The following is a 144,179-nucleotide window of genomic DNA, read 5'->3' as shown; positions in this document are numbered from 1 at the left end:
TGGGTGTTCCAAACTTTAAGAGATTGATCGAGACCGTCTAAACTGATTCTTTTGACGTAATTAAATGTATTTAAGCCTTCTACACCTTTGGAAAAGATCAATTGAGTTAGATTGAACTTGGTTTTGTGAATCATATCATCAACTTTTTTAAAATGATTCAAGAACATGAATTTTCCAAAAACTCATTTTCTCAAGGAAAAAGGGCAGTACTAGGGTTGTCTAGTATTGTTATGATTTATAAAAATGTTTTGGATGAGAATCATGAACTTTGAGTTGGTTTTACTTTCAAAACTTGAATTCTTTGAATAATAAAAATGTTTTTATAATAAATTTTTTGCGAGAATGAAAAACATTCAATTTAATTTTTTAGAGACCAAAATCAAAATTCGTTATATTTATAGGGACAAAAAACTTAATTAACCCATTTTTTACATAATAATGTTTTGGTATTTAATTTAATTTGCCTGTTTAATAATAAAAAATCTTGTGTAGCCTAATTTTTAATGTAATTTAACTTTTTTTTTTGACAAAATGTAATTTAACTAATTGACCACTGGTTTATAAATATAGATACAATAATTTTTTAGTTTACCTAACCGACCACTAGTTTTATTTAATACTAGTCGAGATACCCGTGCTACAACACGGGTAGCGCGGCTTCGCCGCGCTGTATGGCCACGGCTCCGCCGCGTGTCCAGTATCGGATGCGCTTGCAATAGTGATTTTTTTTTGTCCATGGTGAAAATATGTAAAGTATTCAAAGCATAATAATGTATATATTGATCGGTAGTAATGAAAAATTATAAAATAATTAAATTTTAATATGAACAAATATATATTAAATCTTAGTATTGACGATATTAAAAAGATGATAAATAAAAATAATCATAGTTTTTATTTACTAATATGTTTTAGTGTGAAAAATACTAATAAGCATACAGTGAGATATATTTTTGTTAATATAGAGTCCATACACTCATATATATTTTATCAATATATATAGTTATCATTAGATTTCAGAAATAAGAATATACTAATATATTCCCGTAAAACAAACATATACTCATATATTTATTTATTAATATATAATCCATACACCCACATATACTTTATTAATATATTAATAAAACTTAGGCAGTCGCGGTGTTTAAATAGAGATATTAAAAAATACTAATTTTTTTGAAAGATTAAAAAATACTAATTAAAACTGATCATTTGCTATAGTTACTAAAATGGGTCCCGTGTTACAATTGTACACTCCAACGGTTTTTTATTGATACATTTTAAAAAAACAACGGAAAAAATTGAAGTATGATTAATCATAGTAAATATTAATTTTTTTGTTTGTTTTAGTATTGACGATATTAAGAAAAATGAAAATACATTTCACAAATAAACATTTTCCGGTATAAAAACATATAGTGAGATATATTTTTATTAATATATAGTCCATACACTCATATATATTTATCAATATATAGTTTCCATTAGATTTCAGAAAAAAGAATATAGTAATATATTCCCGTAAAACAAACATATACTCACACATATATTTATATTAATATATAGTTCATACACTCACATATATTTTTTGAATATATTAATAAAACTTAGGCAGTCGCGGTGTTTAAATAGAGATATTAAAAAATACTAATTAAAACCGATCACTCGTTGTAGTTATTAAAATGGGTTCCGTGTTACAATTGTACACTCCAATGATTTTTTTAGTGATCCATTTTCAAAAACAAAAAAACAACGGAAAAAATTGAATTATGATTAATCATAGTATATTATAATATTGTTTTTGTTTTAGTATTGACGATATTAAAAAAGCTAACAAATGAAAATACATTTCATAAATAAATATATACTAACATATTCCCGTAAAAAAACATATAGTGAGATATATTTTTGTTAATATATAGTTCATATACTCATTTGTATTTTATCAATATATAGTTCCTATTAAATTTAAGAAAAAGAATATATTAATATATTCTTTTTATATTTTTTTTATGGTAATATATTAATATATTCTTTTTTCCATAAAAAAAAATTAATATATTAATATAAAACAAACATATACTCATACATATTTTTATTAGTATATAGTCCGTACACCCACATATATTTTATTAATATATTAATAAAACTTAGGCAATTGCGGTGTTTAATTAGATATATTAAAAAAATACTAATTAAAACTGATCACTCGTTGTAGTTACTAAAATGGGTCTCGTGTTACAATTATACACTCCAACGGGTTTTTTAGTGATACATTAAAAAAAACATAAAAAATTGAAGTATGATTAATCATAGTATATTAGAATATTGTTCTTGTTTTAGTATTGTCGATATAAAAAAAGCTAATAAATAACAATAATAATAGATTTTATTTAGTAATATGTTTGAGTGTGAAAAATATTAATATGCATTCCGTGGAAAAACATAACTAACATATTATATAATAGTGTTATCGTAAAATACAAAATCATATTCTGCTATAACAACAACACTTGTTAGTTTCCTCTAAAGAAAACTTGTTAGTAAAACCGAATTGAAAATTAGTAGAGAAAATGAAGAGAGAAAATGAAAAATGAAGGAATTTGGTAAGAAAAATATAAGAGAGGAGAGTGAGATTGAGATTGAAAGAGAAAAGTTTATTATTAAAAAATAAAGGTGAGAGAAAAGTTTATTATTTAATAAATAAAGATGAAAGAGAAAAGATTGTTATTATAAATAAAGAAAGATGAGAGAGAAAAGTTTATTATTAAATAAAGGAAATTAGGTATGGGTAGTTAAGTAATATTAGTAGAAATAGAAGTAGATAGAAGTAGATAAGTAAAAACAAAATTTAGACATGTTTTACCCTTAAAAGTGTGACGTATGAAGAGAGAAAATGAAAAATGAAGGAATTTGGTAAGAAAAATATAAGAGTGGAGAGTGAGATTGAGATTGAAAGAGAAAAGTTTATTATTAAAAAATAAAGGTGAGAGAAAAGTTTATTATTTAATAAATAAAGATGAAAGAGAAAAGATTGTTATTATAAATAAAGAAAGATGAGAGAGAAAAGTTTATTATTAAATAAAGGAAATTAGGTATGGGTAGTTAAGTAATATTAGTAGAAATAGAAGTAGATAGAAGTAGATAAGTAAAAACAAAATTTAGACATGTTTTACCTTTAAAAGTGTGACGTGGCAGAAAAGTAGCATGGGGCAAAATGGTATTTTCCATAGGATAAATTTTTCTTATATTATTAAGTTTCTTATATTATTAAGAGGAAGTTTATTATTAAATAAAGGAAATTAGGTATGGGTAGTTAAGTAATATTAGTAGAAATAGAAGTAGATAGAAGTAGATAAGTAAAAACAAAATTTAGACATGTTTTACCTTTAAAAGTGTGACGTGGCAGAAAAGTAGCATGGGGTAAAATGGTATTTTCTATAGGATAAACTTTTCTTATATTATTAAGTTTCTTATATTATTAAGAGGAAGTTTATTATTAAATAAAGGAAATTAGGTATGGGTAGTTAAGTAATATTAGTAGAAATAGAAGTAGATAGAAGTAGATAAGTAAAAACAAAATTTAGACATGTTTTACCCTTAAAAGTGTGACGTATGAAGAGAGAAAATGAAAAATGAAGGAATTTGGTAAGAAAAATATAAGAGAGGAGAGTGAGATTGAGATTGAAAGAGAAAAGTTTATTATTAAAAAATAAAGGTGAGAGAAAAGTTTATTATTTAATAAATAAAGATGAAAGAGAAAAGATTGTTATTATAAATAAAGAAAGATGAGAGAGTGGCAGAAAAGTAGCATGGGGCAAAATGGTATTTTCCATAGGATAAACTTTTCTTATATTATTAAGAGGAAGTTTATTATTAAATAAAGGAAATTAGGTATGGGTAGTTAAGTAATATTAGTAGAAATAGAAGTAGATAGAAGTAGATAAGTAAAAACAAAATTTAGACATATTTTACCCTTAAAAGTGTGACGTATGAAGAGAGAAAATGAAAAATGAAGGAATTTGGTAAGAAAAATATAAGAGAGGAGAGTGAGATTGAGATTGAAAGAGAAAAGTTTATTATTAAAAAATAAAGGTGAGAGAAAAGTTTATTATTTAATAAATAAAGATGAAAGAGAAAAGATTGTTATTATAAATAAAGAAAGATGAGAGAGAAAAGTTTATTATTAAATAAAGGAAATTAGGTATGGGTAGTTAAGTAATATTAGTAGAAATAGAAGTAGATAGAAGTAGATAAGTAAAAACAAAATTTAGACATGTTTTACCCTTAAAAGTGTGACGTATGAAGAGAGAAAATGAAAAATGAAGGAATTTGGTAAGAAAAATATAAGAGTGGAGAGTGAGATTGAGATTGAAAGAGAAAAGTTTATTATTAAAAAATAAAGGTGAGAGAAAAGTTTATTATTTAATAAATAAAGATGAAAGAGAAAAGATTGTTATTATAAATAAAGAAAGATGAGAGAGAAAAGTTTATTATTAAATAAAGGAAATTAGGTATGGGTAGTTAAGTAATATTAGTAGAAATAGAAGTAGATAGAAGTAGATAAGTAAAAACAAAATTTAGACATGTTTTACCTTTAAAAGTGTGACGTGGCAGAAAAGTAGCATGGGGCAAAATGGTATTTTCCATAGGATAAATTTTTCTTATATTATTAAGTTTCTTATATTATTAAGAGGAAGTTTATTATTAAATAAAGGAAATTAGGTATGGGTAGTTAAGTAATATTAGTAGAAATAGAAGTAGATAGAAGTAGATAAGTAAAAACAAAATTTAGACATGTTTTACCTTTAAAAGTGTGACGTGGCAGAAAAGTAGCATGGGGTAAAATGGTATTTTCTATAGGATAAACTTTTCTTATATTATTAAGTTTCTTATATTATTAAGAGGAAGTTTATTATTAAATAAAGGAAATTAGGTATGGGTAGTTAAGTAATATTAGTAGAAATAGAAGTAGATAGAAGTAGATAAGTAAAAACAAAATTTAGACATGTTTTACCCTTAAAAGTGTGACGTATGAAGAGAGAAAATGAAAAATGAAGGAATTTGGTAAGAAAAATATAAGAGAGGAGAGTGAGATTGAGATTGAAAGAGAAAAGTTTATTATTAAAAAATAAAGGTGAGAGAAAAGTTTATTATTTAATAAATAAAGATGAAAGAGAAAAGATTGTTATTATAAATAAAGAAAGATGAGAGAGTGGCAGAAAAGTAGCATGGGGCAAAATGGTATTTTCCATAGGATAAACTTTTCTTATATTATTAAGAGGAAGTTTATTATTAAATAAAGGAAATTAGGTATGGGTAGTTAAGTAATATTAGTAGAAATAGAAGTAGATAGAAGTAGATAAGTAAAAACAAAATTTAGACATATTTTACCCTTAAAAGTGTGACGTATGAAGAGAGAAAATGAAAAATGAAGGAATTTGGTAAGAAAAATATAAGAGAGGAGAGTGAGATTGAGATTGAAAGAGAAAAGTTTATTATTAAAAAATAAAGGTGAGAGAAAAGTTTATTATTTAATAAATAAAGATGAAAGAGAAAAGATTGTTATTATAAATAAAGAAAGATGAGAGAGAAAAGTTTATTATTAAATAAAGGAAATTAGGAATGGGTAGTTAAGTAATATTAGTAGAAATAGAAGTAGATAGAAGTAGATAAGTAAAAACAAAATTTAGACATGTTTTACCTTTAAAAGTGTGACGTGGCAGAAAAGTAGCATGGGGCAAAATGGTATTTTCCATAGGATAAATTTTTCTTATATTATTAAGTTTCTTATATTATTAAGAGGAAGTTTATTATTAAATAAAGGAAATTAGGTATGGGTAGTTAAGTAATATTAGTAGAAATAGAAGTAGATAGAAGTAGATAAGTAAAAACAAAATTTAGACATGTTTTACCCTTAAAAGTGTGACGTATGAAGAGAGAAAATGAAAAATGAAGGAATTTGGTAAGAAAAATATAAGAGAGGAGAGTGAGATTGAGATTGAAAGAGAAAAGTTTATTATTAAAAAATAAAGGTGAGAGAAAAGTTTATTATTTAATAAATAAAGATGAAAGAGAAAAGATTGTTATTATAAATAAAGAAAGATGAGAGAGAAAAGTTTATTATTAAATAAAGGAAATTAGGTATGAGTAGTTAAGTAATATTAGTAGAAATAGAAGTAGATAGAAGTAGATAAGTAAAAACAAAATTTAGACATGTTTTACCTTTAAAAGTGTGACGTGGCAGAAAAGTAGCATGGGGCAAAATGGTATTTTCCATAGGATAAACTTTTCTTATATTATTAAGTTTCTTATATTATTAAGAGGAAGTTTATTATTAAATAAAGGAAATTAGGTATGGGTAGTTAAGTAATATTAGTAGAAATAGAAGTAGATAAGTAAAAACAAAATTTAGACATGTTTTACCTTTAAAAGTGTGACGTGGCAGAAAAGTAGCATGGGGCAAAATGGTATTTTCCATAGGATAAACTTTTCTTATATTATTAAGAGGAAGTTTATTATTAAATAAAGGAAATTAGGTATGGGTAGTTAAGTAATATTAGTAGAAATAGAAGTATATAGAAGTAGATAAGTAAAAACAAAATTTAGACATGTTTTACCCTTAAAAGTGTGACGTATGAAGAGAGAAAATGAAAAATGAAGGAATTTGGTAAGAAAAATATAAGAGAGGAGAGTGAGATTGAGATTGAAAGAGAAAAGTTTATTATTAAAAAATAAAGGTGAGAGAAAAGTTTATTATTTAATAAATAAAGATGAAAGAGAAAAGATTGTTATTATAAATAAAGAAAGATGAGAGAGAAAAGTTTATTATTAAATAAAGGAAATTAGGTATGGGTAGTTAAGTAATATTAGTAGAAATAGAAGTAGATAGAAGTAGATAAGTAAAAACAAAATTTAGACATGTTTTACCCTTAAAAGTGTGACGTATGAAGAGAGAAAATGAAAAATGAAGGAATTTGGTAAGAAAAATATAAGAGTGGAGAGTGAGATTGAGATTGAAAGAGAAAAGTTTATTATTAAAAAATAAAGGTGAGAGAAAAGTTTATTATTTAATAAATAAAGATGAAAGAGAAAAGATTGTTATTATAAATAAAGAAAGATGAGAGAGAAAAGTTTATTATTAAATAAAGGAAATTAGGTATGGGTAGTTAAGTAATATTAGTAGAAATAGAAGTAGATAGAAGTAGATAAGTAAAAACAAAATTTAGACATGTTTTACCTTTAAAAGTGTGACGTGGCAGAAAAGTAGCATGGGGCAAAATGGTATTTTCCATAGGATAAATTTTTCTTATATTATTAAGTTTCTTATATTATTAAGAGGAAGTTTATTATTAAATAAAGGAAATTAGGTATGGGTAGTTAAGTAATATTAGTAGAAATAGAAGTAGATAGAAGTAGATAAGTAAAAACAAAATTTAGACATGTTTTACCTTTAAAAGTGTGACGTGGCAGAAAAGTAGCATGGGGTAAAATGGTATTTTCTATAGGATAAACTTTTCTTATATTATTAAGTTTCTTATATTATTAAGAGGAAGTTTATTATTAAATAAAGGAAATTAGGTATGGGTAGTTAAGTAATATTAGTAGAAATAGAAGTAGATAGAAGTAGATAAGTAAAAACAAAATTTAGACATGTTTTACCCTTAAAAGTGTGACGTATGAAGAGAGAAAATGAAAAATGAAGGAATTTGGTAAGAAAAATATAAGAGAGGAGAGTGAGATTGAGATTGAAAGAGAAAAGTTTATTATTAAAAAATAAAGGTGAGAGAAAAGTTTATTATTTAATAAATAAAGATGAAAGAGAAAAGATTGTTATTATAAATAAAGAAAGATGAGAGAGTGGCAGAAAAGTAGCATGGGGCAAAATGGTATTTTCCATAGGATAAACTTTTCTTATATTATTAAGAGGAAGTTTATTATTAAATAAAGGAAATTAGGTATGGGTAGTTAAGTAATATTAGTAGAAATAGAAGTAGATAGAAGTAGATAAGTAAAAACAAAATTTAGACATATTTTACCCTTAAAAGTGTGACGTATGAAGAGAGAAAATGAAAAATGAAGGAATTTGGTAAGAAAAATATAAGAGAGGAGAGTGAGATTGAGATTGAAAGAGAAAAGTTTATTATTAAAAAATAAAGGTGAGAGAAAAGTTTATTATTTAATAAATAAAGATGAAAGAGAAAAGATTGTTATTATAAATAAAGAAAGATGAGAGAGAAAAGTTTATTATTAAATAAAGGAAATTAGGAATGGGTAGTTAAGTAATATTAGTAGAAATAGAAGTAGATAGAAGTAGATAAGTAAAAACAAAATTTAGACATGTTTTACCTTTAAAAGTGTGACGTGGCAGAAAAGTAGCATGGGGCAAAATGGTATTTTCCATAGGATAAATTTTTCTTATATTATTAAGTTTCTTATATTATTAAGAGGAAGTTTATTATTAAATAAAGGAAATTAGGTATGGGTAGTTAAGTAATATTAGTAGAAATAGAAGTAGATAGAAGTAGATAAGTAAAAACAAAATTTAGACATGTTTTACCCTTAAAAGTGTGACGTATGAAGAGAGAAAATGAAAAATGAAGGAATTTGGTAAGAAAAATATAAGAGAGGAGAGTGAGATTGAGATTGAAAGAGAAAAGTTTATTATTAAAAAATAAAGGTGAGAGAAAAGTTTATTATTTAATAAATAAAGATGAAAGAGAAAAGATTGTTATTATAAATAAAGAAAGATGAGAGAGAAAAGTTTATTATTAAATAAAGGAAATTAGGTATGAGTAGTTAAGTAATATTAGTAGAAATAGAAGTAGATAGAAGTAGATAAGTAAAAACAAAATTTAGACATGTTTTACCTTTAAAAGTGTGACGTGGCAGAAAAGTAGCATGGGGCAAAATGGTATTTTCCATAGGATAAACTTTTCTTATATTATTAAGTTTCTTATATTATTAAGAGGAAGTTTATTATTAAATAAAGGAAATTAGGTATGGGTAGTTAAGTAATATTAGTAGAAATAGAAGTAGATAAGTAAAAACAAAATTTAGACATGTTTTACCTTTAAAAGTGTGACGTGGCAGAAAAGTAGCATGGGGCAAAATGGTATTTTCCATAGGATAAACTTTTCTTATATTATTAAGAGGAAGTTTATTATTAAATAAAGGAAATTAGGTATGGGTAGTTAAGTAATATTAGTAGAAATAGAAGTATATAGAAGTAGATAAGTAAAAACAAAATTTAGACATGTTTTACCCTTAAAAGTGTGACGTATGAAGAGAGAAAATGAAAAATGAAAGAATTTGGTAAGAAAAATATAATAGAGGAGAGTGAGATTGAGATTGAAAGAGAAAAGTTTATTATTAAAAAATAAAGGTGAGAGAAAAGTTTATTATTTAATAAATAAAGATGAAAGAGAAAAGATTGTTATTATAAATAAAGAAAGATGAGAGAGAAAAGTTTATTATTAAATAAAGGAAATTAGGTATGGGTAGTTAAGTAATATTAGTAGAAATAGAAGTAGATAGAAGTAGATAAGTAAAAACAAAATTTAGACATGTTTTACCTTTAAAAGTGTGACGTGGCAGAAAAGTAGCATGGGGCAAAATGGTATTTTCCATAGGATAAATTTTTCTTATATTATTAAGTTTCTTATATTATTAAGAGGAAGTTTATTATTAAATAAAGGAAATTAGGTATGGGTAGTTAAGTAATATTAGTAGAAATAGAAGTAGATAGAAGTAGATAAGTAAAAACAAAATTTAGACATGTTTTACCCTTAAAAGTGTGACGTATGAAGAGAGAAAATGAAAAATGAAGGAATTTGGTAAGAAAAATATAAGAGAGGAGAGTGAGATTGAGATTGAAAGAGAAAAGTTTATTATTAAAAAATAAAGGTGAGAGAAAAGTTTATTATTTAATAAATAAAGATGAAAGAGAAAAGATTGTTATTATAAATAAAGAAAGATGAGAGAGAAAAGTTTATTATTAAATAAAGGAAATTAGGTATGAGTAGTTAAGTAATATTAGTAGAAATAGAAGTGGATAGAAGTAGATAAGTAAAAACAAAATTTAGACATGTTTTACCTTTAAAAGTGTGACGTGGCAGAAAAGTAGCATGGGGTAAAATGGTATTTTCCATAGGATAAACTTTTCTTATATTATTAAGTTTCTTATATTATTAAGAGGAAGTTTATTATTAAATAAAGGAAATTAGGTATGGGTAGTTAAGTAATATTAGTAGAAATAGAAGTAGATAGAAGTAGATAAGTAAAAACAAAATTTAGACATGTTTTACCCTTAAAAGTGTGACGTATGAAGAGAGAAAATGAAAAATGAAGGAATTTGGTAAGAAAAATATAAGAGAGGAGAGTGAGATTGAGATTGAAAGAGAAAAGTTTATTATTAAAAAATAAAGGAGAGAGAAAAGTTTATTATTTAATAAATAAAGATGAAAGAGAAAAGATTGTTATTATAAATAAAGAAAGATGAGAAAGAAAAGTTTATTATTAAATAAAGGAAATTAGGTATGGGTAGTTAAGTAATATTAGTAGAAATAGAAGTAGATAGAAGTAGATAAGTAAAAACAAAATTTAGACATGTTTTACCTATAAAAGTGTGACGTGGCAGAAAAGTAGCATGGGGCAAAATGGTATTTTCCATAGGATAAACTTTTCTTATATTATTAAGAGGAAGTTTATTATTAAATAAAGGAAATTAGGTATGGGTAGTTAAGTAATATTAGTAGAAATAGAAGTAGATAGAAGTAGATAAGTAAAAACAAAATTTAGACATGTTTTACCCTTAAAAGTGTGACGTATGAAGAGAGAAAATGAAAAATGAAGGAATTTGGTAAGAAAAATATAAGAGAGGAGAGTGAGATTGAGATTGAAAGAGAAAAGTTTATTATTAAATAAAGGAAATTAGGTATGGGTAGTTAAGTAATATTAGTAGAAATAGAAGTAGATAGAATAGTAAAAACAAAATTTAGACATGTTTTACCTTTAAAAGTGTGACGTGGCAGAAAAGTAGCATGGGGCAAAATGGTATTTTCCATAGGATAAACTTTTCTTATATTATTAAGTTTCTTATATTATTAAGAGGAAGTTTATTATTAAATAAAGGAAATTAGGTATGGGTAGTTAAGTAATATTAGTAGAAATAGAAGTAGATAAGTAAAAACAAAATTTAGACATGTTTTACCCTTAAAAGTGTGACGTATGAAGAGAGAAAATGAAAAATGAAGGAATTTGGTAAGAAAAATATAAGAGAGGAGAGTGAGATTGAGATTGAAAGAGAAAAGTTTATTATTAAAAAATAAAGGTGAGAGAAAAGTTTATTATTTAATAAATAAAGGTGAAAGAGAAAAGATTGTTATTATAAATAAAGAAAGATGAGAGAGAAAAGTTTATTATTAAATAAAGGAAATTAGGTATGGGTAGTTAAGTAATATTAGTAGAAATAGAAGTAGATAGAAGTAGATAAGTAAAAACAAAATTTAGACATGTTTTACCTTTAAAAGTGTGACGTGGCAGAAAAGTAGCATGGGGCAAAATGGTATTTTCCATAGGATAAACTTTTCTTATATTATTAAGTTTCTTATATTATTAAGAGGAAGTTTATTATTAAATAAAGGAAATTAGGTATGGGTAGTTAAGTAATATTAGTAGAAATAGAAGTAGATAGAAGTAGATAAGTAAAAACAAAATTTAGACATGTTTTACCCTTAAAAGTGTGACGTATGAAGAGAGAAAATGAAAAATGAAGGAATTTGGTAAGAAAAATATAAGAGAGGAGAGTGAGATTGAGATTGAAAGAGAAGAGTTTATTATTAAAAAATAAAGGTGAGAGAAAAGTTTATTATTTAATAAATAAAGATGAAAGAGAAAAGATTGTTATTATAAATAAAGAAATATGAGAAAGAAAAGTTTATTATTAAATAAAGGAAATTAGGTATGGGTAGTTAAGTAATATTAGTAGAAATAGAAGTAGATAGAAGTAGATAAGTAAAAACAAAATTTAGACATGTTTTACCTATAAAAGTGTGACGTGGCAGAAAAGTAGCATGGGGCAAAATGGTATTTTCCATAGGATAAACTTTTCTTATATTATTAAGAGGAAGTTTATTATTAAATAAAGGAAATTAGGTATGGGTAGTTAAGTAATATTAGTAGAAATAGAAGTAGATAGAAGTAGATAAGTAAAAACAAAATTTAGACATGTTTTACCCTTAAAAGTGTGACGTATGAAGAGAGAAAATGAAAAATGAAGGAATTTGGTAAGAAAAATATAAGAGAGGAGAGTGAGATTGAGATTGAAAGAGAAAAGTTTATTATTAAAAAATAAAGGAGAGAGAAAAGTTTATTATTTAATAAATAAAGATGAAAGAGAAAAGATTGTTATTATAAATAAAGAAAGATGAGAAAGAAAAGTTTATTATTAAATAAAGGAAATTAGGTATGGGTAGTTAAGTAATATTAGTAGAAATAGAAGTAGATAGAAGTAGATAAGTAAAAACAAAATTTAGACATGTTTTACCTATAAAAGTGTGACGTGGCAGAAAAGTAGCATGGGGCAAAATGGTATTTTCCATAGGATAAACTTTTCTTATATTATTAAGAGGAAGTTTATTATTAAATAAAGGAAATTAGGTATGGGTAGTTAAGTAATATTAGTAGAAATAGAAGTAGATAGAAGTAGATAAGTAAAAACAAAATTTAGACATGTTTTACCCTTAAAAGTGTGACGTATGAAGAGAGAAAATGAAAAATGAAGGAATTTGGTAAGAAAAATATAAGAGAGGAGAGTGAGATTGAGATTGAAAGAGAAAAGTTTATTATTAAATAAAGGAAATTAGGTATGGGTAGTTAAGTAATATTAGTAGAAATAGAAGTAGATAGAATAGTAAAAACAAAATTTAGACATGTTTTACCTTTAAAAGTGTGACGTGGCAGAAAAGTAGCATGGGGCAAAATGGTATTTTCCATAGGATAAACTTTTCTTATATTATTAAGTTTCTTATATTATTAAGAGGAAGTTTATTATTAAATAAAGGAAATTAGGTATGGGTAGTTAAGTAATATTAGTAGAAATAGAAGTAGATAAGTAAAAACAAAATTTAGACATGTTTTACCCTTAAAAGTGTGACGTATGAAGAGAGAAAATGAAAAATGAAGGAATTTGGTAAGAAAAATATAAGAGAGGAGAGTGAGATTGAGATTGAAAGAGAAAAGTTTATTATTAAAAAATAAAGGTGAGAGAAAAGTTTATTATTTAATAAATAAAGGTGAAAGAGAAAAGATTGTTATTATAAATAAAGAAAGATGAGAGAGAAAAGTTTATTATTAAATAAAGGAAATTAGGTATGGGTAGTTAAGTAATATTAGTAGAAATAGAAGTAGATAGAAGTAGATAAGTAAAAACAAAATTTAGACATGTTTTACCTTTAAAAGTGTGACGTGGCAGAAAAGTAGCATGGGGCAAAATGGTATTTTCCATAGGATAAACTTTTCTTATATTATTAAGTTTCTTATATTATTAAGAGGAAGTTTATTATTAAATAAAGGAAATTAGGTATGGGTAGTTAAGTAATATTAGTAGAAATAGAAGTAGATAGAAGTAGATAAGTAAAAACAAAATTTAGACATGTTTTACCCTTAAAAGTGTGACGTATGAAGAGAGAAAATGAAAAATGAAGGAATTTGGTAAGAAAAATATAAGAGAGGAGAGTGAGATTGAGATTGAAAGAGAAGAGTTTATTATTAAAAAATAAAGGTGAGAGAAAAGTTTATTATTTAATAAATAAAGATGAAAGAGAAAAGATTGTTATTATAAATAAAGAAATATGAGAAAGAAAAGTTTATTATTAAATAAAGGAAATTAGGTATGGGTAGTTAAGTAATATTAGTAGAAATAGAAGTAGATAGAAGTAGATAAGTAAAAACAAAATTTAGACATGTTTTACCTTTAAAAGTGTGACGTGGCAGAAAAGTAGCATGGGGCAAAATGGTATTTTCCATAGGATAAACTTTTCTTATATTATTAAGAGGAAGTTTATTATTAAATAAAGGAAATTAGGTATGGGTAGTTAAGTAATATTAGTAGAAATAGAAGTATATAGAAGTAGATAAGTAAAAACAAAATTTAGACATGTTTTACCCTTAAAAGTGTGACGTATGAAGAGAGAAAATGAAAAATGAAAGAATTTGGTAAGAAAAATATAATAGAGGAGAGTGAGATTGAGATTGAAAGAGAAAAGTTTATTATTAAAAAATAAAGGTGAGAGAAAAGTTTATTATTTAATAAATAAAGATGAAAGAGAAAAGATTGTTATTATAAATAAAGAAAGATGAGAGAGAAAAGTTTATTATTAAATAAAGGAAATTAGGTATGGGTAGTTAAGTAATATTAGTAGAAATAGAAGTAGATAGAAGTAGATAAGTAAAAACAAAATTTAGACATGTTTTACCTTTAAAAGTGTGACGTGGCAGAAAAGTAGCATGGGGCAAAATGGTATTTTCCATAGGATAAATTTTTCTTATATTATTAAGTTTCTTATATTATTAAGAGGAAGTTTATTATTAAATAAAGGAAATTAGGTATGGGTAGTTAAGTAATATTAGTAGAAATAGAAGTAGATAGAAGTAGATAAGTAAAAACAAAATTTAGACATGTTTTACCCTTAAAAGTGTGACGTATGAAGAGAGAAAATGAAAAATGAAGGAATTTGGTAAGAAAAATATAAGAGAGGAGAGTGAGATTGAGATTGAAAGAGAAAAGTTTATTATTAAAAAATAAAGGTGAGAGAAAAGTTTATTATTTAATAAATAAAGATGAAAGAGAAAAGATTGTTATTATAAATAAAGAAAGATGAGAGAGAAAAGTTTATTATTAAATAAAGGAAATTAGGTATGGGTAGTTAAGTAATATTAGTAGAAATAGAAGTAGATAGAAGTAGATAAGTAAAAACAAAATTTAGACATGTTTTACCCTTAAAAGTGTGACATGGCAGAAAAGTAGCATGGGGCAAAATGGTATTTTCCATAGGATAAATTTTTCTTATATTATTAAGTTTCTTATATTATTAAGAGGAAGTTTATTATTAAAGAAAGGAAATTAGGTATGGGTAGTTAAGTAATATTAGTAGAAATAGAAGTAGATAGAAGTAGATAAGTAAAAACAAAATTTAGACATGTTTTACCCTTAAAAGTGTGACGTATGAAGAGAGAAAATGAAAAATGAAGGAATTTGGTAAGAAAAATATAAGAGAGGAGAGTGAGATTGAGATTGAAAGAGAAAAGTTTATTATTAAAAAATAAAGGTGAGAGAAAAGTTTATTATTTAATAAATAAAGATGAAAGAGAAAAGATTGTTATTATAAATAAAGAAAGATGAGAGAGAAAAGTTTATTATTAAATAAAGGAAATTAGGTATGAGTAGTTAAGTAATATTAGTAGAAATAGAAGTGGATAGAAGTAGATAAGTAAAAACAAAATTTAGACATGTTTTACCTTTAAAAGTGTGACGTGGCAGAAAAGTAGCATGGGGTAAAATGGTATTTTCCATAGGATAAACTTTTCTTATATTATTAAGTTTCTTATATTATTAAGAGGAAGTTTATTATTAAATAAAGGAAATTAGGTATGGGTAGTTAAGTAATATTAGTAGAAATAGAAGTAGATAGAAGTAGATAAGTAAAAACAAAATTTAGACATGTTTTACCCTTAAAAGTGTGACGTATGAAGAGAGAAAATGAAAAATGAAGGAATTTGGTAAGAAAAATATAAGAGAGGAGAGTGAGATTGAGATTGAAAGAGAAAAGTTTATTATTAAAAAATAAAGGAGAGAGAAAAGTTTATTATTTAATAAATAAAGATGAAAGAGAAAAGATTGTTATTATAAATAAAGAAAGATGAGAAAGAAAAGTTTATTATTAAATAAAGGAAATTAGGTATGGGTAGTTAAGTAATATTAGTAGAAATAGAAGTAGATAGAAGTAGATAAGTAAAAACAAAATTTAGACATGTTTTACCTTTAAAAGTGTGACGTGGCAGAAAAGTAGCATGGGGCAAAATGGTATTTTCCATAGGATAAACTTTTCTTATATTATTAAGAGGAAGTTTATTATTAAATAAAGGAAATTAGGTATGGGTAGTTAAGTAATATTAGTAGAAATAGAAGTAGATAGAAGTAGATAAGTAAAAACAAAATTTAGACATGTTTTACCCTTAAAAGTGTGACGTATGAAGAGAGAAAATGAAAAATGAAGGAATTTGGTAAGAAAAATATAAGAGAGGAGAGTGAGATTGAGATTGAAAGAGAAAAGTTTATTATTAAATAAAGGAAATTAGGTATGGGTAGTTAAGTAATATTAGTAGAAATAGAAGTAGATAGAATAGTAAAAACAAAATTTAGACATGTTTTACCTTTAAAAGTGTGACGTGGCAGAAAAGTAGCATGGGGCAAAATGGTATTTTCCATAGGATAAACTTTTCTTATATTATTAAGTTTCTTATATTATTAAGAGGAAGTTTATTATTAAATAAAGGAAATTAGGTATGGGTAGTTAAGTAATATTAGTAGAAATAGAAGTAGATAAGTAAAAACAAAATTTAGACATGTTTTACCCTTAAAAGTGTGACGTATGAAGAGAGAAAATGAAAAATGAAGGAATTTGGTAAGAAAAATATAAGAGAGGAGAGTGAGATTGAGATTGAAAGAGAAAAGTTTATTATTAAAAAATAAAGGTGAGAGAAAAGTTTATTATTTAATAAATAAAGGTGAAAGAGAAAAGATTGTTATTATAAATAAAGAAAGATGAGAGAGAAAAGTTTATTATTAAATAAAGGAAATTAGGTATGGGTAGTTAAGTAATATTAGTAGAAATAGAAGTAGATAGAAGTAGATAAGTAAAAACAAAATTTAGACATGTTTTACCTTTAAAAGTGTGACGTGGCAGAAAAGTAGCATGGGGCAAAATGGTATTTTCCATAGGATAAACTTTTCTTATATTATTAAGTTTCTTATATTATTAAGAGGAAGTTTATTATTAAATAAAGGAAATTAGGTATGGGTAGTTAAGTAATATTAGTAGAAATAGAAGTAGATAGAAGTAGATAAGTAAAAACAAAATTTAGACATATTTTACCCTTAAAAGTGTGACGTATGAAGAGAGAAAATGAAAAATGAAGGAATTTGGTAAGAAAAATATAAGAGAGGAGAGTGAGATTGAGATTGAAAGAGAAAAGTTTATTATTAAAAAATAAAGGTGAGAGAAAAGTTTATTATTTAATAAATAAAGATGAAAGAGAAAAGATTGTTATTATAAATAAAGAAAGATGAGAGAGAAAAGTTTATTATTAAATAAAGGAAATTAGGAATGGGTAGTTAAGTAATATTAGTAGAAATAGAAGTAGATAGAAGTAGATAAGTAAAAACAAAATTTAGACATGTTTTACCTTTAAAAGTGTGACGTGGCAGAAAAGTAGCATGGGGCAAAATGGTATTTTCCATAGGATAAATTTTTCTTATATTATTAAGTTTCTTATATTATTAAGAGGAAGTTTATTATTAAAGAAAGGAAATTAGGTATGGGTAGTTAAGTAATATTAGTAGAAATAGAAGTAGATAGAAGTAGATAAGTAAAAACAAAATTTAGACATGTTTTACCCTTAAAAGTGTGACGTATGAAGAGAGAAAATGAAAAATGAAGGAATTTGGTAAGAAAAATATAAGAGAGGAGAGTGAGATTGAGATTGAAAGAGAAGAGTTTATTATTAAAAAATAAAGGTGAGAGAAAAGTTTATTATTTAATAAATAAAGATGAAAGAGAAAAGATTGTTATTATAAATAAAGAAATATGAGAAAGAAAAGTTTATTATTAAATAAAGGAAATTAGGTATGGGTAGTTAAGTAATATTAGTAGAAATAGAAGTAGATAGAAGTAGATAAGTAAAAACAAAATTTAGACATGTTTTACCTTTAAAAGTGTGACGTGGCAGAAAAGTAGCATGGGGCAAAATGGTATTTTCCATAGGATAAACTTTTCTTATATTATTAAGAGGAAGTTTATTATTAAATAAAGGAAATTAGGTATGGGTAGTTAAGTAATATTAGTAGAAATAGAAGTATATAGAAGTAGATAAGTAAAAACAAAATTTAGACATGTTTTACCCTTAAAAGTGTGACGTATGAAGAGAGAAAATGAAAAATGAAAGAATTTGGTAAGAAAAATATAATAGAGGAGAGTGAGATTGAGATTGAAAGAGAAAAGTTTATTATTAAAAAATAAAGGTGAGAGAAAAGTTTATTATTTAATAAATAAAGATGAAAGAGAAAAGATTGTTATTATAAATAAAGAAAGATGAGAGAGAAAAGTTTATTATTAAATAAAGGAAATTAGGTATGGGTAGTTAAGTAATATTAGTAGAAATAGAAGTAGATAGAAGTAGATAAGTAAAAACAAAATTTAGACATGTTTTACCTTTAAAAGTGTGACGTGGCAGAAAAGTAGCATGGGGCAAAATGGTATTTTCCATAGGATAAATTTTTCTTATATTATTAAGTTTCTTATATTATTAAGAGGAAGTTTATTATTAAATAAAGGAAATTAGGTATGGGTAGTTAAGTAATATTAGTAGAAATAGAAGTAGATAGAAGTAGATAAGTAAAAACAAAATTTAGACATGTTTTACCCTTAAAAGTGTGACGTATGAAGAGAGAAAATGAAAAATGAAGGAATTTGGTAAGAAAAATATAAGAGAGGAGAGTGAGATTGAGATTGAAAGAGAAAAGTTTATTATTAAAAAATAAAGGTGAGAGAAAAGTTTATTATTTAATAAATAAAGATGAAAGAGAAAAGATTGTTATTATAAATAAAGAAAGATGAGAGAGAAAAGTTTATTATTAAATAAAGGAAATTAGGTATGAGTAGTTAAGTAATATTAGTAGAAATAGAAGTAGATAGAAGTAGATAAGTAAAAACAAAATTTAGACATGTTTTACCTTTAAAAGTGTGACGTGGCAGAAAAGTAGCATGGGGTAAAATGGTATTTTCCATAGGATAAACTTTTCTTATATTATTAAGTTTCTTATATTATTAAGAGGAAGTTTATTATTAAATAAAGGAAATTAGGTATGGGTAGTTAAGTAATATTAGTAGAAATAGAAGTAGATAGAAGTAGATAAGTAAAAACAAAATTTAGACATGTTTTACCCTTAAAAGTGTGACGTATGAAGAGAGAAAATGAAAAATGAAGGAATTTGGTAAGAAAAATATAAGAGAGGAGAGTGAGATTGAGATTGAAAGAGAAAAGTTTATTATTAAAAAATAAAGGAGAGAGAAAAGTTTATTATTTAATAAATAAAGATGAAAGAGAAAAGATTGTTATTATAAATAAAGAAAGATGAGAAAGAAAAGTTTATTATTAAATAAAGGAAATTAGGTATGGGTAGTTAAGTAATATTAGTAGAAATAGAAGTAGATAGAAGTAGATAAGTAAAAACAAAATTTAGACATGTTTTACCTTTAAAAGTGTGACGTGGCAGAAAAGTAGCATGGGGCAAAATGGTATTTTCCATAGGATAAACTTTTCTTATATTATTAAGAGGAAGTTTATTATTAAATAAAGGAAATTAGGTATGGGTAGTTAAGTAATATTAGTAGAAATAGAAGTAGATAGAAGTAGATAAGTAAAAACAAAATTTAGACATGTTTTACCCTTAAAAGTGTGACGTATGAAGAGAGAAAATGAAAAATGAAGGAATTTGGTAAGAAAAATATAAGAGAGGAGAGTGAGATTGAGATTGAAAGAGAAAAGTTTATTATTAAATAAAGGAAATTAGGTATGGGTAGTTAAGTAATATTAGTAGAAATAGAAGTAGATAGAATAGTAAAAACAAAATTTAGACATGTTTTACCTTTAAAAGTGTGACGTGGCAGAAAAGTAGCATGGGGCAAAATGGTATTTTCCATAGGATAAACTTTTCTTATATTATTAAGTTTCTTATATTATTAAGAGGAAGTTTATTATTAAATAAAGGAAATTAGGTATGGGTAGTTAAGTAATATTAGTAGAAATAGAAGTAGATAAGTAAAAACAAAATTTAGACATGTTTTACCCTTAAAAGTGTGACGTATGAAGAGAGAAAATGAAAAATGAAGGAATTTGGTAAGAAAAATATAAGAGAGGAGAGTGAGATTGAGATTGAAAGAGAAAAGTTTATTATTAAAAAATAAAGGTGAGAGAAAAGTTTATTATTTAATAAATAAAGGTGAAAGAGAAAAGATTGTTATTATAAATAAAGAAAGATGAGAGAGAAAAGTTTATTATTAAATAAAGGAAATTAGGTATGGGTAGTTAAGTAATATTAGTAGAAATAGAAGTAGATAGAAGTAGATAAGTAAAAACAAAATTTAGACATGTTTTACCTTTAAAAGTGTGACGTGGCAGAAAAGTAGCATGGGGCAAAATGGTATTTTCCATAGGATAAACTTTTCTTATATTATTAAGTTTCTTATATTATTAAGAGGAAGTTTATTATTAAATAAAGGAAATTAGGTATGGGTAGTTAAGTAATATTAGTAGAAATAGAAGTAGATAGAAGTAGATAAGTAAAAACAAAATTTAGACATATTTTACCCTTAAAAGTGTGACGTATGAAGAGAGAAAATGAAAAATGAAGGAATTTGGTAAGAAAAATATAAGAGAGGAGAGTGAGATTGAGATTGAAAGAGAAAAGTTTATTATTAAAAAATAAAGGTGAGAGAAAAGTTTATTATTTAATAAATAAAGATGAAAGAGAAAAGATTGTTATTATAAATAAAGAAAGATGAGAGAGAAAAGTTTATTATTAAATAAAGGAAATTAGGAATGGGTAGTTAAGTAATATTAGTAGAAATAGAAGTAGATAGAAGTAGATAAGTAAAAACAAAATTTAGACATGTTTTACCTTTAAAAGTGTGACGTGGCAGAAAAGTAGCATGGGGCAAAATGGTATTTTCCATAGGATAAACTTTTCTTATATTATTAAGAGGAAGTTTATTATTAAATAAAGGAAATTAGGTATGGGTAGTTAAGTAATATTAGTAGAAATAGAAGTAGATAGAAGTAGATAAGTAAAAACAAAATTTAGACATGTTTTACCCTTAAAAGTGTGACGTATGAAGAGAGAAAATGAAAAATGAAGGAATTTGGTAAGAAAAATATAAGAGAGGAGAGTGAGATTGAGATTGAAAGAGAAAAGTTTATTATTAAATAAAGGAAATTAGGTATGGGTAGTTAAGTAATATTAGTAGAAATAGAAGTAGATAGAATAGTAAAAACAAAATTTAGACATGTTTTACCTTTAAAAGTGTGACGTGGCAGAAAAGTAGCATGGGGCAAAATGGTATTTTCCATAGGATAAACTTTTCTTATATTATTAAGTTTCTTATATTATTAAGAGGAAGTTTATTATTAAATAAAGGAAATTAGGTATGGGTAGTTAAGTAATATTAGTAGAAATAGAAGTAGATAGAAGTAGATAAGTAAAAACAAAATTTAGACATATTTTACCCTTAAAAGTGTGACGTATGAAGAGAGAAAATGAAAAATGAAGGAATTTGGTAAGAAAAATATAAGAGAGGAGAGTGAGATTGAGATTGAAAGAGAAAAGTTTATTATTAAAAAATAAAGGTGAGAGAAAAGTTTATTATTTAATAAATAAAGATGAAAGAGAAAAGATTGTTATTATAAATAAAGAAAGATGAGAGAGAAAAGTTTATTATTAAATAAAGGAAATTAGGAATGGGTAGTTAAGTAATATTAGTAGAAATAGAAGTAGATAGAAGTAGATAAGTAAAAACAAAATTTAGACATGTTTTACCTTTAAAAGTGTGACGTGGCAGAAAAGTAGCATGGGGCAAAATGGTATTTTCCATAGGATAAATTTTTCTTATATTATTAAGTTTCTTATATTATTAAGAGGAAGTTTATTATTAAAGAAAGGAAATTAGGTATGGGTAGTTAAGTAATATTAGTAGAAATAGAAGTAGATAGAAGTAGATAAGTAAAAACAAAATTTAGACATGTTTTACCCTTAAAAGTGTGACGTATGAAGAGAGAAAATGAAAAATGAAGGAATTTGGTAAGAAAAATATCAGAGAGGAGAGTGAGATTGAGATTGAAAGAGAAAAGTTTATTATTAAAAAATAAAGGTGAGAGAAAAGTTTATTATTTAATAAATAAAGATGAAAGAGAAAAGATTGTTATTATAAATAAAGAAAGATGAGAGAGAAAAGTTTATTATTAAATAAAGGAAATTAGGTATGAGTAGTTAAGTAATATTAGTAGAAATAGAAGTAGATAGAAGTAGATAAGTAAAAACAAAATTTAGACATGTTTTACCTTTAAAAGTGTGACGTGGCAGAAAAGTAGCATGGGGCAAAATGGTATTTTCCATAGGATAAACTTTTCTTATATTATTAAGTTTATTATATTATTAAGAGGAAGTTTATTATTAAATAAAGGAAATTAGGTATGGGTAGTTAAGTAATATTAGTAGAAATAGAAGTAGATAGAAGTAGATAAGTAAAAACAAAATTTAGACATGTTTTACCCTAAAAAGTGTGACGTATGAAGAGAGAAAATGAAAAATGAAGGAATTTGGTAAGAAAAATATAAGAGAGGAGAGTGAGATTGAGATTGAAAGAGAAGAGTTTATTATTAAAAAATAAAGGTGAGAGAAAAGTTTATTATTTAATAAATAAAGATGAAAGAGAAAAGATTGTTATTATAAATAAAGAAATATGAGAAAGAAAAGTTTATTATTAAATAAAGGAAATTAGGTATGGGTAGTTAAGTAATATTAGTAGAAATAGAAGTAGATAGAAGTAGATAAGTAAAAACAAAATTTAGACATGTTTTACCTTTAAAAGTGTGACGTGGCAGAAAAGTAGCATGGGGCAAAATGATATTTTCCATAGGATAAACTTTTCTTATATTATTAAGAGGAAGTTTATTATTAAATAAAGGAAATTAGGTATGGGTAGTTAAGTAATATTAGTAGAAATAGAAGTATATAGAAGTAGATAAGTAAAAACAAAATTTAGACATATTTTACCCTTAAAAGTGTGACGTATGAAGAGAGAAAATGAAAAATGAAAGAATTTGGTAAGAAAAATATAATAGAGGAGAGTGAGATTGAGATTGAAAGAGAAAAGTTTATTATTAAAAAATAAAGGTGAGAGAAAAGTTTATTATTTAATAAATAAAGATGAAAGAGAAAAGATTGTTATTATAAATAAAGAAAGATGAGAGAGAAAAGTTTATTATTAAATAAAGGAAATTAGGTATGGGTAGTTAAGTAATATTAGTAGAAATAGAAGTAGATAGAAGTAGATAAGTAAAAACAAAATTTAGACATGTTTTACCTTTAAAAGTGTGACGTGGCAGAAAAGTAGCATGGGGCAAAATGGTATTTTCCATAGGATAAATTTTTCTTATATTATTAAGTTTCTTATATTATTAAGAGGAAGTTTATTATTAAATAAAGGAAATTAGGTATGGGTAGTTAAGTAATATTAGTAGAAATAGAAGTAGATAGAAGTAGATAAGTAAAAACAAAATTTAGACATGTTTTACCCTTAAAAGTGTGACGTATGAAGAGAGAAAATGAAAAATGAAGGAATTTGGTAAGAAAAATATAAGAGAGGAGAGTGAGATTGAGATTGAAAGAGAAAAGTTTATTATTAAAAAATAAAGGTGAGAGAAAAGTTTATTATTTAATAAATAAAGATGAAAGAGAAAAGATTGTTATTATAAATAAAGAAAGATGAGAGAGAAAAGTTTATTATTAAATAAAGGAAATTAGGTATGGGTAGTTAAGTAATATTAGTAGAAATAGAAGTAGATAGAAGTAGATAAGTAAAAACAAAATTTAGACATGTTTTACCTTTAAAAGTGTGACGTGGCAGAAAAGTAGCATGGGGTAAAATGGTATTTTCCATAGGATAAACTTTTCTTATATTATTAAGTTTCTTATATTATTAAGAGGAAGTTTATTATTAAATAAAGGAAATTAGGTATGGGTAGTTAAGTAATATTAGTAGAAATAGAAGTAGATAGAAGTAGATAAGTAAAAACAAAATTTAGACATGTTTTACCCTTAAAAGTGTGACGTATGAAGAGAGAAAATGAAAAATGAAGGAATTTGGTAAGAAAAATATAAGAGAGGAGAGTGAGATTGAGATTGAAAGAGAAAAGTTTATTATTAAAAAATAAAGGAGAGAGAAAAGTTTATTATTTAATAAATAAAGATGAAAGAGAAAAGATTGTTATTATAAATAAAGAAAGATGAGAAAGAAAAGTTTATTATTAAATAAAGGAAATTAGGTATGGGTAGTTAAGTAATATTAGTAGAAATAGAAGTAGATAGAAGTAGATAAGTAAAAACAAAATTTAGACATGTTTTACCTTTAAAAGTGTGACGTGGCAGAAAAGTAGCATGGGGCAAAATGGTATTTTCCATAGGATAAATTTTTCTTATATTATTAAGAGGAAGTTTATTATTAAATAAAGGAAATTAGGTATGGGTAGTTAAGTAATATTAGTAGAAATAGAAGTAGATAGAAGTAGATAAGTAAAAACAAAATTTAGACATGTTTTACCCTTAAAAGTGTGACGTATGAAGAGAGAAAATGAAAAATGAAGGAATTTGGTAAGAAAAATATAAGAGAGGAGAGTGAGATTGAGATTGAAAGAGAAAAGTTTATTATTAAAAAATAAAGGTGAGAGAAAAGTTTATTATTTAATAAATAAAGATGAAAGAGAAAAGATTGTTATTATAAATAAAGAAAGATGAGAGAGTGGCAGAAAAGTAGCATGGGGCAAAATGGTATTTTCCATAGGATAAACTTTTCTTATATTATTAAGAGGAAGTTTATTATTAAATAAAGGAAATTAGGTATGGGTAGTTAAGTAATATTAGTAGAAATAGAAGTAGATAGAAGTAGATAAGTAAAAACAAAATTTAGACATATTTTACCCTTAAAAGTGTGACGTATGAAGAGAGAAAATGAAAAATGAAGGAATTTGGTAAGAAAAATATAAGAGAGGAGAGTGAGATTGAGATTGAAAGAGAAAAGTTTATTATTAAAAAATAAAGGTGAGAGAAAAGTTTATTATTTAATAAATAAAGATGAAAGAGAAAAGATTGTTATTATAAATAAAGAAAGATGAGAGAGAAAAGTTTATTATTAAATAAAGGAAATTAGGTATGGGTAGTTAAGTAATATTAGTAGAAATAGAAGTAGATAGAAGTAGATAAGTAAAAACAAAATTTAGACATGTTTTACCTTTAAAAGTGTGACGTGGCAGAAAAGTAGCATGGGGCAAAATGGTATTTTCCATAGGATAAATTTTTCTTATATTATTAAGTTTCTTATATTATTAAGAGGAAGTTTATTATTAAAGAAAGGAAATTAGGTATGGGTAGTTAAGTAATATTAGTAGAAATAGAAGTAGATAAGTAAAAACAAAATTTAGACATGTTTTACCCTTAAAAGTGTGACGTATGAAGAGAGAAAATGAAAAATGAAGGAATTTGGTAAGAAAAATATAAGAGAGGAGAGTGAGATTGAGATTGAAAGAGAAAAGTTTATTATTAAAAAATAAAGGTGAGAGAAAAGTTTATTATTTAATAAATAAAGATGAAAGAGAAAAGATTGTTATTATAAATAAAGAAAGATGAGAGAGAAAAGTTTATTATTAAATAAAGGAAATTAGGTATGAGTAGTTAAGTAATATTAGTAGAAATAGAAGTAGATAGAAGTAGATAAGTAAAAACAAAATTTAGACATGTTTTACCTTTAAAAGTGTGACGTGGCAGAAAAGTAGCATGGGGCAAAATGGTATTTTCCATAGGATAAACTTTTCTTATATTATTAAGTTTCTTATATTATTAAGAGGAAGTTTATTATTAAATAAAGGAAATTAGGTATGGGTAGTTAAGTAATATTAGTAGAAATAGAAGTAGATAGAAGTAGATAAGTAAAAACAAAATTTAGACATGTTTTACCCTTAAAAGTGTGACGTATGAAGAGAGAAAATGAAAAATGAAGGAATTTGGTAAGAAAAATATAAGAGAGGAGAGTGAGATTGAGATTGAAAGAGAAGAGTTTATTATTAAAAAATAAAGGTGAGAGAAAAGTTTATTATTTAATAAATAAAGATGAAAGAGAAAAGATTGTTATTATAAATAAAGAAAGATGAGAAAGAAAAGTTTATTATTAAATAAAGGAAATTAGGTATGGGTAGTTAAGTAATATTAGTAGAAATAGAAGTAGATAGAAGTAGATAAGTAAAAACAAAATTTAGACATGTTTTACCTTTAAAAGTGTGACGTGGCAGAAAAGTAGCATGGGGCAAAATGGTATTTTCCATAGGATAAACTTTTCTTATATTATTAAGAGGAAGTTTATTATTAAATAAAGGAAATTAGGTATGGGTAGTTAAGTAATATTAGTAGAAATAGAAGTATATAGAAGTAGATAAGTAAAAACAAAATTTGGACATGTTTTACCCTTAAAAGTGTGACGTATGAAGAGAGAAAATGAAAAATGAAAGAATTTGGTAAGAAAAATATAATAGAGGAGAGTGAGATTGAGATTGAAAGAGAAAAGTTTATTATTAAAAAATAAAGGTGAGAGAAAAGTTTATTATTTAATAAATAAAGATGAAAGAGAAAAGATTGTTATTATAAATAAAGAAAGATGAGAGAGAAAAGTTTATTATTAAATAAAGGAAATTAGGTATGGGTAGTTAAGTAATATTAGTAGAAATAGAAGTAGATAGAAGTAGATAAGTAAAAACAAAATTTAGACATGTTTTACCTTTAAAAGTGTGACGTGGCAGAAAAGTAGCATGGAGTATGTAACATCCCAGACTGCTTACAGGATTGCCGACTAACCCCACAAACCAACACGAGTCTTTTCAGCATGCTTTGTCCTCACTCACATGCTTACCGGGAAACTTCCCGGTAGGTCACCCATCCTAGTACTACTCCAAGCCAAGCACGCTTAACTGTGGAGTTCCTATGGATTGAGCTCCCGATAAGAAGATGCATCTTGTTGATATGGGTAGTACCTAACAATTCTTATAAGCCTTCCTTCAACCATGTAGTCCCATACCTACACGGCCTCCGGATCCCTCTCATTCCGATGTGTTTCGGTTCCTACTATTGTCGCGGGGGTCCCTTGCGGCTTAAACCGTTCCCCTTAGGTCGGGAACCTTTCGTATCCACCTAGCGGGATATCGAAAGCCACGACGTGGGTGTTACATGCCCACCAGCTTCCGCCTGGTTCGTCCCCGAACCACACCGTACTGGGAGAGGTCTGCTCTGATACCAAGTGTAACATCCCAGACTGCTTACAGGATTGCCGACTAACCCCACAAACCAACACGAGTCTTTTCAGCATGCTTTGTCCTCACTCACATGCTTACCGGGAAACTTCCCGGTAGGTCACCCATCCTAGTACTACTCCAAGCCAAGCACGCTTAACTGTGGAGTTCCTATGGATTGAGCTCCCGAAAAGAAGATGCATCTTGTTGATATGGGTAGTACCTAACAATTCTTATAAGCCTTCCTTCAACCATGTAGTCCCATACCTACACGGCCTCCGGATCCCTCTCATTCCGATGTGTTTCGGTTCCTACTATTGTCGCGGGGGTCCCTTGCGGCTTAAACCGTTCCCCTTAGGTCGGGAACCTTTCGTATCCACCTAGCGGGATATCGAAAGCCACGACGTGGGTGTTACAGGGTAAAATGGTATTTTCTATAGGATAAACTTTTCTTATATTATTAAGTTTCTTATATTATTAAGAGGAAGTTTATTATTAAATAAAGGAAATTAGGTATGGGTAGTTAAGTAATATTAGTAGAAATAGAAGTAGATAGAAGTAGATAAGTAAAAACAAAATTTAGACATGTTTTACCCTTAAAAGTGTGACGTATGAAGAGAGAAAATGAAAAATGAAGGAATTTGGTAAGAAAAATATAAGAGAGGAGAGTGAGATTGAGATTGAAAGAGAAAAGTTTATTATTAAAAAATAAAGGTGAGAGAAAAGTTTATTATTTAATAAATAAAGATGAAAGAGAAAAGATTGTTATTATAAATAAAGAAAGATGAGAGAGTGGCAGAAAAGTAGCATGGGGCAAAATGGTATTTTCCATAGGATAAACTTTTCTTATATTATTAAGAGGAAGTTTATTATTAAATAAAGGAAATTAGGTATGGGTAGTTAAGTAATATTAGTAGAAATAGAAGTAGATAAGTAAAAACAAAATTTAGACATATTTTACCCTTAAAAGTGTGACGTATGAAGAGAGAAAATGAAAAATGAAGGAATTTGGTAAGAAAAATATAAGAGAGGAGAGTGAGATTGAGATTGAAAGAGAAAAGTTTATTATTAAAAAATAAAGGTGAGAGAAAAGTTTATTATTTAATAAATAAAGATGAAAGAGAAAAGATTGTTATTATAAATAAAGAATGATGAGAGAGAAAAGTTTATTATTAAATAAAGGAAATTAGGTATGGGTAGTTAAGTAATATTAGTAGAAATAGAAGTAGATAGAAGTAGATAAGTAAAAACAAAATTTAGACATGTTTTACCCTTAAAAGTGTGACATGGCAGAAAAGTAGCATGGGGCAAAATGGTATTTTCCATAGGATAAATTTTTCTTATATTATTAAGTTTCTTATATTATTAAGAGGAAGTTTATTATTAAAGAAAGGAAATTAGGTATGGGTAGTTAAGTAATATTAGTAGAAATAGAAGTAGATAGAAGTAGATAAGTAAAAACAAAATTTAGACATGTTTTACCCTTAAAAGTGTGACGTATGAAGAGAGAAAATGAAAAATGAAGGAATTTGGTAAGAAAAATATAAGAGAGGAGAGTGAGATTGAGATTGAAAGAGAAAAGTTTATTATTAAAAAATAAAGGTGAGAGAAAAGTTTATTATTTAATAAATAAAGATGAAAGAGAAAAGATTGTTATTATAAATAAAGAAAGATGAGAGAGTGGCAGAAAAGTAGCATGGGGCAAAATGGTATTTTCCATAGGATAAACTTTTCTTATATTATTAAGAGGAAGTTTATTATTAAATAAAGGAAATTAGGTATGGATAGTTAAGTAATATTAGTAGAAATAGAAGTAGATAGAAGTAGATAAGTAAAAACAAAATTTAGACATATTTTACCCTTAAAAGTGTGACGTATGAAGAGAGAAAATGAAAAATGAAGGAATTTGGTAAGAAAAATATAAGAGAGGAGAGTGAGATTGAGATTGAAAGAGAAAAGTTTATTATTAAAAAATAAAGGTGAGAGAAAAGTTTATTATTTAATAAATAAAGATGAAAGAGAAAAGATTGTTATTATAAATAAAGAAAGATGAGAGAGAAAAGTTTATTATTAAATAAAGGAAATTAGGTATGGGTAGTTAAGTAATATTAGTAGAAATAGAAGTAGATAGAAGTAGATAAGTAAAAACAAAATTTAGACATGTTTTACCCTTAAAAGTGTGACATGGCAGAAAAGTAGCATGGGGCAAAATGGTATTTTCCATAGGATAAATTTTTCTTATATTATTAAGTTTCTTATATTATTAAGAGGAAGTTTATTATTAAAGAAAGGAAATTAGGTATGGGTAGTTAAGTAATATTAGTAGAAATAGAAGTAGATAGAAGTAGATAAGTAAAAACAAAATTTAGACATGTTTTACCCTTAAAAGTGTGACGTATGAAGAGAGAAAATGAAAAATGAAGGAATTTGGTAAGAAAAATATAAGAGAGGAGAGTGAGATTGAGATTGAAAGAGAAAAGTTTATTATTAAAAAATAAAGGTGAGAGAAAAGTTTATTATTTAATAAATAAAGATGAAAGAGAAAAGATTGTTATTATAAATAAAGAAAGATGAGAGAGTGGCAGAAAAGTAGCATGGGGCAAAATGGTATTTTCCATAGGATAAACTTTTCTTATATTATTAAGAGGAAGTTTATTATTAAATAAAGGAAATTAGGTATGGGTAGTTAAGTAATATTAGTAGAAATAGAAGTAGATAAGTAAAAACAAAATTTAGACATATTTTACCCTTAAAAGTGTGACGTATGAAGAGAGAAAATGAAAAATGAAGGAATTTGGTAAGAAAAATATAAGAGAGGAGAGTGAGATTGAGATTGAAAGAGAAAAGTTTATTATTAAAAAATAAAGGTGAGAGAAAAGTTTATTATTTAATAAATAAAGATGAAAGAGAAAAGATTGTTATTATAAATAAAGAAAGATGAGAGAGAAAAGTTTATTATTAAATAAAGGAAATTAGGTATGGGTAGTTAAGTAATATTAGTAGAAATAGAAGTAGATAGAAGTAGATAAGTAAAAACAAAATTTAGACATGTTTTACCTTTAAAAGTGTGACGTGGCAGAAAAGTAGCATAGGGCAAAATGGTATTTTCCATAAGATAAATTTTTCTTATATTATTAAGTTTCTTATATTATTAAGAGGAAGTTTATTATTAAAGAAAGGAAATTAGGTATGAGTAGTTAAGTAATATTAGTTGAAATAGAAGTAGATAGAAGTAGATAAGTAAAAACAAAATTTAGACATGTTTTACCCTTAAAAGTGTGACGTATGAAGAGAGAAAATGAAAAATGAAGGAATTTGGTAAGAAAAATATAAGAGAGGAGAGTGAGATTGAGATTGAAAGAGAAAAGTTTATTATTAAAAAATAAAGGTGAGAGAAAAGTTTATTATTTAATAAATAAAGATGAAAGAGAAAAGATTGTTATTATAAATAAAGAAAGATGAGAGAGAAAAGTTTATTATTAAATAAAGGAAATTAGGTATGAGTAGTTAAGTAATATTAGTAGAAATAGAAGTAGATAGAAGTAGATAAGTAAAAACAAAATTTAGACATGTTTTACCTTTAAAAGTGTGACGTGGCAGAAAAGTAGCATGGGGCAAAATGGTATTTTCCATAGGATAAACTTTTCTTATATTATTAAGTTTCTTATATTATTAAGAGGAAGTTTATTATTAAATAAAGGAAATTAGGTATGGGTAGTTAAGTAATATTAGTAGAAATAGAAGTAGATAGAAGTAGATAAGTAAAAACAAAATTTAGACATGTTTTACCCTTAAAAGTGTGACGTATGAAGAGAGAAAATGAAAAATGAAGGAATTTGGTAAGAAAAATATAAGAGAGGAGAGTGAGATTGAGATTGAAAGAGAAGAGTTTATTATTAAAAAATAAAGGTGAGAGAAAAGTTTATTATTTAATAAATAAAGATGAAAGAGAAAAGATTGTTATTATAAATAAAGAAAGATGAGAAAGAAAAGTTTATTATTAAATAAAGGAAATTAGGTATGGGTAGTTAAGTAATATTAGTAGAAATAGAAGTAGATAGAAGTAGATAAGTAAAAACAAAATTTAGACATGTTTTACCTTTAAAAGTGTGACGTGGCAGAAAAGTAGCATGGGGCAAAATGGTATTTTCCATAGGATAAACTTTTCTTATATTATTAAGAGGAAGTTTATTATTAAATAAAGGAAATTAGGTATGGGTAGTTAAGTAATATTAGTAGAAATAGAAGTATATAGAAGTAGATAAGTAAAAACAAAATTTAGACATGTTTTACCCTTAAAAGTGTGACGTATGAAGAGAGAAAATGAAAAATGAAAGAATTTGGTAAGAAAAATATAATAGAGGAGAGTGAGATTGAGATTGAAAGAGAAAAGTTTATTATTAAAAAATAAAGGTGAGAGAAAAGTTTATTATTTAATAAATAAAGATGAAAGAGAAAAGATTGTTATTATAAATAAAGAAAGATGAGAGAGAAAAGTTTATTATTAAATAAAGGAAATTAGGTATGGGTAGTTAAGTAATATTAGTAGAAATAGAAGTAGATAGAAGTAGATAAGTAAAAACAAAATTTAGACATGTTTTACCTTTAAAAGTGTGACGTGGCAGAAAAGTAGCATGGGGCAAAATGGTATTTTCCATAGGATAAATTTTTCTTATATTATTAAGTTTCTTATATTATTAAGAGGAAGTTTATTATTAAATAAAGGAAATTAGGTATGGGTAGTTAAGTAATATTAGTAGAAATAGAAGTAGATAGAAGTAGATAAGTAAAAACAAAATTTAGACATGTTTTACCCTTAAAAGTGTGACGTATGAAGAGAGAAAATGAAAAATGAAGGAATTTGGTAAGAAAAATATAAGAGAGGAGAGTGAGATTGAGATTGAAAGAGAAAAGTTTATTATTAAAAAATAAAGGTGAGAGAAAAGTTTATTATTTAATAAATAAAGATGAAAGAGAAAAGATTGTTATTATAAATAAAGAAAGATGAGAGAGTGGCAGAAAAGTAGCATGGGGCAAAATGGTATTTTCCATAGGATAAACTTTTCTTATATTATTAAGAGGAAGTTTATTATTAAATAAAGGAAATTAGGTATGGGTAGTTAAGTAATATTAGTAGAAATAGAAGTAGATAGAAGTAGATAAGTAAAAACAAAATTTAGACATATTTTACCCTTAAAAGTGTGACGTATGAAGAGAGAAAATGAAAAATGAAGGAATTTGGTAAGAAAAATATAAGAGAGGAGAGTGAGATTGAGATTGAAAGAGAAAAGTTTATTATTAAAAAATAAAGGTGAGAGAAAAGTTTATTATTTAATAAATAAAGATGAAAGAGAAAAGATTGTTATTATAAATAAAGAAAGATGAGAGAGAAAAGTTTATTATTAAATAAAGGAAATTAGGTATGGGTAGTTAAGTAATATTAGTAGAAATAGAAGTAGATAGAAGTAGATAAGTAAAAACAAAATTTAGACATGTTTTACCTTTAAAAGTGTGACATGGCAGAAAAGTAGCATGGGGCAAAATGGTATTTTCCATAGGATAAATTTTTCTTATATTATTAAGTTTCTTATATTATTAAGAGGAAGTTTATTATTAAAGAAAGGAAATTAGGTATGGGTAGTTAAGTAATATTAGTAGAAATAGAAGTAGATAGAAGTAGATAAGTAAAAACAAAATTTAGACATGTTTTACCCTTAAAAGTGTGACGTATGAAGAGAGAAAATGAAAAATGAAGGAATTTGGTAAGAAAAATATAAGAGAGGAGAGTGAGATTGAGATTGAAAGAGAAAAGTTTATTATTAAAAAATAAAGGTGAGAGAAAAGTTTATTATTTAATAAATAAAGATGAAAGAGAAAAGATTGTTATTATAAATAAAGAAAGATGAGAGAGAAAAGTTTATTATTAAATAAAGGAAATTAGGTATGAGTAGTTAAGTAATATTAGTAGAAATAGAAGTAGATAGAAGTAGATAAGTAAAAACAAAATTTAGACATGTTTTACCTTTAAAAGTGTGACGTGGCAGAAAAGTAGCATGGGGCAAAATGGTATTTTCCATAGGATAAACTTTTCTTATATTATTAAGTTTCTTATATTATTAAGAGGAATTTTATTATTAAATAAAGGAAATTAGGTATGGGTAGTTAAGTAATATTTGTAGAAATAGAAGTAGATAGAAGTAGATAAGTAAAAACAAAATTTAGACATGTTTTACCCTTAAAAGTGTGACGTATGAAGAGAGAAAATGAAAAATGAAGGAATTTGGTAAGAAAAATATAAGAGAGGAGAGTGAGATTGAGATTGAAAGAGAAGAGTTTATTATTAAAAAATAAAGGTGAGAGAAAAGTTTATTATTTAATAAATAAAGATGAAAGAGAAAAGATTGTTATTATAAATAAAGAAAGATGAGAGAGAAAAGTTTATTATTAAATAAAGGAAATTAGGTATGGGTAGTTAAGTAATATTAGTAGAAATAGAAGTAGATAGAAGTAGATAAGTAAAAACAAAATTTAGACATGTTTTACCTTTAAAAGTGTGACGTGGCAGAAAAGTAGCATGGGGCAAAATGGTATTTTCCATAGGATAAACTTTTCTTATATTATTAAGAGGAAGTTTATTATTAAATAAAGGAAATTAGGTATGGGTAGTTAAGTAATATTAGTAGAAATAGAAGTATATAGAAGTAGATAAGTAAAAAAAAATTTAGACATGTTTTACCCTTAAAAGTGTGACGTATGAAGAGAGAAAATGAAAAATGAAAGAATTTGGTAAGAAAAATATAATAGAGGAGAGTGAGATTGAGATTGAAAGAGAAAAGTTTATTATTAAAAAATAAAGGTGAGAGAAAAGTTTATTATTTAATAAATAAAGATGAAAGAGAAAAGATTGTTATTATAAATAAAGAAAGATGAGAGAGAAAAGTTTATTATTAAATAAAGGAAATTAGGTATGGGTAGTTAAGTAATATTAGTAGAAATAGAAGTAGATAGAAGTAGATAAGTAAAAACAAAATTTAGACATGTTTTACCTTTAAAAGTGTGACGTGGCAGAAAAGTAGCATGGGGCAAAATGGTATTTTCCATAGGATAAATTTTTCTTATATTATTAAGTTTCTTATATTATTAAGAGGAAGTTTATTATTAAATAAAGGAAATTAGGTATGGGTAGTTAAGTAATATTAGTAGAAATAGAAGTAGATAGAAGTAGATAAGTAAAAACAAAATTTAGACATGTTTTACCCTTAAAAGTGTGACGTATGAAGAGAGAAAATGAAAAATGAAGGAATTTGGTAAGAAAAATATAAGAGAGGAGAGTGAGATTGAGATTGAAAGAGAAAAGTTTATTATTAAAAAATAAAGGTGAGAGAAAAGTTTATTATTTAATAAATAAAGATGAAAGAGAAAAGATTGTTATTATAAATAAAGAAAGATGAGAGAGAAAAGTTTATTATTAAATAAAGGAAATTAGGTATGGGTAGTTAAGTAATATTAGTAGAAATAGAAGTAGATAGAAGTAGATAAGTAAAAACAAAATTTAGACATGTTTTACCTTTAAAAGTGTGACGTGGCAGAAAAGTAGCATGGGGTAAAATGGTTTTTTCTATAGGATAAACTTTTCTTATATTATTAAGTTTCTTATATTATTAAGAGGAAGTTTATTATTAAATAAAGGAAATTAGGTATGGGTAGTTAAGTAATATTAGTAGAAATAGAAGTAGATAGAAGTAGATAAGTAAAAACAAAATTTAGACATGTTTTACCCTTAAAAGTGTGACGTATGAAGAGAGAAAATGAAAAATGAAGGAATTTGGTAAGAAACATATAAGAGAGGAGAGTGAGATTGAGATTGAAAGAGAAAAGTTTATTATTAAAAAATAAAGGAGAGAGAAAAGTTTATTATTTAATAAATAAAGATGAAAGCGAAAAGATTGTTATTATAAATAAAGAAAGATGAGAAAGAAAAGTTTATTATTAAATAAAGGAAATTAGGTATGGGTAGTTAAGTAATATTAGTAGAAATAGAAGTAGATAGAAGTAGATAAGTAAAAACAAAATTTAGACATGTTTTACCTTTAAAAGTGTGACGTGGCAGAAAAGTAGCATGGGGCAAAATGGTATTTTCCATAGGATAAACTTTTCTTATATTATTAAGAGGAAGTTTATTATTAAATAAAGGAAATTAGGTATGGGTAGTTAAGTAATATTAGTAGAAATAGAAGTAGATAGAAGTAGATAAGTAAAAACAAAATTTAGACATGTTTTACCCTTAAAAGTGTGACGTATGAAGAGAGAAAATGAAAAATGAAGGAATTTGGTAAGAAAAATATAAGAGAGGAGAGTGAGATTGAGATTGAATGTAACACCCACACTAGACGTATCTAGAAAGTCTAGCATGTGCGTTAGTTTAGTACTGGATACATTAAAATTTACAACAATAACTACAAATGAATGAATATACAACCAAATGCGTTCGTACATAATCTTAATACAACACAACTTCTCTAAAAAAAAAATAATACAAATGCATCCTTGATTATCCACATCATCCTGCAGCAGGTACGAACGAACACTTGTCGCATCATCCATTTGGCTACTAGCTTGCTAGTCCAACCTGTTTATCTGAAACAAATAAGGATTGGGATGAGACATAATGTCTCAGTGAGTTCCCCTAAATCCTAGGCTATAGGCAACCTCAGGGGAAACCTACGGTCACCACGTGTCTAAAAATACAACCTGACGGTTGATTATACGTGTGTGGGGACTTGCATACTTAGACGGTCGTGCATACTAGGGCCGTCATAGTCTTATCTCACTTGTTATAGGCTTCACTTCCTATACGTGTCATGGCGGTCGAGGGGAATCTAAAACCGCAATGCCAAGAATACGCTCTACGTATCGAGGCCTAAGCATACTATAATCATGATACGATTCTAAACCGGACGATTAGGGGAAACCTAAGATCGTCTTCGGCATATCTTTCTCTATACTTGCTCTATGCATAACTATGTCGTATCTAACAACATATTCTATCTTACTATCATACTAGTTTTGACGTTCTACGTCTATGTTCTACTATTCTTGACGATCTACGTCAAGGCTCTACTAATTCTTGACGATCTACGTCAAGGCTCTATGACATAACATAAATATATCTAATAATATGCATAGTCAGATTCATTCATTAAGTTAGCGTTTAACAAACAGCTATAATCTGAGTTCATTTTACGGAAAGCCCCGAGTGGAGTAACCCCGAGCGCAATCCCTATCTATCCGATGGAAACCTATCTAAGGTATAACCAACGGCACTCCTGCAGTGACGTGCGGGATCCTTACGGCTAACCCCGTTTCACCTAATGGAAACCTCTTGAACCAACCTAGTGTGGACACAAGAGACACGACCACTACATCTTATTAAAGCTTTCTTTGTGAATAGATATCTAATCGCTTCACAGCTTTATTAAAGTCTTAGTCTATAAACGCATAAGTATTAAATCTATACGTGCTATCTCTTTTACCTCGGATTCCTATACGATCCAACTAGAGGTAAACTATATGCTTCCCTAACTTGCTATGTGAATAGATGTCTAATCCATTCACGTCTTGACATACTCATATGGCACTCTAACTTCTATGCGAAGAGAATACTCTATACCACTTCGCATCTACGCAAGCATACCACTCATACCTAACATTTTATTTCCTTATAAGCTATTTTAGTTCTTGACAAGCTATGTCAAGGCTCTAATTTCATTTCCCATTTTAGTTCATCACTACCCCATCATGCTTAAACTCTCTTGTGCCATCCTCGTGATACATGCTAAGATTGCCATGATTAATGGTGCAAGGATCAATTGACGACGTGTGCAAATTTCCAATACTTTCTAAAGACTGAAAATGCCATAAACCCAAGTTTCAAGCCATTTGAAAATTCTATGATTTGATAAAGCCAAGTTTGTTCCAGTAGAAAGATAAGTGAAAACAGCAAAAGAACACTTCGAAACGATCGCTACGGACCCCCGCACGACTGCCCCCAAGCACCCGAACGCAAAACAACCCGGAGGTTGTCCTGTCTTGGGCGCCTGGCGCCAGGGGTGGGGCGCCTAGCGCTGGCTCCCTGTGTGTGGGCGCCTAGCGCCCTTGTACAGGCGCAGCGCTCCGAAGCTTGCGTTTTCGCGTGTTTCGGCTGCGGGTTTTCGCCATTTTCGACCCAAAACTCGTCCAATTCGACCCTGTAATGCACCAAATACATCCAACAACATATATAGACTTATTTTAACATAACTCATGGCAATTTCAACATATACTCACCTAGGATTGGCTTGGGGTACTAAAGTTCCATAAACTCTAAACTAACATAAATCGTGATTTTCTACAAGATTAATCAAACCCAAAGGTAGATAATCTATCTATGGAACTCACCTTGCACAAAAGAAGTGAACTTCAAGCTTCCTTAAGCTCTACACCAAACCCTAGAATCTCTACTCTTGAAGAAAAGGAAAAACAAGATGATGAGACTTGTTCCTACACACCCAAAGCTTGCTTGTTCTCTTGCTTGCATGATCTTGATCTTTGGTTTGCTCCCAAAGAAGAAGGAGGATCGGTTCTTAGAGAGAGGAGAGAGCACAAGAAAATTGTTCTAACCTAGAGTGAGAAAGACAAAGAAATAATGAAGATTTTGGGTCCAATTCCAAATAAATATCCTTTGGCGTGCAATTACCTCTTTGCCCTTGTCTTAAGCGTATCTAGCTTGACACTGCTGCATAAGTCGTATTAAACTGAAATCTCTTAATTAATGTTTCCTTCAAACTTTCTTTCCGCAACATTAATCCTCTGGCACGATCGACTGGTAATATTCTGATACTAACAGGCGGGATATTACACTCTACCCCCCTTAAAGAAATTTCGTCCTCGAAATTTAGAAATCATCTACCAATCATCGTAACTAAAATATACCTCCTTTGATTTTAGTTATACAATATCTGATTAAAACCACTTCAAGGAGTTTGAAATATACTTTTCTTATCAACACGTAACTCTTCCTCTTCTTAATCCGCATAAACGAATATGATCTCTTGTATCTTAATATTTTCCTCAAATCACAGAACTATCTGAGAACATAGTGATTAAAACTAACTTTTGTAATATGAGGATTGCTTGTCTCGGATCTATTCCTTCTTTGCTTAACATGAACTCTGCATCTAAGTAACTTTTCTCTATCTGAATCACTCAGGATTTGCCTTTAAACTGGAGTTCTACTGATATCCAGGTTTGCCCTGCAATGCTTACTTGTATCTAACACATCTTATCATGCATACATCTTATCACGCATACATAATCTTTCTTACCGCACCTTGCGATTTATGCTTCTTACTGATGTTACTTATCTTGATGATTCTACTCATCTCTAATCAGAGTCTTAAGAAACCTTTCTATCTCGTCATAATCTCCCTGTACTGCAATTCATGGATAACCTGTCTAGCTTGGCATGAAGAAGTAAAATCAACCACACTGATTCATCTGACAATCTATTGTCCTGTCTGGCGATTCACATGCTCCTGAAACTTTCTATTAAGTCCATTTGCACTTGCATTGAACACTCTAAGCACAAATCTGTGCATCCCGTATGACATGAACATCACTTGAGCACTGTCATTCGTAAAACTTTATCTCCTAATATTGGCATACTTTCTAGCGCCATTGCTTGTTAGTTATTAACGATACTCATTCTAGCTTTTGTTTCTAAGAGTTTCTAAACTTTGGTACTTAGGTTCTTGGAACAAATAGATAAATGATTAGAAAAAAAATATCATTTTAAAACTGAGTCTATACTAGTACTGCAGAACCACAGGACGAGTCTCTATATCTGAAAAAGGTTCTATGACTCTCCTTCACACTTGTCTCTAACAAGCTGGTCCTGAAGTCTGTACGTCTTAAGTGAGCTTACTCGCTTACGACGTATCTCATCAGTTTTAACAATGTGAAATTTCATGTTTTTAAATAAACATCGTTCCCAAGTTCCTCAATACCAATCTTAACTATAAAAGTTATAAAATCATGGCTTGACACCGTTCTAGAAAGTATCGTTATCATTTAACAAGCATGGTATAAGAGGGTATGTACTTCGTCAGGCATAACCCATAAATCGTACTCCATTAACATAGCACATACTCTTTCTGACTAACCAACAGCTCTTCTACGCATTCGACATCACCAAAAAGGCAACTCGATTAATTCATCTGTATAACTCTAGTCTTTCTCATCTTACCTTAGTGAAGATGCTTTCTTTAAACTTTTACTGTAATCATTACTGGCTGCATAAGCATCTATACTTACTTAACATAACGAGAACTCCTCGCTTTCCACATAATACTTATCACTAAAGCTGCATTTCTATCCTGAACTTCTTCACGAAGTTTCCTACTACAAAATTCCATGTTCCATGGCTACTGTTCGCAACTTAAATAATTAACTTCCGTTGCGCTACTCTGATTCCCACCGGTTGGCTTCAACCAATACTCTGATCCGTTGAGACGAATAAACTTTATTCTTCTTCTATTATTACATTAATATCCGCTTGAACTCTGCTCGTTACTTCTATGTTGCATGCTACTCTGCAGCCTCGCTCTACTCTTGGCTGGTAAGATTGAATCTCAAAGAAACTTACCTCTGGACATATCAATGTCATACTTACTCTTATTTCCGAGCAACTTAACTCAAGGAGCACATCTTTGCTATTACATAACTACTATTCCATGAAACACTCTTACAACGTCCCATAGTAGACTCATCTTGCACTCGGACATACTTCCTTATGCATCTAACATTGTAGCTTCGTATCTCGCATGCTATGTTTTGCTTAATCCTTCCTATGCTTGCTCGTTAGTTTTTCTTTCTAAGAAAATTTCGTAAATTAGCACAAGGGTCATTAACGTTGATGATTTACAACTATATAAAAACATATACTGAACCTAGGTCCCAGTCGTTACTCTAAAATCACAGAATGAGTTGATAACACATACGTGCCATCAAGTCCTAGTTCTAGTGAGTTTAGCCCAACTACTCGAGTCATAACAGACCGGTACCTACAAAAATTTCATTTAAATTTTAAAAATGTCAACTTCAATCACCCATATGCGTATGTCCTTCTAAAATCATGTAAACTTTACGGTTTGACATCCTAACGAGCCTTCGCAAGTCCATCAAGCAAAACATAGATTCGAGGGGTACTCTTATCTCAGCAAAATCCAAGAGCCTTGAGATTTCATAAAACTCTTCACCACTTTAACTCTTTCCTTCAAATCTACACCTGTGACTTCCATTCTAGATACTGGTGCCTCTAAACTCTTGGTCTAAACTCATTCTTATCTTTTGACACATTAACTTCCAAAGTCACGTTAAGCCGGATCGATTTTCGTTGATAGTTGCTCATGCTTTTTTTTTTCCTTTGGAAACCTTAGGATGTGATATGCATTCCTCACTCGATATCAAAAACAATTTTTCTTTGCATAAAAGATGGTGAAGACAACTCTCCAATAGTCACTGTATTCCCTAGAGACGAACTGAAAGTTTTCGGGAAAACCGAAAATTTCGCTCCAGGTTCGCTATTGATGAGTTTTCTTCAGCTAAATTTTCAAAAACATACTTAGCATAAATTTTTATTTCTCAAGTAAATCAATGCACATCAGTCATTCCCAACATCTAAAATATTCTACTACATATGCATGGCAAGCATCAACCTAATTCGATACAATTCCCGACACTTTAGAAACTAATGCTTCATTCCTGATAACATAAAACTTCACTGAATCCCTTTCTACTACGAGTAGCTTACTTCTCTGCGTTGCCGCTTAACATAGCTTCCTGAACACTAGAACCTTGTTCACTTGAACATTCAAGTCCATAACTTCAATAACATAACACTAATCCTGAGAGTCTACTAATCCCGTCAACCTACGTCGACTGCTCTCTATCTTGTAGCCTTGCGCTTACTTTCTGGAATACAATTACGTTCTAACTACGACCCTTTACTGAAGCTGCAGGTCCTACTAAGATATTTCTACATTCTTCACTTACAGGTATATGAAGCATCAGCAACAACTTTCCAACGCTGTCTGAACGTCCATTCTTAACATTGCCTTACATTCTCGGAGGATTCATACTTCTACTTGCTTAGTTCACCGTCCACCTACTGGCACGATCAACTTCTTACTAATACTCATTCCGAGTTCTTACTTCTGAGTTCACACTTTCCAGCGCATCTTCTTCACATACTTCGTCCCTCCAGGGTCCTATTTAGCTCTCAGGCATCCATTCTAATCGTCGAATGCTAAATTGAGTTGATCAGGCTCAACTAACAACAACAACTAGAACATTTACCCGGAACCCAATGGTCCTACTACCTTTGTTGTAACTTAATGACCCAAGGCACGATCTGAATCGACCAGCTCTGATACCAAATGTAACACCCACACTAGACGTATCTAGAAAGTCTAGCATGTGCGTTAGTTTAGTACTGGATACATTAAAATTTACAACAATAACTACAAATGAATGAATATACAACCAAATGCGTTCGTACATAATCTTAATACAACACAACTTCTCTAAAAAAAAAAATAATACAAATGCATCCTTGATTATCCACATCATCCTGCAGCAGGTACGAACGAACACTTGTCGCATCATCCATTTGGCTACTAGCTTGCTAGTCCAACCTGTTTATCTGAAACAAATAAGGATTGGGATGAGACATAATGTCTCAGTGAGTTCCCCTAAATCCTAGGCTATAGGCAACCTCAGGGGAAACCTACGGTCACCACGTGTCTAAAAATACAACCCGACGGTTGATTATACGTGTGTGGGGACTTGCATACTTAGACGGTCGTGCATACTAGGGCCGTCATAGTCTTATCTCACTTGTTATAGGCTTCACTTCCTATACGTGTCATGGCGGTCGAGGGGAATCTAAAACCGCAATGCCAAGAATACGCTCTACGTATCGAGGCCTAAGCATACTATAATCATGATACGATTCTAAACCGGACGATTAGGGGAAACCTAAGATCGTCTTCGGCATATCTTTCTCTATACTTGCTCTATGCATAACTATGTCGTATCTAACAACATATTCTATCTTACTATCATACTAGTTTTGACGTTCTACGTCTATGTTCTACTATTCTTGACGATCTACGTCAAGGCTCTACTAATTCTTGACGATCTACGTCAAGGCTCTATGACATAACATAAATATATCTAATAATATGCATAGTCAGATTCATTCATTAAGTTAGCGTTTAACAAACAGCTATAATCTGAGTTCATTTTACGGAAAGCCCCGAGTGGAGTAACCCCGAGCGCAATCCCTATCTATCCGATGGAAACCTATCTAAGGTATAACCAACGGCACTCCTGCAGTGACGTGCGGGATCCTTACGGCTAACCCCGTTTCACCTAATGGAAACCTCTTGAACCAACCTAGTGTGGACACAAGAGACACGACCACTACATCTTATTAAAGCTTTCTTTGTGAATAGATATCTAATCGCTTCACAGCTTTATTAAAGTCTTAGTCTATAAACGCATAAGTATTAAATCTATACGTGCTATCTCTTTTACCTCGGATTCCTATACGATCCAACTAGAGGTAAACTATATGCTTCCCTAACTTGCTATGTGAATAGATGTCTAATCCATTCACGTCTTGACATACTCATATGGCACTCTAACTTCTATGCGAAGAGAATACTCTATACCACTTCGCATCTACGCAAGCATACCACTCATACCTAACATTTTATTTCCTTATAAGCTATTTTAGTTCTTGACAAGCTATGTCAAGGCTCTAATTTCATTTCCCATTTTAGTTCATCACTACCCCATCATGCTTAAACTCTCTTGTGCCATCCTCGTGATACATGCTAAGATTGCCATGATTAATGGTGCAAGGATCAATTGACGACGTGTGCAAATTTCCAATACTTTCTAAAGACTGAAAATGCCATAAACCCAAGTTTCAAGCCATTTGAAAATTCTATGATTTGATAAAGCCAAGTTTGTTCCAGTAGAAAGATAAGTGAAAACAGCAAAAGAACACTTCGAAATGATCGCTACGGACCCCCGCACGACTGCCCCCAAGCACCCGAACGCAAAACAACCCGGAGGTTGTCCTGTCTTGGGCGCCTGGCGCCAGGGGTGGGGCGCCTAGCGCTGGCTCCCTGTGTGTGGGCGCCTAGCGCCCTTGTACAGGCGCAGCGCTCCGAAGCTTGCGTTTTCGCGTGTTTCGGCTGCGGGTTTTCGCCATTTTCGACCCAAAACTCGTCCAATTCGACCCTGTAATGCACCAAATACATCCAACAACATATATAGACTTATTTTAACATAACTCATGGCAATTTCAACATATACTCACCTAGGATTGGCTTGGGGTACTAAAGTTCCATAAACTCTAAACTAACATAAATCGTGATTTTCTACAAGATTAATCAAACCCAAAGGTAGATAATCTATCTATGGAACTCACCTTGCACAAAAGAAGTGAACTTCAAGCTTCCTTAAGCTCTACACCAAACCCTAGAATCTCTACTCTTGAAGAAAAGGAAAAACAAGATGATGAGACTTGTTCCTACACACCCAAAGCTTGCTTGTTCTCTTGCTTGCATGATCTTGATCTTTGGTTTGCTCCCAAAGAAGAAGGAGGATCGGTTCTTAGAGAGAGGAGAGAGCACAAGAAAATTGTTCTAACCTAGAGTGAGAAAGACAAAGAAATAATGAAGATTTTGGGTCCAATTCCAAATAAATATCCTTTGGCGTGCAATTACCTCTTTGCCCTTGTCTTAAGCGTATCTAGCTTGACACTGCTGCATAAGTCGTATTAAACTGACATCTCTTAATTAATGTTTCCTTCAAACTTTCTTTCCGCAACATTAATCCTCTGGCACGATCGACTGGTAATATTCTGATACTAACAGGCGGGATATTACACTCTACCCCCCTTAAAGAAATTTCGTCCTCGAAATTTAGAAATCATCTACCAATCATCGTAACTAAAATATACCTCCTTTGATTTTAGTTATACAATATCTGATTAAAACCACTTCAAGGAGTTTGAAATATACTTTTCTTATCAACACGTAACTCTTCCTCTTCTTAATCCGCATAAACGAATATGATCTCTTGTATCTTAATATTTTCCTCAAATCACAGAACTATCTGAGAACATAGTGATTAAAACTAACTTTTGTAATATGAGGATTGCTTGTCTCGGATCTATTCCTTCTTTGCTTAACATGAACTCTGCATCTAAGTAACTTTTCTCTATCTGAATCACTCAGGATTTGCCTTTAAACTGGAGTTCTACTGATATCCAGGTTTGCCCTGCAATGCTTACTTGTATCTAACACATCTTATCATGCATACACCTTATCACGCATACATAATCTTTCTTACCGCACCTTGCGATTTATGCTTCTTACTGATGTTACTTATCTTGATGATTCTACTCATCTCTAATCAGAGTCTTAAGAAACCTTTCTATCTCGTCATAATCTCCCTGTACTGCAATTCATGGATAACCTGTCTAGCTTGGCATGAAGAAGTAAAATCAACCACACTGATTCATCTGACAATCTATTGTCCTGTCTGGCGATTCACATGCTCCTGAAACTTTCTATTAAGTCCATTTGCACTTGCATTGAACACTCTAAGCACAAATCTGTGCATCCCGTATGACATGAACATCACTTGAGCACTGTCATTCGTAAAACTTTATCTCCTAATATTGGCATACTTTCTAGCGCCATTGCTTGTTAGTTATTAACGATACTCATTCTAGCTTTTGTTTCTAAGAGTTTCTAAACTTTGGTACTTAGGTTCTTGGAACAAATAGATAAATGATTAGAAAAAAAATATCATTTTAAAACTGAGTCTATACTAGTACTGCAGAACCACAGGACGAGTCTCTATATCTGAAAAAGGTTCTATGACTCTCCTTCACACTTGTCTCTAACAAGCTGGTCCTGAAGTCTGTACGTCTTAAGTGAGCTTACTCGCTTACGACGTATCTCATCAGTTTTAACAATGTGAAATTTCATGTTTTTAAATAAACATCGTTCCCAAGTTCCTCAATACCAATCTTAACTATAAAAGTTATAAAATCATGGCTTGACACCGTTCTAGAAAGTATCGTTATCATTTAACAAGCATGGTATAAGAGGGTATGTACTTCGTCAGGCATAACCCATAAATCGTACTCCATTAACATAGCACATACTCTTTCTGACTAACCAACAGCTCTTCTACGCATTCGACATCACCAAAAAGGCAACTCGATTAATTCATCTGTATAACTCTAGTCTTTCTCATCTTACCTTAGTGAAGATGCTTTCTTTAAACTTTTACTGTAATCATTACTGGCTGCATAAGCATCTATACTTACTTAACATAACGAGAACTCCTCGCTTTCCACATAATACTTATCACTAAAGCTGCATTTCTATCCTGAACTTCTTCACGAAGTTTCCTACTACAAAATTCCATGTTCCATGGCTACTGTTCGCAACTTAAATAATTAACTTCCGTTGCGCTACTCTGATTCCCACCGGTTGGCTTCAACCAATACTCTGATCCGTTGAGACGAATAAACTTTATTCTTCTTCTATTATTACATTAATATCCGCTTGAACTCTGCTCGTTACTTCTATGTTGCATGCTACTCTGCAGCCTCGCTCTACTCTTGGCTGGTAAGATTGAATCTCAAAGAAACTTACCTCTGGACATATCAATGTCATACTTACTCTTATTTCCGAGCAACTTAACTCAAGGAGCACATCTTTGCTATTACATAACTACTATTCCATGAAACACTCTTACAACGTCCCATAGTAGACTCATCTTGCACTCGGACATACTTCCTTATGCATCTAACATTGTAGCTTCGTATCTCGCATGCTATGTTTTGCTTAATCCTTCCTATGCTTGCTCGTTAGTTTTTCTTTCTAAGAAAATTTCGTAAATTAGCACAAGGGTCATTAACGTTGATGATTTACAACTATATAAAAACATATACTGAACCTAGGTCCCAGTCGTTACTCTAAAATCACAGAATGAGTTGATAACACATACGTGCCATCAAGTCCTAGTTCTAGTGAGTTTAGCCCAACTACTCGAGTCATAACAGACCGGTACCTACAAAAATTTCATTTAAATTTTAAAAATGTCAACTTCAATCACCCATATGCGTATGTCCTTCTAAAATCATGTAAACTTTACGGTTTGACATCCTAACGAGCCTTCGCAAGTCCATCAAGCAAAACATAGATTCGAGGGGTACTCTTATCTCAGCAAAATCCAAGAGCCTTGAGATTTCATAAAACTCTTCACCACTTTAACTCTTTCCTTCAAATCTACACCTGTGACTTCCATTCTAGATACTGGTGCCTCTAAACTCTTGGTCTAAACTCATTCTTATCTTTTGACACATTAACTTCCAAAGTCACGTTAAGCCGGATCGATTTTCGTTGATAGTTGCTCATGCTTTTTTTTTCCTTTGGAAACCTTAGGATGTGATATGCATTCCTCACTCGATATCAAAAACAATTTTTCTTTGCATAAAAGATGGTGAAGACAACTCTCCAATAGTCACTGTATTCCCTAGAGACGAACTGAAAGTTTTCAGGAAAACCGAAAATTTCGCTCCAGGTTCGCTATTGATGAGTTTTCTTCAGCTAAATTTTCAAAAACATACTTAGCATAAATTTTTATTTCTCAAGTAAATCAATGCACATCAGTCATTCCCAACATCTAAAATATTCTACTACATATGCATGGCAAGCATCAACCTAATTCGATACAATTCCCGACACTTTAGAAACTAATGCTTCATTCCTGATAACATAAAACTTCACTGAATCCCTTTCTACTACGAGTAGCTTACTTCTCTGCGTTGCCGCTTAACATAGCTTCCTGAACACTAGAACCTTGTTCACTTGAACATTCAAGTCCATAACTTCAATAACATAACACTAATCTTGAGAGTCTACTAATCCCGTCAACCTACGTCGACTGCTCTCTATCTTGTAGCCTTGCGCTTACTTTCTGGAATACAATTACGTTCTAACTACGACCCTTTACTGAAGCTGCAGGTCCTGCTAAGATATTTCTACATTCTTCACTTACAGGTATATGAAGCATCAGCAACAACTTTCCAACGCTGTCTGAACGTCCATTCTTAACATTGCCTTACATTCTCGGAGGATTCATACTTCTACTTGCTTAGTTCACCGTCCACCTACTGGCACGATCAACTTCTTACTAATACTCATTCCGAGTTCTTACTTCTGAGTTCACACTTTCCAGCGCATCTTCTTCACATACTTCGTCCCTCCAGGGTCCTATTTAGCTCTCAGGCATCCATTCTAATCGTCGAATGCTAAATTGAGTTGATCAGGCTCAACTAACAACAACAACTAGAACATTTACCCGGAACCCAATGGTCCTACTACCTTTGTTGTAACTTAATGACCCAAGGCACGATCTGAATCGACCAGCTCTGATACCAAATGTAACACCCACACTAGACGTATCTAGAAAGTCTAGCATGTGCGTTAGTTTAGTACTGGATACATTAAAATTTACAACAATAACTACAAATGAATGAATATACAACCAAATGCGTTCGTACATAATCTTAATACAACACAACTTCTCTAAAAAAAAAAATAATACAAATGCATCCTTGATTATCCACATCATCCTGCAGCAGGTACGAACGAACACTTGTCGCATCATCCATTTGGCTACTAGCTTGCTAGTCCAACCTGTTTATCTGAAACAAATAAGGATTGGGATGAGACATAATGTCTCAGTGAGTTCCCCTAAATCCTAGGCTATAGGCAACCTCAGGGGAAACCTACGGTCACCACGTGTCTAAAAATACAACCTGACGGTTGATTATACGTGTGTGGGGACTTGCATACTTAGACGGTCGTGCATACTAGGGCCGTCATAGTCTTATCTCACTTGTTATAGGCTTCACTTCCTATACGTGTCATGGCGGTCGAGGGGAATCTAAAACCGCAATGCCAAGAATACGTTCTACGTATCGAGGCCTAAGCATACTATAATCATGATACGATTCTAAACCGGACGATTAGGGGAAACCTAAGATCGTCTTCGGCATATCTTTCTCTATACTTGCTCTATGCATAACTATGTCGTATCTAACAACATATTCTATCTTACTATCATACTAGTTTTGACGTTCTACGTCTATGTTCTACTATTCTTGACGATCTACGTCAAGGCTCTACTAATTCTTGACGATCTACGTCAAGGCTCTATGACATAACATAAATATATCTAATAATATGCATAGTCAGATTCATTCATTAAGTTAGCGTTTAACAAACAGCTATAATCTGAGTTCATTTTACGGAAAGCCCCGAGTGGAGTAACCCCGAGCGCAATCCCTATCTATCCGATGGAAACCTATCTAAGGTATAACCAACGGCACTCCTGCAGTGACGTGCGGGATCCTTACGGCTAACCCCGTTTCACCTAATGGAAACCTCTTGAACCAACCTAGTGTGGACACAAGAGACACGACCACTACATCTTATTAAAGCTTTCTTTGTGAATAGATATCTAATCGCTTCACAGCTTTATTAAAGTCTTAGTCTATAAACGCATAAGTATTAAATCTATACGTGCTATCTCTTTTACCTCGGATTCCTATACGATCCAACTAGAGGTAAACTATATGCTTCCCTAACTTGCTATGTGAATAGATGTCTAATCCATTCACGTCTTGACATACTCATATGGCACTCTAACTTCTATGCGAAGAGAATACTCTATACCACTTCGCATCTACGCAAGCATACCACTCATACCTAACATTTTATTTCCTTATAAGCTACTTTAGTTCTTGACAAGCTATGTCAAGGCTCTAATTTCATTTCCCATTTTAGTTCATCACTACCCCATCATGCTTAAACTCTCTTGTGCCATCCTCGTGATACATGCTAAGATTGCCATGATTAATGGTGCAAGGATCAATTGACGACGTGTGCAAATTTCCAATACTTTCTAAAGACTGAAAATGCCATAAACCCAAGTTTCAAGCCATTTGAAAATTCTATGATTTGATAAAGCCAAGTTTGTTCCAGTAGAAAGATAAGTGAAAACAGCAAAAGAACACTTCGAAACGATCGCTACGGACCCCCGCACGACTGCCCCCAAGCACCCGAACGCAAAACAACCCGGAGGTTGTCCTGTCTTGGGCGCCTGGCGCCAGGGGTGGGGCGCCTAGCGCTGGCTCCCTGTGTGTGGGCGCCTAGCGCCCTTGTACAGGCGCAGCGCTCCGAAGCTTGCGTTTTCGCGTGTTTCGGCTGCGGGTTTTCGCCATTTTCGACCCAAAACTCGTCCAATTCGACCCTGTAATGCACCAAATACATCCAACAACATATATAGACTTATTTTAACATAACTCATGGCAATTTCAACATATACTCACCTAGGATTGGCTTGGGGTACTAAAGTTCCATAAACTCTAAACTAACATAAATCGTGATTTTCTACAAGATTAATCAAACCCAAAGGTAGATAATCTATCTATGGAACTCACCTTGCACAAAAGAAGTGAACTTCAAGCTTCCTTAAGCTCTACACCAAACCCTAGAATCTCTACTCTTGAAGAAAAGGAAAAACAAGATGATGAGACTTGTTCCTACACACCCAAAGCTTGCTTGTTCTCTTGCTTGCATGATCTTGATCTTTGGTTTGCTCCCAAAGAAGAAGGAGGATCGGTTCTTAGAGAGAGGAGAGAGCACAAGAAAATTGTTCTAACCTAGAGTGAGAAAGACAAAGAAATAATGAAGATTTTGGGTCCAATTCCAAATAAATATCCTTTGGCGTGCAATTACCTCTTTGCCCTTGTCTTAAGCGTATCTAGCTTGACACTGCTGCATAAGTCGTATTAAACTGACATCTCTTAATTAATGTTTCCTTCAAACTTTCTTTCCGCAACATTAATCCTCTGGCACGATCGACTGGTAATATTCTGATACTAACAGGCGGGATATTACACTGAAAGAGAAAAGTTTATTATTAAATAAAGGAAATTAGGTATGGGTAGTTAAGTAATATTAGTAGAAATAGAAGTAGATAGAAGTAGATAAGTAAAAACAAAATTTAGACATGTTTTACCCTTAAAAGTGTGACGTATGAAGAGAGAAAATGAAAAATGAAGGAATTTGGTAAGAAAAATATAAGAGAGGAGAGTGAGATTGAGATTGAAAGAGAAAAGTTTATTATTAAAAAATAAAGGTGAGAGAAAAGTTTATTATTTAATAAATAAAGATGAAAGAGAAAAGATTGTTATTATAAATAAAGAAAGATGAGAGAGAAAAATTTATTATTAAATAAAGGAAATTAGGTATGGGTAGTTAAGTAATATTGGTAGAAATAGAAGTAGATAGAAGTAGATAAGTAAAAACAAAATTTAGACATGTTTTACCTTTAAAAGTGTGACGTGGCAGAAAAGTAGCATGGGGCAAAATGGTATTTTCCATAGGATAAACTTTTCTTATATTATTAAGAGGAAGTTTATTATTAAATAAAGGAAATTAGGTATGGGTAGTTAAGTAATATTAGTAGAAATAGAAGTAGATAGAAGTAGATAAGTAAAAACAAAATTTAGACATGTTTTACCCTTAAAAGTGTGACGTATGAAGAGAGAAAATGAAAAATGAAGGAATTTGGTAAGAAAAATATAAGAGAGGAGAGTGAGATTGTGATTGAAAGAGAAAAGTTTATTATTAAATAAAGGAAATTAGGTATGGGTAGTTAAGTAATATTAGTAGAAATAGAAGTAGATAGAAGTAGATAAGTAAAAACAAAATTTAGACATGTTTTTCCTTTAAAAGTGTGACGTGGCAGAAAAGTAGCATGGGGCAAAATGGTATTTTCCATAGGATAAACTTTTCTTATATTATTAAGTTTCTTATATTATTAAGAGGAAGTTTATTATTAAATAAAGGAAATTAGGTATGGGTAGTTAAGTAATATTAGTAGAAATAGAAGTAGATAAGTAAAAACAAAATTTAGACATGTTTTACCCTTAAAAGTGTGACGTATGAAGAGAGAAAATGAAAAATGAAGGAATTTGGTAAGAAAAATATAAGAGAGGAGAGTGAGATTGAGATTGAAAGAGAAAAGTTTATTATTAAAAAATAAAGGTGAGAGAAAAGTTTATTATTTAATAAATAAAGATGAAAGAGAAAAGATTGTTATTATAAATAAAGAAAGATGAGAGAGAAAAGTTTATTATTAAATAAAGGAAATTAGGTATGGGTAGTTAAGTAATATTAGTAGAAATAGAAGTAGATAGAAGTAGATAAGTAAAAACAAAATTTAGACATGTTTTACCTTTAAAAGTGTGACGTGGCAGAAAAGTAGCATGGGGCAAAATGGTATTTTCCATAGGATAAACTTTTCGTATATTATTAAGAGGATATGTATATAACCAGCCTTTTTTTTTTTGAGGGATGTATATAACCAGCCTTAAATGTTGGTTTATTCCTCAAACAAACAATTAAACAACCAAAATATGAGATATTTGAATTGGGTAATCACATACTGCAGAAAAGCCAGTGAATTGATGGGGTCATCATTTTTTTTTTTTAATGTTTCCTTTCAAAAAGTCATTACAATTACCAGGTACGATCAGCGGCGCCGTCTGTGGGAAATCTATAAGCTTCCCCGTTTTTATCCCTGAAAACCAAAGCTTTTCACAAAAAACTACAATGGCTGCCAACGGTGCAAATCCCAGTTACGAAGTGAAGTGCGCATCCCTCAACGGGATGGCATGACATCCTCACCTTCACATGTGGATACACCCAGGGAGGAACCTGTAATATCCCACTTTTATGATACGATGAATTACCTGTTAACGATAGTCTAAGCGCGTTTAATACTAAGGGTAAAATGGTAATTTCTCATGGAGGGAGTATTTAAGGATTTTAGGTCCCAATTTTCACACAAACTTCTTCACTTTCTCTCTCTAGGGTTTGTAAAAATAATTGCTCTCCCTTCTCTCTAAGGGAAATCGGTTCCCTCCTTCTCTCACTCTTCTCCATCTTTGATTTTCACCTCTCCTCTTGTAATCAAACACAAACATGGTTAGGGTTTATGGTTTTGGCTAGGGAAAGGATCAAGCAATCTTCTTTTTCTTCTCTACTCATCTTTCTACTCAAGATCTTCCTTTAATCTTCACTCAAATCTTCAAGAAGTTAATTTTGAAGCAAGGCTAGGGTTTGGTACTTGTTGGTGACAAGTTGGATGGAAGCTTCACCAACATCCCTCATTCAACTAGGGTTTTGATTCTAGGGTTAGTTGTCAAGAACTTGGAGTTTTGTGCATAATCTCAGGCTATTTCAAGGTGAGTTCTTAGGTAGTTCCATTCCATGGGTTGAGTGTTAAGCTTACAAGAAAAACTATGAATATCTCTAAGGTTTTCTTATATAAAAGTACCCCTTTTTGTGTCATGCATAAATATACTGGTAAATACTTGTGTTAATACTATTTTTTTACATGTTCTATATGTTTTTGAGCAACCTACCATGCCTTTGGATGCTTGTGTTGAGGTTTTTGGATCGAAAACTCCATTTTTGCAGGTCTGGACTGTAACAACTCGCCACGGAGAGCAAACAGCTTGCCTAGGCGCGCAAAACACCCTCCCTGGAGTGCTACTCGCCACCATACTCGCCACGGCGAGTAAATGAACTCGCAACGGCGAGTGAGGGAGCTCGCCATGGCGAGCTAAGGGTCAAGTTACCTGGTTGCTCGTTTCAGCCCTTTTTAACGTGTTTCGGTCCAGTTTCTTCGAGTATTCTTTTACAGTAATGAACCCCTCAATGCATGATTCCACGACATGGACTTTAAAAATGTTTCTTGAAAGTTAAACAAGTATTTTTAAGGTATATTTAAGCATGGCATGCAAGAAGTTAGTACATGAATCGAGTGGGTAGCAAGCATTAATTAATGAAGGGAATGAACTAGAGACTCAGCCTAGATGTTGAGAATTAGGAAGTGAATCATGAATAATTATGCTAAGGGTAATGAATGTTTTCTATGCTTATGAACTCGTATGTGATACCCTAATGGATCGATTAAGGATCCGAGTTAAAGGAATTTAACTCAAATGGTTATAGTTTAATCATTCATGTATGCTTAAGACTATGATTAATATAAGTTGTAGGTGTTCGTGTCTCTCGTTATCCACGTTAGGGGGATACGAGAGGTTCTCGACCTAAGGGGAACGGTTTAAGCCACAAGGGACCCGCACGACACTGAGGGAGTCCGATGTACGTACATCGGTCATGTATGGGAGTGTACTCGGGGTTACTCCACCCGGGACTCTCCGTAAAACGAACCAAGATTATGTTTGATTGTTCAACCCTAACTTAATGATATAAATGAATGTATTCATGCATGATTATGATAAGATGATAGATATGAGCAAGTTTAAAAGATTACCAAGGACGAACTTAGGATACCCTATTCGTCCAGTATAGGTTGTGCCATGATTTGATTCATGTTCAGGCTTAGATACTTTTAAAGTGTCGTAGCAAAGCGGTTCTAGGAACCCTTAACCGCCATGGCACGAATGTTGTTAGCAAGACTATAACAAATAGGAGAGACCTAAGACGGATATTAGCATGCACAACCGTCAAAGGTACAAGTCCACACACGTATAATCAACCGCCAGGTTGTAAAGTAGTCACGTGGTAACCATAGGTTTCCCCGAGGTTATCACTAGCCTAGGGATAGAAAGAACTCGCTGAGACATTATGTCTCACCCAACTCCTTATTTGTTCAGGTTCACAGGTTGCGCAAGGAAAAGGTAAAGAAAAAGTCTTGGATTGATCGTGACTTCATGGAATCAATTCGATGTGAATTAGAGATGCATATGTTATATTACAAGTTGTGTAATTATGGGTTTTGTATTTACCCTGTGTATGCTAAACCTTTTGGTGTAATAATGTAACATAGAAGATTTGGATGATGTTGTAACTGAATTTCCGACTTGATGTCGTGACGTGTAATTGTATAATTAATGTATCCAATATCAGTTTAACGCTTATTTGAATATTCTAGACACTTTCAAATTTAGGCGTTACAATTTGGTATCAGAGCAGGTCTTTCCAGATCGTGCCTTGGGTCATTAATAATACAATTCAAGTACTCGTTCTTTTTGGTGTTTAAGATATTTGTCCTCATTGTTATATTGGTTAAAATTGATCACTTTGACTTAAATATGACAGTGAGAGCGAAAATGTCTGGAGCCCAAGGGGACGAGGCCGGCCAAGAGGTAATCCGTATGTGGAGGAGAATGTTAACCCTGAATCTCAGATGTGGGCACAGTTGTTGCAACAAAACCAACAGATGATGCATATGATGCAGCAGCAGATGCAGCAGAACGCCCAGGCTCAGCAGCAGTGGGCTGCAAATATGCAGCAAGGTCCGGGTGTTTGTCATCAGCCCCCTCCACCACCTCCAGTTGTGGGAAATCCAATCTTTCGAGAATTTAACCGGAACCATCCCTCGGAGTTTGATGGTAGCGGTGACCCACCTGAAGCTAAGAGGTGGATCAAGCAGATGGAAAAGATTTTTCTAATGGTTCACTGTACCGAGGAAGATAAAGTGGTTTTTGCAACGAATCAATTCCGAGGTGCAGCGCTTGATTGGTGGGAAACTGCTCGGCGTAGAATGGAGAATAATGGGTTGGAGTTGAACTGGGAGAATTTCAAGCAAGTGATGAAAGAGAAGTACCTACCTTTGTCATACAAGGTCAGGAAGGAGCAAGAATTTCTCCATCTGAGGCAAGGTCATAAGTCGGTGACAGATTTTACGAAGAAGTTTGAGGAATTATCTTATTACTCTACTCACAATGAGTATGCGGGTAATGAGATGTGGAAGGTCAATCAATATAAGCATGCTTTGAGGGGAGAACTCTATGCTGTAGTGAGTGGGCAAAGGGTAACGGATTATGATGAGTTGGTGCATAACAGCTTGGAGGCCGAAAGAGGTTTTGATAAGGCAGCTAGAGAAGGTTCTGGGGCAGGTGGAAGAAGCAGAGGTAACTTTGTTGACAAGTATCATGAGAAGTTGAAACCTAAGGGTTCTCCAACTAGAGGAAAGTACACAGGTCCACCTAAAACTTATCCAACTTGCAGGAAGTGTGGCAACGCTCATCAAGGGGAATGTAGATCAGGTTCTAATAATTGTTTTGCATGTGGTCAGTCGGGGCACTATGTGGCTGATTGTCCAAACAGAGGAAATAGGGGCAAGGGTGTGAGTACTACAATGAGTAAAGGAAGAGTGTATTCTCTTGATGGTAAGAAGGCGCAGGCAAATGAAGATTTGATTGGTGGTACGTGTTTTCTTGGACAGAATCCTGTTAATGTTTTATTTGATTGTGGTGCATCATGTTCTTTCATTTCATTTCAATGTGTTGAAACTCTTCAGTTGTCTGTTTCATTATTAAATCCTCCTATGAAAGTAACCACGGCCACTGATGGATGTATTGTAGCGAATTATGTTTGTGAAAATTGTCCCCTCACCGTATCTAGTAAGACGTACTATATAGATTTAGTATGTCTTCCGATGAAGCAACTTGATGTTATATTAGGTATGGACTGGTTGTCGGCCAATCATGTGTATATAGGGTGTGCAGAAAAGAGTATTTATATGCCAACTAGTAACACGGTGGAAGGTGTAGCGTTGTCAGAACTGATTAAGCATACGTATCAGATGGCTCAGTTTATTTGTGCACAAGATAAGGGGTTTTATGTAATTCTCACGGTAACTTCAGAATCTGATTTAAGCCCCAGTGATTTTCCTATAGTTAGTGAGTACTTGGATGTGTTTCCAGCTGACATCACTAACTTGCCACCGGAAAGGGAAATTGAATTTTCTATTGATTTAATCCCCGGAGCTGAGCCAGTGTCGGTAGCGCCTTATAGAATGTCTCCTTTGGAACTCAAGGAGTTGAAGTCTCAATTGGAGGAGCTTATTCAGAAGCATTTCATTAGACCCAGTGTGTCTCCATGGGGTGCACCGGTGTTACTAGTCAAGAAGAAAGATGGCATCATGAGACTGTGTATTGACTATCGTCGGCTTAATAAGGTAACCATCAAGAACAAGTATCCCTTGCCAAGAATTGATGATCTTCTTGATCAACTTAAAGGAGCATCAGTGTTCTCAAAAATTGATCTTAGGTCGGGTTATCATCAGATACGTATCAAATCTTCTGATGTGTCCAAGACGGCTTTCAGAACTCGTTACGGACACTATGAATTCCTGGTTATGCCTTTTGGAGTATCCAACGCACTAGCAGTCTTCATGTACTATATGAACCGGATTTTCCAACCTTACTTAGATCAGTTTGTTATTATTTTCATTGATGACATTCTGATTTATTCTAAGAATCCGCAAGAGCATGCTCAGCATCTAAGAATAGTGTTGGATATCCTTCGGGAGAAGCAATTGTTTGCAAAGTTCAGTAAGTGCGAGTTTTGGTTATCGGAAGTCAAATTTCTAGGTCACGTTATTTCTCAAGGTGGTGTAGCAGTTGATCAATCAAAGGTTGAGGCTGTGCAAAGTTGGGCAAGGCCGAAGAATGTTTCTGAAGTTCGGAGCTTCTTGGGACTAGCAGGATATTATCGACGGTTCATCATGAAGTTTTCTCAAATCGCTTTGCCTTTAAATCGACTCACGAGGAAAGAGGTACCTTTTGTGTGGGATGAGGAATGTGAAAAGAGTTTTAGGACTCTGAAGAAGAAGTTGACTCAAGCTCCTGTTTTGATTATTCCAGATCCAGAAAAGAAGTATGTGGTATTTTGTGATGCATCGTCTAAGGGACTCGGAGGAGTGCTTATGCAAGAAAACAATGTGGTAGCTTATGCATCTAGACAACTCAAGACGCATGAAGTAAATTACCCCGCCCATGATTTAGAGTTGGCTGCTATAATCTTCGTTTTGAAGATATGGAGGCATCACCTTTATGGAACGCATTTTGAGTTGTATAGTGATCACAAGAGTCTGAAATACTTGTTTGATCAAAGGGATTTGAATATGCGGCAGAGACGTTGGATGGAATACCTTAAAGACTTCGACTTTGATTTAAAGTATCATCCAGGAAAGGCCAATGTTGTAGCGGATGCTTTGAGTTGTAAAGCCTTAGTCCAAGCCGAAGTTATGATGCACACTTGTGAAATGTATGAAAAGGTTCGTGATCTTAATCTTGGAGTTTCAGATGTCGGTGATGGTATTTGTTTGTATAATTTGGAAGTTTCGTGTGACTTGCGATCAAAAATCGTGCAAGCACAAAGTGATGATTTGGAACTTCAGAGGCGAAGTGGTTGCTCAGAATTCTCCATGGCTGCGGATGGAGTGATTTTGTTTGAAGGAAGATTATGTGTTCCAAACGATCAAGAGCTTAGAAGATTGATTTTGAAAGAAGCTCATAAAAGCAGTTTTTCAATTCACCCTGGTACAACTAAGATGTATCAAGATTTAAAGAAGGAATATTGGTGGCCCGGCATGAAAAAGGATATTGCTGATTTTGTAGCCCAGTGTATTGTATGTCAACAAGTCAAGATAGAACATCAGAGACCAGCTGGTATGTTGCAACCATTAGAGATTCCTCAATGGAAATGGGAGCACATTACCATGGATTTTGTAGGAGGTTTACCCCGTACTCAAAGAAGTCATGATTCGATTTGGGTAATTGTAGATAGACTAACCAAGTCAGCACATTTCTTACCGGTAAGGTCTACCTACAAGACATCACAATATGCGGACTTGTTTATTTCTGAGATTGTCAAGCTACACGGTGTACCTGTGAGTATCGTATCAGACAGGGATCCAATCTTTACTTCGCATTTTTGGAGGGCTTTTAATAAAGCCTTGGGGACTAAATTGAAACTAAGCACGTCACATCATCCGCAAACTGATGGTCAATCAGAAAGGACTATCCAAACCTTAGAAGATATGTTACGTGCTTGTGTTTTGGAAGATGGAGGAAGTTGGAACCATCATCTACCTTTGATAGAATTTTCCTACAACAATAGCTATCATGCAAGTATCGGAATGGCACCATATGAAGCTTTGTATGGTAGGAAGTGTAGGACCCCATTATGTTGGGCTGAGGTTGGAGACAAGAGCATCCTTGAACCCGAGATCATTCAGGAAACGACTTTGAAGATTAAGTCAATTCAAGAGAAGATGAAGATAGCTCAAAGTCGTCAGAAAAGCTATGCGGATCAGAGGCGGAGACCTTTGGAGTTTTATGAAGGTGATCATGTGTTTCTAAGAGTTACACCTAAGTTGGGTTTGAGAGGTGTTTTTAGAACCAAGAAGTTAAGTCCTAGATATGTGGGACCTTTTCTGATACTCAAGCGTATTGGACCAGTAGCTTATCAGTTGGCTTTACCTCCAGCCATGTCGGGAGTGCATGATGTATTCCATGTGTCGCAGCTGAGAAGTATGTTCCAGATCTCTTCCAGCCAGTTGAATTAGATTCTATAGAGTTAAGATCAGATTTGACGTTTCAGCCGGAACCAGAGGGTATAGTAGACCGTGACGTCAAATCTCTCAGGAACAAAGAGATTCCCATAGTAAAGGTTGTATGGAAAGGATCTCCAGATGGTGAAGCAACATGGGAACTTGAATCAGAGATGTTGAGTCGGTATCCGCAATTGTTTTCAGGTAAATTTCAAATTTCGAGGACGAAATTTTTTTTAAGGGGGTAGGATGTAATATCCCACTTTTATGATACGATGAATTACCTGTTAACGATAGTCTAAGCGCGTTTAATACTAAGGGTAAAATGGTAATTTCTCATGGAGGGAGTATTTAAGGATTTTAGGTCCCAATTTTCACACAAACGTCTTCACTTTCTCTCTCTAGGGTTTGTAAAAATAATTGCTCTCCCTTCTCTCTAAGGGAAATCGGTTCCCTCCTTCTCTCACTCTTCTCAATCTTTGATTTTCACCTCTCCTCTTGTAATCAAACACAAACATGGTTAGGGTTTATGGTTTTGGCTAGGGAAAGGATCAAGCAATCTTCTTTTTCTTCTCTACTCATCTTTCTACTCAAGATCTTCCTTTAATCTTCACTCAAATCTTCAAGAAGTTAATTTTGAAGCAAGGTTAGGGTTTGGTACTTGTTGGTGACAAGTTGGATGGAAGCTTCACCAACATCCCTCTTTCAACTAGGGTTTTGATTTTAGGGTTAGTTGTCAAGAACTTGGATTTTTGTGCATAATCTCAGGCTATTTCAAGGTGAGTTCTTAGGTAGTTCCATTCCATGGGTTGAGTGTTAAGCTTACAAGAAAAACTATGAATATCTCTAAGGTTTTCTTATATAAAAGTACCCCTTTTTGTGTCATGCATAAATATACTGGTAAATACTTGTGTTAATACTATTTTTTTACATGTTCTATATGTTTTTGAGCAACCTACCATGCCTTTGGATGCTTGTGTTGAGGTTTTTGGATCGAAAACTCCATTTTTGCAGGTCTGAACTGTCACAACTTGCCACAGCGAGCAAACAACTTGCCTAGGCGCGCAAAACACCCTCCCTTGAGTGCTACTCGCCACCATACTCGCCACGGTGAGTAAATGAACTCGCAACGGCGAGTGAGGGAGCTCGCCATGGCGAGCTAATGGTCAAGTTACCCGGTTGCTCGTTTCAGCCCTTTTTAACGTGTTTCGGTCCAGTTTCTTCGAGTATTCTTTTACAGTAATGAACCCCTCAATGCATGATTCCACGGCATGGACTTTAAAAATGTTTCTTGAAAGTTAAACAAGTATTTGTAAGGTATATTTAAGCATGGCATGCAAGAAGTTAGTACATGAATCGAGTGGGTAGCAAGCATTAATTAATGAAGGGAATGAACTAGAGACTCAGCCTAGATGTTGAGAATTAGGAAGTGAATCATGAATAATTATGCTAAGGGTAATGAATGTTTTCTATGCTTATGAACTCGTATGTGATACCCTAATGGATCGATTAATGATCCGAGTTAAAGGAATTTAACTCAAATGGTTATAGTTTAATCATTCATGTATGCTTAAGACTATGATTAATATAAGTTGTAGGTGTTCGTGTCTCTCGTTATCCACATTAGGGGGATACGAGAGGTTCTCGACCTAAGGGGAACGGTTTAAGCCGCAAGGGACCCGCACGACACTGAGGGAGTCCGATGTACGTACATCGGTCATGTATGGGAGTGTACTCGGGGTTACTCCACCCGGGACTCTCCGTAAAACGAACCAAGATTATGTTTGATTGTTCAACCCTAACTTAATGATATAAATGAATGTATTCATGCATGATTATGATAAGATGATAGATATGAGCAAGTTTAAAAGATTACCAAGGACGAACTTAGGATACCTTATTCGTCCAGTGTAGGTTGTGCCATGATTTGATTCATGTTCAGGCTTAGATACTTTTAAAGTGTCGTAGCAAAGCAGTTCTAGGAACCCTTAACCGCCATGGCACGAATGTTGTTAGCAAGACTATAACAAATAGGAGAGACCTAAGACGGATATTAGCATGCACAACCGTCAAAGGTACAAGTCCACACACGTATAATCAACCGCCAGGTTGTAAAGTAGTCACGTGGTAACCATAGGTTTCCCCGAGGTTATCACTAGCCTAGGGATAGAAAGAACTCACTGAGACATTATGTCTCACCCAACTCCTTATTTGTTCAGGTTCACAGGTTGCGCAAGGAAAAGGTAAAGAAAAAGTCTTGGATTGATCGTGACTTCATGGAATCAATTCGATGTGAATTAGAGATGCATATGTTATATTACAAGTTGTGTAATTATGGGTTTTGTATTTACCCTGTGTATGCTAAACCTTTTGGTGTAATAATGTAACATAGAAGATTTGGATGATGTTGTAACTGAATTTCCGACTTGATGTCGTGACGTGTAATTGTATAATTAATGTATCCAATATCAGTTTAACGCTTATTTGAATATTCTAGACACTTTCAAATTTAGGCGTTACAGAACCAACTCAGATAGTTCCTCTCCAGCAAAGGCCTCTGCAGGGTCCCAGCCGACCTACAGAGACACCAGAGGATGCAACACCTACCAGCGCCCTTGTTGTTAACCTGATCCGCACGGTTCAACGACAGACGTCGTTAATCAAGGAACAGAACCGACGCTTGACGGAACTGGAACAAGCGCGCCATGTAACACCCATACTAGACGTATCTAGAAAGTCTAGCAAGAGCGTTAATTTAGTACTGGATACATTAAAAGATTACAACAATAAAACTTCGAATGAATATAAAAGACAACAAGGGCGTTCGTACAATGATAATACAACTTAACTTTTCTAAAGCATAATAAAAGCATCCTTTAAAATCCACACCAACCAGCTGCAAGTACGAACGAACACTTGTCGCATCATCCATTCAGCTACTAGCTTGCTAATCCACCTGATATCTGAAACAAATAAGGATTGGGATGAGACATAATGTCTCAGTGAGTTCCACCTAATCCTAGGCTATAGGCAACCTCAAGGGAAACCTACGGTCACCTCGTGTCTACTTTACAACCTGACGGTTGATTATACGTGTGTGGGGACTTGCATACTAGACGGTCGTGCATACTAGGGCCGTCATAGTCTCACCTTAACTTGTTATAGGCTTCTCATCTATACATGTCATGGCGGTCAAGGGATCCTAGGACCGCTAACTCAAGATACGTTAAACGCATCAAGACTTAACATAACATATTCATGACATGATTCTAAACCAGACGATTAGGGAAACCTAAGGTCGTCACGGCATAGCTTTCTTTACTTGTTCTATACATATCTTGCTCTTGTTCTTAAACATAATCATACATGGGCTCGCTCATGAGCATAAACATAATCATTCATAGAACCTAATCATAACATACATGTCGTACATAAGTTCATTTATGTTAGCGTTGAACAAACATTATTATCTGAGTTCATTTTACGGATAGTCCCGGGTGGAGTAACCCCGAGATCAATCCCATACATGACCGATGTACGTACATCGGACTCCCTCGGTGTCATGCGGGTCCCTTGCGGCTTAAACCCTTCCCCTTAGGTCGAGAACCTCCCGTATCCCCCTAGCGTGGATAACAAGAGACACGAGCACCTACGTCTTGTTAATTTCAGTGACATGCGGGTCCCTTACGGCTTAAATCGTTCCCCTTAGATCGAGAACCTCTTGTATCCCCCTGATGTGGATAGCAAGAGACATGCCACCTACTTATATTAATCATGGTCTTGTCGTATACGTAAATTAAACATGTACATACTTGATTGTTTACCTCGGAACCTTAATCGAACCGATTAGTGGTAAACTCTTACTTGTTCATCATAAACATGGTGGAGGGACAACTTTCCTATCCACGACTTTATGCTTGATATATCATTCTTGAACATAGGCGAAGATAACATTACTTCGCGTCCTAACATTCTAAGGGTTCTTGCTATTATGCTAATTCTCGACTACTATGTCGAGGCTCTAGTTAATCCCGCATTAATTATTGCTTGCTACCCGTTCAGGTCATGTTATAACTCTCATACGCCATGTTCATTTACATATTGCAAATACTTGTTAAATGCTCAAGAAACATTTTTAAAACCATGCCTTGAAGTCATGTATTGAGGGGTTTAATACAGTAAAGGAATGCTCTAAGAAACTGGACCGAAGCACGTTAAAAAGGGACTGAAACGAGCAAACCGGGTGACATGACCCTTAGCTCGCCATGGCGAGCTCCCTCACTCGCCGTTGCGAGTTCATCTACTCGCCGTGGCGAGTTTGGTGGCGAGTAGCACTCCAGGGAGGGTGTTTTACTCGCCTAGGCAAGCTGTTTGCTCGCCGTGGCGAGTTGTGACAGTCCAGACCTGCATAAATGGAGTTTTTGATCCAAAAACCTCAATACAAAACATCCCAAGACATATAATGGTACTATGAGTCATATGGAACTTATAAAACAGCCATTGAACAAGTATTCACAAGTATAAAAATGCATGGCATAAAAAGGGGTAATTTTCTACACATAAACCCTAGCAAAAATTATATGGTTTTCTTGCAAGCTTAAACACATAATCCCAAGGGTGGGAGCTATCTAAGGAACTCACCTAATCAAGACATAAACTTGATTCCCAAGCTTCCAAGCTCAAGCAACAAAACCCCAACTTGTTTCTCTTGCAAACCTAGCTTATGCCACTCAATCTTGATGTTCTCTTGAACTCCAAGACACCATGATCTTTGCTTGTTCATCAATCCTTAAGCTATACTTCAAATCAAAGCTTCCACACCAAAACCCTATTCTCAAAAGAATCTCTAGGTGAGGAAGAATAATAATATCATTCCATTCCAAGCTTCATGTCTCTTCCTTGATCAAGGTAAAACCACAACCCACTCAAACTCAAGCTTCCACCATAATATCAACAAACCCTAGTTTCATAAAGGAGAGGAAAAATAGAGAAATCAACTAAATCCACATTTCCTTAAGCTTAAAGGATCATTAAAAGATCATAGAGGGAAATCTTACCATGAGAGGATGAAGATTCAAGAAAGGTTGGTGAAGAGGAGAAGAAGTAGTACAATATCCCAAAGTACCTAGTTGTTCTTGAAAGAGGAGGAGAAAGAAACCATGAAGTATGATCCATCACCAATTTAAGAATCCATAGGGAAGAAGATTTGCAAAGGATTGAAGGAGGGAAAGAGAGAAAGAGGGCGATGGGTTAGAGAGAAGGGAGAGCAAAATCTTTCTCTCAACCCTAGAGAGAGAAAGTAAATGAAAAATGGATAATTTTGGGACCAAAATCAAATAAATATCTCTTAATCGTGAAATTACCAATTTGCCCTTGCCACATGCGTAATTAAAACGACTCTGATACTTTTCTTGTAAAAAGCTGACGTGTCATATAATATTTCCCTTAACTTACTTTCCATGAATTTAATTCCTCTGACACGATCATGGGTAATATACCGATACTGACAGACGGGATATTACACGCCACATCGCCTCAACCAGGCGGACTCCTTCCCCAACACATAGCAGAAGGGGAGCGAGCCCTCATAGGCCCCGTTCCAGATCTCCCCGGCGCTCCGTAAGCATCAGATCTCCAAGCTACAACAGGAGATCAACAAGGAGGTCACCAAGACAATCTCCTCCCAGACGATCACCAGCAAGACGATCTCCCCCGAGGAGGTCTCCCCCGAGAAGATCCCCACCTAGGCGAGGCAGAAGCTCTTGGTATCCCTCCAATTCTGAGGACACTCAGAATGCTCGCTACGATCGTAATGCTTACGACCCGTTCATGCGACGGATCCGGGAAGCTCCTATCCCTCGCGGACTGGAAAAGCCTCCGCAGATGGATTCATACGACGTAACAACCGATCCAGATGAGCACATCGAGAACATCGAAGCAGTTCTCACATACATATCGGTGCGAGGCGCCGTCAAATGCAAGCTCTTCGTCACCACTCTGAGACGAGGAGCGGTCATGTGGTTCAAGAATTTGAGGAGAAAATCCATCGACTCATGGAGAGACCTCTGCAACGAGTTCACAACCACTTCACCGCGTCCAGGACGCAACCAAAAACGGTGGCTTCCCTCGAAGCCATCGTCCAAGGAAGAAGCGAATCTCTCTGAGACTACATCGAGAGGTTCAACAAAGAAGTCATCCAGGTTCGAGGCGCAAACGAGACAATGAAGCTGTACCTCATTGTCAAAGGTCTGCGCGAAGAGACGGACGTGAAAAAAGCTGTCCTCCTGGATCGCCCAAAGACTCTCAACGAGTTCCTAGCGATCTCCAAGATCTACATTGCCTATGAAGAGGCTTTGCACGCCGAGAGCCTCAACAAAGTCAGGAAGGAGGAGCCTGCTGCTGAATCCTCCAAAAAGCCCTTCCAGGAGAAAAAGAAGGAAGGCAAAGCTGCTCGCGAAGGCAAGAGGCCCAACGGCCACTTCACCGAGTACACGCCGTAGCCGATCTAGCAGAAGTTGGCATCAAGCCACCAAAGGCTCTATCTCAGGAGAGGAAATGAATCGACAAAACAAAGTATTGTCGGTTCCACAAGTGCCACGAACACACCACCGACGACTGCATCCATATGAAGGACGCCATCGAACTCCTCATCTAAAGGGATCGGCTCAAACAATACGTGAAAAATCTAGAATCAGAAAGAAAAGTTGTCGATCTCGTCGGTGACAGTTCTGAGCACGGAAGAACCATCGCCATGTCCGTGGAACATCTCGGTGATTTCCCTAACAACGTGGAAATCACCCCTTATTCATGCACCTGGGAGAAGTTCCCTACCGCCAACATCATCACCGGAGGAACGGTGAACATTTCCATGGGCAGCATGAAGAGGAAATATGAGGAGATCATGAGCGTCAATACCATGGCCCCTTCCACTCGAGGAGAAAGGCCACCTTTGGCGTTCTACGACTCCGAACTGCCTGGTGGAGCTTCAAATTTTGCCATTCCTTTGCTCGTGCGAGCATCGATGGCCAATGCAGATGTCCGACGATTCCTGAAAGACACAGGGGCCTCTTGCAACATCATGTACACCTGCTTGTTCAAAACTCTTCAGCTAACAGAGAAAAACCTTTCTCCTTACATTGGGGATGAACTCTACAGCTTCAACGGCTCATCCACTCAACCATCGGGGTACGTAGAGCTACTGGTCACCTTCGGCGAAGAGGAGGCCAATAAAATAATAAAGATCCCATTCTTGGTGATAGACTGCGTTTCTCTCTATAATTGCATTATAGGGAGGACCGGATTAGCCCAGCTAGGGGCTGCATGTTCAACCCCTCATCTGAAGTTGAAATACCATGCCAAGGACGGCATCATCGCCTCTCTCAGCAGAGACATTGAAGCTGCAAGAAGATGTTTCCTCCAAGCCAACAAAACCCAGAGCTCGGTTTCCCAACCCACCAAACCTGCTGAGAACAAAGGGAAAGCTGCTGATAGCCTTCTGGATGCTAACTTGGTCGAACTTGACCCCAGGTTCACCATGGAAGACCTAAAGGAACAAAAACGGGAAAAGAAGGATCCGTTCAACGCGAAACTTCTTAGACCTGTTCCTGACGGTGAGTTTGAGCTGGTCCCCTTCGGAGACGACCCTTCGAAGAATTTCAAGATTGGCAAGGATCTTCCCGAGCTTGTCAAGAACCAGCTGATCTCCTGCCTCAGAGAGAACGTTGTCCTATTCGCATGGAGCGCGGCCGACATGCCTGGAATCGACCCTAGCGTCGCCTGTCACCAGCTGACAGTGGATCCCGGAGTTAGCGTTGTAGCCCAGCGTTGTAGGAAGCAGTCTCCTGAAAAGTCAGAGGCTGCAGAAAAAGCTGTAAAAGACCTCCTAGAGGCAAAGTTTATTTCTGAGGCCAAATACACTACCTGGCTCTCCAATGTTGTACTTGTCAAAAACTCTAATGGAAAATGGCGTATGTGTGTTGACTATACCGATATTAATAGGGCCTGCCCTAAAGACGCATATCCTCTTCCTAACATCGACAAACACGTTGATAATTCCTCTGGCTATAAACTTTTATCCTTCATGGACGCCTACTCTGGGTAGAATCAGACACCCATGGCTGAAGAAGATAAAATGAAAACAGCCTTCATGACCGAATCAGGGAACTATTACTACAACATAATGCCCTTTGGTTTACGAAATGCGGGGGCCACTTATCAACGTATGATGAACATAGTCTATGACAAGAAACTACTGGGCGACATCCTAGAAGTTTACATGGATGACATGACCGTAAAATCCCAACAAGAGGTGGATCATGCCGCCCATCTCAAAAGAGTGTTCGAGCAAACTCAGAAATACAACATGAGACTCTACCCAGAAATATGCACCTTCAGAGTCCAAGTGGGTAAGTTCCTTGGCTTCTATCTGACAGAAAGTGGAATCAAAGAAAACCCAGATGAATGCCGAGAATTTACTGAGCTTCCAACAGCCCACTCCAAGAAGTACATCCAAACGCTCAACGGAATGCTGACCACTCTCTCTAGGTTCGTGGCCAAATCCGCTCAACACGCATTTCCTTTCTTCAAACTCTTGAGGAAAGAAACGAAGTTCGAATGGACAGATGAGTGCGAAACCGCCTTGAAGCACCTCAAAGAAACGCTCTCTGCGCCACCAGTACTATCGCGACCAGATCAAGGTGAAGTACTATACCTATACCTCTCTGTTTCCTCTGACGCGGTAAGCGCCGTCCTCATTAGAGAAATGGCAGAGGGGCAGAAACCGGTATACTTCACCAGCAAAGCATTGTTGGGCCCTCGCACTCCTCACCGCAACCAGAAGACTAAGACAGTACTTCTTAGCACACACGGTGATAGTCCGGACGGACCAACCCATCAGACAAATCTTGGGTCGCCCAGACGTTGCTGGTCGGATGATGAAATGGTCGCTCGAACTATCCGAGTTCGACATACATTACGAATCTAGAAGGGCACTGAAGGCGCAAGTGTTCGCCAACTTTCTCGCCGAGATGACTTTCCCAACTGAGGAAAGCTCTGAAGAATGGACCGTCTTCGAAGATGGATCATCCAACTCTAAGGGATGCGGAGCCAGAATAATCATAGAAGACAACAAAGGTATCGTTGTCGAAATTTCGCTCGCTTTATCTTTCCCTGTTACCAATAACACTGCAGAGTATGAAGCCTTCCTGGCTGGCTTGCAAACCGCCAAATACATGGGGGCCAAAAAGGTGAAAATCTTTACCGACTCACAACTAGTGGCTTCCCAAGTCACAGGAGAGTTCCAAGTAAAGGAAGACCACCTCCAAAGATACGTCCAGTTAGTACTAGAGAAAATGAAAGAATTCGAAGTCGTCGAAGTAACTCACATTCCCCGCGAACAGAATACTCGGGCAGACATTCTTTCAAAACTCGCAAGTACGTGAACTGCGAACGGAAACAAAATAGTAATACAAGAGGTCCTCGGCGAGCCAAGCATCCGGAACATTGAAACTCCGTATCAAGAGATCAACTCGATCATCGCGATGCAAGACTGGAGAGGACCCATATCTCGATACATAGATAATGGCGAACTCCTTACCGACCCGCAAGAAAGAACAAGGTTGAAAAGAAGAGCCTGCTCATTCACTCTGGTTGAAGGAGCCTTAGACAAAAGCGGTTTCATCACTCCGCTGATTAAGTGCCTACGACCAAACGAGACCCAAAAAGTCCTTGCTGACGTCCACGACGGCATCTGCGGACAACACCTTGGTGCAAAAGCTCTCGCAAAAAAGGTCCTACGAGCAGGTTACTACTGGCCTACTATGCTAAAGGACGCCCAAGATTAGGTGAACCTCTGCGATAAATGCCAGCGACACATGCACCTAGCACCCCCTGCTGAGATGACGTCCTTGGTTTCCCCTTGGCCTTTTGCATGGAGGGGCATCGACCTTTTGGGACCATTCCCCAAAGCCTCTGGGCAGCTCAAATACTTGGTCGTCGCAATCGACTACTCAACCAAATGGATCGAAGCAGAACCATTGGCCAAGATCACGGCCAAAAACGTACTCCGTTTCTTCAAAAGGAACATATTAGCAAGATTTGGAGTACTAGCATTGGTGATATCCGACAATGGTACACAGTTCACGGACCAAAGGTTCCAGGACTACCTAGGGAATATCGGCATCAAACAAAGCTTCACCTCCGTCGAACATCCTCAAGCCAATGGCCTCGCCGAGGCCACTAACCGAGTCATTCTACGAGGAATACGGAGAAGGCTAGAACACTCCAAAACCCAGTTGGTGGAGGAATTACACGCAGTCCTCTGGGCCTACATAACTACTCCCCATTCTACAACTGGCGAGTCACCCTTTCGACTAACGTATGGGACAGAAGCGGTCTTGCCCATTGAGTTAACTGAGCTCACATGGCGCACTGACTACAACACTGACTTCCCCACCATCACAGCGAATCTAAGTGAAGAGCTCGAATTTGTCGACAAAGTCAGAATTGGGGCGACCTTACGAGAAGCAGCTCTAAAACAAAAAATAGCCGTTAGACACAGAAAAAAGGTCAAAAGAAGGGAATTCGAAGTAGGCGATCTCGTCCTCCGGCGAAACCAGAAGGATTCCGAAGAAGGGAAACTCGCCGCCAACTGGGATGGTCCCTTCAGGATCCGGATGAAGACCGGGACGGGAGCTTACGGACTCGAAGACCTCCATCAAAATGCAATTCCAAGAACTTAAAATGCAGAAAAACTCAAAAAGTATTACACTTAGATGGCAAACAACGCCAACTTACTCTAATGTACATACTTAGTTCTACAAAACGAACTCACAGCTCCCCGTCGAGCAAATAAACGGAAGAGGAAAGTCGTGCCACTCCGAATCCAAAAAGAAAAAGGATGGGAAGAATTTACACACAAATTCTCTTACTCCTCAGTATGTGCGCTTACCGCTGCGACATCACTGCTCGACATATTAGGTAGAACCCCAGCTCGTGATGGGTGTTTCACGCCTCAGTGTGTTAAACTTAGAAAAATTCTCTCGTTCATCCGCTATTACACGTCCATAACTTTGGACAAACATTCAGATAAACAATCTCTTGGATGTGCAATACTTCTAACTAATACTCAACGTAAACAGTTAGAAACCTCCCGCCGAGTTCTTCCATGCAAAATAACGCAAAGGTAAAACTTTTCAAACAAAGCAACTTACTACCTAGGAAAGGGAAAGGCAAACTTTGATTTCACCAAGTCAAAGAAACAAAAAGCTAGGCGGGTAAACTAAACTCTCCAGTCATTAAGTCACTTGGTCGAAATAATGACTGCGAGGGTAGTCCGCCCCACCACAGAAAAGCAAAACTCCGGTTTTAAAACCTCGCATTTCAAAAGAGAGCAACTTCACAAAGTTGAACAAACGAGCATACGAATTATTACACTCTTTCAAAACACAAGATAGATAATTTGCTCTCAACAAATACTTCAAACAGTATCAAAAAGCCTCACACATCGAGCATGCAAAATCAAAACATTATGCCAAGTAAATCATGCATTTCGGAAGCAAATGTTAAAAAAGCAGGAAATATACGAGCCACAAAGGGCCGTATAATGTCAGAGTCACAAAGGCCGGTTAAACAAAACCAAAAAATATATTACAGGGCAACACAAAGCCTGGGCTTTTCAGACATGGCCATCATCATCTTAATCAACAATTTCACCGTTCCGCACGTACTTCAAGAAGTTAAGCCCGTCCTCATGGAACTGCACGCCGGGGTTCACCACCTTGAGTTGCTCTATAGCATTCTCAAAACCTTGACGCACAGGGCCTACAAGGTTCCTCTCTAACTCCTCGAGCCTGTAGACCAACGCAGGACGAACCAACACCGTCGTATCCTCGGTCTCATCTTCACCAGGCTGGGTGGCATCACGGAGAGCATCTTTCAGGGCTCTTTTCTCTACGGCGTACTTGGCACGAACCTCAGTCAGCTCACATCGGCATCGGGACCCCATTTCTGCTTTCTCCTCCAAGAAGGCCATCAACTTGTCCTTTTCAGAAGTGCTCGCTTTCATAGCAGCCACCGCCGCCTCGAGTTCAGCTATCCTCTTGGCCGTTGTCTCCCGCTCGCGGGCAAGGGCATCTGCTCAGACAGCTTCCTCCATAGACGAATTGTTGAGAAAGACGGCAACCTCCAAGGCTCGCATGGCACCAACGACCCCCTCGATTACAGCACGAGCTCAACCTGCGGTCCCCAAGTCACGAATGGCCTTCAGCTCAGAATCTCCGAGATACAATGAAGCCTGAGGACCAAAGAGATCCGACTGAGACCACACCTTCGAAAGTTGGAACAAGCCTTCGTCCGCAGAAGGGACACCCCAGGAAGGAGCGACCCCCTGCACCTGGACTTGCTTGCCTTTGTCCAGAGCAGTAGTCCTCTTCCTCTTCAAAGGAACTTCCTCTTCCTCCCCTTGTTCATCAGTCAAACAAACGGAGAACCAGGCGTCCGCTATCCTCTCCTGTTGCTCATCTCTTTTCCTGCTACCACTACCTTGCCCGGTGACTTTCTGGTTGGCCTTGTTCACCAGGGAACGGATATGAGACATCTTTCCTGCACGTGAAAAACAAGGATAAATCATTAAATCAGAAAAAATCAAGCAGACGGAGAGGTAAAGAAAAGCACACCACCAGCATACCCAGAAGAGTCAAAGGAGCCTTGGAGAACACCAAAGAGTAAGTGTCGATCAAACGAGGTTTGGTAACCAGATTCCCCCGCGAGTCCAACATAGGGCTACCATCCTCGGCGACCACCTCAGACCAAGAAAAGGACCTCACAAACTCAATAATCCTCGCAAGACTCGTCTGGTCTCGATCAATCAACCTATCGGGATCACGTCGATACATGGCATGATCGTGTTTAAAATGGTCACGACCCCAACATAAAGGGAAACGGGGGACCCGAGTCAACGTGACATCGACCCCCTGTCTATCACGTTCTACCACTTTCAGAACGCTGCTAATGGCCACCTCAGTTTTGGGTCTCACCAGGAAGAACCCCTCAAAAAACCCGGCGACACCGCTACCATAGGCCTCAAAGAGGATCATGCACTAGCGGAACGACACCCAGTTGAAGCCGCCATCTTTGTCGAGATCTCGCTGGACAGTGAAAATAGCAAAGAAAAGATCTTTGGAGACATGAAGCCGAAGGTAACGACACACCGATTCAAAAGCCATCATATAGGCGAAACTATCGGACCTCAACGGCGAAGGACACACTTCCAACCACTCCAGAACACTGATCTGGAAGGAGGAAAAGGGAAGCCTGAAACCCACTTCCTTAAAAGTTGCTTCATACATTGGAAAATGGTCTCTTGGGAAAGGCGAGCATATTCGGTCTGCAGTTTTGGGGAGAAGGATCTCCCAATCTTCTCTCCTTTCTATCGGACAGCGCGGGACTATTCCAGCACCACCCACCACAAATTGGGACGCCGCCCCTAAGATACCCTCGCTTACCCAAGAACCAGCGGACATTGCTCCTTTACCCCTTCCTAAGTTTCTCGCCTCGGTCAAACCTGGCATGAGAAAAACATGGAGAAAGTCACTATTGTCTCCTCCGAAACTAAGAGGTTCAATCAAAAGGAAAAATTCTAGAGGGTCCGGGAACACTCTAAACAGTGAAAAAGCCTACGCTACGGCTAACCCTAACCCTAGAAGCATAAGCTTGTCGCCAATGTATCTCTAGAATACTAAATTGAAAACAGACAACATATCTACATAATCTTTTGATGCACGGTGGAAACCGCCACAACCAACGGCGGAAACCACCGAGTCAAACCTACGTCTACCCTAGAAGCATGCATTCCTACAGTTTCTAAAAAGAACAGAAACTAAAAATGCAGAAGTAAAAGAGACAAGTCAACAGAACTCTACCTGTGAAGAAGAAGAGCCTGAAGTTGCGATTGAAAGGCGATAACTCGGAAAAACTTTGCTTTTGGAAACTGTGGAAAATCTTTAAGTCTCTGAGAAGTTTGAAACGTAGTGACTTTCTAAACAACAGTGGAACTATTTATACTCGTTTCACAAACCACCCAAAAGCCACGAAGTTTATCCAGTGCGTCCCTTCACCCTCGGCTCTTCCTCTAAGGCACCGCTTCTACGGTCCAGATTCAATCAACCATTTTCATCCGAGGGTTCTGATCCTTCACTACGGTTCTCCAAACGTCAGGATTCAATCAACGGTGATGATGACACCTCGGGAGTTCAAACCGAGAACATGCTGGAAACTGTAGGTACTCAAGTGCTACTAATAGCTTTCACACGTGCCACTCAGAAATCAAAGGTCATGTCTCCTCAACCTCTCACTCGAGACGTTGGCATTAATTACGGAATGACATCCGACCAAACTTCCTGGCGAGGGAATCTTTTCATCCGATCTTATAAGACCGGATGCATACACGCGGACTTCGCCACACTTTCAGGCGAACTTACTTCGTTAGAGGGAGAGCTAAACACGTCGAGATAGGCGAGCCTATTCAACCCATACTCTCGGCGCTCTCATCTACCTCGCAAATGATTCTTCAAGTCAGGGCATACATGGGTTCGGCGAATGAGATCCTTCTCATCCTCGGGCAAGGGGATACATACAAACTGAACTTACCTCAAGGTCGGCTTCAAACGAGCAGGACACCCACACTTAAGTCATCACTCTTCGTCAAGAGCAACGACTTGGGGGGCTACTATTCTGGACAGGCCAAAAGGATTATTGGCCCATTTGCTTAGGGCCAATACCTTCCAAAGCCCAAACTCCACGTTTGGCATTATTGCTCACAACTTACCCCCTCACCAAGAGGGGGTGCACGAAGCAAACAAGACCGGTTCAAATGAACTCCAACGTCTCTCTTGCACGTTCTGCACGTTCCTGCAATAAAATCTCTGGTGGTTACACTTCCTACGATTTCGTAACTGCCAGAGCCAGGTATGCCTCTTCAACGGCTCGACGGCTCTCCACATCTATAAATAGGGGACTCAATGCAGTTCCCAAGGTATAATTATTTTCTTCCTCTAAACCCTCACTCTCTGATCTCTACTGACTTGAGCGTCGGAGTGCCTGTAGGTACACACCCCCCATCCGCTCCAAGAAGCATTCTGACGTATTCCACCACCGTCACTACCACCGCATTCAAAGCATCGACAGTCTCCTTCTGATCAGGTACGATCATTAACACTTACAAGAAATCTCTTCAGCACAAGGTGTATCAAAGATACCACGAAGAATTTACAATGGCAATACCTGAATATAGATACAGATTAGCCGATGCCCAAACATAAAAGTAGGCTCGACCACCACATACATATACCAAAAACAAAACGGACTTTCTTGGCTTGAAGCCACCATAAAGAATAAGACTTAACCTTTTTCAATAATTGAAACATACTATTTTCTTTTTGCTTAAATAACTTGATGTTACGTTCATTCCACACAATCCAAGCACACAGTAATCAAATTAACCGAAGAAAAGACCGTCGCGATTTTAGACCACCTGTGTAATAAATAAACTGCTGAAAGTGATCTTTAATCACCTGAGAATCTGCACTATCAAAACTGATCCACGACCGCACTATTTGCCACGTAATACAAAATGGGCTACACGAGAGGAACAAATGTTGATCTTAGTGTTCTTTCTCAAAAAGAAAAGTCTGACAATTCAGATAATTCTGAGGACGCAGATAATAATGATTATGATAATATTGGTAATATATATCAATTAGCTGCTATGTTTGCTAATCAAGATATTAACAGTAATGGAGCTGATATTAATTCAATTTATGCCAAAAAATCTGTTGATAAATATTATTATGAGAAGCCTTCGCCTCAAAATTTACTTTATGAAGAAAATGGTTTCTCTCAAAATTCTTATTCAGGAAGATCCATTTATGAATGGAACATTGATGGCCTTAATGATAAACAAATTGTTGATGTGACTCAGAAACTGCTTATATATTCTACAATTTGTAAACAACAAGGCAATTCTGATAGTGCCATAGCTGTCATTATAACAACAAAGGAAAGAAATTTGTTAAAATTGAAACTACTACTAGTAGTAGTCCCGTTGCTATTAATAGTACAGGAGAAGAAGATGCAGTTTATACACTGTGTTTATCTATTTTACAAAATTATGTTGGAACTAGTATTCCTGTAGGAGAAAGAATTGCCACTTTGCTCCAAAATCTTTGATGTCCTTCTTTGACTCATTTCAGATGGTATAAAGATACCTTTTTGTCAAGACTTTTTATGTTAAAAAATTCTAATTCTGACCATTGGAAAGCCAAATTTGTGGATGGTTTACCTCATCTTTTTGCTGAAAGAATTAGGCAAACCTTAAGAAATAAAAACGATGATTTAAATATTAATTATTCTAATCTAACCTATGGCCAGATTATTAATACCTGTATACAGGAAGGTTTAGTTTTATGTAATGACATAAAACTCAAAAACCAATTGAAAAAACAGAAGTTAACTGAAAAACACCAACTTGGTGAGTTTTGTGAGCAATTTGCTTTTGATATTGGAAAACCTCCTGTTGATAAAACTAAGAAGAAAGGAAATCCTTTTAAAGATAAAACTTATAAAAGTCAGAGAAATTCTCACAAGTATTCAAATAAGAAAAAGAGTAGAAAAGATATTCTAAAAATAGACCAAGAGAAAAAATTCCTAAATCTGATAGGAAAAGGAAAGGTAATAAGCTTAATATTACTTGCCACAAATGTGGAAAAGTTGGACATTATGCTAACCAATGTTGGACTAAAAAGGCCCTAAATGAAATTGAGGATGAAAATCTTCGTACCCAATTACAAAGGTTCTTTTAATTAATTCTGACTCTGAATCGGATATTTATGATGATAAGTTATTAACGAATCCTCTTCAGATGAAGATAAATTTTCTTCAGACAATAAGAATTGTCAATGTAATGATGAAATTGATTACTGAAAATCAATTGTCGAAATGAATGGTCTAAATGTTCTTACAGCCGAACATGATGAAGCTTTAAAAGGTTTAGAATTAATCTATTTCAGATAATAATCTGAAAAGAAAAATGATAGAATTTCTCATAAAAGACAATTCTAAAAATGAAGGTCCTCAAATTATAGAAGCTCCTTATAAAATCAGTGAAGTCTTATCCAGATTTCACGAATCCAATATTATATATATATATATATATATAATGAAACCTGATTCTCCATTTGTTTATTTCCGTTAGTAACAACACACAGAAGCCTAATTATTTTTCTTAATGCTAGCGACACCTCCTGTTTTACTCTTTTTGATCATATTTTCTCTTGCTTTCATTACTTTCCTTGTGCCATATGTCCCTAAAATCGTGTCACGAAAAAACCATCGTGACTCTTTTTAACAAATGTCGAATGAACCTCATCCTGTGCTCCAAATCGTGACACGTTTTCAATAATCGTGACACGGTTTTGCTTTCTTCAAAATCTTCTATTTTTTTTTCCTTTTCTTGCTTCTTGCGCTTGATTGTGAACTCAAAAATATCATAGAAAGTCTCTAAAAATGTGGAATGACAGACTGTCATCATTTAATGATGTGAATATGATGAATAATTGTTAAATTATTTGACGAGGTGTAAATGATGAATTATTTGTCAAATTGAAATTGTGAATTATTTATTGATGTGAGATTGATGTGATGATTGAAGATGATTATAATTATATATGATGATGTGATTAAATGAAGTTGTATTGTATGATGAAGTGATTATATAATGATCTGAATATATGAAGTTATGTTATATAATGAAGTGATTATATAAAGTTGCAATTAAATAAAGATGTATTTTATAATGAATTGATTATATGATGATGTGTTGATTTGATGATGCGTAACTGTCGAGTCGAGTTTATCCATTGTTGATGTCTTATATGGTGTCCATGCATTCATAGTTAGTCATATTTGATGCTGTGTATTTCTCGTTGTGGGATTAATCAGTAATATACCTCTGATATCCAATTATTTGACGATGTCGGATGACACAGTAACATACATCTGATATCCAAAACCTAATACCACATGCATATAGAGTCGAGTTAGGCGTATTCCATACATATTTGCATGTGTACGTGAAGATGATATATGTGAAGATGTGTTATGTGGAGATGTTCCTATCTGAAGATGTGATAATTGTTGATGAGTTCCGTGATAGTAATGTGTGAATGATGTATACTTTGTTAAAAGTCAATTTGATGTCTTTAATTGTCGTTGATGTCAGAATATGCTTATATGATGTTAGTTGAGACTTGCTAACCTTATGACATGAATATATAAGCATATGCAAAGTATGAATGTTGTTTATTTGTGATGAATACATATGTTTGTATTTTCCTTTGTGTTGAATATTTCTTACCCTTTTATTGTGGATATGTCACCTACACTCTTGGGGGTGTAGATTTGCAGGAAGAGGAAACCTAGTAGATGTGAGTCTCTGAGGATAGCTTTGGGGCCTACTCACTTCATTTTATTGCTTTGGGAGTCTGTCGTGTCGAAGCCCTAATTTGTGGCAGTAGGATTTTCGGGGATTTTATCTTTATTATTTTTAGACTTTGTTAAGATTCCTTTGAATCCCGTTTTTGATGTTGAAAACTGTGATGTACTTTTATAGTGTTTTTAATGACTATTTCGTTGCGACGTTTCTTATGATTTGAGAACATACACTTTGTTTTGATGAGATACGTGACATCCTTGGGTGTCACAACTAACGGAGCGGAATGGAACGGAACAGAACGGAATGGAACAGTGATACCATTCCACTGTTTGGATATTTTATGATGGAATGGAGCTAATTTTTCACTCCATTGTTTGGAAAGTCGACGGAACGGAATGAGTTATAACTTTTTTATCCCAGTTTTATCCTTTTATTTAAAAAAAAATACATCAATAGGTGGAATAAAAACTAATAACAATTTAAAAAAAACCTTTAACATCTTCATAGTTGATATGTAAAAGTTCTTGCAGAAATTTTGACGAAAGGCTGCAAGTGCAACAATTTAAATCCCTAATATTTATACAGATCCAAGAATAAAATCAACCTTAATCATGAACTCATAAATAAAATCATGGAAATAACAATTTAAAAAAAAAAAAAAAAACCTTTAACATCTTCATAGTTGATTTGTAAAAGTTCTTGCAGAAATTTTGACGAAAGGCTGCAAGTGCAACAATTTAAATCCCTAATGTTTATACAGATCCAAGAATAAAATCAACCTTAATCATGAACTCATAAATAAAATCATGGAATTGTGAAACATGGATACCAGTTTATGCATTCAAGATATAAAATATATGCATTAATTTAGGATATATTATTTGCATTTGAAACATGCCTATATTATTGAGTGCATCATTTCAGGATATGATAACATATGAGATTTGTAAACAAGCCTAAATTATTTCTAACAAGAAGTCTAAATTGTTTCTTCAGAAACTATTTAAGGCTGGGTGCATCCAGAAAACAATTTGAATAACAAGCATATTATTTTGATAGAGTAAAAGTAGTATCGATCATCTTTAGGACAAATGTTTACTCTATAGCTAATTAGGTTAACTCCAAATATTCATTGCACATTCTTCACTTGATGCTTCTGTCTTAGGTAAAGATTCCTTACATACTTTTCCACTATTTCTAGTTGTTAGTTCAATCATAATGTTTCCCTTCCTATTACTAGTAATATTGAATCATGGTGATTAGATTCAGGTGCAAATGATCATGTTTGTACATCTATCACTTAGTTTAGTACCTTTTATAAGATTAAGCCTATAAATGTTCAATTACCAAATGGTTAATGTGTTTATTCACAAATTTAAATGATAGGATTCCAAATCATATGTTGAGGATTCCAAATCTAAATGATAGGACCCGTGTGTTAATTGATTTCCCTTCAAATGTAAAAGCTATTGGCAGAAAATAGGTTTACAAAATTAAACATAAGGTTGATTGTTATGTGAAATGTTTCAATTCTAGATTGGTAGCAAAGGGTTACAATTAGATTGAAGGATTGGACTATTTTGATAGTTTTCAACAGTTTCCAAGTTAATTACTATCAGGATCTTTGTCTGAATGAACTTTCCAGATTCAAAGCTTCTCTTCATAATTATTTCAAAATATAGGACATTGGCACTTTAAAATACTTCCTGGGATTAGAATTTGCTAGACCCAAACAAGGAATCTCTCTCTGTCAACACAAGTATTATTTGGATTTATTGTGTGATAGTGAGCATTTGAACTGCAAGCCTATTAACACACCCCTGATACTTCCATCAAAATTCATTCAGATAACGGGACAATTTTTTCTTCTAATATTCAATCATATTAGAGGTTGATTAGTCATTTATTATATACATCAACACACTTCTAGACATCACCTTGATTGTATAAGAACTTAGATAGTTTCTTTCTACTCCTAGACAAGTTCATTTTAATGCTTCCTGCAGAGTTCCCAGGTAACTAAAACAAGCCCATGCATGTCCTATCTTATTTACCATATCTTCTTCTCTTCAATTTCAAGAGTTTTCAGAGGCTGCTGATTGTAGAGATACAAATGGGACATATGTCTACTCAACTTGCAAACTTGACAAGAACGGTATTTTCTGGAACAACACTTGATAATCTTGGGAACTAAATTTGCAAGATGGTGGAAGTGGTTAAGGAAGAAGCATCAGATGAAAAGGTGATAATCCTAGGAACAAAACTTGCAAGATGATAGAAGTGGTTAAGGAAGGAGCAACAACTAAAAAGGGATTGAAGGGAGAAAATTCTTTGAAGGACGAGAGCAAGGAGGAAGAAAAATTGCAGCCACTATAGTTAATCTCCTGGCGTAGCTTAAGGTAAATCATCCGATCAGAGAAATGTTTGAAGAAGATCCGTGTTGCGTAAAATTTATGACATACCTGTTACTACTAAATGGTAAACCATTAGAAGATGAAATAGTAGCTATTACCAAAAGGTTACATACTGATTTTGACGACAAGCCTCCAATGAAGATGGAAGATTCAGGATGTTTGAACATACCTGTTACCATTAAGGATTTTTATTTGGGGGAAGTGATATGCGACCTGGGATCAAGCGCAAACATGATGTCATTTTTTCTCTTTAAGATGATTGGAGGGTTAGAACTTGATCCATGTAGGCCGTTTGGACAGTTCAAGCAAATGCTCTGAGGGAGTCACAAAGAATGTGCATATTAATGTGGATGGATTCACTTTCCCTATCGAAGTAGTAGTCATGGAGATGGAAGACATTGAGAAATTTCAGATGATTTTGGGAAAACCCTTTCTCGGCGCAGCATGGGCTATCATCAATGTGGACCAAGGAGAAGTTGTCATTAGATCAGAGCAAAACTTCCTAGCCTACAAAGTCTCCATGCATCACCGGTACCTTAGTAGGTATGCTATGCCTAGAGAAGAAAGGGAAAACCAGACGGTTGAATACTATGATCAAGTAGAATGGTATGTAGAGAAGGAACCAGAAGGACTGGGGCTCCTAAGCGGAACGTAGACATACTCGTCAGACTCGAGACGTAAAAAACGCTTTGAATGGGAGGCAACCCATTATTTTACTTTTTGAAATTTCCCTTTTCAATAAGCTAAGTTAAGATTTCTTGCATGAAACAATTCCTTTCTTTTAATGTTGCTAATGCTCATTATTATATTTAATTTTAATCTTTGCATTACTTATATAACATTTTCTTTACAATAAAAGGCAAGCTTACCCCTGAAGGTCAAGTGCACGATAACTATTGGGGTTTGTTGCGGCAGATACTCACCACAATCACCGTCTCTTTTCTGTATAGCATAAGCGGTGAGAATTTGATGCAAATATTCAATCAATTCTTCTACTTTAATTCTTTCTATATTGAGTGTTCCATATAATGCTATTTTTGCTCAAAATTGCGGCCGTTCTTTATGGACTATCGGTCATGTTATACTACACATGGGACAATTTTTTTTGTACCTTGATCCTTTCAAGCCACCCTTATATTATTATCATCAATTGTGAAACCACTTTGAGCCTCATGCAATATTTTCTTTTCTTGTTACTAAGTGACGAATCATGTCACAAATTTTGAACCTTCATGTAATCTATTTGAATCCTCTTTGAGTTAGATAAAATATTTTTAATAACTTGGTATGATTTAAAACTAAGTATAGAGTTGCTATTTGGAATTAACAACATTTTAAATTTGGAGTGGGGTACGAATAGAACTTATTTATCAAAAATGAAATAAATTAAAAAAATTGTAGAAAAAAACCATCCAAAAGTATGGGTCTACACAAAAAAAAAAACATAAGAAAGGAAAAAAAAAATTAAGAGTAAAATAAAAAAATTTAAAATTTGATCTCTTAAAAAATAAAGTATCTATCCTGAAAAATGAAAAATAAAAAGTTCTACTTAATACCCTTGTTTTGGCTTAACGAAGGAAGGTTATTAATACTTTGTTACGCTTGTAGACATGTGTTGGCTACATTTTGTTAAAACAATAGTTCTAGCAAGATGTCAGACAAGATGTCTTAACATGTTGGTGCGGCATCATAACACGCCTTGTTTCGCTTTCATGGAAATCAATCTAAATCGTGAGGGTTCCTGAATATTCTCTTAATATTTTTTCCACGTGAAGAGTTAACCAAGAAGCATATTTCTTAAAGCAGAGATAGGCGGTGTATACTTAGCGTATTCCTTAAGAATGTTGTTGCAACATTTAAGGAAAGATATGATCTGCTTCAGAATATTTGTGCTGAAATTTCGTGATTCAGCTGATGTCTAGCATGATTTGTGCATCAAGCTCATTCCACAATCAGGCTATATAAAGGAAGACTCAAGACCAAATTAGGGCACTGAAGCCGCATTTTACAAAAGAGTCAATTAAGGCTTTAGCCTGTCTTTGTTATTTGTGAGCCACTCTCATATCATCTTGATATTAGAGTTGGACTTTGTAGTTGATTTCTAAAACTACGAATCTCTCAAAGCTTTTAAGCATGAGTTGATTCTTAGTTTAGGAGATTGTCTCCATTTCTTTTATTGCTCTAAAGACGATCACTGTGACTGTGATTAAGAGGAAGTGAGTAGGGGATCTCATATCTAGGACTAAGAGAGTCTTAGGTAAAAATTGCACGAGTAGTGATTAACTGAGAAGCTAGTAGACTTGGAGTTTTTATGTATGCTTTAAATTAATACTACTATAGTGAATTTCCTTCCTAGCTTGGTAGCCCCCAGACGTAGGTGAAGTTGCACCGAACTGGGTTAACAAACATCTTGTTTCATTTTATTTCTTGTCCATTGCTATTGTTTGTTAATTGTGTTATCACGAAGTCTTGACATCGTGTATAACATCTTTAATGCGTGCTAGAATTACAAACTTCAATGTTTAGTAGGAATCCCTATGTTGAAAATCTAACTCCAAGTTGTTTTATTAGCCTACTTTCCCAAATATATCTTACCTAAACCTAAGCCACGTTAGGATCGAACCAGGTACCACATTATCCCAATTCACAACTCCTGCTACCACCAAGGCACTTATGCTTTTGATGACATGTGATTGCTTCAATGTTATGTATTCAACAAAAATCTTGGGTCTTATTTCTTTCAATCTCAGAATCCCTAAATCATTTCTCACCATCATGCAAGTGAACCTAATAACCATAACCCCTTCCTTTTTGGCGGACCAGATTGATTTTTATGAAAAATTGATCTTCAAGGAATTGAATCAGGTAGCACATGAAAAATTCATTTTCTTAAAAGTCACTAACGTCATTCCAATTCCTTTTTGTTATTATAGCAGTTCCGTTTCATTATTATTTTTTCTTTCAATTACCATATAATGGTTCCTTTTCATATTTTTTCTTTCGATTACCACATAACAGTTTCTTTTTCTACGAAGTCTCCAAACCCTAATACTCAATTTGTCTATTTTACCCTTATTTTTACAACCTAGTTCCAATTTTGTCATCTCACTCACAATAAAATCATATTAAGCCCATCATGTGCATAAGGTAAAGAATGAAAACAAACGTTTCAATAATGTAGAGACAATAAAATTGAATTGATTAAATGGATATATTCAATTTCATAAGAATGAAATATTAGTATTAAAAGAAAACATTCTACTTCAATTTGCAGTTTCAGTTGGCAATACACTACCAACTTTAATTGTTTTTACTTATATATAATAACTCATATTCTATTGGATAATTCCAAATCAAGTAGGGGAGGTTATGCTCATATTTGAGTATACCATTTTGGCTCATATTTGAGTATACCATTTTTAATGTGGATTTTATGTGGGCTACTACACTAGAATTAATCATGGAAAAAAATATCTATAAAAATCTGGAATATTATGTCTCTGATAGACGTTTGGCAAGTGCACCAAATACTATCGAAGTAGTAAAAATATCGATCCCACGAGGACTGTTTTTAACTTCAATAATTCAATCGCGTTATAGAAATAGGATGTGTAAAAGTTATTTTGAGTTGCCACTAGGCAGTAGATTTGGTTTGATTTTATGAAATCAAATAAAAGAAAATAGATTTGATTAAGAAAATATGGAGAGAGATGAGATCAGATCCTTCGAATCCTCTAAGTTCCCCTAATTGGTATACCGCACCTATTTGTTATGAATCTTCTTCTAATTTACGATGATTAACAAAATAGCTCTAATCAATCCCTTGAATTAGAACCCTCTTCTCAAACTACAGCCCCCAATCCCTTGGGTGGTCTAATAATTCTTGAAGGTTATACCGAACGTTAACCTATTATCACTAACAAACGATTATCTATTCCTAGACTAACCCTGTTTATTAGAACAATTCAATTAGGTCTAAGTCGAAAGCCATGGTCAGTGGTCATTCGTTCTCACAAAATCAGGTTATATGTGATCAAGATATAAAAAGCATTAAGAACACTTGAATTGAATAAACTAGAATTGAATTCATAAACAAAATAGAGTTTCACAGCAACATGTGTCAATTAGGGTTACAAAGATTCATCTCGGATCTAATCTCTAAGATATTTAGCTACTCATAATCGAGTTTACAAATAGCATAATCAATGATTAAAGTAAAACATACATGAATTGGTAAAAGGTTGAAAAAATCGTCCTTCTAGCCATCTCTGATGTCTCAAAATCGCACTTTGCTCTCCAAAATCGTAACCCTGGTTCTTCAGTTTGAGTGCAGTATTTATTGAAGTTTTGGGCCTGACCCAGCAAAATCGTGTCGCACCTTGTTAATTGGCGTGCCGCGATTCCCTTCAAACAGAGATGTTGTAATTTCCTTTCCAAAATCGCAGCACGGCTTAATGAATGGCGTAGCACGATTTGGCCTGGCATAACTTCAGTTTTTCATCTTTTTGCACTCCAGAATAGTATAAATTGCATGAGAACTCTATCAAAATGTCACAATAAGTCCTAAAAATTACGTAATGACAGGATGTCATCAGTCTCCTTGAAAAAAAATATCTATAAGGACACTAGATCAACTGTCAAAGATAACTTCAATTCTCGCTTGAAAGATTCAAAATGATATAACCTCCAAAAACGACCATCTAAAGACCGCTAGATCTAAAATAGGGATGGGAATAGGTCAGGCCGGCCTACAGGGGCCTATGACCTAGCCTACGACAGGCCAAGCCAAGTTAAGCTTTTTTCTTAAATAGTGAAGGCTATGTTTTTCTTGAAGCCTATTTCGGTTAAAAGGTCAGACCACATGCCATTCAAAAAGCCTCTTAAGCTTATTAGGTCGACCTATTTAAGTAAATATGAATAATATTATATTTTGTACTTTTAGTTAAAGTATAAATTTGTTAACTTTTTCAGTAATTTAACCTTTTTAGTATATATTAATTTTTTGCATATATAAATGTATTATTATAAACTAGAATTGAAATATGATATAATATATAGTCAAATTCTCTAAAACTTCGTGTTGATTATCAGAAGAGAGTTTAATCTAATTGATCTATTAGTTCGCTGGTTTATTTAAACTTAGATCACATTGTTTATTTAAAGATGTTCATAACACATAAGCTTTTAAACAGGCTAGCAGACCATATCAGTTTTTCAGAAGGCCAGACTCAGGCCTAAAAAGTAGGCCTATGATAGGACGACGGCTTTAAAAAAAATTGGCAAGCCAGGCTTAGGCCTTGCAAAGCCTAACTCGGCCTAGTCTATTCCCATCCCTAATCCAAAATTTCAGAAATAAACAAGAACATATGTGGATTTTCTTCATTTCAGAAGTTCAAACTAAAAAAATAAATTGTTTTACTTGATCCTATAATTTTATTTTTAAGATACTGTAATTTTTTTTTTTAGGGTAAAATAGATACCGTAAATTTTCTCTCCTACTTTAATTGAATGCATATGATAAGCTGGTTATTTATTTATCTCACTTTAATCATGCATGTTATTTATAGCCAGTTGATAAACTGTCATATTAAATTGGGCTAAATACATTTTTACACCTTATAAATATTCAAACTTTTCTTATTCAAAAAAAATATTCAAACTTTTCGTTTTAATAACTATAAAAAAATTTCTTCGACTTTTACTCAAGTCAACTCAGATGTATCATCTGAATTAGAAAATGCAACAAAAACCAACTTAAATTCCAGTTTCAACACAAGTATTCTAACATGCGCCACTTTTGCAAAACACATCTATTAATACATGGTAACTCACTAAAGCAAATACAAACCTTACATCATAAGTGAATCCAACATAGTTTGCAGGGACCAAAAGTAGGTAGAAAAACACCAAACAAATTGTATGCGAATAGTGGGATTCAAACCTACAAGCATAACTCAGGATACTTAGCCATTAGACCATGTAGGTCTATTTGGCTTACCAAGTTATACCATGCTCGGAATGAATCTTTATATATTATCGTAAAATGCTGGTGAGTCTAAAACCCTTGCTTTAGTCGCCTAGAGCTTGGGCTGACTCTAGCTTGTTATTCAACGTTATCTCGAAGATTTTACTCAAACAATAGATCTTCCAGATCCAGAGTTATCAGCAATGAACACAACATTAAATGGATCATTATTTTCAGTCAGAACGAGACGATTTCCTTTCTCATCACGATGCCTTCCAACATCAAAACAAGTATCCGGTGGAGAAAAAGCGTCTGTTAAACAGTACACTAACTTGTATCCTGTACCATGTTTCTGAATGTTAAAGAAACCTTCCATAATGCGGTCAGTCAAATGTCCATCAGCGAAATCACCGATAGCCACCCATGGTAGAGGGAAAAAATCTTGTTGAAAAAATTCCCACTTTAAGGATTTAGCACATTCTGGCTTTATATCAAACTCAATAAATACTGGTAAGTGTGTAGATATGGGACTTGCGCTGTTGCTTGTTTCTACTATGGTAAATTTAATTGGCAAGCCATGGTCATTCTGTGAAAAATCTTGAAGTACAGTAGTTGGACATTCGTCGGCCTGCCACGACTCCCTTGTGTCACCAATCCTCAGTCCACCACCAGTCGAAAAGGAATTTGGCCAAATAAAGTATTTGACATCAGCAAAAATAGGGTTTCCATTTGTGTCCTTTACTTGTTCTGTAAAGGCTAATGGAAAGTAGGTTGTGAAGGCAATGAGGAGCAAAGAAAGAGTGGTAAGTGATGTAGGCTTCATGGTTTGATTTGATATATATAATTGTGCGTCTTTGTTGTAATTGATTCATGGCTCAAACCTCTATTTATAGACTTGTTCTAAGAGTAGCTTGGAGATTAAATATAATTAATTGGTATATACAAGAAATCGTTCACGTTTATCTAAATTATTATATATAAATACTATATATAAAAGAAAAGATCACATGCAATAAAATAATTCTTATTTTGTTATAGGACCTCCACATGATCCACTCATAGCTACTCTTTAAATTTATTCTTTTGGAGAAGCAAAATCAATTTTTTTTTAAAAAGGAACACACCACAAGTATAAGGTATACTTTGTGGGTACAAAAATGTATAAGAATTGAAACAAGCTTAAAACCAATCCTTTTTTTTTTTTGGCTGAAGTATATTGAACACCAATGGTAGAGAGAGATAGGTCATTCCATGAGCGTTATAGTCCATAAAAAAAAAATCATAACAAGATAATCTAGGAGGGAGACGTCTACCTCTCTTCTCATGAGCACCTAAAATGACATTGAAGTCACCAACAAAAATCCTGTTAGTTTGTTTTCTAATTCAAGTTTACCTAGTTTTTGTTTGTTATGAATTAGTTACAAGTTTGTTAGAAACTAGCTTATATGGTTCGGGTTTGTTACATAGCTTGTGCTCCAAGCAACCTAACTTGATCTAGTATATAAGCTACCTCTTTGTACATTTGTTCATATCTCAATAATACAATTCAATTACTTCTATTCTCAATCTCTTTCATTCTTCAATTCTCTCTAAAACCAACATAAACTCGTCTTAACTTGTTGAACAAGTAAGTGTTGCTGCGCTAACAAATTGGCATCAGGAGCCTTTGGTTTCGTTCAAAGGGGTAATTGAGATCTTCAATCACGCAAATTCAAGGTAGAAACACTGAAGGAAGCACCATGAATGGTAGTAGCAGTTTCAACACTCATCTTCCAATTATTGAAGTACGCAATTGGGAAAGATGGAGTGCAGTGATGAAGAATTTGTTTGGAGCACAAGATTTGTTGGAAATTGTGCATAATGGTGTTGGTGATTTAGCTGCGAATGCCACAGAAGTTCAAAGGAATGCGCACAAAGATTTGAAGAAGAAAGATTGCAAGACTTTGTTCTTTATTCAACAGAGTCTTGATGAAGGAAATTTTGAAAGAATTTCAAAATCAGTTAAGTGTCTCTTTTGGTCTTGTAAAAAAAAAAAGTGTCTCTTTTGGCGAAATTTTTGTTCCTATTTAACTGTCACTTTTAAAGTTCAATATAATATTAAATGTTGTTTTATTAATGTTACCCTTATTTATTTATTGCGGATAGAAAAATATATGAAATAAGATATTAAATGAATAAAACTATTATAATAAAAGTAGTAACATTTGTAACATTTGTTGGTTATCTTGGATTGTGTAAAATGTTAAAAAATGAAAATTAAAAAGAAACGGAGGTATTATATATGTACCTTTTTTATTTAAAAACGTTCAGAATAGTAACCTTTATATTCTTTTTAGAATGTCTTTATTAGACAACACATATCCAAAAGATTTAAAATTTGATGAAGTTTATATAAAATAAAATTTCCATCATGTTCCTCGTGGGCCGTAATATATTATTCATCAGCTGATTTAGCTTTTTCTTTCTTTTTTTTTTTACGACAAAAGCTGATTCTCTTGGATGCATATAAAACCTTAGTTTTATAAGCAAAAAAATTTAAAACCTTAATTTTGAATATATGGTTCCACGAGGAGCATAAGAAGGCTCAGTCAACTTTTGTAGGTGAACATCGATAACTAAACAATTTAAAGAACTGTAAAGTTCCACTCTCTCCTATTTTTAGTTGAGGACATTATTAGGCAGTAGGTGAGTTTATGCATTATTTATGTGAAGGAACCAAGCAGCATGTGGGTTGCACTAGCCATATTTATGTTGTTAATTTACTAATAAGTGGGCACCATGTATTAGATGTCTAGTTGGTTTTAAATTTAATTGATATATCTTTTGTAGGGATGAGGTTTATGATTGTTTTCAACTATGATATCAATTTGTTGAGTTACTTTGAGATTTAAGCTATCATGAAATGTTGATAATGGGACTAAAGAGATCAAGGGGACGGCGATGCTTGTGTACAGTACAGATAGTTTGGATCAAACACAACTAGAAGTTTTATGATATGTCAATGATAGTAACCAAAGCCATTTTCTTTTAGTTGTTCTTGGCCTAGAAGTTTTATTCAAGTTGTTCTAAGTTAGGGTTGGTCTTAGATATGAACAACATTTACCTTATCTTGAAAGTTCTTTCTATTTCAGAATCATGATGAAACTTTGGTGATGATTGAAACGGGATCATTCAAGACACTCCTACAAGGCAATCACCAAAATATTAGTAACAAAAACAAACAAGTTAACTAGCAAGAAGAATCTTGAATAGTTCAACACCTTGCGATTTTGGCAACGGTGAAAATAGTTAATTATTTTTAATACAATATAAGTGCAAGTATAAACTACTTCGAGTTACAGTATAAAGAGATCGTATCCAAAGAGATTGTATTGTTGCAACTTTAAACATCTTCCAAAAAGAAAACTTTGTTTGCACAAAAATAACAGTTAAATAATGTTTACCCCTGCCAAACCAATAACTTTCATACTCCAACTTTTTAAATTCCATCCGACTTTCATATTAACTAACATGAATTTGAAAGGAAAAAAAAAACAAATTATAACACAAACAAAAAAAATCGAAAAAGAGTGAGTTTTTATTTTTATTTGAGTAGTGATACATGTACTATCATTTGGGACAACTTTGTTAACAATTTTTATTTTCTCTCTTCTCATTAGTCCAAAACAATAGAGAGGTAAAAAAGAAGAGAGAGAATATAAATATAATGTGAGTATGAGAGAGAAAGTTGTCAAAAAATTGTAATAAAGTGATTGTACAAATATCATTTCTCTTTTATTTTTGTTTCAATCTCAAATCCAACAAAAATATAATAATCATCGCTACCAAATCAAAAAGCTATGCAAGAATCATCAATTATTCTTAAAAAAAAGTTTCAACCTAAATTCATTAACTTGTATCAATGATTTTGTTTCATTATCTCTTACCAAAAAAATGATTTTGTTTCATTATCAAATCCCCAAAATCCTCTCACGCCCAATTTTCAATAAATAATTTTTAAGTTTTTGATTTTATGAATTTTTTATTTAATCTCGTTGTCTCTTCTCTTTTTTTGGTGAATTTTTTTAGCATCCAACGAAAGTGAGAAGAAGATTTGATTTTTGTGTTATTTTTTCTTTACTTCTTTGGATATGAGTTTTTGGATTTGAATGTAAAATATTGTATACATTTAAAATTAATGAAACCTTGTCTTCAATAGAACAACAACAAATCATCATCTTCATACCACTGCAAAATCTCATCCCAATGACTTTCTTCCCGCACAACCTTCTTTCTCCGTCTCCTTCTTTTATTCGTCATCCTCTTCACCCATATTAATTTACTACCCAAATATGGGTTTGCGTTGGATGATAATAGATATTGAAATGAGATAGATAGGTATAATAGATTATAATGGTTGTTCTTTAAAAAAATATTGGGATTGACTTGAAGTAGGAACAAGAAGAAGAGGAAATATGTTGAAGAAGAAGAAATGAGAAGTTTGATTATAATGCGTTAAGTGTCATGAAATTACTCAAAGAACTATTGTATTTCGGGAAAAAAACAAAGGTAATAACTTAAAATTACAATTACTTTTTTTTAAAATTAAAATTACAATTACAATTACTTAAAATTACAATTACAGAACCTTTATAAATAGAAATATAATTCATTTCCTGAAAGACTAATCAATTGTAAACTTAAACCAAATAGAGGGAGAACAAAGAAGAGGGCGTGAGCCACCTTAGGATTTAAGCTTTGTTGATGTTTCTCCAACATATATCAACCTTCTTTTGTTAGTTATGTTTTTCATGGGTAAATAAACTCTCTTTTGTGTTAGGATTTTATTTAAATATTTAGGATTCTATGTAGTACTCTTAATTTTGTTTGTTCTATATGTTTTATGCATTCAATATAGGTCAAATGCATCTAAAGGTCCTTTAAGTTTTTCGTTTTTCCTAAAGTGGTTCTTTAAGTTTCAAAAGTCCCAAACAAGTCCTTTTAGTTTTTGAATCGTTTCAAACAAGTCCTATTGTAGATAGCATAGTTGGTAATTGCTTCCTTGAACTCATCTTTGGTACCAAATCGGGCTCCTAACACCCACTTAAAATTAGTCATCTTTTTAGGCATGACAAATGGTGGTTAATGCTCTTTGTTGCTGTCATCTGAATCATCACCATCATCCTCTAAAAGGACTTGTTTGAAATGATTCAAAAACTAAAAGGACTTGTTTGAGACTTTTGAAACTTAAAGGACTTGTTTGGGACTTTTGAAACTTAAAGGATCACTTTGGGAAAAACGAAAAACTTAAAGGACTTTTAGATGCATTTGACCTTCAATATAATCTTTAGTTTAAATTTGTTCTTAATGTTATGCCAACGATGTAGTGTCCTGCAATTGATCTCTTGATTTAACTAGAACCTTAACCGATCTTGCTATCTAAGAGACATGGTTTAAATTATATATAGGCACTGGCGGAGCTACATAGAGCTCAGGGGGTTCAAGTGAACCCCCTCAATTCTTAATTATACATTTAAATTGTTATGTTTTTATCATGTTGAATCCCCTCAAATTTAAACATTGCACCACATTTGCACCAGCTACATCACTTTTTCCCTGGCTGTGTGGTTTAAGTATGTTAAGATGACACATAGCTTATGACCGACAATTGCAATAGCATGTGTCCTATAACAACAAGTATTATAATATATCTTGTAGCATGTTATTAATTAATTTAGTGAATGGCCAGTATGGTAATATTATGGTAATATTATTATCTTGACAGCATGTTTGCTTTAATTTGGTGAATGGCTAGTAAACTTTGAATTAATTAATTAGTGTAGCATTCTCCTAATTCCTTATATTAATTAATTCATAGATAATTCTTTATATTAATTAATTCATAGGTTCTAATTCAAATTCAATTCAGCATAAATTTACTTGTGTGGAGTCGAAGTAGGTTGTGTCATAAAATCATGTAGAAGATAAAAAAAACAACCCAAAAAAAATAGTATAAAAAATGTGGATAAACGGGCAAGTTATGCCCGATTTCCGCTAGTGATATATAATACTAGATAATTTTTTAAATATATATTAGTTATATATATATATATATATATATATATATATATATATATATATAATATAATTGACATCAAAAAAAAATTTAAAAGAGTGAACCCCCTGAGCCAAGCCACTGTATATAGGTGTTATGACGTTAGAGATAGCGAGTACTTCTATATTTATGTATAAATTATCCGCGCGCGTATTTTGCCACATTCACTATATGTAATGTTTCTATGTTAATAGTACGAGGATCGGTTCGCTTAGTGAATGAAGAAAACCAGGACGGTCACATAAACCAAAAAGATTAGCCCACTAACTCACCGCTTTATGTGATTCAAACTTATCAAAGGCCAAAGAGATTTGGTTTCCTCATTACTTAACCAATGGGTAAGATGTTCACATCACTTGTCATCACACTTGCATGCACTCATACACCACACCAAGTCACTCTTTCACAACAAACCATAAATTCGGCAAAAAAAACCCTAGAGTTTACTCTTCAACAAGGAATGTTCTTTGCACCCAGGGGCGGACCTGAGCAGGGCAGGGTGTGGCAATAGCCACACCAGCCCAGGCCCAGCCCATACCTTTTTTTTTTTTTTTTTATATATATACAAAGCCTATCTTAAATAATATATAGCTTCTTTTTAGTAACATAAACAATTCTACAGCCATAGCTTGGTGGTGTGAGTTTTGAGTATAAACTTGAATGACTCAGGTTCAACTCTTGCTTTTTGCATTTTTTCTTAATTTTTTTCAAGTTCAACTCTCCTCTCGTTTGCAATTTTCTTTCTTAATTTTAATTTTTTTAGTTAATAATATAAACAATATAAATTATATTTGAATATATATTAAGATTTTATTTTGCAACTTATGTCATGCATTATCTAATCTATAAAAAATATATATAAATGGGAGACCCATTTTTGGTTTGAGATTTTTTACTCCGAATTTATTTAAATTATTTTATCATTTTTATGATGTCATTTAAATTATAATTAGAAAGTTAAATTCACTAAAATATAAACAACTATATTACACAAGGAACAAAATGATTGATGATTTATTACGATTAATACAAATGTTATTATTTGTATAATTTATTTCATCAAAATTTTAGTCATACTTCTTTAAAAAAAAATAGCCCCACTAAAAATTTAATCCTAGATCCGCCCCTGTTTGCACCTTATATATTATTGGCTAAATTGCACTTTTCGCCCCCTAAGTTTCAAAATGTTGCGATTTTGACCCTTTATTAAATGATACTATCTTAGGAGGTGGACCATCTTTTTTGTTGTTGTTCTTCATATGATACTATCTTAGGAGGTGGACCATGTTTTTTGCCCCTCTATCTTTTGGTAAATTGTCTTCCCAATAAAGTCGGTCCTATAAGATACTTCTTTTGGTCTAGTTGTGCTTTTCATCGTATACTTCCTATCCGACTATTTGGGCAACATCTAGACATTTGCAAAGTCCACTGACTCTACGAAATACTTCATATGATACTATCTTAGGAGGTGGACCATCTTTTTTGTTGTTGTTCCTTTCATGGACAAATTCCTCTCCCCCCTCAATTCATGAGTTGATGGTAATAACCTACAATGGCAATCAAACCACGAACTCTTTGTTCGTGTCTCAAGTTAAACACCTTTGTGTGTTCCATGCAATGCGGACAAGTGAATCTATCATGAGTCGACCATCCAAACAATATGCCATATGCGAGAAAGTCGTTAATAGTCCTCATTGTGAAATTCTCGTTCCTTGCAATGTCACACTACGACTCACCAATCAACAACCTCTTCAAATCATTAGTTAAGGGTTGTAAAAACACATCAATACCATTTGTTGGCTTCGAAGGTCCTGGTATAATACAACTCAAGAACATGTAAGGTTTTCACATGCACATCTCAGGAGGAAGATTATATGGGGAAACAGTAACTAGCAGGCAAGAATAAGGTGTTTCCGACACTTGGATACAAGGAGTAAATCCATCAAAGCATAATCCAAGTCTCACATTATGTGTATCTTCTGCAAAATCAGGATGTACTACAAATGAAGTGCTTCCATGACATTCGTCACAAGGATGTTGCATCAAACCTGAATTTATTTTATTGTAATAATGGCACATCATTTGACCGGTCATGTGCTTTGATGTAAACAATCTATGTAGTCTTGGTAATATTGACAGATAAAACATTGACATTGCTGAGACCGATTTTTGATTACGATGAACATCATCGTTGCAGACTTGATACCTTAGTGCCTTGTAAATTTTACATTCCTCTGGCTCCCCATAATTGTACCAAATTCGTTTTCGTAATAAACAACACTCTTCACTAATTAGCATTCTATTTGTTACAAGCTTTTTTATACATATTTCTTTTCTAATAATAATAACAAATTATTTTCTAACAATCTAATTATTTATAAATTTGTACCAATTACACTTGCTATCACATATAAATTATATTAGATTTTATAACTTTTTTTTTTTGACAAAATAGATTTTATGACTAACATATATAATATTTTCTAATCTTTCTTCAAAAATAAAAAATAAAAATATTTTTAATCTATATATCACATTTAATAAAATAATTCTAAAACTTGTATGTATTAAACATATATAGCATTAACATTTGTATTACTAACTGTCATACCCCAATTTTTGACCTAAGGTCCCACTGACACGCGTCACGTGACCCTGGTCAGTCCCAGACATCTCGGTGAAAATTTCGGCAGAGAGGTATTTTAAAATACCTCATATTTTGGTTCCGAGTCGGACCCTCTGTTCCCATTTTTTATTTTTTACTCTATTTTTTCATCTTTTATTTTTTATTATTATTTTTTTTATTATTTATTTTTATTTTTATTTTTATTTTTTTTAACTAATTAATATTAACTTTAGTTTTTTTAGGTAGTCATTATTCACTTTTTTATTTATTTATTAATAATTACCTTTTAAGATAAGAGTCCGCATAGTTTTATTTTTTATTTTTATTTTTCCATTTTTTATGTATATATCATTTTATTATTTTTTTTTATTTGATGAAAATCCAAAAAAAGCAAGCTGTCAGTCATCGTTTATGCGCGTCCCGTTCATTGCGTGTCCCTGCATCCAGTCCAGATTCGCGTAATTGTTCCAGCAAAAGGGATAATCACAATTTTTTCCCTTCCCATCCGTTTACAACTCATCCGTTTACAAGCACAAGTTTCTGCACTTCTCCAACAAACCCTACCCAGAATCCTCACACTATAAATACACCTGCACACACAAAGAAAAAGGGACAGAAAAATTGCAGAGAGACACACGCAAGGAGGAACCGGCAGAGACAGAGAGGACACCAGCATCAACATCACAGAACAACTCACGAATCCAGTGTAGTCTCCAACGGAACTGAACCATTCGACCGTTCCAGTTTTCGACAGCAAAGCAACAACAACACACGAGAAAGCAGAGGACCGAACCAGCAAGCTCTAACCATACCCTCACGACGGTCACGAACGGTCACAAAGACGCGCACAGCAGTAGGAAAAAGGGGACGAAGCTTCGAACCAGCTGTATACAAACGTAACCGATCAAAGAAGAAGCAAACAAAAGGTAGTATTCCTTCATTTTTTAGATCTAGGACTTTTGAGTGGGAATTTGAATATTTTAGTGTTGAAAACGAATAGAGGGGAGGGAATAGAGTAAGAATAACAAAAAAGTTTAAAAAAAAAGAGTTTAAAGCGGCGGCGCCGCCACCTGCGACGGTCGGCCGCCGCGCCGCCGCCGTGAACCACCCCTCACCTGTCGTCGGTTTCTGGACTTGTAATGGAGAACCTTCATATGTTCTTGAATGGATCACAGAGAGAATTTGAGAGAGAAAAGAGAGTTTAAGTGAGAAGAGAGAGAAAAGCTTTGGAGGAATGAATAAAAACTCTCACTATAGCCTATTTATAGGCTCGGTCTGTTTCTGTGTATGCCGTTCCATGTGATTATGATGAACCCTCGTTTCCCTTGCCTTTGATTTTCGATCCGACGACCTGTGTGAGTCCTTGTTTGGTCAGATCAAGGCCGTCTGATCAATCAGACGGCCCGGATTCATCCTAATTGACCCTGATCCATTTTAAGACCGACCCACCACTCGACCCATGACCCGTTTCGGTTCTGTCCTTCCTTGAAGCCCAATTTCATTTCCTTTCAATTACTGCACCCCCCTTTGCATCATTTTTTTTATTATTCATGCATTTTAATTTCTTTTGCATCATTATTTTTATTCTACTATATGCATTTTAAATTCTCTTGCACTTTTTATTATTTCTTTAGCATGTTATTATTATTATATTTATTAGATTAGGATGCATTCATTTGTTCGTCGCATATTTTTTTTATTATTATTATTTATCATGTCATTTATTTCCTATCGCATGGAATTAGTGTGTATATTAGGCTGATGTAAAATCATTCGTGCACTTTTTTTTTAGCTTAGGTTTATTTTCATGCATATTCACATGCTCTTTTTTTTATGTCACTTATTTCTATTGCACCTAACTTAGATTGTAAATAGGCCTTATGTAATTTATTTTTCCTCTATTGCACATAATTTAGAATGTAAATATAGGTTTAATGTATTTTATTTATTTTCTCGCAGACCATAGAATGTATTAATAGGTATTTTTGTAATAGCTTAGGTGTGTGCGTGTGTGTGTATGCCTCTATATCTCTTGCTAGATTAGGTTAATAGTCCTTGTGGTGGTCCAACACTACTACAAGGTACCTACGTGTTTATATTTTATGCTCCGTTAGTTCATCATTCAAAAAACAACAAAAAACGCAAAAATATTTTTAAATAAACCTTGATCTTAAATCAAGTGACGTCCTTTTTTATTTTCTTTCCTTAATCAAACTTCAATCAATTTAATCATATTCCAAGTCATTTTTATTTAATATTAAAAAACACAAACAAATATTCTTTTGCCATTTGGCTTTTCCATTTTTAAAATCTTTTTCAAACTAATAAAAAAACACACAACCAATCAAACGTCAGTTTTTTTAACCACGAACTACGTGATTTTGATCCCTCACGGGTACGTAGGCAAGGGACTTGTCCTTCCAAATCAATAAAATGTAGATAATTAGGTCCTCCCTTTTTCCATTTTTTTTTCTTTTCTTCAAAAAATAAGCAAGTTATAGCACACGAATTAAATGAAACCAAGAGGTTCCCGTAGAGTACTACGGACATAAAGGGTGCTAACACCTTCCCTTTATGTAACTAACCCCCGAACCTAAAATCTTTTCAAAATGGGGTGTTTGAACTTTTTTTCCCCTTTTTCTTAAAAAAATTAAATGTTCGGTCGTGAAATAATCAAATGAGTCAAAAGCTAATCAAATAGCCTTGATCTCCAAAAAATGACGCGACAGAAATGGCGACTTCACTGGGGAAGGATCCCCTAAGAGGGTTGAGCCTAACTTGGTCTTATTTAATTTTTGTGCTATTACTTGCTTAAAAAAATAAAAATAAAAGATGGAAATACGTGTATATTCTCCCCTTCTTCTTTCTTCTTTCTTTTAAACGTGAGTGGTGAGATAAGTCCTACACCCGGACTTGAGGGAACTTAAGATAGGATCGGGTATAATCATAGTTTCCATGCCAAGAGTACTCTTCGGTATTGGTACATGTGATAACCCACTCAATGGAGGGATCTTGGAGGTATACTTTTGTCGTCGTGAGTACTCGCGTATGGCATGTTACTTTCAAGTGACCGTCGAAGTTGAGAACCTTTAGTCACCTTTAACCCATCTTGGCCTTTTAGGACGTAGTGCGGTGGCTAGTCGAGAGTACTCTCGTATTGGTTGACACGCGATACTACACCCAAACGAGACTAACCGATGAATATTGTTGGAACGAGAGTACTCTCGTCGCCTAACAAATATTCGGACGTGGTTGAAAACTTTGGGAACCTTGATAGAACCCTTGTTACATGTGCAAATGGAAACCTTAGTCCTTACCAAATGGCGTTGTTATCCCTAAGCTCCAACATTGTATATCTTGAACCTCATCATGTCTCCTTGCATAATCATACATCCATGCATTCATTCATGAAAACTTTTTCCATTCATCAAAATATTGAAGGACTTATATTAGTTTTATTGTAAACATTGTAGATATGACTTTTAAAACAAGGAAGCTTAAGCAGTATAGCTTCAGGAAGCTTGATCTTGTAAGGTTAAGGGATCTAGGGAATAAGGTGAAATGCTCGGACCGTTTCCATCAGGACCATGGGAATCTCCTCAGTATTGTCAGGATGAAGGTTGACGAAGGACTCCTTGGCACTTTCGTTCAGTTCTATGACCCAGAGTATCATTGCTTTGGTTTCCCAGAGTTTCAATTGGTTCCAACTCTAGAAGAATATGCTTTTTGGATTGATCGACCAGTGCTCAACCAAGTACCTTTCAGTGGTCTTGAAAATCCTCCCAAATTCTCAACCATCGCCGAAGCTCTCCATTTACCAACTACAGAAGTGAAAGACCATATTACCACTAATAGCAAACTCTTAGGTCTCCCTACCAAGTTCCTTTACGAAAAAGCCGACTATTTCTACAGAATGTCCAGTGCTGACGCCTTTGATGCCATCCTTGCCTTACTCATTTACGGCCTAGTGCTCTTTCCCAACCTTAACAACTTTGTCGACATCCATGCCATTTCAATATTCCTTTCAAAAAACCCTGCTCCCACTTTGTTAGCCGATACCTATCACTCCATCCATGAACGTACTCTAGCGGGTCGTGGACTTATCAAGTGTTGTGCACCATTGCTCTATAGATGGATTACCTCTCATTTACCCCGAACTCCTCGTTTCACCACCAACCCAGACGGCCTCCGTTGGTCAGAGAGACTCATGGCCCTTACTCCAAATGAGGTGGTGTGGTATGAACCAGCTTACGACAAGGGAACCATCATTGATAGTTGCGGGTTATTCAACAATGTACCGCTCATGGGCATGTATGGAGGAATCAGTTATAATCCGGTCCTTGCTAGACGCCAGTTTAGACTCCCCATGGAAGGAAAGCCTCTCAGCATTCATCTGGAGAACGTATATTACCACAATGAGAGTGACACTGCGGGAATGAGGCGTCAGATTGCACGAGCTTGGCACGCCGTCCGGAGGAGAGACAGAGGCCAGTTAGGAAAGCGGACGGGGGCCGTCCATGCAGACTATACGCAATGGGTTATTGATCGATCCACTGACTTTGGAATGCCTTATAAGCTCACCAGGTTCTTGTCCGCAACTACTCCAGCACCACCCATGCCGATGACCCTTGAGACTGAAAGGGAATATCAGAAAAAGATAGCTGAGTTGATGGAAGAGAATGCAAGAGTGACAGAAGTGTATAAAGAAGTAGTACGCGAGAATGAATGTGTAATGGGCCTACTAGATCAGAAGGATTGGGATATCAGCGTGTTGAAGAAGGAAATTGTTAGATTGAATGAAGAGAAGGAGGCCATAATTGGCCAGATCCCGGGACATAAGAAGAAACGAAGTGCTTTCTTTGCCAACACATGTTCTTATCCGTCTCCCTAGAATGATCAAAGTTTCCACCAGAGTTGTTTACTGCCTTATGTCTTATATTTTATATTTGTAAGTGTTAGAAAGGGAATTATCTTGTAAAGTTTTATATTTGTAAGTCTATCCCTTGGCTTGGTTGTTAGAAAGGGAATTATCTTGTAAACACTTTATTTATTATTAATGTTTAGGTTGTTTGTTTACAAATTTGCTTTTATAAGTCCTTCGGTAAATAAAAATGTGTCTATTTTTACATAACATCATGCATCATTTTGCATTCAATAGTTTCAAATCCAGTGTCTCACACAAGTTTTCTTTTCCAGAAAAAGGTCAGCCCGTTTCAAAAGGTGGCCCCACGTATCCTCTACAAGCCTACCCGCACTATCTACACTCGAGCAAACGTGAAGAAGAAGATGGACTTTCTCGAACAAGAAAACCAAGTGCTCCGTGGAGAAATAACAGCCATGCAGACTAAGATGGACGAAATGGCTGAAGTGATGAAGACAATGGCGGAAGCACAGGTTCGAGCTCAAGCACAAGCTGAAGCGCAAGCTCAAGCACTAGCCCAAGCACAAGCTCAAGCTCAAGCACTAGCTCAATCACAAGCTCAAGCACTAGCACAAGCTCAAGCACAGGCACAAGCACCACCGCCACCTCCTCCAGTCAGAACTCAGGCCGAAACATCCGCCTCTGCTGCCGCCTCTACCCCTGGATGGACAATATGTGCAGATACTCCGATACACTCTGCACCGCAACGTTCTGCGCCTCGGTTCTCGCCTTTCACAGCCGGCGAAATACTCCGTCCCATTGTGTGTGAAGTTTCAAGCTCTATGCCAGAAGGTCGTTCTTGGGGTGTGCCAGTTTGCCTCAGTGAAGTATTCCGCCCTATCATGACCGAGGTTCCGATGCCTACTCGTCAAAATGCAACTCATGTTCCTCCGCCTCTGGTAGGAGCTCCTCCAGCAGCTATGACCTATTCGGCTCCGGTGATGCATACCATTCCACAAGATGAAGAACCCATATACCATTCAGGGAACATGGAGAACTATGACAGAGTGAATGACTTGCAAGAAAAATACGATGAGATGCAACGAGAGATGAGAGCTCTCCATGGAAGGAAGATGTTTGGGAAGACTGCTTACGATCTCTGTTTAGTGCCGGACGTCCAAGTACCCCACAAGTTCAAGGTACCAGAGTTCGAGAAGTATAAAGGGAACTCCTGTCCTGAGGAGCATCTAACAATGTATGTGAGAAGGATGTCTGCCTATGCCAAAGATGACAAAGTCCTTATCTATTTTTTCCAAGAAAGTTTGGTTAGTCCTGCCTCAAAGTGGTACATGAATCTGGACAAAACAAAGATTCAAACCTTCCGTGACCTGTGTGATGCTTTCGTAGAACAATACAGTTACAATGTGGATATGGCCCCAGACCGAAGTGATCTTCAGGCTATGACTCAAGGGGACAAGGAAACGTTCAAAGAGTATGCCCAGCGATGGAGAGATGCTGCTGCCCAGGTCAGCCCGCGCATAGAAGAGAAGGAGATGACCAAACTCTTCCTAAAAACTCTCAGTCAGTTCTATTACGTGAACATGGTCGGAAGTACTCCCAATAACTTTGCTGAGATGGTCGCTACGGGTGTACGGTTGGAAGAAGGAGTCCGAGAAGGACGTTTAGTAAAAGAAGGGACATCTGCAAGTGGAACCAAGAAGTCTGGGAACCACCTCCCAAAAAAGAAAGAACAAGAGGTCAGTATGGTGGCTCATGGGAGGCCTCAACCAAATTATTTACCCTACCAACACGTTGCTGCCATCGCACCTGCTGCCAATACCATCCAACCACCAAATAGCCAGCTCCAATTCCAACAATATCATCAACCACAACACCCTCAACAACACCCTCAACATCCTCAACCATATCCTCAACAACCATATCTTCAACAACCATATCCCCAACAATACCATCATCCACAACAATACCCTCAACAACAACAATTCCTACAATATCCCCAACAACCATACCAACAATACCCACAACGACCATATCAACAACAGCAGCCTCGACCACAGAATACCAAATTGCAAATCGACCCAATTCCCGTGACATATGCAGAGTTACTCCCAGGGTTGCTCAGTAAGAATTTGGTTCAACTTAGAGCACCTCTTCCAGTGCCAGAGAAACCGCCAGCATGGTATAAACCTAACCAGACTTGTGCTTTCCATCAAGGGTCCCCAGGTCATAGTATTGAAGATTGTTATGCCATGAAGAATGCAGTTCAGAGGCTAATCAATGAAAAGAAGATAACCTTTACGGACTCAGCACGAAATGTTCGAACCAATCCGTTGCCAAACCATGGTACCGCAACTGTCAACATGGTCGAAGATTGCTAGAAGACTCATCCCATCCTGAACGTCCAACACATTCGGACACCTTTGGTCCCTATACATACCAAGATGTGTCAAGCGTCTCTCTTTGAACATGATCATGCCGCCTGTGAAGTGTGTCTTCTAGATCCTTAAGGTTGTCAGAAAGTAAAAGATGATATTCAAGGACTTTTAGACCAAGGAGAACTTGTTGTTGAAAGAAAGTGTGATGATGTATGTGTTATAACTTCGGAGGAGCCTTTGGAGATATTCTACGACAGCCGGAAGTCAGTTGCTGCTCCTTTAGTGATCTGTTTGCCTGGTCCGATGCCTTATGCTTCTGAGAGGGCCATTCCTTATAAGTACAATGCCACTATGATAGAGGATGGTCGTGAAGTTCCAATACCACCTTTGCCGTCTGTGGGAAATGTCGCTGAAGACAGTAGTGTGCTAAGAAATGGGCGTATTATTCCTGTGGTGCTCCCAAAGAAAGCTAGTGCTCCGGTAATCGAGGAGGCCCAAGCTAAAGATTCCAGTACGGTCAAAGATATTGGTCAGTCTAGTGGGACCAATGCAAATGCTGAGATTGATGAGATTCTCAAGCTAATCAAGAAGAGTGAGTACAAGGTGGTTGATCAACTGATGCAGACTCCATCAAAGATATCCATAATGTCTCTACTGCTGAATTCTGATGCTCATAAGGAGGCTCTAATGAAGGTCCTGGAACAAGCTTTTGTGGACTACGATGTGACTGTTGGTCAATTCGGAGGAATAGTGGGGAACATCACTGCATGCAACAATCTGAGTTTCAGTGATGAAGAACTTCCGAAAGAAGGAAGGAACCATAATCTGGCTCTCCATATATCTGTGAACTGCAAGACCGATGCTTTGTCAAATGTGCTAGTAGATACTGGGTCTTCCTTAAACGTAATGGCCAAAACAACTTATGATCAACTTTCTTACAAGGGTACACCTTTGAGACGGAGTGATGTAATGGTGAAAGCTTTCGACGGTTCAAGGAAGAATGTTCATGGGGTGGTGGATCTGCCTATTACAATTGGTCCACATGTTTTCCGAATTACCTTTCAAGTGATGGACATCCAAGCATCGTACAGTTGTCTATTGGGCCGACCCTAGATTCATGAAGCTGGGGCAGTAACCTCCACATTGCATCAGAAGTTAAAATTTGTGCAGAATGGAAAGCTAGTAACTGTGAATGGTGAGGAAGCTTTGCTAGTGAGCCATTTGTCGTCTTTCTCTTTCATCGGGGCTGACAATGTTGAGGGGACATCATTCCAAGGACTTGCTATGGAAGAAGAGAATACCAAGAAGAGTGGGGCATCTATTTCCTCTCTAAAAGATGCTCAGAATGTGATACAAGCTGGAGGGTCTTCAAGTTGGGGAAAGTTGATAGAATTGCCAGAGAACAAGCGCCGAGAAGGACTGGGTTTCTCCCCGTCAACTGATTTTCCCTGGAACGTCGTCGTGCCAACAAGAGGTACTTTCCACAGCGCTGGCTTTATCAATGCCCTGTCAGAAGCCAATGCTATCATAGAAGACAGCCCTGAGGGGATGCCACAAAGTTTCGTGACTCACGGAGGGACTAGCCACAATTGGGTTGCTGTAGATGTTCCTTTTGTTGCTCACTTGTCCAAGTAATGCATTTGTTCGTTTTATGCTTTTTCAAAAAATCCTTTCGCCCCGCCCCAAGCGAAAGTGAATCTATCTAGGGCCATTTGCTTCAAGAAATTATCATCAATTAAATAAAAATGTCGTTTTGTTCCCGACTTTTGTTTTATTTTTCTTTTGTGCTTTTTTCTGAAAAATGGTAATACAAAAAAACCAAAAAAATATAATCACCTTCGAAAAATCTGCATTTACTTATTTTCTAAAATCATCAATCATATGTGCAGATTAAACATCAATGAACCCTTTGAACAACATACCCCTATGATCTCTCCCAACTTTGAATCCCCTGTGAATGAGGCGAAAGAGGAAGAGAATGAAGAGATTCCCGACGAAATCTCTCGGCTACTTGAACGAGAAAGAAAGGCCATTCAGCCCTATGGGGAAGCAATAGAGGTGATCAACTTGGGTACTGAAGAAGACAAGAAAAAGGTCAAGATTGGGGCATCACTTGAAGCAAGTGTCAAGAAGCGAGTGATAGAACTTCTCAGAGAATATGTTGATATATTCGCTTGGTCGTACAAAGATATGCCGGGCCTGGATACTGATATTGTGGTGCACCGTCTGCCGTTGAAGCCTGAATGTCCACCAGTCAAGCAGAAGTTGAGAAGAGCCCGTCCTGATATGGCCCTCAAGATTAAAGAAGAAGTACAGAAACAGATTGAAGCAGGTTTCCTTGTCACATCAGAATACCCGCAGTGGCTTGCCAACATTGTGCCTGTTCCGAAGAAGGATGGTAAAGTCAGAATGTGTGTTGATTACCGTGATTTGAACAAAGCTAGTCCCAAGGATGATTTTCCACTACCTCACATTGATGTATTAGTTAACAACACTCCAAAGTCCAAAGTTTTCTCCTTCATGGATGGCTTCTCCGGTTACAATCAGATCAAAATGGCACCAGAAGATAGAGAGAAGACGTCTTTCATTACCCCTTGGGGCACTTTTTGTTACAGAGTAATGCCGTTTGGGTTAATAAATGCAGGTGCCACTTATCAGAGAGGTATGACTACTCTTTTCCACGACATGATGCACAAAGAGATTGAGGTTTATGTGGATGATATGATTGTCAAGTCAGGTACTGAAGATGAGCATGTCGAGCATCTGCTGAAGATGTTCCAACGACTGAGAAAGTATCAACTCCGTCTGAATCCTAACAAGTGCACCTTTGGTGTCAGATCCGGAAAGCTTTTGGGCTTCATTGTCAGCCAGAAAGGTATTGAAGTAGATCACGACAAGGTCAGAGCTATCAGAGAGATGCCCGCTCCGCAAACAGAAAAACAAGTAAGAGGGTTTCTCGGACGACTGAACTACATTTCCCGCTTTATTTCTCATATGACTGCAACATGTGGGCCGATATTCAAGCTACTCCGCAAAGAACAAGGTATCGTGTGGACAGAAGAGTGCCAGAAAGCCTTTGACAGCATCAAAGAGTATCTGCTAGAACCTCCAATCCTTATCCCTCCAGTCGAAGGAAGACCTCTGATCATGTACCTGACTGTGTTAGAAGATTCTATGGGTTGTGTACTCGGGCAACAAGATGAAACCGGAAGAAAGGAGCACGCTATTTATTACCTGAGCAAGAAGTTTACTGATTGTGAGTCTCGATATTCTATGCTTGAGAAGACATGTTGTGCTCTAGCTTGGGCTGCCAAACGCCTTCGTCACTATATGATTAATCATACTACTTGGTTGATTTCTAAAATGGATCCGATCAAGTACATCTTCGAGAAGGCCGCAGTAACAGGAAGAATCGCCCGGTGGCAGATGTTGTTATCTGAATATGACATCGAGTATCGTACCCAGAAAGCAATCAAAGGGAGTATCATTGCAGATCATTTAGCTCACCAACCAGTTGAGGATTATCAGCCTATCAAGTTCGACTTTCCTGATGAAGAGATCATGTATCTGAAAAGGAAAGATTGTGACGAACCGTTATTCGGAGAGGGTCCAGATCCTGAATCAAGATGGGGTCTCATATTTGACGGAGCTGTTAATGTGTATGGTAGCGGAATTGGGGCAATCATCATTACTCCTAAGGGTGCACATATCCCCTTCACTGCCAGGCTGACATTTGACTGTACAAACAATATGGCAGAGTACGAAGCATGCATCATGGGTCTCGAAGAAGCAATTGATCTGAGAATCAATATCCTCGACATTTATGGTGACTCAGCCCTCGTAATCAATCAAATCACACGAGAATGGGAAACTCGCCACCCTGGCTTGATCCCCTACAAAGACTATGCAAGACGATTATTGACCTTCTTCAACAAAGTCGAGCTGCACCACATTCCTCGTGATGAGAACCAGATGGCAGATGCTCTAGCTACCTTGTCTTCCATGTACCAAGTAAATCGTTGGAATGAAGTGCCATTGATCCGTATCAGGCATCTTGAGAGACCTGCTCATGTATTTGCTACTGAAGAAGTTGTTGATGATAAGCCATGGTTCCATGATATCAAGTGTTTCCTTCAGAGTCAAGAGTATCCGCTCGGAGCTTCCAATAAAGACAAGAAGACACTAAGAAGACTGTCTGGCAATTTCTTCCTGAACGGGGACGTCTTGTATAAAAGAAACTTTGACATGGTGTTACTCAAATGTGTGGACAAGAACGAGGCAGATTTATTGATGCATGAAATACATGAAGGCTCCTTCGGAACTCATTCAAGCTGGCATGCAATGGCTAAGAAGTTATTGAGAGCGGGTTATTACTGGATGACGATGGAAGCTGATTGTTACAAACACGCCAGAAAATGTCATAAGTGTCAGATCTATGCCGATAAGATTCATGTGCCTCCAACTGCACTCAATGTTCTTTCGTCCCCCTGGCCTTTCTCTATGTGGGGCATTGACATGATTGGAAGGATTGAACCAAAAGCGTCAAACGGGCACCGCTTCATTCTAGTGGCTATTGACTATTTCACCAAGTGGGTTGAAGCAGCATCATATGCTGATGTGACCAAGCAAGTAGTGGTCAAGTTTATCAAGAATCATATTATCTGCCGCTATGGTGTCCCTAACCGGATCATTACAGACAATGGGACGAATTTGAACAACAAGATGATGAAAGAGTTGTGTGATGATTTCAAGATCGAGCATCATAATTCTTCGCCTTACAGACCTCAAATGAATGGTGCTGTCGAAGCTGCAAATAAGAACATAAAGAAGATCGTCCAGAAGATGGTGGTGACTTATAAAGATTGGCATGAGATGCTTCCCTTTGCATTACACGGATATCGTACTTCCGTACGCACGTCGACAGGGGCAACCCCCTTCTCTTTGGTATATGGCATGGAGGCTGTACTCCCCGTAGAAGTTGAGATTCCTTCAATGAGAGTTCTGATGGAAGCTGAGTTATCAGAGGCTGAATGGGTTCAAAGTAGATATGATCAATTGAATCTGATTGAGGAAAAGCGCATGACCGCCCTATGTCACGGTCAACTATATCAGAAGAGGATGAAGCAGGCTTTTGACAAGAAAGTTTGTCCCCGTGAATTCAAAGAAGGTGATCTCGTGCTCAAAAAGATTTTTACGTTCCAACCAGACTCCAGGGGCAAGTGGACGCCTAATTATGAAGGTCCATATGTTGTCAAAAGAGCCTTCTCCGGTGGTGCCGTGACTCTTCAAACCATGGATAGTGAAGAACTTCCACGTACTGTAAACACAGATGCAGTCAAGAAATACTTTGTCTAAAAAATATAAGAACAGCTCGGTAAGTCGAAAACCCGAAAAGGGCGGCTTAGGCAAAAATGAGCGTCTCGGTGGATTGAAAACCCGAAAGGGCGGTCCAGGCAAAAATTAGAGACAATAAACAGAAAATCATTATCCTGATAGGCTGAAAACCCGAAAGGGCGGTCTATGCAAAAGTTAAGGATTAAAAGAAAGACAAAGTAACTGCATCCGATCTGGCACATCCACTTGGGGCATACCTGCTATCAAAAATCTCCAATCTGAAGCGTCAAAAGCGGCGGAATTCAAAGCTGTTAGGGAAGATAGGGTTATGAAGTTCAAAGTACCTCTCCCATTTTAAATTACCATTTTTCAAAATTTTGTAAAGAATCTATGGAGTCTCGCCCTTGGCAGGCCATCATTCAATCATTAAAATTTGAGCCTGTGCCCTTTTACTTGGAATTCTAATTTATTTCGTTTTCCAAATTTTCTTCTATTTCTTTGATGATAATATTTTGAAGCAAAATTCTTAAAATTTTTTCACATCTCTGAAAAGCATAAACGAATAAGTGCATTATAGAGCTCGAGAGTAAAAGAAGTGCGCGTCGACACTCTCCTCAAGGGTGGTTAAATCCTACTAACACGGGCATGGCTAGACACTGTGGGAAGCCTTTAAAAAAAAAAATCGAGCTCGCTAAGTCGAAAACCTGAAAAGGCGACTTAGGCAATAGAGAGCGTCCCGGTGGACTGAAAACCCGAAAGGGCGGTCCAGGCAAAAATTAGGGGCACAAAAAAAAGGAATATATTCCCGGTGGATTGAAAACCTGAAAGGGCGATCCAGGCAAAAGTTAGGGATTCAAAAAAAAAAAAAACAAGGAAAAGGCACGACGACTAAAAACGCCAATAGAAGAGCATTCTGTGTCGGCTTACAAAATGGCGACTTCTTTCCAGGCTTGTAATGGGTTCTTCCCCCCAGAAGGCATCAGTTATTACTTTGCCCCCAATGAGGTCATCTCCAAGGAAGTTTGCCGAGTGTTCAGTATTGCATGGTCCACTTCCCACCTTACCAGTCCTGTCTCGTCTCATCGAGTCGTCTGTCATATACAGTTCATACAATCATACAAGTTACATTCATACATTCATCCATTCATACAAACATACAATCATACATTAATACTTTCACTTATTCATACATTCATACATACATAACATATACATAATATTAATTCATACATGATTGCATTAGTCACCAAAATCTTGTTTCGGTCATGTCTTTTCAATTTGTTCTCTACTTATCATTGTGTCAAGCCGTGAGGTTCTACACATGAACATCTGACATTTACCTTCTCATCATCAAAAGTGTCGTACCTAGGGTGTCTGGTCAAGAGATGTCACCCGTCAGTGTAAAGTGGCAAGTCCTAAACAACGGACGGCTTGAGTCTACTTTTATCTTGTTTCAAGTAGCAAGTCCTAAACAACGGACAGCTTGAGTCTACTTTTATCTTGTTTCAAGTGGCAAGTCCTAAACAACGGACAACTTGAGTCTACTTTTATCTTGTTTCAAGTGGCAAGTCCTAAACAACGGACCGCTTGAATCTACTTTTATCTTGTTTCAAGTGGCAAGTCCTAAACAACGGACGGCTTGAGTCTACTTTTATCTTGTTTCAAGTAGCAAGTCCTAAACAACGGACGGCTTGAGTCTACTTTTATCTTGTTTCAAGTGGCAAGTCCTAAACAACGGACGGCTTGAGTCTACTTTTATCTTGTTTCAAGTGGCAAGTCCTAAACAACGGACAGCTTGAATCTACTTTTATCTTGTTTCAAGTGGCAAGTCCTAAACAACGGACAGCTTGAGTCTACATTCTATCTTGTTCTAAGTGGCAAGTCCTAAACAACGGACAGCTTAAGTCTACATTCTATCTTGTTCCAAGTGGCAAGTCCTAAACAACGGACAGCTTGAATCTACCTTTATCTTGTTTCAAGTGGCAAGTCCTAAACAACGGACAGCTTGAGTCTACTTTTATCTTGTTTCAAGTGGCAAGTCCTAAACAACGGACAGCTTGAGTCTACATTCTATCTTGTTTCAAGTGGCAAGTCCTAAACAACGGACAGCTTGAGTCTACCTTTCGTCATGTTTCAGTTTGGAATCACATTTTATTTTCTTCAGTGTCATCCCCAGTTTAGCTGTTCAAGTGATATCGTAAAAAGTTCTGTCTTCATTAAGCTATCATTCCAAACCGATACGGTAGTAGACAATCTTTTCACCAGTGGAACTACATCCCCCTAGTGGAGTCGGATCCCATTCTTCAACAAATTTGGGTATCCCGTCGTTGTTTCTCGTCTCAGTCAAATCAACTTTGTCGTCCTGCATTCATACATGCATTTCACAATCATTCATAGCATCTTAGGTCCAAAATTGGTGTACTTTGTATTTAAGTCTCTTCGGTCCGATCGAATTAAAGATTTCATCTTCAAATCTCCGGACGAAGAAACTTAAATAGGGGCATCTGTCATACCCCAATTTTTGACCTAAGGTCCCACTAATCACAATTTTTTCCCTTCCCATCCGTTTACAACTCATCCGTTTACAAGCACAAGTTTCTGCACTTCTCCAACAAACCCTACCCAGAATCCTCACACTATAAACACACCTGCACACACAAAGAAAAAGGGACAGAAAAATTGCAGAGAGACACACGCAAGGAGGAACCGGCAGAGACAGAGAGGACACCAGCATCAACATCACAGAACAACTCACGAATCCAGTGTAGTCTCCAACGGAACTGAACCATTCGACCGTTCCAGTTTTCGACGGCAAAGCAACAACAACACACGAGAAAGCAGAGGACCGAACCAGCAAGCTCTAACCATACCCTCACGACGGTCACGAACGGTCACAAAGACGCGCACAGCAGTAGGAAAAAGGGGACGAAGCTTCGAACCAGCTGTATACAAACGTAACCGATCAAAGAAGAAGCAAACAAAAGGTAGTATTCCTTCATTTTTTAGATCTAGGACTTTGAGTGGGAATTTGAATATTTTAGTGTTGAAAACGAATAGAGGGGAGGGAATAGAGTAAGAATAACAAAAAAGTTTAAAAAAAAAGAGTTTAAAGCGGCGGCGCCGCCACCTGCGACGGTCGGCCGCCGCGCCGCCGCCGTGAACCACCCCTCACCTGTCGTCGGTTTCTGGACTTGTAATGGAGAACCTTCATATGTTCTTGAATGGATCACAGAGAGAATTTGAGAGAGAAAAGAGAGTTTAAGTGAGAAGAGAGAGAAAAGCTTTGGAGGAATGAATAAAAACTCTCACTATAGCCTATTTATAGGCTCGGTCTGTTTCTGTGTATGCCGTTCCATGTGATTATGATGAACCCTCGTTTCCCTTGCCTTTGATTTTCGATCCGACGACCTGTGTGAGTCCTTGTTTGGTCAGATCAAGGCCGTCTGATCAATCAGACGGCCCGGATTCATCCTAATTGACCCTGATCCATTTTAAGACCGACCCACCACTCGACCCATGACCCGTTTCGGTTCTGTCCTTCCTTGAAGCCCAATTTCATTTCCTTTCAATTACTGCACCCCCCTTTGCATCATTTTTTTTTATTATTCATGCATTTTAATTTCTTTTGCATCATTATTTTTATTCTACTATATGCATTTTAAATTCTCTTGCACTTTTTATTATTTCTTTAGCATGTTATTATTATTATATTTATTAGATTAGGATGCATTCATTTGTTCGTCGCATATTTTTTTTATTATTATTATTTATCATGTCATTTATTTCCTATCGCATGGAATTAGTGTGTATATTAGGCTGATGTAAAATCATTCGTGCACTTTTTTTTTAGCTTAGGTTTATTTTCATGCATATTCACATGCTCTTTTTTTTATGTCACTTATTTCTATTGCACCTAACTTAGATTGTAAATAGGCCTTATGTAATTTATTTTTCCTCTATTGCACATAATTTAGAATGTAAATATAGGTTTAATGTATTTTATTTATTTTCTCGCAGACCATAGAATGTATTAATAGGTATTTTTGTAATAGCTTAGGTGTGTGCGTGTGTGTGTATGCCTCTATATCTCTTGCTAGATTAGGTTAATAGTCCTTGTGGTGGTCCAACACTACTACAAGGTACCTACGTGTTTATATTTTATGCTCCGTTAGTTCATCATTCATAAAACAACAAAAAACGCAAAAATATTTTTAAATAAACCTTGATCTTAAATCAAGTGACGTCCTTTTTTATTTTCTTTCCTTAATCAAACTTCAATCAATTTAATCATATTCCAAGTCATTTTTCTTTAATATTAAAAAAACAAACAAATATTCTTTTGCCATTTGGCTTTTCCATTTTTAAAATCTTTTTCAAACTAATAAAAAAACACACAACCAATCAAACGTCAGTTTTTTTAACCACGAACTACGTGATTTTGATCCCTCACGGGTACGTAGGCAAGGGACTTGTCCTTCCAAATCAATAAAATGTAGATAATTAGGTCCTCCCTTTTTCCATTTTTTTTTTCTTTTCTTCAAAAAATAAGCAAGTTATAGCACACGAATTAAATGAAACCAAGAGGTTCCCGTAGAGTACTACGGACATAAAGGGTGCTAACACCTTCCCTTTATGTAACTAACCCCCGAACCTAAAATCTTTTCAAAATGGGGTGTTTGAACTTTTTTTCCCCTTTTTCTTAAAAAAATTAAATGTTCGGTCGTGAAATAATCAAATGAGTCAAAAGCTAATCAAATAGCCTTGATCTCCAAAAAATGACGCGACACTAACCATACCATTTTAACTTTTAAAATAAATTAGAAAAATCAACCTCAATAATCAACTTAATTAATAACTAAAGTAACAGTTTTCATTCAAAAAAAAAAACTAAAGTAACAGTTTATACACATATTAATTCAAATTAGTTTCTATCTTTTTCATTGCCACAGGAGCCACAAATAAAGAATTTCGAGTGCTTCGACAAATTTATTACTTCAACCTAATTAACATATTTCTTATTAACAACTTTATTAACACTTATTTTCTACTATTATAACATTAAACCTAATTACCAATATGAATGATGAAAGAAACATAGTCAAAGGTGTGCAAGAAGATCATATTTATGGATATGAAGCTGAGAATTAAAAGAGAAAACACAATGGCAAGTTTTTGAAGTAACTTGGTCATCAAGGCAAAGCACAAAAAGAAAACAATAATGGCTAGTTCATTACTTTCTCACGAAGGGAAACCTTTTTAAAGGAAATCATCATTGAAATGGGAATTATCAACTTTAAACACACAAATCTCAGAAATGGTTTTGCAAAAGAGAGTCAAGATTTAGATCTGAAAAAGGTCATAAGCAAAAAGAACATACTGCCTCAAAAGATAAAAATGATTTCTAAACTTGAGCTTCATTCTCAAACATTAGATAGAAATCTCAAATAGATTAAACTTGCTCTATATGTTTGTCACATATTGTTTTAAGTGTGTTTGTAAAACGATAACTGAAAGAACAATTATGAGAATCATATAATCATAAGGATAACGATAACATTATTGTGTAATCATATGATCTTACGATATCATTATTGTGTAATCATATGATCTTACGATATCTACCCGCTCCTAATAATATGTTTAGTACTTTTGAAGGAAGGATATAATGAAAGAACAATTATGAGAATCAATCAGATATCCAAAACTACTAGCTATATCTTCATTTCTTCAAACAACATCTGCAAAATAAAATATGAATTGCAAGTCACAAAAAAGATAACTAACAATTTTGTTCTTTTCGCTCCAATTGCAAAACATAAATTTGCATTGTAATTAGAGCAATAAAAACAAAATTGTTATCTTTCTTGTGAATCACAATATTTTATTTTGCAGATATTGTCTGAAGACATGAAATATAGCTAGTAGTTTTTGGTATAATAATTGACATGATTCTAAGTATTGTTCTTTCAGTCTAACCTAGCTTCAAGTGTACAAAACATGATCCTTATTAGGAGCGGGAGGAAGACATTTTTCTAGTGATGTAGTCTTATTGCAAAGAAAATTAAACATTTAGTGTTGATTTTCATAACTTCACAGACACAATACAACAAGAACCTATGACTAAAACGAAAGAACGAAGAAGACTAATGCAGAAGTAGAAAGACAACTATAACATTAACAAGAACATCTATTAACTGGTTTCAATGGTAAGAATATATCACAACAAATTTAACATGGGGATTTCTCAAAGTGATGATGATGGTCAGTTTCAACCCACCCTCATGAGAAAATCTTACAAGATCCAAGCCTCCAAGATACATTTTCTTAATGAATTTTTCGGAAGTTTACCAAGGTTGAAAGGATAGTTACTTCAATTTTAATCATTGATCACATCGACCTGCAAAATATGTTTATTTGTCATTGATTAACAACGACTTACATAACAATGTTCAAAGCCAATCTCATCTCATAAGTCAATATCAAGTCTAGTTAAGACATCAGAAGTGCAAGTCGGATGTACATAAGATTGAGATCGCGATGATGAGAGGCAAGATCGGAAAAATACACTAGTATTTGTATGCCATTCGTGACTCTTATTATACAGCTGGTCACTATTTTTATGCAACTAGTGCAAGGCCAAAATTATAGAACTCTAAGTTAACCGTTTCAAAAAAGAACTCTAAGTTAACAAGTTTTAATAAAATAACAATTATTCGTATGAGATAGTACCTGATACGGCTTTTGAGAGCGGTTTCTTCTTGTGACTACCATCCTTATGAGATCTTGGGGCCTATGTCAGTTTTACCCGACCCACGGTGGACGCCAATTGTTCTTGCCGAGAGAACAATAGTACCTACCATGCAAGCAATTTGTCGAGCTAGGGTTTGAGCTTTAATGGTTTGTGAAAAGGTCCATTAGTTTCTTTCTAGATAGAGGTATATAAAGGAAGTTATTGCTGGAAGAAGTCATGATCATGGAACAAGTTTCTCCCCCCATTTCGGTCACGTGTAATTCCCTTCCTACAATCGTGGGTTTCATGGTTAAGCAAGGTCACGTATATAGGGAAGAATGGGTCTTATGAAGACTTTTTCCCCCCGTGTTTTGAGTTACTTCAATGCTTAGTGTATCGGGTACATAGAGAAATCTTTTATTCTGAGCCATTTTTATTCATTCTTTAATATTTTTGTTTTGATCAATATTTTTGAGAAAACACATGAGTATTTGATACAATCTTCCTCCTCTTAAAATACGTGTCAATGATTTTTTTTCAAAAATTAAAGGCAATTTGTTGTGACACGTCGCTCGTGATTGTCTCGTGATACAAGTTGTCGTGACATTGAGCATTTCCCTTAGAGTCTTGTTGACCGGTGTCATCAAGACACCAGTTAGGGAACTAAAAGTAAAATAAAAATGTATGTTTTACATTAAAAAGAACATTTTTTTTTCAAGTTTCAAAAAGTAAAATACACAATTTCTAAAATAATATTTCCTTTTATAATTTCTTAGGTTAATTAAGTTTTTAGTTCATATAAATATACCGAATTTCGTGTTTCACCCTTATAAAAAAAATTTGGCAGATTTTGGTCCCTATAAAAATTTTCTGCACGTAGTTTAAGTCTCTGTTAAATTAAAATTTGAATAATTATGCTTAAAATTTTAAATTTTTTAATGATTTTATACAAACTTGTTTAAAACATTATAAAATGTTCCTCCGCAATAAGTTAGCTCAAAATTTTATTTTTAGGTCCAAATTTTCATTATTTTTATCTTCATTTTTTTATGTTTAAAAAAATTATATTTATTTCATTACATGTTAAAAAAAATTCTAATTTTTTATAAAAGAGATTATTATAATGTTCTTAACATGTTTATTTCAAATCATTTAAAAATATCAAAGTTTAAGTATAATTAAACAAATTTTAATTTAACAGGGACCAACAAATACTTTTAGTCCCTGTAAAATTAAAATTTGCTTAATTGTACTTAAACTTTTAAATTTTTAACATATTTAATTTTTACATACTTATTTAGAACATTATACAAAGTTCCTTCACAAAAAAGAAGGTCAATATTTCATTATTAGGTCCAAATTTTCATTAATATAATCTTGAAAATTTGGCTTTTAGAAAAGTTCATATTTAATTCATTACATGTTAAAAAAGTAAAAGATTTTACAAAAGAGTGTCTTACGTTGTTATGAACATGCTTGTAATTTTTTTTCAAACGTTTAGAAGTTTAAGCATAATTAAATAAATTTTAATTTAACGGGGATTAAAACTACGTGCTAAATAACCAACAAAACATTGATCTATGTTCTCTCTTTCTCTCTCTCTTTTTCCTTTCTCTCTTGTGAGCCGTCCCAGAAACCCTAGTTTCTTCTCCTTCATCCACCAAAGAGGGGTGATTTAGGGTCAATTTTTGACCCAAAATCACCCCTCTAACTCGTTTTTCTATTTCCCTTTTATTGAAATAAATGATTTTCACATCTATTTGGTTTTATTTTGTGATTTTGTCGTCTTCGTGCGAAGTTGGTTGTTCGTCGTCTTTGTGCGACGTTTGTTTTTCTTGTTTCTCTCTGGTATTTGATCGCTTCAGATTGTCTTCGATCCAGTGCAGATCCAATCAATGACTTTGGCGTCATCCACGTTGCAGATCCGGAAACATGGTTATTCTGGAGATTTAAATATAGTCATTTGTGTAGGCATTTGTACTTTGCCGTTTTATGCTATTAACATGGATGTTGTGAGCTTGTTCACAGATTCATCCTTTTTGTTTTTAGCGAATTTGCATTATATCGATGTACTTTTTCAATCTGAATGAATGAATATCTTTTATTTTATCAAAAAAAAAAAAAAACTATGTGCTAAATTTTTTATAGGGACCAAAATCTGTCACTTTTTTTATGAGGACTAAAAAAATTAATATATTTATTTATAGGGACTAAAAACTGAATTAACCCTAATTTTTTAACAAACGTCCAGGGGTATTTGTTAGCATTTCATTTGTTTTATTTTGTTCAAAAACGCACAACCCAAAAAAGATAAAGCATCTTTCTATTTTGATGGAGATAAAATTTCTTTAAATACTTCCTATTAATGGAGGCATATTTTTGTGTTTGAAATTAATGTGCAATATTTTCTCTTAATGTGTGTAATTTCTATTATTTGACAAAATTTCTTCTTGTTTTTTTTTTTTAGGGATGACAAAATTTCTTCTTAATATAATAAATCACCAGAATCTACTAACAATATCTAAATCTTGAAGAGCAACAAAACTTCATAATCATCCTTGTTAAAACTCATGATCTCTTTAATTTCATGTGCATAATGGTCATTTTCAAAATTTAATATCTTTTTTTAATATATGAATTACGGATAATGGTCATCATAAGTGTAACCAATTTCCACGGATAACTATGAAACAAATTTATTTATTTAAAAAAAAAATTGACTACTGATAATCTTCATGACAAAATCTACTAACAATATATAAAAGTCGAAGTCCAGTAAAATTTCATAATTGTGTTTATTAAAAAACTCATGATCGTGTTTATTAAAAAACTCATGATCTCCTTAATTTTATAATCATACAACAAACATTGAATGATGTTTTGCATATAAACCCATAATGTCACTATACATTTTGGTTTTCCACCAAGAAAAAGTATCAGAATCTCCATTGAACATTGGAGACTTGCTAGAATTTAACCAGATGACTTGTCATCAGTACCATAATCATATGGTAACAGCACCACCAGAAGAAGCAGGAGCACTTCCACCAGCATACATGATTTTCTCAGATCTTTTCTGTTACACTGTTAAGTGCTAAGACAATAGAACCAGAGCTCTCGTATCAACTGAAGGTGAGAATAACACAAGAAGAAGGAGTTGAATTGCGTTAGTTTTTTCTTCTTTTTAAACTAATTTCAAGGTCCAGAGTCTGATAGAGTTCAGAATCTGGAACAATGTTCAGAGTCTAATGCAGCGGATTACTAAAAGATATATATATATATATATAGAGAGAGAGAGAGAGAGAGAGAGAGAGAGAGAAGAGAGAGAGAGAGAGAGAGAGAGAGAGAGAGAGAGAGAGAGAGAGAGAGAGAGAGAGAGAAGAGAAAGACACAAAACAATTATCCTCGTTCCTTCCACAATCCGGAAGTAGTCCATTCCCCCTTGCACTTCCAAGGAGATTTCACTAAAATCAAGTTCTAATTACAAATGCTCAAGCACACAAGCAAGAGACTTCAAATACTCAAGGACACAAGCAAGAAATTTTCTATGCTCAAGCACAAAAGCAAGAGACTTCTAAACAAAAAAATTACATATAAATAAGTTTGATTTGAACACTTGATATACAGTCTGTGGTGTTCACAATACAAAACAAATCAGACTCTTAAGACTCTGGAATTTCTAAAATATGAGAGTTGTTGAGAAATTCTACGTGTTTGATGGACAACAATTTCAGCAGAGTTTTGGAATAGTTTAAATGTTGTTAAGTCTTTACAAATCTTCAAGTCTTCATTCATTTATTTAGAGGTATGAAAGATACGTTGTAGAGATACCAGCAAATCAAAAGAGTCGTTATTGAAGCTTGATCATCACCATTGACCTGTTGCTTGATTTGGTTAATGTCCTAGGAGGGAATAATTTGAAATTCATTCCTTGTATGGAGAATTAACCAGCAGAGACACAACTGTACCAGTATTATGCGCGGACAAGAGTGGAATAGTGGAGTAGTGGTTGTACAATTGTATCATTGTCCTTTCTCTGTCCATTCTTCAGTGGATAAGCATCCAATGCCTTCTAATTCCTCGGAAATAGTCGTTGCTCCAAGCTTCTATTCCTTTTGCAATCTTTTGTCTTCAAATAACCAAATAACTGATTTCGGGTTCAGACTCTGAAGGCTAGGCTTCAGACTCTGTTAGTTTTAGACTCTGACTATCAACTTTTGATGGTCTTCAGACTCTAACTTGCAACATAAGCTTCCATGATAAATTCCTTTGCCCTCATTTGTTTTTCTCGAACCAATACTTTGTTTAAAGACTTATAAATTTTAGTCTATGGTCCTTCACACTTGAACAAATATTAGCATATCTAATTGAACTTTTAATACCTTGTTATCATCAAAACTCAAGGTGGTAATGTTAAACACATTTTGTTCCAACAGATTGTGACCTGATTATTCAAGACACTCCTAAAGGAAATTTCCAAAATATTAGTAACAAAAACAAACAAGTTATCTACCTAAAAAAAAACTTGAAGAGTTTAAAACCTTGCGATTTTGGCCGCGATGCAAAAAAAATTATACCTTAAAAATAGTTAAATAAGTTCAAGTATAAACGACTTTGAGTTATAGTATAAAGAGACCGTACCCAAAAGGATTGTATTGTTGCTACTTTCAACATCTTTCATAAAAGAAAACTTGTTTGCACAAAAATAAATGAAATAATTTTGGGTTTTAACTGAAAAAGTGAAGTTCAATAATAAACTAAACAATAAAGTTTGTTTAGGATATTAGTGGTAATAACTGGCTAAGTATATAACTTGGTTATGTCCAAAAAAAAAATATATAACTTGGTTAAAATAGAAATTTACAAAAGTTAGGAGATAATCTCATTTTTATTTTTATTTTCGTATTAATATGGTACATTTTAAGATACTAACGTTTGATATAATTTTGGCATGGTACATTAAGAATTATTTCTAATGATCAACCTCTTCTTTAACAATTTTGGTTACTGAAAAAAGTTAGTGAATTATTCCCAAATAAAAAAAAATTAAATAAAAAGTTGGATATCACAAGTGGCAAATTTTTAATACTATATGTCTAAATATTTATTAAAAATCACAAATTATGAGTCTATATCTAGCTAATGAACTTCTTAATAAAAAAATTTCAACCATGAGTCTATAATTTAAATTATGAGTCTATAATTTTTTATAGCTTTTTTTCAACCATTCTCATATATTATATAAAAATCCTTTTTATTATTCCCGTAATGACTTTTATTTAATTATTTGATTAGTAAAATTTTTCTATACGTATTGATTTATTTAATTATTTAATTAAGGAAACTCTATTTCTTAATTACTCCATCTGGTGACATTTATAAGCAAATTTTACTATTCTAGATTCATTAATTATTTGATGTATATGAACTATGTTAATGGATTACTGGCAAATCAAAATTGATCCATATTTTTTTTTTCTTCTAAAAACGTTTCAGAGACATGATAGGGATTAATGAAATATGGTTATTTTACTAAATTATCTTATGAAATAGATTATAAATTAGACTATGGATTAACATAATTTCACATCAAAACTTCAATCACATTTCTTTCTATTTCGTTAGATTTTTTGATTTCATTATATTTTTTTATTGTTTCTTCTCTGTATCTCTTCACAACCAAATTACACCAAAAGTTTGGTCACCATCAAACAATAAGGATGTTAACTGTCGGTATTGTGGTATTGTGAGAATTTGCTTAATCTCATGTATTTCTATTTGGATCTAGATTTGTGTTTCTATTTAGATTTGTAGTGAATTTGGCATGTTCAATTATTACTTTTATTTAAGGTGTGGGAAAAGAGATTAAAATGGTGGAGGAGAGTAATTGTTTCATTTTATAGAATGCGGGAGAATTGAAGAATAAAGGTTGATGGACATAAAAAGTTGTTCATATAACGATTCATGCTACCCTACATGCATAGACCACTCTAGATTTTTTAGATTCAACCACAGAAGGATCAGAATACTTTTTGGGAAGACCAAGCATAAATTTTTTCACCAAGAGTCATAACTGTACATTCTTTTACAAGGATGATCATTTTTTTTTTAGTACTATGTTTTCAGCGGTAAACATATATAACGTTATTACTAATGCTAAGTTCCACATTGTAATGGTCTTTCTATGTGTGTTTTAGTGTTGTATTATATTTGTTTGTAAGGTAGTAATTTGAATGTGTGAATTTTTCTATCACTTTCCATTTAGTCAATTTATCCTACATCTTATCCTCATGTGATTTTATATATTTGAATGTCGATGTTAATAAAGAGATTATAAAGATTACGTTGATGTTAAAGAAGAAATTAAAAAGATTACGAGATTGCTGATTTTTTTTTTTTTTTGTGTTGTTAATTGTAACTCTTTGACAAGAAGTTCCAAGAGTGAAAAACCAGGAACATGATTTGGTAGATCTAGAGTCTACATTTCTTCATGTTCCGAATCTGTAAATTGAATCGATAGTATGTTAAAAAGAAATTAATTGATTAAATTTTTTTTTTAGAAATGTTAGGGATACATGTTGGAATATTTTATTATTTATTATATTCCAATATCATTATGTGGGCAAATATCGTAACAATAATTATATTAGCTATTTATCAATTGTGGGCCTTAGTTGATTAGTGATCAAATTAAGTAATAAGGCTATTAGATTTCTAAGTGGAGAATTAATTAAATATTTGATTAGTTGATATGGACTCAATGAGTGGATGTCCGGATGGCCCATTAACGGAATAATGGGAAACCCTAATGGTCATCCAATATAAAAGAGGCTATGGTCCCCAATATACCGTACACGGCAAAACTCTCTCTTCTCCCCATCTGAAGAGAACTTGAGGCATAAAGGTACCGGTTGAGGAAGAACCAAATCAGCCGCCACTAACCCAATTTGGTGTGTTTCAGATCATCACCTCCTCTCTCTGTTTATCGTTGTTGTTTAGGGAGTCGTTATCCAAGCTTCATCCAGGTATTCCTAATATCTAATTCTTAATATCCTTGATAAATCAAACATGTCGTAGATCCGTTCATAATCATGTTCAATGTTTTGTTGTTTGCTTCCGCTATTGATTCATAATCGTTGAACATGTTTTATGAAATCTGTTTTTATTAAGACATAACTTTCCACAAGTGGTATCAGAGCGGCCTTCATGTTTGATTTATTGGGATTTATTGAGTTCTTCATATTTTTCCTATCGTAGGATACCTACTTTTGTTCATTAGGGATTTTTTTTTTCCTTCTTTTGTTTGTTTCGTTTTGACATGTTATTATGAAACAAAATTCTTTTGTTTTGCTTTAATATAACCGAAACAAGTAAATTGTTTTATGTGCTTGGAGTTAAATCGACAATTAGTCTTTGAGATTCTTAATTTTGCTTGAACCCTACTTGAGAAATCAAGGACTTTTCGGTTTGTTTCTCTTGATTCCTTATGAATCGTTTATTGGGAATTTGGTTATATCTTTTCGATAACGTTTCAAACGATTTTTCTATAATTTCTATAATAAACCTATAATGGTGATTTTCCTTTGGTTTAGAAATTGAATAAAATTGGTAGTTCTAGGAGCTTACGTATCACATTCATTATGTGTTATTTTTTTTTTTGTTTTCTTAGAACGCCAAGCCATCCAGGGAGATCATAACTGTGATAGTACTTTGTTATCTTCCTTTTAAGGTCAAGTTGTTGCAATTTTTTTTTTTTTTTTTTGTATATCTTCGGTTTTGTTTGGTTGACGATATAATAAATGTGAATATGGGAACCTCTTGGATTACCATGTCATGTGTAAATTTTTCGGTCATTACACATATTGTTTTTAATTTATTTTTACCAATTTTTTTTTGGCTGTGTGTCAATATGTGGGTTTAATTTAGTTCCGGTATGAGCTTTATTCGATTTTAATTGGGTAAGCATGTTATACGCTTGTGGCTCCTTCAGCATCGGCCATCTTTGTATTGAGAAAATTGATATACAGTGATTGCTTAGTTTGACCAAATTGAATTGTTATGAAGATTTAATTTAGATATAAATCTTAATTTTTGGTGGTTTGAATTTTAATTGAAAAAAGGCTCATAGGCAAATTTTGTTTGGTTTGGTTTGACCTTTGTACATTGATTATTTGGTTTACATAAAGTTTTCAAAAGCAGGATATTGGTTGGTGTTTGGAAATTTCATATAGGTGAGAATTCTTTCCATAATTTACCCATGTTCTGCTGTTTAGAGCCTTCCATTTGATTTCTATTTAAAATTGGTTTTGATTCACATAGATTTTGTACTTAACAGTTTATTTTGAGAAATTAACAAATAGTTTTGTTATATATATTTGGTTGTTATATATACTTGGGGAATATTTGTTGCCTTTTCTGACTCAAAATATTATGAAGAAATTTTTAGTACAAAAGGTAAGAATTTGATTCTTTAAAGTTTTGGAAATAATAATTCTAGTTTTGTTTGTTTGTTTATAAACATAAAGTATATTCCCTTTAGGAATTAATTGAGTCTAGAGTTATTCATTATTTTATTTAAAGAATCAATTGGTATATGTGAATCAATTGTGGCATGAATATTTTGGTGTATATAAGATTCAATTTTCTTTTAGTTTGAAATTGAATATTTTTCTTATAGCATGATTACCATATTTGAGTTTATTGTTATTAAGTTTTCTACAATAATATTTTTGATCATGCAAAGTTTCGATTTTTATTTGGCTTGAAATTGAATATTTGGTTATAGCATAATTATCATATTTGAGTTTATTGTTATCAAGTTTTCTACAATAATATTTTTTTTTATCATGCATTTTGGATATATTTCATGCTATGGTTCTTGTTGTTGCTTTTATGCGATATCTGTAAATGTATTGTCATACACACATTGGTGTGGTTTTTTGACTTGCATCTTCTTTAGAATTCTTGTGAATTTTCACACTTAAGGGTTGTTGAGTGGCCCAATAGTTACACAACAACATAAAGAACTAATTCGACCTACATTATGTCAGTAGTGCCTTGTAAATTTAAGACCATTCCCATTTAATTTACTGTGAAATGTCTAGTAATTGCGGTTGTTTTGGTTGAAACAACATGTTGCCAAAGCAACCTCTGTTGCGTAGATTTGATTCAACTGAACTTACAAAAGGCATAGTATGAAATTATTCATGTGAGTTGTCGTCGGCCCCAAGGAAGGCACAACTTGACCGGATAGTTACATACATATGATAGTAAATGTGTGGTGATTATAAAGTAATTTTCCATGTGAATAATAGGATACCCAAAGGTGACTATTATTTGAAAGGATTTATCACCCCGTTTAATATATATTAAAATTGTCTAGTAAAATTAGTTGAGTCAGTTGAAACAATAATGTTGCCCAAGTAACCTCTGTTGTGTAAATTGATTTCAATTAAGCTTACAAAAGATGTAGTGTGTAATTATTTACGCGAGTTGTCGTCGGCCCCAAGGAAGGCACAACTTGGCCGGATAGTTACATGCCTGTGATGGTAAATATGTGGTGATTATAACGTAATTATCCATGTGGATAATAGGACGCCCAAAGGTGACTATTATTTGACAGGACTTATCACCAATGTTTGATCATTACATTGAGAGTACCGCTTGCAGTTAATTTTTAGCAATCCAAAGATTGTGTTTTAATGGTGCGCTTGGTATCTTGTTAAGGTCTTTTATTTACAAATAAAGAAGCACATTTCTTTAATATTTTGCTGACATGTGTGATGATGTTGTGTTAGTGTAAACTTATTTAAAAATTTAAGAGTTTACATTCACATATATTATGATAAACATATGACAATTATAAGAATTTATTCTTTGTTAAAGTAAATTGTCATTGTTTGATCAATGATGTAAAATACCGCTAGCAATTGATATTATCGTTTAAAGACTTGATATTGATGATGCACTAGGTATTTTGGTGAGTACATTTTGCTATTCTTGTTCTCTTTAAACTAATATAGTTTATGTATCTGATAATTTAAGTTAAATTCTGATATAGAATTTAAAGAAGAACATTAACATTGTTCTAGGATCTAGACCTTAAATAAGGTTGGTGAAACTCACATTCTCTCACAAATTCAGCAACTAATGTGAGAATTAAGTTTGACAAGTGCGTATACACCAAATCTCATAGGTCACGTGAGATCATAAAGCTAAAATATCATATGTATTAGAGGTGTTATTTAAGATGACAAATTTGTTGTCATATTTTCTTTGCTTAAAGTGCTTTTAAAGCAATATAGAGAAAGACAAGCTCTCATTGGAGAGTGGGTATTTCACTAAGGTTATTAGGCAAATAAAATGTTAGGAACACATTATGTAACCATTTAATCTTGCTGAGACACTATAATTTCGACTATCATATGACTTGTTCGTAAATTCAGTAATTTCGACTATCATATGACTTGTTCGAAAATTCAGTATTTAGTATTCTCTTTGCACAATTAAGTTTATAACTGTTCCAGTTAGAAATGATCATTTAAATGATCAATTCATAAAGTGTGCAAATAAGGAAAAGTTGAAGCAAGAGAAAATAAAATAGTGCTCATTCGGAAAATACCTCAAAAGACAAGGGCAAATAAAGGAAAGTAGTCTTGACTAACTTATGTCCAATGATGTTGAAAGATATATCAATTTAGAATGGACAAAGTCGATAAAGATTGCTTTATTCATTTTTTGAAATATTTTTGGATTGTCATTAATGGATTATTTTTGTATTTAAAAGACAATTTAGTGAATCATTACTTGGATTGATTTTTGTCTTAATTTCTCTTTGAATGAATCAATATATTTTTATTTTTTTTATTTTATGATGATTCAATGTGTCTTTTAAGTTCAATTATTAGAGTCAATTCAGTTATGACTTGTGACATTCTATATTGTTTAAGTTTTTTAAATATTTTAAGTTTTCGTCCCACAAATTAAGAAAATTTTGAGACATAAATTGTTAAGTTTTCTTGAGGATATTGAGTTTGGGGGAGAGATATGGTAATAGAACAAAATTAAATGAGGAAGAATTAGTTCTAAATTAATTCATATAGTTACTATTATTATTATAGTATATTTGGATCCTCATGAGGACATTATTGTTCTTCCTCTCAATCAAGTTAAGAAACTATTTCATATAGATCAAACTCAACACCCTCAAGAACTAGGGATTCTAGTGTCATTAATAATTGACTGAAAAGAGAAATTCTATTTAGTTTAATTGAAAGACTCTATTAGGACAGTTTTGATGCTAGTTTGCTTATTATAATTTTGGAGCTGCATAAGATGGTTTTCAATATAGTGTTTCTTAATGGTGACATTAATGATACTATATGGTGCAGTTGAATAAAACTTTTGTGTCAATTGATACAAAATAGATGGTTTGCAAAGTCATGAAATCCACTTATAAGTTAAGAAATTTGTCTCTTTAGTGTTACCACTAATTCTCATAAACTAATTGTCTCATTTGGTTTTGAGATAACATTATGGAGAATTGTGGTTTTATTAAGCTCGGTGGGAGTAAATTTATAGTTCAAGTTTAATGTGTCAATTATATTTTGTTTAGTCAACATTGATATATTAGTTATGTGAAACCAAGAATATCTCTAATGAAAGTTTAGCGATGAAAGATCTTGGGGACACTTCTTTTGTATTAAGTTTTAGATACTTAGAGATTACTCTCAAAGTATCCTTCAGATGTCACAAAAGGTTTATATCAAGAAAGTTGAAAATAAATTGACATAATAAATTATAGGTGACAATCACTGAGAGAGACTTCCAGTCTCAAATATTGCCCATTAGAAAATTTATAAATTCAGAAAATTAAGTATTTTCCTACGCTTTGTCTATAGGATTTTTATGTATGATTTTATTATACACATTTGGAAATAACGTATATAATAAGATTGTTTGGCAGATACTTGAGCAATTCAAAGTTTGAATTGTTGAAGAGGCAACCATAAGGATTATTAAAGAGAACAGGAGAGTTATTACTCACATTAGAAATCTGACAATTTGGAGATCATTAGTGTGTCAGACTCTTGATTTTGGATGTTTGTATATAATACACATCCAAATCAAGAAATTACTGTAAGTATTTATGTCACTTGGTTGTATATTGTTAAAGGTATTGAAAGACCACTCAAGTTATATAGTGACATAATTCAGTTGTATATTTATTTGATAACAAAGTTTATAAGGTTCATTACCTTTTGTTGTTAAATGATAGAACACATAGAGACAAAATTTATGCTAGCTATACCACTAATCAAAGACATGACACATAAGGTCTTTCATGTGGTTGTTGTCATTAAGGATGTCTTGGATTAGTGGGAGTCTCTTATTTTATGTTCTATACTTTTGTTTTGATATTGATACAGACTTTATGTTATGATTTTCTGCAGAAATAAAGTTCATGAGGTTATTATTGCTATAACCATTTCTGTATCATTTGTGCAAATTTTAAATTTGCAAAACTTCAGTTTGATCTCATTAAAGACTTTAGTTGGATCAGTTGGAAATAGGCATGATTTAGAGATCACATTACGTGAAATTTCCATGCCACTCATCCATATCAATCTATGTCATCAAGTGCATTGATATGGTGGTCGTCGGGGTTCCGTCACGTTATACGTCAGTGACGACAGCCGCGGTGGTCCCATTATTAATGTATGAGGTGGACCAGATTGTAAAGTTGAACTCTAAAGATAAATAGCATTCAGTTGCGCGCCTAAAGAATTCTGATATAATTATTAAGATATGTAGCCCAAGTGGGAGATTGTTGGAATATTTTATTATTTATTATATTCCAATATCATTATGTGGGCAAATATCGTAACAATAATTATGTTAGCTATTTATCAATTGTGGGCCTTAGTTGATTAGTGATCAAATTAAGTAATAAGGCTATTAGATTTCTAATTGGAGAATTAATTAAATATTTGATTAGTTGATATGGACTCAATGAGTGGATGTCTAGATGGCCCATTAACGGAATAATGGGAAACCCTAATGGTCATCCAATATAAAAGAGGCTATGGTCCCCAATATATCGTACACGGCAAAACTCTCTCTTCTCCCCATCTGAAGAGAACTTGAGGCATAAAGGTACCTGTTGAGGAAGAACCAAATCAGCCGCCACTAACCCAATTTGGTGTGTTTCAGATCATCACCTCCTCTCTCTGTTTATCGTTGTTGTTTAGGGAGTTGTTATCAAAGCTTCATCCAGGTATTCCTAATATCTAATTCTTAATATCCTTGATAAATCAAACATGTCGTAGATCCGTTCATAATCATGTTCAATGTTTTGTTGTTTGCTTCCGCTATTGATTCATAATCGTTGAACATGTTTTATGAAATCTGTTTTTATTAAGACATAAATTTCCAACAATACACTCCCTAACACACTCCAATTAGCATCATCATCCACTCTTTTTATTCATTTACCTATTAACCGATTCTACATGTTGCTTCAAGTTAAAAAAAAATTACACTTTTTTTTTTCAACGTCTTTCTCCCTGCCTTTTTCTCTTTCCACCTTCTTTCTCACATGACGTGTTCGTGGCTTCTTATGAACATTTTGGTTCTTCATTTATTATTTTATGTTTGTGACACTCTCAATCAAGTTTTGCTCATTTTTTACACAATAATTTTCTGTATTTAACTTTTCTTTGTTTTTCCCTCATTTGCACTACATATCAGCAACAACAAAATCTCAATAGTTCACAAGAAATTAGAGCAAACGCTTTGCACAGTAATCAACAACAACATCAAACTTCAATTTTGTGTAATTGATAAACAACAACAATATGAAACAGAAACCCAAAGGTTTTCGTTGCCGAACTAAATCGCAACCTGGAAAGGGGCTCTCACACTTCGAGTATGTCGTAGGATTTTCCAGATCTCATTTCCTAAATTGTTTTTGAGTTGGGTTGTATGAGATTATTGATCTGGGTGTGTTTTGGTTCTATGATGTCCTTGATATGGGTACATTTTCCAGATCTCATTCCCTAAATTGTTTCAAAGTAATTTTTTGCAACTTTGTGGGTTAATAGGGGCAATATTTTCCAAATCTCACTTTGTATCGGATATTTCAATTATCTAATGCCTTTTGACAGATGAATTTGTGTGAAGAACAGACAGTTAACGGGTTATGAAGCAATCTGAACTGACCAGAACCAAATTTCAAAAAATAAACAATAGTCAGACTAAAAAGGGATAGATCAAATCAGATGAACGGGAATTAGCGTGGCGAGTAGCCCCTAGATGACCAAAGAATAATGAACCCAGATGTGAGGAATTCCACATATAGAAATGCAACAAAGAACTCAGATAGGATATACACCACACCATGAACGAATTGAAGAACACTAACACGGTTTATGCTTAGATAAAAACAAAGGGTTGACCATCAAACAAACCAAACGCATTTTGAGAGCCATCAAGGCAAAAAATGATGATGTTGGCGTTTAGGGACCCCAGCTGGGGTTTGATGGCGACACAACCTTAAGAGTCAACCACACCACCACAAATTTGTGGTTACATCAATAACAATTGATTTAAAATTTGAGTGGATAGGATGGTAATGGGTTGTGGTGAACAATGGTTGAGTAAATTAAGTTTCAATTCAATTTAAAATAATTTTTTATATTAAAATTTTATGAGTACGAATTAATTCTCCGTGCTTTGCACGGGTATCATACTAGTTAAAAGAGAAAACACAATGGCAAGTTTTTGAAGTAACTTGGTGATCAAGGCAAAGAACAAAAAGAAAACATTAATGGCTAGTTCATTACTTTCTCACGAAGGAAAACCTTTTTAAAGGAAATCATCATTGAAATGAGAATTATCAACTCTAAACGCTAACATCTCATAAATGTTTTTGTAAAAGAGAGTCAAGATTTAGATCTGAAAAAGGTCATAAGCAAAAAGAATATACTGCCTCAAAAAGATTAAAATTATTTCTAAACTTGAGCTTCATTCTAAAACATTAGATAGAAATCTCAAATAGATTAAACTTGCTCTATATATTTGTCACATTGTTTTAAGTGTGTTTGTAAAAGTTCGGATTCACAAAGTGTGATCAAATTGAACATAGAAAGAGATAAAAAAATGCCATTGTTAGATCAAATCAGAAACAGCTGTTGTGACTAGTTGTTAGGATATTCCAATCATCTTTACGGTGTTAAAGGTGGATAGCGGGATTGTCTAAGTTTAAAGTGTCTGTCCAAAACTTGTTTGGTCAGGTAGACTAAAAAATAAGAAGAGAAAATATAGTTATTGTGAATAAGGATAAGATTATTGTGTAATCATACAATCTTACGATATCTACCCGCTCCTAATAATATGTTTAGTACTTTTGAAGAAAGGATATACCGAAAGGAAAATTATGAGAATCAATCAGACGTTCAAAACTACTAGCTATATCTTCATACCATCAAACAACATCTGCAAAATAAAATATGAATTACGAGCCACAAAAAAGATAACCAACAATTTTGTTCTTTTCACTCCAATTACAAAACATAAATTTGCATTGTAATTGGAACAATAAAAACAAAATTGTTATCTTTCTTGTGAATCACAATTCATATTTTATCTTGCAGATGTGGTACGAAGGAATGAATACAAAGTTAATAGTTTTGGGTATGATGATTTTCATGATTCAAAATATTGTTCTTTCAGTCTATCCTAGACTCGGTGTACTAAACATGATTCTTAGGAGCGGGAGGAAGACTATGAAATCGTACAATCTAATATTTTTTCTAGAGTCGTTGTGTTATTTCAAAGAAAAACCAACAGTTAGCGTGGATTTTAAGCATTTTGACAGACAAAATGCAACAATAATGCACAACAATAATGCAGATACAAAGACAACTATAACATTAAAAATAACATCTATAATTACCGGTTTCAATGGTAGGAATTATCCCAACAAATTTAACATGGGAATTTGTCAAAGTGATGATAATGGTCAGTTCTAGCCCACCCTCATGTGAAAATCTTACACCTACAATATACCTTTTCTTTATGAATTTTTCGAAAGTTTACAAAGGTTGAAAGGATAGTTACTTTAATTTTTTTGACTGGTATACACTCAATATGTAAGACAATATTAAATCAGACAAGTACCTACATGATATGGCTCGGAGAGCGGATTCTTCTTGTGACTACCATCCTTATGAGATCTTGAGGCCTATGTCAGTTTTACCAGACCCACGGTGGACGCCAATTGTTCTTGCCGAGAGAACAATAGTACCTACCCTGCAAGCAATTTGTCGAGCTAGGGTATGAGCTATAATGGTTTGTGAAAAAGGTCCATATTATTTTGTGTCTAGATAGAGGTATATATAGCAAGTTATTGCTCGAGATCATGGAACAAGTTTGTCCCTTCATTTCGGTCACGTGTAAATCCCTTCCTACTATCGTGGGTTTCATGGTTAAGCAAGGTCACATGTATAGGGAAGAATGGGTCTTATGAAGACTTTTTCCCTCTGTTTTGAGTTACTTCAACGTTAGTTTATCGGGTACATGGAGATTTTTTTTTGTTTTTTTGTCAAATAGTCTAGTGGCTAGAGCTCGCACATTTAAATGTAGAGAAGTGTAGTGTCCGGGGTTCGAACTTCGGCACCCTGCATATAAATATAGAGAAGTGTAGTGTCCAGGGTTCGAACTCCGGCCCCTGCATATAAATATGCAATAATCCATATCAAGCTAAGCTCACGGGGATAGAGAGAAATATTTTATTCTGAACCATTTTTATTCATTCTTTAATATTTTTGCTTTGACCAATATTTTTGAGAAAACTCATGAGTATTTGATACAATATTCCTCTTACCAATATATAATTATTTCAAATAGATGGAGTGATATTAAAATATAATGGCCAACAATGACGTTATAAATTTATAATTGGCCCAACAAAAAAAAATAGAGTTATGACAGTAAAAATTTTAAATGATACAATCAAATTTAATTGTAAAGACATTTAAACACTTTTTTTAAGGAAATTGAAGACTGTCTTTTGTCAAAAAATTAAAGACATTCTTTTAACGGGTGTTGAGTTGCAATAGAATCTATTATTTTTAGAGTCTTGCTAACAAGTGTCATCAAGACACTATTTAAGGAACAAAAAGTAAAATAAAAATGTATGTTTTACATTAAAAATAACACTTTTTCAATTTGTAAAAAGTAGAATACACAATTTTCAAAATAATATTTCCTTTTATAATTTCTTAACAAGCTTCCGCGGGTAATAGTTAGCATTTTCTTTGTTTTTATTTTGTTCGAAAACGCGCAACCAAAAAAAGATAAAGCATCTTTCTATTTTGATGGAGATAATTTTTTTTTTAAATACTTCCTATTAATGGATGCATATTTTTGCTTTGAAATTAATGTGTACTATTTTCTCTTAATGTTTGTAATTTCTATTATTGGATAAAATTTCTTCTTAATGTAATAAATCACCAAAATCTACTAACAATATATAAAACTTGAAGTCCAACAAAACTTCATAATCATCCTTGTTTTTATTTTTTTTTAAAGCCAAAATGATATTAAAAACACAGTTAGACTCTTTAGCACAAGGAGTGCCAAAAGTCCTAGACATAATCAAAATTCATACACACTGTACAAACGCCTCAAAAGCGAACTGAAGAAAAAATAAAGTAAAAGAAGAACAAGCTAAAGGACTATGCTGCCACAATTGATAATCAATGTCGAAAATAGCGTATTTCGATTTCAACCACCAAAAAGACTGAAGCTTGATCTTTTCACAAATCGCTTGCAGCTTATCTTCTTTCCTTTGAAATTTTTTGTTATTATGCTCTTTCCAAATTCCCCAGACAATTGACATTAAAATAATGTTCACGGATTCAATTGGCTTTTTCGAAAAGCCACGAAGCTCTCCAAACTAATGTAAATGATTTTGAAAAGAGCCATGAAAAGTTTTTGAGAAGCCAAACCATCCCACAATGTGCTGCCATATACCTACAAAAAATCGGTAATTTACAACACATCTCTGTTCGGAAACTAATAACACGCGCCTTTGAAAAAGTGATGACAGGTCATCTTACGTTATTCTTAACATGTCTTTCAGTTTATTTTAGTAGGAAATAGCAGCAAAAAGGAGGAGTATTAGAACGATTGCCTCTAATTTCAGGACTTTTATATTGTTTTCTATATTTGAGTCTGTAATTCTAGTTTTCCCAAAACATAGCAATTTGAGTGGGGTTTTCAAGAAATTCACGAAGAAATCATGCAAATCGGCAAATAAAGAACAGCCGAAGAATTGTGAAGATTCAAGAAACAAAGAATAAAGATTCAAGAGGCCTCAGAAGACTTACAAGTGGGAGGAATTCTGTTCCCAAAATGCGCCTAGGGCATTTGAAATGCACCTAGGGCATGATTTTCCAAACCATTCACCTCAGGCATTTACCATACGCCTAGGGCAAGCAAAGAAAATGCACTATGCGCCTCGTGCATTTGCTATGAGCCTGTGCATACAAAAAGTCGGGGCACAACTGTCTTTTCCTGCTTCCGAAATGGGTAAAGCCCGCACTTTTAGCCCAAACCCAGGTAGAAAGTCTCACTATAAATACCAGCCTTCCTCTTTCAGAATTTCTCGTTCAGAACTGGAGCAGTTCAAGAGGAAGGCAACTTGGGAGCTTGGGGAGAGCTTCTATCTTCTCCTTGATTTTCTAGGGTATGTTTTTATCTTTAGTAATTTGTTTTTAGTTATCATGTGTAACTAAATTTTTGTTGGATATATATTTAATATAATATGTCGTTTATTTCATTTATTTATTCTTTTGTTCGCTATTAAGTTTTATTAGATTATAGTTTTATTTTTGTGAGAGGTGCAACCCTAGATTATGTACTTAGGTTATGACAGGACCTAATATTGCTATCACTAACCAGATGCTTATATCTTGATATTTATATCCCTTACTGATAACTATCTATCTAGGAAGTAAGTGATTATTAATTAGCCAAAGATACCACAGGAATTGTTGGCCCTAGACGTAGGTACCCAGTGGATGATACCCATTGGTTCATGTGGTGCATTATCGAAGCTAGGAATTAACTGGTTAGTAATTAGGATAACAAGCACCTAGCCGTCCGACTTAAAGCTATAACCTAGTAAGACCATTCTCTTAAAACCCTTAGTAAGGTAGACGTAAATTAGAGCTGCCCGTTTGTAGAACTAGTAAGTAAGCGTAGAGAGAGTGTGCTATGAGTGTCCTAAGATTCATATATGGGCAGACCTAAGGGAACCTTGACCTTCATTTCCTTGGAAAACAATGGAAAGCCAATTTAAATTTATGTTTCAATTACCTTTGAATTAGCAAGACCCCGCACGTAAGGATCACCATGCGATCAGCAGGTGCAGTTAGCCATCGGAGGGAAAAGCCTAATTAGGTACCCAGTGGATGATGCCTATTGGGTCAGGTGGTGCCCTACCTATTTAGGAAACTCCCAACGGCCTCATCACTTGTATAGTCTACCTAGGATAAATAAACGCGACATCTATATTATTTATTATCCAACAACGAATATACAGAGGGGATTCGAAGAATCCTAACCGCTGCTTACTTTTCTGCAATCAAAAACAGGTAAATTCGCTCTGTTGCAAACAGATAAAAATTGCAACTCACTCTTATACCGTCAAACTTACAAAAATAAGTAACTAGAATTGTTCGGATGAAAGGACAATCCCTGTGGATACGATACTATACTTGCTAACTTTATTACTTGATGAAAACGACTGGTACACTTGCCATTGCGCAAATACGCTAATCGAATTAAACACAAAAGTGTGCATCAAAAAGCTTGTCTGATCTTGTTGGAATTCGATTTAAAAACAGACGCCACGAAAAATAAACACTTTGAGAGGCACTACTTTCAACCACATAAATTTGTTATTATTACTCTGTTGCTGACTGATATCTGTCTATGTTAAGTAAGAATAAGCAGAACTAACAATGTAACAGTTAGAAGTAAGAATAACCTATTTGAAATATTTTTCTTCCAACCTATAGCTTTGATTCAAAATATGTCACACCAATGTTCATGAGGTACTAGTTTTTATTTCAAGTAAAATGGGTACAATTGGATCTTCTTATTCTCTCTTTTTTTGTAAGAGACTAAACTTTTGGTGACTCTTATTGTTTTTCTTTGTTGTTGTGTAGACTATCATTTTGATGTCTTATCTACACTTTTCTCTTTTTACTTATTATGTTTTTTATAAATAAAAATAAACGATATTCATTCATTGAAATTGATAGAGTATATAATTGATAGAGTATATAATTACAATACAAATTTGTTAAAAACAAAAAGAATGAATACGCGAACAAATTCACAATATTTATGTTAATAGCATAAGACGACAAAGTACAAAAGGCTACAAATACAACTATATTCAAGTGTACGAAATAGTCAACCATTCAGACTTGTAACGTTGACGATACCAAAGTCATTGATCGGGTCTGCACTGCATTGAAGCTAATTTGACAATCTGAATTGAACAAACACACTAACAAGATAGGAAACCAACACAATGCCGCACAAAAAAGGAAAAACAAAACAATGATGCATTAAGACAATGAAATCATGAAAGAAAAATCTAAGAATATGTTAAAATCAATTATCTAATCTAAATAATAGGAGAGGGAAAAAATGATTTAAAGGACTGATTTTTGGTAAAAAAAAAATTAACCCTGTATCACCCTTTTTGGTTATGGATGAAGGAGAAGAAACTAGTGTTTTGAGTCAGAGCTCACAAAAGAGAGAGTAAAAGGTTTCATAATATGTTTTCCGTTTCTATTTTTTACACGATGGACTTCACGCTTGATTGCGCTTTAGAAAGAGTATGCGATGAACTTTTAAGATTCATAGACGAAGTTGGAAGCTTTAGATGATAATTTAGGAATCACAATTCCTTTATGTTTCAATTACCTCTTAGAGAGTAAGGACCCATATTAATAAATGTACGTAGGAATATCATATCATGTAGGATTGATGACCCTACTCCCATATCACGCATATTATTGTGATCAGCAAGTTCAACTCAACAGTTTGAGGGACGTAACAATAATCCCATGAACTCATCACTTAAATAGAACCCTTATCTCATAACTAAATATTTACTTGTCTTTGATCCAACAAGCAAATAGAGTCCTAATCGTCGCTGACATTCTACAATAATCACGGTTACTAAATTACTATTGCTCATTACTAAATCACGGTCGCTGACATTCTATAATAAATTTTTTGATAAAAAATTGTGCATTAAATACATTGGAAACTGAAATATTTTATTTTTTTTAATGAATTGTTCTTAATTAAAATCCTTAAAAGTGTTCTTATGCCACTCCTTATAACAAAACCCGTATTTTTTTAAGGGAAATGTTAACCAGTGCCTCCGCCCGGAGGCACTGGTTAAGGAAGCAAATATAGTAGCTTTTGTATTGGAAATTGTGTACTCAACTATTCAAAAGTCAAAAAAGTGTTATTTTTAATTCAAATTTTCCTTTTTTGAATTCCTTAACCAGTGCCCCGAGGCAACCGTTAACATGACCCGTTAAATTGGCTAACCTTTAGTTCGGAAGGTTCTTCTGTAACTTTTGATGTCCTTCATGTTGAAGGGCGTAATTTGAAGACAATAATGTGCATTGTGTATACATCTACCCCAGATAACATTACATCAGATGACCTTAAAAATGTGTTGGTGAAAAATTACACAAAAGCTACCATTCAACTTTATAAGAGAGAAGCATTAGTCTCCTTTGAAGATGAGGAAGGACAAAGAGTAGTATCAAGTATGCAATCTGGTAACAAAGTGGAGGTTGTTGTTGTTTTTGAGAACAGTTTCACTGTGAAAAAGACTGTAGTTTATCTCGTATATGATGAACCATCTCTCAAGAGATTCTTTACTGAAGAGGAGACAACAGTTGACTTCAATCAGAACAAAAATAAGAAAAATCGAATGGAATGAATTAGTTAAAGATGGTAAAACCATGGCGGAGTAATACTCAATTGATATGGTGTTGGTGATTTCCAAAATAATGGAATCACTTTAGAACCAAACGTTGTAACTCTTCATGGGAATCATTCATATACATTGGAATCTTTGGCAAAGGGGTGCTTATTGAACATTTGCATTGATTCAAATGTATATGATTATAACCTTTGTCAAAGGGGTGCTTATCGAACCTTTGCATTGATTCAAGTGTATATGATTATAACCTTTGACAAAGGGATGTTTAATGAACCATAACATTGTTTCAAATCAAAGGGGTGTTTTTTCTCATATGAAGGGTCATATAATGCATTATAAATGCTTGGAATTTGGGCATTAGTTTGACAGAGAAAAAGAACTACAACACACAATTTTTGGACAGAATTTTGTTACATTAACAACATAATTCTTCATCATTCTCTTACTCTAAATCATCCATCAATTCTCTAATGCATGAGTGAATTGCTGGAACCATAAATCTGTAAAATACTATTAGGTGATACGCTTGGTGTGGTTGTGCAATACACGTCAAGGAACTCATAGTATCCTGAAGGGGATTCGCCGGTCATTCCTTATTGCATCTAATATACAGTTATTGGTGGGGGCGAATCGAACCTAAAGCAGCCTCTTCCCAACAATCAAGATATACAACAATCTTTGGGATTTATGTGCACACTTCATCGTATTCATCTTCATCATCTTCTTGGTCAAGTTATTGCAGCAGACCCCCAACACAAGTTCAAACAATGCTTGTTAAATTTTAACCTCATATTTTGATGTGAGATTTTATGAATTATGACATTTTCTTGCAGTACTTACATTGATTTTGAGTTAATTTTGTACCAAGACTACATTTTATGACAATGCACCTGTCTGAGGTATGATGTTTTGCATTGCTTCCCTCTCCATACTTTGGCAATATGATTTTGAATTTTAGCTACGTTCTGTTTACTATATTTTCCTTTAGTTCTATGCAGCTACCCTCACCAACTCTTTGTCAGCTGCATCCTTCGCCTTCTTCTTGTCCTCCAAAGCAAGCTTTAGCTTATCTTCGAAAGACGTAGCCTTTTCTTTCCATGAATCCACATCCTTCTTCAGTTCGACCTCACGCTTCTTCAGCTCCCTGTATTTCTTGCTCAACACTTCTACTATCACGACGTTGCGGAGGCTGGATACTCCCACATTATGAGCTACTCCTTCAAAGGTGCCAGAGCGCCCCGCCTCCTTATCCTTCTCACAGTCTCCAAAGTGATCCCTCATGTAGGCGTCGTAATCGAAACTCTGATCCCAGAAAGACTTCCCGATCTCCTCAATAGTCACAACCTCCATGGAGCATGACCCTCACTTCCCCTTCTTCATGATGGGCGACTTCGGTTGAGACTCTTGGAGATTGTCGGTGTTGCCTCCCTGAGCACTGCTCTCATTTTTTCTCTTCACCCTCCAGCGAAGGGCGCCGGCAGGGTCACTCTTAACGTTTCCTGCAGCCACCTTCTTGGCCAAAGCCTTCTCCATGAGTTGTTGTCTTTCGGATGGAGCCTCAGGCGACATTGAACTTGCAAAAGATAAAAAAAAAGAAGGAGGTAAAATTTCAGATACGCTTAGAAAAATAAAAAGACGCTTCAAAGAAAGAAATAAAGAAACTCACTTAGGTAAGTATCAAGCCCCGCTCGGTCTCCCTCTTTGTTTAAAAGATCCCGGATACTTAAAAGATCCATACTCTCCAGGATGCTAATCACATCATGCTCATAGTCGCTTTACTTTTCATACTCGTAGCCCGTAATAAAGGCGGCATGGTTAGTCCAACGCAGGGGAAATCTTAGCTCGCCATCGACCCTCACGGCGACCTTAGCTCAAATGGCGGCACCATAAACTCTTAGAAAAGTAATGCGCCAGTTTTTAGGATTCGAGGCATAGGTAGGGAAAAGACTTTTACCGGCATGAGCGGAGATAGAGACCCAGGATAGCTTGTCAACACCTTTCATCCCATAGAATTGCAGGGAAACTCCCAAAGTGGGCTCCAACCCAAGCCCTTCGCATAATATTTCAAAACCCCTAATAAATGCCCAACTGTTGAATTGAAGCTGAGTAGGAGCCACATTGGAACATTTCAGCACCTCCATCTCAAAATAAGTAAAGGGAAACTTCACCCCCAAATCCTCCATAACGGCGAGATACATGTGGAAAATCTCATCCTGCACGCTAGGAGGGCGTTGAAGGCAGACCTTCTCGCCTAGACGACAAGCCTCCAATATGACATCTTTCTCGTCGCCCGTAGACAAGACGCTCAGTTTTCTCCTAAAGAATGTCACCCGATGCGGATCTGTGTAGTAGGACTCCACCCGCATAAAGCCGTCCGCAAACTTCTCGCAGTCAGGCATTATGTAGCGAATTTTGTTCCTTCTACGTAGTGGTCCTAGGGAAGAATAAACCAAGACACAATCACTATCCGAGTTGTTACCCCCAGAACTATCTGAACTAGTGGAAAAGTCAGAAAACAAGGGGTGCCCAAAATACCCCTCCTTAAACACAACCTAATCAAGTGTCCCATTGGGACGTTTCGCGTGTCTAATACTTTGATCCCATAACTCGCGTTTCTCCTCATCTTTCATTGGTTCAACTATCCTACCCGTGTCATCACTTTCCCTAAGTAAAACCATCACTACCCTCAAATAGAAAACAAACAAAAGTCCGGAAAATCTGGTTAGAAGGTTACATTGAGAGGAATGACGAAGGAGTAATCCTTGGAAATGCTGGAACAAGGACGAGACTTTTGAACACGGATGAAAATGACAATGAAAAGGCATCGGCGAAGAGAAAAAATGAAACGGAAATGGGAAAAGTGAAGGAAGCTGGCTTTAAAAAAACCCCTCAAAATCGCGCCTCGGAAACTTAAACTACACCACCTTTGGATGGCTGACACGTGCCTAAAAATCCCCAGATCCGAAAACATCATCAGAAAATGAAAGGCCTCCATCCATATGACCGTTAGACCAGTCATAGGCGCGTATTGACCACGCTCACAACAAAGAGCGACTCGCCTTTCGCTTGTCAAGCAAGCTCCATGCCAACGACTGATCATTATATAAAAAACCACTTTGTCTTGTCCCAAGACTCGTGCTTGGGGGGCTTGTGGACCGGAGGGGACTCCTAAGAAGGGGTCCTCAAGACCTTTCACGAAACAAATGACCTTCCCACAAGGGGAAATCCCACACACTTAGCGCAAACCACTTCGCCTTGTCCCGAGATTCGTGCTTGGGGGGCTTGTGGACCGAGAAAACTCGGATAATGGACAGAGTACCCTTAACAAGGGCCAGCTCGCCCTCCGAAAAGGGCAGAGAAGCCCAGAGCGCCCTATTTACGCCCTCATTTCTGGAACCGCCTATGAGTCTTCTAGAAGCTATCCTGAGCTTGTTGATCACGCATCCAAACCCTAACCCTGACAAACTCGGCACATTGATTAGCAGAAATGTGGGCCCAAAGCTGACTATAAATACTAACCTTGAGATCATTCTTAAGGCATGACCTAAACAGACTGAACCCCTAGTTTCATAAAATCGTACTCCTGCAAGTACACTGTTCACTAGAAAAACAAAAATGTCATTTTAATCATTCACTTGATAACAACAAAACAGACAAGAGAGTTTTGATCTTAAGCTATCTTGGCATAGTTATGGCAGATCAATTGAGTGGAAATTCTCTCAGAGATCTGATGGGAGAGTTGTTGAAAACTATTAAAGAGACTGGTGAATTTGCTGAAATGAACATTGAAGCTTTGGTTCCATATCCATTCAGTAGAGATGCCATGAGTTGGTTGTTGAAATAAATTGAAGATGTAGAAAGGTTAGTGAATCACATAAGAGAAGCTGAACAGTCAAAGATGGGAGAGTTTGGTTCGAGTAATGAAATGATAAAAGCTCTGGTTAGCTTGTTCAAGATATCAAGATTTATAACTAATATTTGGGTCGACCAACAGAAAAGATAGAGAGGTTGTATCTTCTCGTGAGAGAATTTGAACAAAAAAAAAAGGATACATATACCTGTAAGTTCATATTATAACCTAAGATGGGGGTGAATTAGGTTATGCGACTTTTTAGGATAATTAGTAAATTTTTCAGAGATTAGCGTTATTGAATATTTTCCGGAAACTTAATGTGAAGGTATAAATGCGGAAAAATAAAAGAGTAAGGGAAGAAGAAAAGACACAAGAGAGTTTATAGTGGTTCCCCTCTAAACCTTAGGGTCAGTCCACTCCCTTCACACCCCGCGAAGGAATTCACTATGTTAGAATCTTTGTTACAAGCAATCTCACCCCAAGACCCCCCAACAATCTTTCTAACATAAACACAAGAAAGAATCCCTCTCTCTTGATTACAATCACAAACACCAAACACTTTTGGTGGACTTTGAATCTTCCTGAATCAAAGAACCTTTTACAACAATCACAAGATAGCACCCCCACTATCTTAAACAATAATTCTCACCAATAATGGCAAGAAACTTTACAACAAAGTAATTGAAGAATAACAAATGTATGACTGTATATCTTTATCAATATCACTCTAACAAATGGACTTAGTGCTCAGAAAACTTTTTAATAAATGTTAAAGTGTATGCAAAGTTTTCCAAACAATTTGAATGAAAGTTTAAAAGCAAGTGATATTGAAAACGTGTCAATTGAGATAATGAAAGTTGTTGTGTGTAAATTGTTTTGATTCTCAATTGAATTTATAGAGACCAAAAAGATGTTTATGAAGCAATCCTACTTTTCAAAAAGTTTTATCAATGAATAGAAACATATTTTGAAAGACACCTATTCATATGTCATACCTCAATTTTTGACCTAAGATACCACTGACATGTGTCTATTAACCCCGACCAGTCTCAACCATTCCAGTAAAAAAATTCGGCAGAGAGGTATTTTAAAATACCTCATATTTGGTCCCGAGTCGGGCCCTCTTCTCTCAATTTTTATTTTTTACTTTTAGTTTTTATAGTTAATTTTAAATTTTAGGTTAATTACTTTTAGTTTTTTATTATTATTATTATTATTATTATTATTATTATTATTATTATTTATTTTGTCCAAAAATATCTAAATGGTCCGTAACAGCTCATTCCAACAGTGTCCTGTCCCCTTAAACCAAAGTCGAAGTAGTTTCTGTTGTGGCTTTCACAAACACTTTGTCTCAAATCCAGCTCTATAAATAGAACCGATGTGCACACACAAAAAAGGGGAGAAAAGTTCGATCCAAACAACCAATTTCACAACAATTTTCATCAAAGAGTAACCTGCAATAAAAAAACAATACAGAGACCAATTTGAACACACACAACTTGTTTCAAATATCACAGTCGAATCACAACACAAAATGGTTTCTTTCGAATCACAAAACCAGTAACATCAAACTCAATCAACAACAACCTGCATCAAATCATTTCACAGCCATAACATCAACACAATATCCCTCAAAACTGCCACCAACACATCTAAACTGAACCATAGACACAAATCCATACCAATCGAACCAACACCAGCATAAAACAATGTTAAAAAGGTAGTTTATTTTTATTAATTTTCTTTTCTAGATCTAGCTTGATTCACGCGGTGTTTGGGGCTTTCGATTCGAAAAACTGATGTAGGAGGAGAAAAGAGGAAGAAAAAACAAAAAGATAATAAAAAAGGAGGTGGCTTTAGCGGCGGCGCCGCCACCTACGGTGGTCGGCCACCGCGCCGGAGGCCACCTCCGGGGACCCGAAAATAAAAAAAAAAAGAAGAAGAAGTTTGAGAAGAGAGAAGAGAGAACATGTGAGGGAGTAGAAGAGAAGAGAGAGAAGGAAAAGAGTGAAATGAAGAAAAATAGGTGGGGAAGGGTATTTATAACCCTCCCCAATCAGACGCGCGCTAGTCCATGATCCAGAGGTGCACCTTCGCTCTTTTAACCTTCAGATCTCATCTGACGGCTTGTTGTGCTTCTCCTGTGATCAAATCTAGGCCGTCTGATCAATCAGACGGCCCATTTCAAATCCCTCAACCCATGACCCGCTCCAGTTACTAAACCGACCCACCCAGGGTCCGACCCAACGCGCCCTTTGCTCTCTAAAGGCCCAATCCCAGTTTTTTTAATTTCCACACCCCCCATACCACTGCCTGCACCCCACTTTTTCTTTATTTTCTATTCTATTTTTATATCTCTCATGCATTTTTATTTTATTTTTTTCATTACAATCTATTGTCTACTATTATCATATGCATATTTAAATTTTGTCATTAAACACACACCTCAATCCAGAGTGCTCTGGTCCTAAATTAACTGTTAATATTATATTATTCTCCAGAACAATCTGGTCATTGTCAATTAAATTAATCCAGAGTGCTCTGGTCCTAAATCAACTGTTAATATTATATTTCTGCTTATATAATCGTTCTCCAGAGTATTCTGGTCCATGTTAAAATAACCTTATATTTCAGCTTAACATTATTTCTCTCATTCTGCTTATATAATTTTCATATCATTATTCAAAATAACAAAAACATGCAAATATATCAAAATCACAAAAATATTTTCGTAACAAACCTTGATCTTAAAATCAAATGATCTTTCTTTTTATTTTCTTTCTTAATCAAATTTCAAATCAATTTTAATTCTACTTTGAGTCTATTTTCTTCCAATATAAAAAATACAAACAAATTCCAATTTGCCATTAGGCTTTTTTATTTCAAACCTTTTTCAAAACTCATAAAAAACACAAAAACCAATCAAACGTCAATTTCTACCCCGAACTACGAGGTTTTGATCCCTCACGGGTACGTAGGCAAATGACATGCGTCCTTCCAAATCAATAAAAAATGTAGATAAATTAGGGGTCCCTATTTTCTTTCATCATTGCAAATTTCATTTTTTTTAGCAAGCAAGTTTATAGCACAAAAGGTAAATAAAATCAAGAGGTTCTCGTAGAGTACTACGAATATTTAGGGTGTTAAATATAACCAACCCCCGAACCCGTAATCCCTAAAAAATGTGGTATTTGAACCTTTTTCCACTTTCTTTTGAAAAAAATTAAATGTTCAGTCGTGAAATCAAAAGTGGGTCGAACGCCAAACAAATGGCCTTTTGACCGTCCGAAAAATGACGCGACATCATAATAATGAGTTTGAAAAGTATTTAAGAAAATAACTAGTCGTAGCAATATAAATCAAGTAGCCATTTAAAATGATAGCCGTTGCCATGCAACGGTAAAAATATTGAATGGCATGTATTGGCATTATAATCAAACAGTGTATAATGAATTATGCCAATTGATCATGGAAAGTGTAATTACAGCATTAGAAAAAACATGATGAAATTTATTCTAAAATTCATAATAAAACATGCAATTTTCAAAATCAAATATAGTTTTTCTAGTCAAAAAATATTTTAATGCAAAATCACATTCAAATGAAAATCATTGTGAGTGTGTGATTTATTTTCAAGAGATTTTTAGACATTGCTTCATATGAAAACTTAGAAAAATGTTTGTAATTATTTTCTGAGCATTCTAAGTTGTTCCATAAATTAAGAATGATAAATCAAAAGACAAGTGTCATACTTACAAAGAGTATAACCAAGAAGTCTAGACACTAATCTTCCTTCTTTAATCTCCATCTTCTGCCTCCATAGATTTTCTTCTTTTGTGATGTGAGTTTGTTATCATCAAAACCCAGCTAAGTCTAAGAAAGAAATCTTCTTCACAATACCCAGTGGCATGAAAATTCTTTCTTTCCCAGTTTGCACCAAGCTTCACAAACTGAACAATACACTTAAGAAAGGTAGAGAATCCAATTGTCCCATAACAAAATCATTAGGATTTTCATATTAGTCAGTTTATTTAAATTAGTTTATTTTTAGTATTTATTGATTAATTTTCTGATTTATGAAGGATCATTAAGGAGGTATGAAGTGTTCTTAAGTTTTCAAGGGGAAGACATACGTGCTTCAAATTCATTTCAGATCTATATGCTTCTCTTCAAAATGTTGGAATTATCGTTTTTAGGGACGATGATTCACTTCAGAAAGGAGATCACATTTCAACATCACTACTGCAAGCAATCGAGCAGTCTCAAATTTCTGTTATTGTTTTCTCAAACAACTATGCGAATTCAAAATAGTGTTTTAATGAGTTGGTGAAAATAATGGAGTGTAGTAGAACCATAGGGAAGATAGTGCTGCATGTGTTCTACGATGTTCTGTC

General features: G+C 34.1%; 3 protein-coding genes, 2 long non-coding RNA genes and 1 pseudogene across 5 annotated transcripts; 3 read left to right on the top strand and 3 right to left on the bottom strand.

Annotated features, from left to right (window-relative positions):
- The first annotated feature begins 52,211 nt into the window (after window positions 1-52,211).
- On the top strand, window positions 52,212-65,199 carry LOC146916919 (uncharacterized). Its single transcript, XM_085721769.1, has 7 exons — window positions 52,212-52,249; window positions 54,732-55,818; window positions 55,936-58,495; window positions 58,577-58,929; window positions 59,025-59,178; window positions 62,916-63,036; window positions 64,485-65,199. Exons 1-7 carry the CDS (start codon window positions 52,212-52,214, stop codon window positions 65,197-65,199), a joined length of 5,028 nt encoding a protein of 1,675 aa, XP_085577895.1.
- Window positions 65,200-85,670: 20,471 nt separating this feature from the next.
- On the bottom strand, window positions 85,671-86,695 carry LOC146916918 (kunitz-type trypsin inhibitor-like 1 protein). Its single transcript, XM_085717150.1, has one exon. It carries the CDS (start codon window positions 86,661-86,663, stop codon window positions 86,007-86,009), a length of 657 nt encoding a protein of 218 aa, XP_085573276.1. The 5' UTR covers window positions 86,664-86,695; the 3' UTR covers window positions 85,671-86,006.
- Window positions 86,696-97,964: 11,269 nt separating this feature from the next.
- Window positions 97,965-99,478, top strand: LOC146916917 (uncharacterized). Its single transcript, XM_085717149.1, has one exon. It carries the CDS (start codon window positions 98,036-98,038, stop codon window positions 99,449-99,451), a length of 1,416 nt encoding a protein of 471 aa, XP_085573275.1. The 5' UTR covers window positions 97,965-98,035; the 3' UTR covers window positions 99,452-99,478.
- A 368-nt stretch (window positions 99,479-99,846) lies between these two features.
- On the top strand, window positions 99,847-103,533 carry LOC146916916 (uncharacterized; annotated as a pseudogene).
- Window positions 103,534-113,320: 9,787 nt separating this feature from the next.
- LOC146916915 (uncharacterized) lies at window positions 113,321-114,069 on the bottom strand. The gene is made up of 2 exons (XR_015014081.1): window positions 113,881-114,069; window positions 113,321-113,548 (listed from the first exon to the last, which is right to left on the bottom strand). It is a non-coding gene; the product is annotated as an uncharacterized LOC146916915 (long non-coding RNA).
- Window positions 114,070-129,806: 15,737 nt separating this feature from the next.
- On the bottom strand, window positions 129,807-130,240 carry LOC146916914 (uncharacterized). Its single transcript, XR_015014077.1, has 2 exons — window positions 130,061-130,240; window positions 129,807-129,938 (listed from the first exon to the last, which is right to left on the bottom strand). It is a non-coding gene; the product is annotated as an uncharacterized LOC146916914 (long non-coding RNA).
- Between the last annotated feature and the right edge of the window lie 13,939 nt (window positions 130,241-144,179).

The sequence above is a fragment of the Medicago sativa genome, chromosome 6 (assembly GCF_051527215.1).
Source record: "Medicago sativa cultivar Bolivia chromosome 6, Bolivia_mono, whole genome shotgun sequence".
Classification (NCBI taxonomy): Eukaryota; Viridiplantae; Streptophyta; class Magnoliopsida; order Fabales; family Fabaceae; genus Medicago; species Medicago sativa.
The sequence above is the reverse complement of the archived record's forward strand: the minus strand, read 5'-3'. Positions and strand labels throughout refer to the sequence as shown.

Bases quoted from the DNA above. Each gene is read 5' to 3' on its own strand.
- LOC146916919 (XM_085721769.1), top strand. From the start codon at position 52,212: ATGGCTGCCAACGGTGCAAATCCCAGTTACGAAGTGAA. The intron at 58,496-58,576 runs GTTGGAACCATC...CACCATATGAAG, and splicing joins TGTTTTGGAAGATGGAGGAA to CTTTGTATGGTAGGAAGTGT. The intron at 63,037-64,484 runs GTCATGTTATAA...CGATACTGACAG, and splicing joins ATTGCTTGCTACCCGTTCAG to ACGGGATATTACACGCCACA.
- LOC146916917 (XM_085717149.1), top strand. From the start codon at position 98,036: ATGACTTTTAAAACAAGGAAGCTTAAGCAGTATAGCTTCAGGAAGCTT.
- LOC146916918 (XM_085717150.1), bottom strand. From the start codon at position 86,663: ATGAAGCCTACATCACTTACCACTCTTTCTTTGCTCCTCATTGCCTTC.